General features: G+C 36.0%; 1 protein-coding gene and 1 pseudogene across 3 annotated transcripts; one reads left to right on the forward strand and one right to left on the reverse strand.

Moving 5' to 3' along the window:
* Positions 1–46,474: 46,474 nt before the first annotated feature.
* Positions 46,475–120,973, reverse strand: ZDHHC21 (zinc finger DHHC-type palmitoyltransferase 21). 2 transcript variants are annotated; one of them, XR_001895857.3, is made up of 11 exons: positions 120,733–120,938; positions 117,888–117,936; positions 111,796–111,925; positions 105,290–105,488; positions 103,981–104,079; positions 97,787–97,898; positions 94,375–94,513; positions 75,315–75,431; positions 57,831–57,981; positions 54,910–54,953; positions 54,316–54,369 (listed from the first exon to the last, which is right to left on the reverse strand). XR_001895857.3 is itself a non-coding variant. In XM_017949869.3 (10 exons), exons 4-10 carry the CDS (start codon positions 105,441–105,443, stop codon positions 54,237–54,239), a joined length of 798 nt encoding a protein of 265 aa, XP_017805358.1. In that variant the 5' UTR covers positions 105,444–105,488; positions 111,796–111,925; positions 117,888–117,936; positions 120,733–120,973; the 3' UTR covers positions 46,475–54,236. The 2 variants fall into 2 exon arrangements, 1 of the variants encoding a protein (XP_017805358.1); XM_017949869.3 differs by lacking the exon at positions 57,831–57,981 and having other exon boundaries at positions 46,475–54,369; positions 120,733–120,973.
* LOC101013039 lies at positions 106,021–106,656 on the forward strand (annotated as a pseudogene). Its single transcript, XR_638473.2, has one exon. The product of XR_638473.2 is annotated as a 60S ribosomal protein L17 pseudogene (transcript).
* Positions 120,974–121,896: the final 923 nt, after the last annotated feature.

Below are 121,896 nucleotides of genomic sequence, written 5' to 3' on the forward strand. Positions count from 1 at the left end.
CCTGCACTTGGAAAGAGCATGCATAGCTCAGGATAGGGGTGCCATTCTGAAAACAGTAGGATAAAGGAGAAGTCTACATGCTGGAAGGTGAAACTCCCATCTGTATATCCAGCTTGGTTCTGGGAAAGCTGACAACTAGACATATATCTTCCAAGCAAGAGACTGTAGGATTCCTCTTTAGGAAAATTAACCAGCCCTGCCAGCATGGTGGCTCACACCTGTAATCCCAGCACTTTGAGAGGCCGAGGCGGGTGGATCACTTGAGGCCAGGAGTTCGAACCCAGCCTGGCCAACATGGTGAAACCCTGTCTCTACTAAAAATACAAAAATTAGCCGGGCGTGGTGGCACGTGCCTGTAGTCCCAGCTACTAGGGGGCTGAGATGGAAGAATCGCTTGAACCTGGGAGGCAGAGGTTGCAGTGAGCCGAGAGAGCGTCACTGCACTCCGCCTGGACAACAGAGTGAGACTCCATTTCAAAAAAAAAACAAAAGAAGAGAAGACAAGAGAATTAGCCAGCCCAAGAGAGAAGACCTGCAAATGTTGACATTTTTGAGCTGGACAGTTAAATGCCAGGATAACCACCTGATTCCCCCATAGTGGGAATCAGGTGAAAATTATAGTGAAGCCTCCAGTCAACAGGCCTAGCCCTTCCATACAGAGCTCTCAGGCAGCTTTATACAGGAACAATCTGCCAAGGTCATGAGACCTTGGAGCACCGCCTCTGCTATAACAAAACCAAACATCCCAAAAAAGAAATGGGCAGTAGGGAGTGGAGGTCCAGTAATAAGAAAGCGAAGTCCATGTTTTCCATAGAGATAAGCCAATACACAATATTTACCTTTGAAAAAACCCAAGAAAGGCATATTATTTAGAAAAATATTGCTAGCAGAACTAAGACCTAAAAGTGCTGGAAATCAGTCTCCACAGAGTGGGACTCTAAGGAGGAGAAAATGGAGGTTGGCTGCATTACTTTTGCTAGAGTAACTGTTTTTAAATAAACAAAATCTACTTACATGTCCTCTTTGTTAAAGACTTTGTCTCACCAGCTAGTCGATGTCTCGCCCGTGTTTTCACATAATTGTGCTCATAGGACTAGCTCATTGAAATGTGCGTAAGTCAATACATCGATGAGAAAACATTCATGCTATAGCCTTTAACTATACTTGATCTGTATTTTATTTTGTTTAATTGTCTGTCTTTCTTACTAGGCTTTAAGCTCTTTGCAGTCAGCACTAAATCTTAATTTGGTGCTAGACATTCAGAAGATGTTTCCTACATATGCGCGAGATGGGATAGTGGGGAGTGGAAAGAAAATTACAGCCAATTCAAAAGGCAAAATTTTCTCCCTTTATTTAGTGTCTTTCTATTCTATTTATTTTAAATTTCTCTGTTTATAATCAGCCTGTTCCTAAAAAGTGTTTAAGTCACCTTACAGAAGCATATCCAAATTGAAAAGAAATAAGTGAAGAAATTAGGGTAGATGGAAGCCTGTTTTTTAAAAAAATCACACCAGCACATTATTCAAAATGAGAAAGAGAGAGAGGGAAGGAAGGAGGGCGGAAAGAGGGAGGAAGGCTTTGACGTTTTTAATATAGAAATTTTTCATTTTAAAAATAGAATTGAATCTGTAGATTTTTCACTTGTGATTCCTTCTGCCCATCCATTTGTTGCTTTGGATCTCTGGAGAGTGAGATACAAGCATCATTTGCTTTGTTTATAGTGGAGCTAATGCCAATCATATTCAGTTTATCATTTAAATAAACAGCATTCTAAAACTAGAGAAACCAGTTCATCCAAAAACCAGAAGTTTAACTTCAGCCAATTCTAAAGCTCCAAGTTAGAAATTATTATTTTATTTTATTTTATTTTATTTTATTTTATTTTGAGACAGAGTTTCGCTCTTGTTACCCAGGCTGGAGTGCAGTGGCGCGATCTCAACTCACTGCAACCTCTGCTTTCCTGGTTCAAGCGATTCTCCTGCCTCAGCTTCCCGAGTAGCTCAGATTACAAGTGCCCACCACCACACCTGGCTAATTTTTGTATTTTTAGTAGAGACAGACTTTTGCCCTGTTGCCCAGGCTGGTCTTGAACTCCTGACCTCAGGTGATCCGCCCACCTTGGCCTTCCAAAGTGTTGGGATTATAGGCATAAGCCACTGTGCCCGGCCTAGAAATTATTTTAAATGAAGTGATGAAAAAATTTCATAATGTGTGTTAGTGATGCTGGGGTCAACCATAAAAATACATGTAATAAAGTTGCTAATTGTTCAGTTTATTTAACTTTTTAAAATCCCATTTCCTTTTCAGGTTTTAGGTTCAGAAATTTTAAATGCAAGACTGACCTGTGACTCTTTTAATCATGAATTTGAATTTAATGGAGTCAAACTCATCATATGTATTTACATATAAATACCTAAATGGTTTACAAGCTTGGGAATCAAACGCCAAAATATTAGCATAAGAATTTGATGTCGGCTGTGGGTTTGTCATACATAAATAGCTCTAATTATTTTGAGATACGTTCCATCAATATCTAGTTTATTGAGAGGTTTCAGCACGAAGGTATGTTGAATTTTATCAAAGGCCTTTTCTGCATCTATTGAGATAATCCTGTGGTTTTTCTCATTGGTTTTGTTTATGTGATGGATTACGTTTATTGATTTGCATATGTTGAACCAGCCTTGCATCCCAGGGATGAAGCCCACTTGATCGTGGTGGACAAAACTTCTTGATGTGCTGCTGGATTGAGTTTGCCAGTATTTTATTGAGGATTTTCGCGTCGATGTTCATCAGGGATACTGGCCTGATATTTTCTTTTTCTGTTGTGTCTCTGCCAGGTTTTGGTGTCAGGATAATGCTGGCCTCATAAAATGAGTTAGGGAAGAGTCCCTCTTTCTCTATTGTTTGGAATAGTTTCAGAAGGAATGGTACCAGCTCTTTTCTGTACCTCTGGTAAAATCCGGCTTTGAATCCATCTGGTCCTGGGGTTTTTTTGGTTGGTAGGTTATTAATTACTGCCTCAATTTCAGAACTTGGCATTGGTCTATTCAGGGATTCGACTTCTTCCTGCTTTAGTCTTGGGAGGGTGTACGTGTCCAGGAATTTATCCATTTCTTCTAGATTTTCTAGTTTATTTGCTTAGAGGTGTTTATAGTATTCTCTGATGGTAGTTTGTATTTCTGTGGGATCAGTGGTGATATTCCCTTTTTCATTTTTATTGTGTCTATTTGATTCTTCTCTTCTCTTCTTTGTCTGGTTAGTGGTCTATCAATTTTGTTAATCTTTTCAGAAAACCAGCTCCTAGATTCACTGATTTTTTTAAAGGGATTTTTGTGTCTCTATCTCCATCAGTTCTGCTCTGATCTTAGTTATTTCTTGTCGTCTGCTAGCTTCTGAATTTGTTTGCTGTTGCTTCTCTAGATCTTTTAATTGTGATATTAGGGTGTCAATCTTAAATCTTTCCTGCTTTCTTCTGTGGGCATTTAGTGCTGTAAATTACCCTCTAAACACTGCTTTCGCTGTGTCACAGAGATTCTGGTACTTTGTGTCTTTGTTCTCACTAGTTTCAAAGAACTTATTTCTGCCTTAATTTTGTTATTTACCCAGTAGTCATTCAGGAGCAGGTTGTTCAGTTTCCACATTGAGAATAAAATACCTAGGAAAACAACTTACAAGGGATGTGAAGGACCTCTTCAAGGAGAACTACAAACTACTGCTCAAGGAAATAAGAGAGGACACAAACAAATGGAAAAACATTTTATACTTATGCATAGGAAGAATCAATATTGTGAAAATTGCCAAACTGCCCAAAGTAATTTATAGATTCAAGGTTATCCCCATTAAGCTACCAGTGACTTTCTTCACTGAATTAGAAAAAACTACTTTAAATTTCATATGGAACAAAAAAAGAGCCCATATAGCCAAGACAATTCTAAGCAAAAAGAACAAAGCTGGAGGCATCATGCTATCTCACTTCAAACCATACTACAAGGCTACAGTAACCAAAACATCATGGTACTGGTATCAAAACAGAGATACAGACCAATGGAACAGAACAGAGCCCTCAGAATAACGCCACACATCCACAACCATCTGATCTTTGACAAACCTGACAAAAACAAGTAATGGAGAAGGGATACCCTATTTAATAAATGGTGCTGGGAAAACTGGATAGCCACATGCAGAAAACTGAAACTGGACCCCTTCCTTATACCTTATACAAAAATTAACTCAAGATGGATTAAAGACTTAAACGTAAGACCTAAAACCATAAAAACCCTAGAAGAAAACCTAGGTAATACCATTCAGGACATAGGTATGGGCAAAGACTTCATGACTAAAACACCAAAAGCAATGGCAACAAAAGCCCAAATTGACAAATGAGATCTAATTAAACTAAAGAGCTTCTGCACAGCAAAAGAAACTACCATCAGAGTGAACAGGCAACCTACAGAATGGGAAAAAATTTTTGCAATCTATCCATCTGACAAAGGGCTAATATCCAGAATCTACAAGGAACTTAAACAAATTTACAAGAGAAAAACAAACAACCCCATCAAAAAGTAGATGAAAGATATGAACAGACACTTCTCAAAAGAAGACATTTATGCAGGCAACAAACATATGAAAAAAAGCTTATCATCGCTGCTCATTAGAGAAATGCAAATCAAAACCACAATGAGATACAATCTCATGCCAGTTAGAATGGCAATCGTTAAAAAGCCAGAAAACAACAGATGCTGGAGAGGATGTGGAGAAACAGGAACACTTTTACACTGCTGGTGGGAGTGTAAATTAGTTCAACCATTGTGGAAGACAGTGTGGCGATTCCTCAAGGATCTAGAATCAGAAATATCATTTGACCCAGCAATCCCATTACTAGGTAAATACCCAAAGATTATAAATCATTCTACTATAAAGACAGATGCACACATATGTTTACTGAAGCACTGTTCACAATAGCAAAGGTTTGGAACCAACCCAAATGCCCATCAATGATAGACTGGATAAAGAAAATGTGGCACATATACACCATGGAATACTATGCAGCCATAAAAAGGATGAATTCATCTCCTTTGCAGGGACATGGATGAAGCTGGAAACCATCATTCTCAGCAAACTAACACAGGAACAGAAAACCTGTTCTCACTCATAAGTGGGAGTTGAACAGTGAGAACACATGGACACAGGGTGGGGAACATCACACACCAGGGCCTGTCAGGGGGTGGGGGGATAGGGGAGGGATAGCATTAGGAGAAATACCTAATGTAGATGATGGGTTGATGGGTGCAGCAAACCACCATGGCACGTGTATACCTATGTAACAAACCTGCACATTCTGCACATGTATCCCACAACTTAAAGTATAATAATAAAAAAAAAAAAGAAAAGAAAGAAAGAAAAAAAAAGATTTTGAAGTGTTCTCAGACAGGAACTGAGAAGAATGAAAATCGAGCAATTCCCCTGGATCACATCTTCCCCGTCTTCCTTTTCCATCCTAGTCCCACAATATTCATGAATATAGTTTTGAAATACAATGAGAACATATAGGATGAAGGAGAAATCACATCTGAGAGAAGGAGAAAAGACTGAAGGAAATACATGGGAGGAAGTACTCCAGCCTCGTTCATATGACCAGCATCCAGTACAATGCGTGGCCCACAGCAGATACTCAATGTTTGCTGAATATAAGAAGCTGAACAGCCCTGCTGGGAATGTACAATCAACATTTGATTCAGCGACACCTTCTTTTCTTATCTCCTAAGCTTCTATTACCAATCTTATCCTCCTCTGGTTGACAATCTTTCTTTAAAATATGCTTACACATTAAATATGATTATTGGCAACTTTTGCTATTCTGGGAGCCATTCTGACAATAAGAGTTTATATGTTGATTTCACAGCTTTATCCTCTGAATTAATTTTATTTTCCTAATTTCTGATTTTGGGTGTGCACCTCACTTTTGCTCTCCTGTAGTGCCCATGTGAGGAAATGGTATCTGTTTCCTCATATTGCTGTGAGGAATATATCGTATACTGTAAACAAAGTACATGACGTGTAGTAGGCTTTAAATAAATATTTGTCTAAAAGGATGGTAAATCTTAGGCATGTGTGCTGGAAATTTCTCCTCATGTCTGAAATAGGAGATCAATTGCTAAATGATCATAATACTCTTCCTTATTGAGATGAAACACACCCAGATTTCTATTCAGTACGACCACCGCCAACTGACGAAAAATAGAAAGTCAAACCTTATTTGCCATCCTCATTCCAAACTATGCAACCCATGGCACGATTCTGGGCTATTGCTGAAGTGAGTGGTCATCCCAGTTCCAACCCTGTTTTTAGTGAACATAGGATAATAAGTCTAGTAACCAAGCATTAGAGACACAGGGTTTCACGCTGCCATCCTGGCTGGAGTGCAGAGGCGTAATCATGGCTCACGGCAGCCTCAACCTTCCTAGCTCAATCAGTTTTCCTACCTCAGCCTCCTGAGTAGCTGGGACTACAGGTGCACACCACCACACCCAGCTAATTTTTTGTATTTTCTGTAGAAAAGGGGTTTTGTCATGTTGCCTGGCTGGTCTTGAACTCCTGGACTCAAGTAATCCGCCTGCCTTGGCCTCACAAAGTGCTGGAATTACAGACATGAGCTACCGCTCCTGGCTGTCATCATACATTGTACTTATATTTATACCCTTTATATACCATGATATAAATTCTTTTCAGATTTCTGGAAGATGAAAGAACTGACACATTGTTGAAGACAGATAAGTAGGCCTTTTCAAGGGTGACACAGCCTCTTTGTTTTAAGGGACTAGAAGAAATGTAACCAGGATACAGTTGGATTCAAGTCCAACAAACCAGTGTGCTTCCCTCAAGAGTGAATCGGTAAATATCAGTCTCCCAGTCAGCCTTCTTGACAAAGTAGAAAATCTTTGTGTCAGTCTCTAGGATGAGGCATGGAGAGTGAATATGTGCTTTAGATAGAAATTGAAATGAAAAAGAATGCAAAGTTGTATTAGACTATGAATACAATTATGTAATGAATGCGCATAGCAAAAAAAGACTGGATGGAAAGACATTAAAATAAAGATTGTCGTCTCTCTTAGGATGAAGTTATAGATACTCTTTTTCTTTTTTGATTTTCTATAATTTTTTTAACAATAACATTAAAAATAATGAGGTAACTGTTTCACAGTCTATACTTCTCTAAATAAAGAGAACACAAGAATAGAGCAAACAGGGCTCTCTCAATTTGTAAGGGACTGAAGTAGAGAGAACAGGCAAGTAAGCAATGAGCATTTTCTTCATTTCCTGATTCTTGACTATGTACAGAAAGAGACAAACTCATCTGAAGGCAGCCACATGTCAAAATCATAAAACAATGAGACTTCCATATTCCCCAGGAAGGGAAGGTCTTGCTACTTCCAAAAGAGTTAAAACTAAGCACTGGTTCTCTAACTGTACTATTTTAGCTTCTCTGTCTCTCTGTCTCTCTGTCTCTCTCTCTCTGTGTGTGTGTGTGTGTGTGCGCGCGCGCGTGTGTGTGCGCATGTGTATGTGTGTATTTTGAACACAGAGATAAGTATGAATGATCTGGAATCAGAGTCTATTCTTTGCATAATCTGGTTTTATCCAGAGGTACATGATAAAGCTATCACACCTACGAAGAACTGAAAGTTTGTGTATCCTCTTCAAATACTCCAATATTGACTGTTTTGAAAAGACTCATTTTAATCTGGCCAACACTGTAACACGTTACAGAGATCTCAGCTTGCAAGAAAAGTCATAATAATAAGGAAAAGCAAAAGAGTGTTGTCCTTTCATTGTAATCTATTGGAAGAGATGTATACTTTGAAATGAAACATTTAATAAGAGAACTCTGAACACTGTGTCACTATGAGGAAGCCGTCTTGTTTATCTACAAGAGTCCTGTGTAGTCAGGTGCATTACTGGCTATTTCCAGAAACTTGGTGTCTGAATTGGAAATAACGTAAGAATTTTTTTCTCTCAGAAGTTATAGTTTTCTCTCCTCTAATTACTAGTGAAATGTTGTATCAAAGCCAAAATTGTGATCTTAAGTTGCAAGTTCATTTCCATCCTGTGACATTGTGACATTGTATTTGTCTTCTCCTTCTCCTTCTCATTCTTCTTCTGTTTGAGAGGAAGACTTGCTCTGTCACCCAGGCTGGAGAGCAGTGGCTGGATCTCACCTCACTGCAAGCTCCGCCTCCCGGGTTCACACAATTCTCCTGCCTCAGCCTCCCGAGTAGCTGGGACTACAGGCGCCCGCCACCACACCTGGCTAATTTTTTTTTTGTATTTTTAGTAGAGATGGGGTTTCACCATGTTAGCCAGGATAGTCTCGATCTCCTGACCTCATGATCCACCCGCCTAGGCCTCCCAAAGTGCTGGAATTAGAGGCGTGAGCCACCACACCCGGCCTGACATTGTATTTTTCACTCATCTTCTTTAGAAGAATGGCCTTAGAAATCTCCCTCATGTTGATTTTAAAAACTTTTTATTTTCTCCAAATCTTCTGAAAATACAGATTTGCATATTAACACAGCATATATCCCCTTTGACTTGCATGCAGCATGCCATTTGACACTGCAGAATGGGATTGAATTGATCTTGTCTCTTGATGAGAGTTTTACTGACAGATTTGCTGTGAGAGTTCACTGCCCATTCATTCTGACTGGTCCAGCTCACTGGCTTCTTAATCCTTTGCTTTCTTGATTTCCCTAATGTCAACCCCTTCCTGCTCACAATCACTCTGAAATCAAACTTGCTCTTAAATTTTTTGTTCTGATTTCATCTTCCTTGACTATCTGTCACATTTCTTAATGTTAGTCATTCCTTTTTTTACTTCCTTACCTCCTTTAAGAGCCCCTTATCACCTGCCTGCAGTCTAAATATAGAAATGCTCAAAAGTTGTGCCTTGTCTTTTTTCTTTACATGCCTGCTTCCTTGATAGCCTAAGCCACTGTCACCTTCCTCTCAATTCCTCCACTAACTGTATATTTGGTTGCATTGTTTTTCACTTGTGTTGACGTACTTCAATTTTAATAAGTGGCTTCACCTCAAAGTGCCTTATTCCAAAATGAGATCATTATCTCCTCACCTAAATTAACCCACAATCCTAAATTTCCTATTTTCATTTGTGACAACATAATTTTTTTAGGGATCTAGGCTCAAACATAAATGATATTTGATATCTTGTTCTTTCTGGTTCCAAACACCTAGACAGTTGTGAGGTATTGCTAATTCTATATTGCAGTATTATCTGAATTTTCCCATTCTACATTTTCTATACTGGTTTATATTTTCCTTCTATCCCAAGGATCATTACAATGAGCTCCTCTTAGTCTCAGTGTTGCCTGCCAGAAGAACCTTCCTTAAATTGTGGCTTCATGCCGGTGCCTGCTCACATCATTCCTGGGTTTGGGGATTGGCCTGCCCCACTTGCTGCACCTGCACCGGCACACACCACTGTAGGATCCTGAGTAGAGGCCTGTGTTGCCCACTACTGCCAGTGTGTGTGCATGTCATCCAGGAGCCTGGGGATCAACCTGTGCCCTGCCCACCTGTGGGCAACATTTGGGGGCTGAGGACATGCTTGCCCCACCCATGGCCACCGCTGCCAGCGGCTGCATGCGTCATCTGGGTTCAGAGAGCAAGCTTGCCCTGCCCACTACCACTGACACCTATGCCTGAGGGCACTGCCCAGGGGCCTGGGGAGTGATCTTCCCTGCCCACTACAGCTGATGCCTGCACAAACCATCAGGGGGGTCTGAAGACACCCTCCCAACACATATGTACTGCCACCAGCACATACGCGTGTTGTCTGGGGACCTGGAAATGGACCTGCTCCATCCACCAGTGCCAGCACCCAGGTGCACCATCCAGGGGCCTGAGAATAGGTTCACTCCACCCACTATGACCAGCGCCCAAGTGCACTATCCAGTTTCCTAGAGATTGATCCACCCTCCCCAACCCGCCCCACTGGTGCTCATGCATACAATCTGGGGGCTTGAAGACAAGCCTACTCTGCCCACCATCACCAAAAAGGGTACCCAAGGATTAGCCCACCTGGCACCTTTGTCCCTAGCACAGCCTCACCACAGCATCCATAAATAATTGCAGTTGAGACCACTGAGGAACTCATAGGACCACTGATGCTGATTACAGCCAGAGAAATCATACAGAGACTGCAGTGCCCACTCAGAGTCAAAGCCAAAGCACCCAACCAAACCAACACTATATATACATATACATAGTGTTGACTTTTTTCACATATATATATGAAAAAATCCTTCCCTACAAAAGACAGTCCATAAAATGGAAAGCAGCTACTGCCACACCAGATGCATAGATTTCATGTAATGACACACACGCAAAAATAAAACCATGTAAAAAGCAAGGAAACATAAAACCTCCAAAAGAACTCACTAATTCTCCATTAACAGATCTGAAAGAAAAGGAAATTTGTGAAATGCCCATAAAATAATTCAAAATAATGATATTAAGGAAGATTGGTGAGACACCAGAGAACACAAGTAAACAATACCAAAAAATCAGAAAAACAATTCATGATCTGAATGAGAAATTACACAAAGAGGTAGATATCATAGAGAAGAACCACACAGAAATCCTGGAACTGAACAATTGAATTAATAAAATAAAAAATATAATTGAGTGCTTCAGCAACAGACTAGATCAAGCAGAAGAAAGAATATCTGAACTTGAAGACAGGTCTTTTGAAGAACATAGTCAGACAGAAAAAAAAAAAAAAATGAGGAAAGCCAACATTGACATATGGGACCCTACGAGGCAAAGAAATACTTGAATCCTGAGAGTTCTAGAAGGAGAAGAGGTGGCCAAAGGCAAAGAAAACATATTTATTAAAATAATAGCTAAAAATTACTCCAATCTTTCGAGAGATATATTCAGATACAGAAAGCTAAAGAATCCCTAAATAAGTTCAATCCAAAAAGGCCTTCTCCAAAGCACATTATAGTCAAATTGTCAAAAATCAGACAAAGAGAAGATTCTAAAAACAGGAACAGATAAGCATCAAGTCACATATAAGGGAGTCCTCATCATCCTAACAGTAGATTTCTCAGCAGAAACTTTCCAGGCCAGAAGAAAATGGGATGATGTTTTCACAGTGTTGAAAGGAAAAAACCGTCAGCCATAAAGTTTCTCAGACAAGCAAACTGAGGAATTCATCATGACTAGAATTGCCCTACAAGAAATGCTTAAGGGAGTCCTATATCTGGAAGTGAAAGATGATCTCTACCATCACAAAAACATATGAACATATAAAACTCACTGGTAGGGCACACACACAAATGAGAAATAGAAGGAAGTCAAACTTCGCCACTACAGAAAACCACCAAACTACAATGATAAACATATGAGAGGAAGAAAGGAACAAAGGATATACAAAACACCCAGAAAACAATTAATAAAATGACAGGAATATGTTCTCACCTATGAATAATAGCCTTGAATGAAAACAGATTAAATTCCCTACTTGGAAGATACCGACTGGATAAATGGATTAAAAACATCCCAATTATATGCTGCCTATACGAACACTCACTTCACTTGTAAAGATACATATAGACTGTGAGTGAAAGGACTGATAAAGATATTCCATGCAAATGGAATCCACGAGCCAGCAAAAGTAGCTATACTTATATCAGATAAAACAGGCTTTAAGTCAAAACCCATAAAAAGTGAAAAAGAAGTTTATTATATAATGATAATGGTGTCAATTTAATAAAACAATTTTAAATATATATGTACGCAAGCCAGAGCACCCAGATATATAAAGCAAGTGTTATTAAACCCAAAGGTAGCAATAGATGCTAATATAATAATAGTTGGGAAATTCAACATGTCATTGTCAGCATTGGACTGATAATCTAGATAGAAAATCAACAAAGAAACACTGGATTTAAACTGTGCTTTAGACCAAATGGACCTAACAGATTTTTACAGAACATTTCATCCAATAGTGGTAGGAAACACACTCTTCTCACAAACACATGGAACATTCTCTAGGTCATGCTTGGGCACAAAACGAGCCTCAAAAAAATGCTAAAAATCAAACTCATACCAACTGTTTGTTTGAGAAAGAGTCTTGCTCTGTTGCCCAGGCTTGAGCGCAGTAGCAAGATCTTGGCTCACTGCAACCTCTGCCTCCCGGGCTCAGATGATTCTCCTGCCTCAGCCTCCTGAGTAGCTGGGATTACAGGCATGCACCACCATGCCCAGCTAATTTTTGTATTTTTAGTAGAGACGGTGTATCACCATGCTGCCCAGGTTTGTCTTGAACTCCTGATCTCAGGTAATCCTCCTGCCTCGGCCTCCCAAAGTGCATACATCAATGAATATGATATAGCACATCAACAGAGTGAATGTCCAAAACCACATGATCATATCAACAGATACATAAAATATTTGATAAAATTTAACATAACCTCATAATAAAAATTTTCAAAAATTAGGCATAGAAGGAACATACCTCAACGTAATAAAGGACATAGATGGCAAACCAACAGCTAACATCATACTGAATGGGCAGAAACTGACAGCCTTTCCTCTAAGAACTAGAAAAAGACAAGTATGTTTACTTTCACCACTTTTTTTTTTTTTTTTTTTTTTTTGAGACAGAGTCTAGCTCTGTCGCCCAGGCTGAAGTGCAGTGGTGTGATCTCAGCTCACTGCAACCTCCAGCTCCTGGGTTCAAGTGATTCTCCTGTCTCAGCCTCCCAAGTAGCTGGGATTACAGGTGCTTGCCACTATGCCCAACTAATTTTTGTGTTTTTAGTAGAGACAGGGTTTCACTCTGTTGGCCAGGCTGGTTTCAAACTCCTGACCTCACGATCCACCCTCCTTAGCCTCCCAAAGTACTGGAATTACAAGCGTGAGACACCGCACCCAGCCTCCCCAGTCTTATTCAATACAGTACTGGAAGTCCTAGCCAGGGCAATCAGGCAAGAGAAAGAAGTAAAAGGCATCCAAACTGGAAAAGAAGTAAACTGCCCCTCTTTGCAGACAACATGATCTTATATAGAGAAAAACATAAAGACTTTACCAAAAAACTCTTAGAACTTATAAATGAATTCAGGAAAGTTACAGAATACAAAATCAGCACATAAAAATCAGTAGCATTTATATAAACCAAACACAAACTGGCTGAAAATGACATGAAGCTATCCCATCTACAATAGTTACTCCCCACCCCCAAAATACCTAGGAATGAATTCAATCAGGGAGGTGAAAAACTTCTACAATGGAAAGTACAAAGCACCGATACAAGAAATTGAAGAGGACAAAAACAATGGAAAGACATCTCATGCTCATGGATTGGAAGAATTAATATTGTTAAAATGACCACATTACCCAAAGCAATGTACAGATTCAATGCAATCCCTAACAAAATAACAACGACATTCTTCAGAGAAATAGAAAAACACTCCTAAAATTGGCATAGAACCACAAAGACCCCAAATAACCAAAGCAATCCTGAGCAAAAAGAACAAAGCTGGAGGCATCAACTATCCGACTTCAAAATATACTACAAAGGTATAGTAACCAAAACAGCATGGTTTTAGTATAAAAATGAACACAGGCCAATGAAAGAGAATAGAGAATGCAGAAATAAATCCATGCATTTACACTCAACTGATTTTTGACCAAGGCACCAAGAACATACATTGGGGAAATTACAGCTTCTTCAATAAATGGTTCTGGGAACTGCATACTTATATGCAGAAGAATAAAACTAGATCCTCAGCTCTCACCATATACAAAACTCATTAAATTGAACTAAATTAATTAAAGACTTAAATGTAAGACCTAAAACTATAAAACTACCAGAAGAACACATTTGGGAAATGCTTCAGGACACTGGCCTAGGCAAAGATTTTATAGCCACTCCTTAAAACCACAGAGAACAAAAACAAAAATATACAAACGGGACTAGGTTGAACTAAAATGCTTCTGCACAGCAAAGGAAACAATCACAGATTGAAGAGTGAAGTTGCCGAATGGGAGAAAATATTTATAAACTATTCATCTGACAAGGAACTAGTACCCAGAATATACAAAGAACTCAAACAAGTAAACAGCAAATAACCAAATAATCACATTAAGAAGTGGTCAAAGGATTTGAATAAATATTTCTCAAAAGAAAACATACAAATGGCCAACAGGTATATGAAAAAATGCTCAACATCCTAATCATTAAGGAAATAAAAATCAAAACCGCAGTGAGACATCATCTCACTTCAGAATGGCTGCCATCAAAGAGACAAAAACTAACGAAGACTGATGAGGATGTGGAGAAAAGGGAACTTTTATACACTGTTAGTGGAAATGTAAATTAGTATAGCCGTTATGAAAAACTGTACAGAGGTGTCTCACAAAACTGATCCAGCAATGCCACTCCTATGCAGTTTTTCAAGGAAAATAAGTATATCAAAGAAATACCTGCACTTTCATGTTCACTAGAGCATTATTCACAACATCCATTATATAGAATCAACCTAAGTGTCCATGAATGAATGAATGGATAAACAAAATATGGTACGTATATACACACAATGGAATACTAGTCAGTCATAAAAAAAATTGAAATCCTGTCATTACAGCAAGATGAATGGATCTGGAGATCATTATGTTAAGTAAAATAAGCCAGGCACAGGAAGACAAATATTGTATGTTCTCACTCATATGTGGGAGCTAACAAAGTTGATCTCATGGAGGTAGAGAGTAGAGTGATGGATACTAGAGGCTGAGAAGAATGAGCAAAGAGGGATGAAGAGAGGTTAAAGGATATAAACATACAGTTAGATGGAAGAAACCAGTTCTAGTGTTAGATAGCACAGGAGGCTGACTATAGATAATAATAATTTATTGTATATTTCAAAATAGCTAGAAGAGTTGAAATGTTCCCATCACAAAAATATGATATACGTTTGAGGTGGTGAATATGCTAATTATCCCGATTTAATAATTACATATTGCATGCATGTATTAAAACATCACTTGTACCCTGTGAAAATGAACAATGATTATGTATCAATTTTTAAAATTGTTGAAAGTGTGGCCTTGACCATGACACATTCCTTGCTCAAAAACATTCAATGGCTCCCCATTCTCCAACAATGTAGGAGCTAATACTTCAGACTTGCAGACATAGCTTTCTAGACTCATGTCCCAACACCCTAGGTACACCTCATATTGAAGTAAAGTAACACTAGCATTTTTTTGTTTCTATATTATCCATGTCTTCTCACTTTGCTAATCCTCTTCCATTCATCTGAAATATCCTTCCTGGTTATATCCATTTCTGGAAATCTTATTCATCCTATTAGGACCAGTTCACTTTCTTCATTAAGCCTTTCCTGACCCCACTGGGCCACACACCTACCTATTTTGTTTTCCTATTCTGCCTTTTAGTATTGCATTTGTGTGCTTTATTGATCAGAAGTGTATCATCAGAAGATGAGAGCTTGATTCCCAGTCTAACTGTCATACTTAGGGCTAGCCCATAACCCCTTTGAGCCTTGGTTTCTTCATTAATTAGATGCATATAATATTTTAGTATAACAGTGATTAAGATTTGGGGATCTGGAGGCAGATAGACTTGGATGTGAGTTTTAACTTTTGCACTGCAACAATGCTTGTAGTGGCCTTGTCTATAAAATGGAGATGTGAAAAGGATCTACCAGCTACACTAAGGGTTAAATGAGACAATGTGGAAAACTCTTAGCATAGTGCCTGGCACATGGTAAATTGTTACTAAATATTGCCATCACTAGGACTGTCATTAATTCCTGCATAAGATTGTTATGATAAACATGTGAAGTAGGACAAAAGCACTCCGATAGCATCAAGGTCCCTACAAACACAGGTTATGATCAACTGTGTAAACATCGGCTGGAATACAGGATAGGGCAGCAATTATGGGATCTACATTCAAATCAGAATGCAGAATGTAGACGTGCATGCTGCTATAAACCACAATAGACTATGTAATATATAAAACACCATCATTAGGTCAGACTCTGTTCCATCTTTATCTTTGAATCTTCTGAGATGGTATGACACAGTGGAAAGAGGAGAGCCTGGGGTTTTATAAGTGCCAGAGCAACAAACTCTGAGTCTCAGGGTTTTTATCTGTAAAATACAGCTAACCACATCCATTGCAGATATTAAACAGGGTGATTATGAAATTCTTATTATAGTATTTGGCATAAAACAGCTGCTCCATAAAGGTTAGATTTATTTCCCTTATTTCCTCCTTTCCCCAAAAGTGCCTCATGTCTAGTATATATTTAACAAATTTTTGTTGAAGCTAATTAAACTTTAAAAATGCTAAGAGTACTTGCCTAGAATAAGTGTATTTGTCACAGGAGGATTGGTGACTTGTCTACTATCAGACTGACTCCTGGAGAAGCCAAAGTAGTCCCTGAAGATTTTTTTATTTTTAAATAAATTGTATTGATTTGAAAATAAAAACGTTTTACAAAATCTGGGTTGTATAAGAAAGCTTGTGTCTTGAAGCAGAGACATAAATCAAAGCAAGAATTAAAAGGAAACAATATACTGACATTCCAGGGTAGCTCCAAAGTCTCTTGCTATGAAATGGCCAGATGTAGAGCAAGGAAATTTTCTGTTTTTCTATGTGAATCCAACAAAACAAACCTCAAAGCAAATGTTCTTTCCTCTATAGGCAAATCATAACAATGTATTCACAGAGATTGCTGTATCCTAAGTGTTTCACATGTGATAATTCATCTAATCCCCAAACTGCCCCATGAGGTAGATACTACCATCCTCATATAAGAGATTATGAAAATAAGGCACAGAGAGTTTAAGTATATTGTCCAGGGTCACACAGCTAATAAGTGGCAGAGCCAGGGTTGGAATCTTAGTTCTAGAGAACTAAGTTGCCTGTGTTCAAACAAAGCCTCACAGTAACTGTTACATACAAAGGATATATTTAGTGATATATTTTAGAAAGCACTAACGTAGTGATTACACTAACCATAGCTGAATATCTCAGTTGTCTGTGGATTGATATACGGATGCAAATTCCCATTTGCCATCAAGCCCTACTGAATGAAATTCTCCTGGTGAGGTCTGGCTGTGGGTACTTTGAGAAGTTTCAGTGGAAATGATGAAGGGTGGAGGAGAATGGCCCTAAAGCTTGGCATGCTGAGGCTTGAGTAAGAAGAGTCTGTGGCCACAATATATCTCCAAAGGTGGTTCTGAGAGTCCCATTTCCTGTTGCGGGTTTCCCCTAGAAACATGAAGGCATCTGAAATCTCGACCAACTTACCACATGCCCGCATCCTCTCAAGGTGCAATAGTCAGGCACTCTGCAGCACTTTTAAGGGACTGAAGTCACAGTGCACAGAGAGAAAGGCCACCTTGGGCACTCTTATCATGCCCACATAAATCTTCTACTAGTGCTTGTACCAGTCAAAAAGGCCATGCCAGGTCCCTGCGAAATTCACAGAATTCAGAAGCTGACTACAGATACTGTAAGACGTACTTCTACAGAGGGCTGCCACCAAGCAATCCCCCACCTTGACTGTCTTTTCAGCTAGATGGCTGTGAGTGCTTTTCTGCTGGTTTGGGTGCTTTTTTCTCCTTAGGGGGTCAGGAGCAAAATTGGAAAGGGTACTCATTTCTATACTGCTGCTTGCTGCTACAAAGAGGCAAAGTTGAGGGTAACTGCCAACAGCTTCCCCTTTCTCTTCTTTTTGTTCACTCCATCTGTCTGGACCAATGCACAAGGAAAAAAGGCAGCCAGAATGGCACTCCAAAGTTACACTCTGATTTAAAGCTGATAAAGGATGTGTTTTCCACAGCTTAAGAGAAAAATATATTATAAAGTGCCTAAGCAATTAAACAAATGGTATTTGTAAACATCTGTCGTCCAGTACTGTTGCCTGTGTTCAAACAAAGCCTCACAGTGTCTTTGGCAAGCCAGAGTGAGAAAAGCTGGGTGCCATTTGCTGAATGAACTCTTCCAGATTACAATTCTGTGGCCTGGGGGAATTAATTCAAATCCACCTTGGGAAATTAATTCCCAGAGAGGCAGTTAGTACCTAAGAGAACAACGAAAGAAACGAGGACCTAGAATAAAGTTGGCAGTAATTCAATGAGCATTTTATTAACCTCTACTAAACCATATTTAATTATTTATGGCCAAATCACAGAATCCTGAAGTTAGAGACTCCAAGGAGAAAATGAGACTTCTGGCTGAGAATGACTTCTGTCTCACAGCGCTAGTGCATCTTCTCCAGTTCCTCCAATTGATACCTGTGAAGATGCACCTAAAGATGGAAACTCAGTAGTATCAACGTCCAAAATGCATAATCTGGAGGGAAAAACACCACTAGTACCTAAAAATGCAGACTCCAGGTTTGAATTCTGACTCTCCTACAGAATAGCTGAGTGACCTTAATTTTCTTACCTGTAAAATAGAGATAATAAGGGATGATATTTCATAGTCCTGAGGATTTGAGGAGGTAATGCCTGTAAGGATCTCAGTACCATGCATGGCATTTAATAAGTAGTCAGTAAATGTCAGCTACTAGTAGTATAGTTTCATGGTTGTTATTGTTGTTATTATAAAACAGAATTTTCCCCATTGTCCTGGAATTGCAGCAAATGCATAAACTGATGGCACAAAATGTTCTAGGTTTACGGCAAGGTGCTGGTCTCTGTCTTCCCCAACTCCAAACCTAGCCATCCTATTAAAATAAAGGAAGAACTGGCAAAGATGTGTTGCCTGTGAGTGAATATTCATAAGAGGTGGCTGTAACCACCCTTTTCCCATGGGGGAGGATACCTGATACTTCTTCTCCCCAAAGCTAAGGGAGAAAGACACTAAAAGAAATTCTAGCTAAGTTCTGTATGTTCCCCAAACCCGCACTTTTCATTAACCGAGATATTAATGATCATCTTTCCCCTGAAAGCTGGTAAGGCACCAGGCCTGTTGAGTATTTGTTGTATTGTTTGGTCTTGGAGAAATGAGTGACGACGAGATGGTGGAGTTGAGAGACCTGGCTAAGAAGCTGCTTACATTTCCACTGTTTTCATAGAAAGAATAAAATTCCCACGAGTTGGGTGGATACCACCTAGGGGTGGCTGAACATTTTTCATTTCACCTATACCTCAATAAAGAGCCCCACCTACCATGCAAAAGCATCCCAGCTACAAGATGTTGCTGGGTAGACTGTCTTTCACTGGAGTCAAAGGAGACGAAAGAGGTCAAGCGGAAGCCTGATCCTTCAAATTAAGGGATCTGCAGAGGGGAGTATCTTTTGTCTCTCCCAGGGTTCTCCAGAGAGACTGTTAAAGAGCCAGTAAGAGAAAACTAACCACACAGAAGATGTCAGCAGTCAGCTGGTGCCAGCAAGAGAAGCAGGAACAACCAACAGGGAAGAACCTGGCTGTTGTCCTTTGGCCTCTTCCTTTTTCCTACTTGAATCTCTGCATGAGAAAGCAGCTCTGGAGTCTCAACTCTAGCCTGACTTAGGTGTAGGGGTGAAACAGACCTTTGAATTGTACAAAAGATTAAAATTAGGCTGGGCATGGTGGCTCACATCTGTAATCTCAGTACTTTGGGAGGCCAAGGTGGGTGGATCACCTGAGGTCAGGAGTTCGAGACCAGCCTGGCCAACATGGTGAAACTCCATCTCTATTAATACAAAAATTAGCTGGGCGCAGTGGCAGGTGCCTGTAATCCCAGCTACTTGGGAGGCTAAGGCAGGAGAATCACTTGAATCTGGGAGGCGGAGGTTGCAGTGAGCTAAGATTGTGTCACTGCACTCCAGCCTGGGTGACAAGAGCGAAACTCTGCCTCAAGAAACAAAACAAAGTAAAACAAAACAAAAAACAAATTACAATTAAACACGAGTAAGGCTTAACTGTCAGAATAAATGTTTTGATAAACAAAAGTGACTGAAAAACATTACAGATCTGAGCAAAATGTCATTAAGGGAGCCATCATCTGGTAGCACAAATGGAAGTTAACAGGGCACAATTATTTACAAAAAAAGCTTTATATTTTGGCTCCAATGGATTGAGATTCCTCAATAAAGTATAGATGATGATGGTGGTGGTAATGATGATGATAATTAGTTATAAGGCTGACGGAACAAGATCTTTTAAAAAGTATCTACAGAGGCTTCAATTCACAATCGACTCTGGTTTTATTTCATGCAACAGAAGAGGCCTGAGAAAAAGCATAAAGGATTCCGTATGTTTCCACAATGAGCCCACTGACTCAGATGATCAAGCCGATATCAATGAGGAAAATGGGGTAGTATCCCTCGTGACCCATGAGAAACTGGTCTATCAAATGAATTTATCCTACAGTAGTCCTCCTCATCATCATCTTGCAACCAAGCAGGTAATACAATGAAAATACAAAAAAAAATTCTGGCTCATAAATCAGAGAAGCAGCTGTGATGCTATATGACATCTGCAGCACACATTCATAAAGCACTGGGGTAGGGGTCAATGAATGAGCCTCAACAGAAATGCTCTCTAGTCACTGTACTTCTGCATGCTCTCTCTTAGCTCAAACTGCCAGAGATACACATAGTGAAGAAAAGGAGAGGCAACTGCAACTGCACTACTGTTTGAAAAGTAATGGAGGCTCCTGTAACAATGAAATAATTGGACAAAATGTACGAAACAACCATTCTCACACGTTGGCTGGCAGGTGGTATAGTACTACTATGATCACTGAAAAAAGGAAAATAAATGAGGTGACTCCTGAAATTCCCTTGGATTTCTGTTTGCAGTCACTTTGTAGACCATTGTATAAGAGGTGAATCCAAGCAGAGTAGTAGTTTCACTGAACTGAAGAGATGGAGGCTGGAGTTTTCAGGGCACATAACCACGAAGGAAGGTATCCTGCAGAGCAAAACTTTCAGAAATCTTCGTGAGATCTCTGAGACTGTTGTTGGATACAGAGCCACACTTGAGTAGGATGAGACTGCAAGGCTGAACAAAAAAAATTACTGGGAAATTGGGAGCTGAACAATTTTCAGAGCTCACACAGGGTTGGAGACATTCAAATTGAACACATGCCTTAGTTCTAGGATAAAACTAAAACTAAATTTTATTATACTTGAAGTAGCATAGCCTTTTCAACAAAAGTTAAAAACAAGTCTCGGAATGATCAAGCTGACTTGCAAGTAATTCAACTATCAAAACAAAGTCCAATACTTTTAAAGGAAAGCACAAAAGCAGTCACTCCAAAATGCTAAATTAAAACAATCCAGCATCCAACCAAACCTTACTAAATATGGGGAGAAGCAAGGATATGTGACCATGATGAAGAAGAAAGTTAGTCAATAAAAACAGATGCAAAAATGACAGATGATGGAATTAACAGACAAGGAGCTTGAAACACAGCTGTTATAACCATGTTTAAGTATTTAAAGAAAAACATGTATATAATTAAAAGAGAAATGAATGATATAAAGAAAAACTAAATATGACTTCTGGAGATGAAAAGTACAATATCTAAAATGAAAATTTCATGGTTTGCAGCAGGGTTAGCAGCAGATTAGACACCGCAGAGGAAAAGATAGTGAACATGAAACATAGAAACAGAAACTATTCAAACAAAAGGACAGGCAGAAAAAAAGCCCTGAAAAATATGAACTGAGTCTTAGTAACCTAAGGGACAATATTAAGTGATATTACATGTGTCTAGAAGTAAGGAATTGGACAAAATATTTGAAGTTATAATGATCAAACTTTTCCAAATCTGATGAAAATAATAGACTTACAAATTTAAACTCAAGTAGATAATCACAATGAAAACCACACCAAGACACATCATATTTAAACTACTAAAGACCAGAGATAATGGGACTATTTTTAAAATGGAGAAAAATGACATATTGAATAAAAGAAAAAAAATTTCACAGACTTCTCACCAGAAAATATAAATACCAGAAAATAATAGAATGGAAGGGGCTGAATGTGGGGAGGGGACAAACTCCACCAACCTCAAATTCTATATTCAACAAAAATATGCTTCAGAAATGAGGGTGAAAGAAAAATTTTTCAGACAAACAGATGCTGAGCAAATTTATCATCAGCAAGCCTGAATCACAAGAAATGTAAAAGGAAATTCTCAGACAGAAGGATAAAGATGCTACATGAAAACTAGGATCTACAAAAGGAACGAAGAGCACCAGAAATGATAAACATATGGGGAAATTTGAAAGATATTTTTCTTACTTTTAAATTTTTTAAAAAGATAACTGACTGGCAAAAGAAAAGTAATAATAATGTATCAGGAAGTTTAGAACACATATCTCGGAAAAATATATGACAACAATATGCAACAGGACAAAGGGGGAAGTAGAAGCAAAATGTTGTGTATTTTTACATTCTACTTGAAGTAGCATAGTAGTATCTAAAGGTAGTCTGTGATATGGCATATTGTAATTCTAAGAGAAACCATTAAAAATTAAAAGAGGTATAGCTAGTAAACCCATAGTGGGAATAAAATGGGATAAAGGAAAATAGAGTTACTCCAAAAAAGGCAGGAAAAGGGAACAAAGCACAGATAGAATGCTATAATTTGAATATTTCTGTCCCTTCCAAAATTCATGTTGATATATAATCCCTAACATAATGGTATTAAGAGGTGTGACCTTTAGGAGATCATTAGGTCATGAGGGACCTGCCCTCATGAATGGATTAGTGCCTTATTAGAGGACTGAGGGAGTAAATGTGGTCCCTTTTAGCACTTTTGTCCCTTTTGCCATGTGGGGGCACAGTGTTTGCCCCTTCTGCCATTAAGAATGCAACAAGAAGGTCATCAAACACTGAATCTGCCGGAGCCTTGATCTTGGACTTTCCAGCCTTCTGAACTATAAATACATTTCTGTTCTTTATATATTCTCCAGTCTGAGGTATTTTGTGATAGCAGCAGACATGAGACAAAGAGTAAACAAATAGCAAGATGACAGATTTAAACACAACTATAATGAAGTTATATGAAATGTAAATGGCTTAAGTCAGCAGTTCTAAAACTGTGGTCCATGATCCCTTCATACAAATTGAGACATAACATCAATCTTTACTAGCAATCATTGTATTGTCCATCATGAAAACTGCAACAAAAAAATCCAATTTCACTTACAAAAATACTTCATGAAACAGTAAAAGTTATTGATATTAAATTATAACCTTTCAGTATATCTCTTATAGTTATAAAATATTCTTCTATCTCTAGTAATATTTCTTAGCTTAAAATCTATTTTGCCTGATATCAAGGTAGCTATTCTAGCTCTTATGATTACTGCTTGCATGATTATCTGTTATTTAATTTTCTTATTTTCAACCTATTTATGTCTGAATCTAAATTTTATCTTACAGACGGATAGTTGGATCTTGCTTTTTATACAGTCTGAAAATGTTTGCCTTTTTATTGAGGTTTTTACTCCATTTACATTAAAGTATCATCGGTACAATTGATGTCTGCATGCCATTTTACAATTAGTCTTCTGTGTCTTATATTTTTTCTCTGTTCCTTTCTTCCTGCCTTTTTTATTAAACATCTATTTTTAATGTACCATTTTAATTCCTCTATTGATTTTAAGCATATTTTATTGGCTTATTTTCTTAGTAGTTAGTATGACAATTAGAATGTCCATTGTAACTCATTACATATTCTGGATTTACACTTATTTAATTCAGTAAAATACAATAACTTTGTTTCAATATAATTCCATTTCCTTCCTTCCTCTTTCTCTTTTAAAATATGTACATATTTAGATATATTTACTGCTTCATGAAGGATTTTCTTAAGTGATATTGACTTGTACATGTATTTTCTGTTATAAACCCAATAGTACAGTATACACTCAGGACCATATAGCAATTATAAATCTACACACACCTAACAATAACACTCTAAAATACATAAAGCAAAACCTGAAAGAATTAAAAGAAGAAATATAAATTCAATAATATTTAAAGATTTCAATATCCTATTCTCAATAACTGACAGAAAATCTAAACAGAAAAGCAGTAAGGATATAAGACTTCAACAAACACATTAACCAACCACCCTAACTGACATTTACAGACTACTGTAACCTACTACTATCAGAATACATGTTCTTCTCAAGCACATATGAAAAATTGTTCAAGATATATCATATGCTAATCCATAAAATAAATCCTAATAAATTAAAATAACTGAACTCATACAAAGTGTGTTTTCCAGCCACAACGGAATTAAATTAGAAATCAATAGCGGAAACAAATTTGAGAAATCTCCACATTTGGAAATTAGACAACATAGTTCTAAACAATCCATGATCAAACAACAGATCAAATGGGAAATTAAGACAGTTTTCATTGAATTAAGAAGAACACAGCATATCAAAATTTATGTGGTACAGCTAAAGTAGTGCAGGGAGGGCAATTTATAGCTTTTAAAATCTATATTACAAAAAATAAACGTTTCAACCCAGTAACTTACGCTTCCATCTCAAAAAGTAAACCCAAAGCAAGTAGAAAAAAAGAAATAGGGAGGAAATTAGAAATTATAGTACAAAGGAAATGGAAAATGACAACAATAAAGAAAACAAGACAAAAGTATGTATTTTAAACAGATTAACGAAATTGACAAATCTTTAAAGTACACTAACGAAACAAAACAAAAAAAGAAGATAAGTTACCAAAAGTTGGAATGAAAGAGAGGATATCACTACTGACACTACAAAAATTGAAAGGATTTTAAGGGACTACTATGAACAACTTTACATCAACATATTAGATAACGTGGATAAAACAGACAAATTCCTAGGGAAAAAACCCATCAATTTCCAAAACAGGCTTAACAAGAAATACAACATCTGAATAGATCTTCCCCACCCTGTGCTGACCAGATGTCACACGCTATGCGGTGGTGGTGAGTGGGACAATGACAGTGGACTGGGCTGGGCAGGCAACCCTCATGACACACAACACAATGTTTGCTCAAGGATTGAAGAGGAAATGCGTTGACTACAAGGAAGACATGGAACAAGCCCTGATCAGCTTTAAGACTGTCCCTTCCTATAATCTGCAATGTCAGTCACTTCTGGACATGTCCCTAGTTAAGCTACAGCTCTGCCACGTGCTGGTCCAGCCCAACCTCTGCCACTGGGTCCTCAAAACCAACACTGTCCTGCAGATTCAAAAGAGATGACCCAGAATGGAAAATGGTGGATGGTGGTGCCCCAGGATGAGGGGCAGGTGCTTCTAGACCACCTGGTCTCTGCAGAGATCCTGAGTCACTAAGTGGGAAGAGCTCCCTGAGCCACTAACTGGGAGCAGGAGGGGATGTACCCTGTTCCTGGCTTCGGAGACAGCTCAGGAAACAGGGCCTAGTTTCTGAACTCTCCCTGGTCACCTCAGCACAGTAATCAAGGAACCCACAGAGTAACATCTAAGAAATGGACAGCCCTCAAGCAAATAGAGGAAGCTTTCAAAAGTTGCTAGATAAGATATTTGAAAATCTGGAGAATAAAAACCCCAGTTCCATGGAAAAGCTTTTATTCAGATGTAGATAGTTCCTACTATGACCTAGATATGGTGCAATGGGCCTAGTGAGCAGCACCGATTAGGATCAAAGAATCCTAAAATTCATATGAAAATACAAAGGACCTAGAATAGGTAGAATAATTTTGAAAGAAAAGAACAAAGCTGGATGATTTATACTACCTGAACTCAAAACTTAATATAAAGCTACAGAGTGGTATTGCTATAAGGATAAGAACAACGGAACATAATTCAAATGCTAGAAATAAGCATTAAATTTATGATCAATTGATTATCAATAAATTTGCCAAAACAATTCAATGGGAAAATACAGTCTTTTCAGTCAATGGTACTGACACAACCGGATTATCTATATGTAACAAAACAAAGAAAACTTAGACCCTCACTTCACAGTATACATAAAAATTAACTCAAAATGGATCACAGCAGATAGAAATGTAAAACCTAAAACTATGAAACTTCTAGATAAAAACCTGCATGACCTTGGGTTAAGCAAAGAGCTCTGAGATAATATCAAAAGCATGATCACTTTTAAAAATTATAAATTGGAATTCACCAAAATCAAAAATTTTGTGCTTCAAAGGATATCATTAAGAAAAAGAAAAGACAAGCCACAAACTAAAAGAAAATATTTGCAAATCATGTATCTGATAAAGCCCTTGTATCCAGAACATATAATTCTTATAACAATAAGTAAACAATTTAATAAGTGGGCAAACATTTTGAATAGACAGTTTATCAGAGAAGATATCCAAATGGTTAATAAACATACACATAAAAATATGTTCAACATCACTAGCCATTTGAGAATGTCAAATTAAAACCACAATGAAATGCCACTACATATTAACTAGGATGGCTATAATAAAGATAATAAGTTATTAGTGCAGATGTGGAAAACTGAAACCCTCATAAATTTCTAGTAGGCAGGTAAAATGTGACACACACTTTTAAAACTAATTAATAGTTTATTAAAAAGTTAAATATAAATTTACCATTCAATGCCGCTTTCCACTCTTAGGTGTCTACCCCAGATAAATAAAACATATGTCCACATACTTTTATGTAAATTCAAAGCAGTATTACTCATAATAGCCAAAAACTGAAAGCAATCCACATGTTCATCAACTGATGAATAGATAAGCAAAATGTGGCATATTCATAAAATGGAGTTCTGTTCAACAATAAAAAGGCATAGATTACTGACACATGGTACAATATAGATGAACCTCAAAAACATTACATTAAGTGAAAAGAGTCAGACATAAAAGACTATACAATGTATGATTCTATTTATAGTAACTGCCTAGAAAAATCAAATCTATAAAAGCATATTAGTGGTTGCCAGGGTACAAGGGGTCCTGGCAAGGTGATGGAAATTTTCTAAAACTGAATTTTGGTGAAGGTTGTACAACTATACATTTACTACAAAATATTCAATTGTGCACAATACAACAGGTGAATTATAAGGCATGTAAGTAACAAACAAGAAGAAAATACAAACACATCTGACAAAGTAATGGTATCCAGAATATATAACAAACTCTTTTGACTCAGTAAGAAGACAACCCAATTAAAAATGGTCAAAAGATATGAAAGGACATCTCCATTGGCTGCAAATGTCATGAGGGAAAAAAATGAAAAGACATCTCCAAAAAAAGAAAATACAAGATTAGTCAATACACACGTAAAAGATGTTCAACATCATTAGTCATCAGGCAAATGTAAATTAAAATCACAACCAGATACGCTAGAGTGGCTAAAACTTAAAAAAACCCATAATACCAAGTAGTGGAAAAGACATGAAGCAACCGGAACACTCATACATTGCTGGTAGGAGTGTAAAATGTATGATCATGGAAAATTTGGCAGTTTCTTATTAAATCAAACATAAACCTACCATTCAATCCAACAATTCTACTCTAAGGCATTTATCCAAGGGAAATGAAAACATGTCTTTACGAAGACTTGTATGTGAACGTTCACACAGTTTTATCTAGAGTACAAAAAAATGGAAAGCAACCCAAATGTTTATAGTAAATGAATAGATAACAAATTGAAGATTGTTAATACAATGGAATTTGGCTCAAAAACAAAAAGAAACAGCAGAATGAGTATGACCCCCCAGTGTCTCTTCACCTCATCCTTCCATAGCGGTGTTAGCCACAGCATCACTCTTCAGTGGCAACATGATGCTGCACCCCAGGCAAGCTGCTAGGTTGTTGGTATGAAAAGGTGGGGCTCAGTGCCCTGAAGGAGTGTGTGTAAGATGGGGACAGCTACCTGGGAACGGGTGGTGTCCCTAGATAACCTTCCACATACCTACATGCTGCTTGTGTGTGTTGTTGGCCACCTCTCCAAGAGCAGAGCAGTGAGAGTAAGCACTGGTCCTGTGGGAAGAGCAGTGGGGAATGAGACCTGGTACCATCTCCTGGTCCTCCCTGCAGAGAAAAGAAGAAATCTAGCAAGAGCTTGACTAACAAATGCCTGGACTCAGATAGGAAGACTTCCTTTGTCTATTGCTTCATTCCTGGAAATTGCACTGGAACTGTCTGATTAAGAAAAAGCAAAGAATTCTGAAAGAAATAAAAATAACAGAGAACAAATATCCCAGAATTCCTAATAGAATAAATTACTGGCTGGTGGCTAGAGGTACCTGGCACTTATCTCCTCCAGAAAGGACCAAAACAGTGAGTAGAAGATCACACATTGAATACAGTGTCTTAGAGAGAACACTGGAATTCAGCAGGACAGTGTCAGAGAACGTCTGAGGCACGGAAGGAGAGAGAATTGAAGCAGTCAGCCTGGTTGGGATAGGCTCGTAGCCAGGAGAAACTTTCCAGTGCAGGGAAAAGGTAAGTGAGAGATCCCTCAGTTCACTTTTCCACTGCAAACTGCTGCAATGTCAGCCTGGGGAGAGCCCCTCAGCCCTCGCAGACCCTGAGACTAGTATAGGAAAATGCCTGAAGTCCATGCAACAGCATTGTTCCAGAGAGGGAGTTTGTTTGGATGGGTCCCACACACCCCCTGAGACCCAAGCAACTATAGCATGGTGCCATTTGAGAGCTCAGCTCCCACCAGACTACATTCTTCCCTGGGGCCCAACACCCTCTGTATCTCCACATCCCTGGAGCCCTGCTGCCATTCCGCCACATCCACCAAGAGGGCTGCAGCAGAACAATGCTGGCTGGACTCAGCAGTGTGGCTGGGCACCCAGCACTCTAGCCCAAGCAGTGTCTTACATCTCAGGGAATGGACAGTGCAGTGCACCAGGGAGGCTGTTCTGGGACAAAGGGAGCTGAAGCACACACTCCTCAGAGTCTGAGAGCGGCCTGCCTTGGGCCACTGCCACCAACAGCAACCCAGCCCCTTCCCTAGCAGCAGAGTCACCACACACCTGCATGTGCTTTCAGGAGACCTAGGGACCAGCTTACCCCAGTGCCACACAGGGGCCTGAGCCCAGCCCCCACTGCTGGCACCTGCACATACCATCTGGGGGTCTGAGGTCAGGTCTGTCCCACCCACTGCCACTGCTGCCTCCATCCAAGTGCACTATCCAGGAGCCTGAGAATTGATCTGCCCTACCTGCCAGCACTGGCAGCCACACATAGCAACACGGGCCCTGACAACGGGCCTGCTCTGCCCACCACCACCAGCACCTCTGCCTACCTTCTGGGGGCCTAAAGACAGACCCACCCTGCCTACCAACACCCAGACATGTCATCTGGGTACCTGAGAATTAACTCACTCTACCCACTACCATCAACATGCCCTCCCCCTCCACACAACTTAGGGGGCAGAGAACTTGCCTGCCCAGCTCACTGCCACCACAACTGGTACCCACACATGCTGTTTGGGGGACTGAGGGTTGGCCCACCACCACTACTGGCATCATCAAAGCCATACATACTGACAAAAGGCCCAAGGGCCCACCAATCTCTCCGACCCACTGCCTCCAAAACCAGCCCTGAGCAAGCTGCCTGGAGGCTCAAGGATTAGTCCACCTAGACCTACTACTACTACAGTGCCCATGTATGCTGCCCAAATACCCAAGGGCCAACATACCTAGCCAACTGCCTCTACCACTGGTGGCTGAGTACTAGGCCACCTGGTGTGCTCATCTCCAGCAAAGCCTCACCACACCCTTCACTAACAACTGCAGCCTAAGCCACTGTGAACTCACAGACACTTCTGATGCTGATTACACCCACAGAAATAATACAACGACTACACCACTGTGCCCACTCAGAATCAAAACCAAATCACCCTACCCAACCAACACTATAGATACATCTACAGGAAAAAGTCTTTCCCTATGAAAGCCAATCCATAAAAGACGAAGCAGCAACTGTTATATGAGATGTGCGGATATCAATGTAAGGACACAAGAAACATGAAAAAGCAAGGAAATGTGACACTTCCAAAAGAACACAATTATTCTCCATCAAAAGATTCCAACAAGAAAAAAAATCTACGAAATTCCTGGAAAAAAATGCAGAATAATGATATTAAAGAAGCTCAGTGAAATATAAGAGAACACAAACAATACAAAAATTAGAAAAGCAATTCATGACCTGAATGAGAAATGTATTTTTTATTTTATTGTTTATTTAATTAATGTATTTATTTATTTTTAAGACAGGGTCTCACTCTGTCACCCCAGCTGGAGTGCAGTGTGGCACAATCATACCTCACACTGCAGGTTCAATCTCTCCCAGCACAGGTGATCCTCCCATCCCAGTCTCCCACATAGCTGGGACCACAAGCACGTGCCATCCCATGCCTGGCTAAGTTTTTGTTGTTGTTTTTGTAGAGACAGGGTTTCACCATGTCACCCAGGCTGGTCTTGAACTCCTGAGCTCAAGCAATCCTCCCACCTTGGCCTCCCAAAGTGCTAGGATTACAGATGTGAGTCACCTCACCCATCCCCGAGTGTGAAATTTAACAAAGAGATAAACATAAAAAAAGAATCTGATTCTCTCTTGTTGCCACTATGTAAGAAGTGCCTTTATGGGGCTGGCAAGATAGCTGAATAGGAACAGCTTTGGTCTGCAGCTCCCAGTGAGATCAGTGCAGAAGGCAGGTGATTTCTGCATTTCCAATAGAGGCACCCAGTTCATCTCATTGGGACTGGTTAGACAGTTGGTGCAGCCCACAGAGGGTGAACCAAAGCAGGGTGGGGCATCACCTCACCCAGGAAGCACAAGGGGTTGGGGAAATCCCTTCCCTAGCCAAGGGAAGCCATGAGGGACTGTGCCACGAAGGACAGTGCTATCCAGCCCAGATACTATGCTTTTTTCATGGTCTTCACAACTCACAGACCAGGAGATCCCCTCGGGTGCCTACACCACTAGGGCCCTGGATTTCAAGCACAAAACTGGGTGGCTATTTGGGCAGACACGGAGCCAGCTGCAGGAGGTTTTTTGGTTTTTTGTTTTTGTTTTTTTCATACCCCAGTGGCACCTGGAATGCCAACAAGACAGAACTGTTCACTCTCCTGGAAAGGGGGCTGAAGCCAGGAAGCCAAGTGGTCTAACTCAACGGATCCCACCCACACAGAGCCGAGCAAGCTAAGATCCACTGGTTTGAAATTCTTGCCGCCAGCACAGCAGTCCGAAGTCAACCTGGGATGCTCAAGTTTGGTGGGGGGAGGGGCATCCTCCATTACAGAGGCTTGAGTAGGCTGTTTGCCCCTCACAGTGCAAACAAAGCCACTGGCAAATGTGAACTGGGCAGAGACCACTGCAGTGCTGCAAAAGCACTGTAGCCAGGCTGCCTCTCTAGATTCCTCCTCTCTGGGCGGGGTATCTCTGAAAGAAAGGCAGCAGCCCCAGTCAAGGGCTTATAGATAAAACTCTCATCTCCCTGGGACAGAGCACCCAGGGGAAGGGGCAGCTGTGGGTGCAGCTTTAGCTGACTTAAATGTTCCTGCCTGCTGGCTCTGAAGAGAGCAATAGATCTCTGAGCACAGCGCTCGAGCTCTGCTAAGGGACAGACTGCCTCAAGTGGCTCCCTGATGCCTGTGTCTCCTGACCAGGAGACACCTCCCAGCAGGGGTTGACAGACACCTTATACAGAAGAGCTCCAGCTGGCATCTGGTGGTTGCCCCTCTGAAATGAAGCTTCCAGAGGAAGGAAGAGGCAGCAATCTTTGCTGTTCTATAGCCTCCACTGGTGATACCCAGGCAAATAGGGTCTGGAGTGGAACTCCAGCAAACTCCAGCAGACCTGCAACAGAGGGGCCTGACTGTTAGAAGGAAAACTAACAAACAGAAAGGAATAGCATCAACATCAACAAAAAGGACATCCACACAAAAACCCCATCCAAAGGTCACCAACATCAAAGACCAAAGGTAGACAAGTCCATGAAGATGAGGAAAAATCAGCACAAAAAGGCTGAAAATTCCAAAAACAAGAATGCCTCTTCTCCAAAGGATCACAACTCCTTGCCAGCAAGGGAATAAAACTGGACGGAGAATGAGTTTGACAAATTGACAGAAGTAGGCTTCAGAAGGTGGGTAATAATAAACTCCTCCAAGCTAAAGGAGCATGTTCTAACCCAATGCAAGGAAGCTAAGAATCTCAAAAAAAGGTTAGATGAATTGCTAACTAGAATAACCAGTTTAGAGAAGAACATAAATGACCTGATGAAGCTGAAAAAAAACAGCACAAGAACTTTGTGAAGCATACACAAGTATCAATAGCTGAATTGATCAAGCAGAAGAAAAGATACCAGAGATTGAAGATCAACTTAATGAAATAAAATGTGAAGACAAGACTAGAGAAAAAAGAATGAAAAGGAATGAACAAAGCCTCCAAGAAATATGGGACTATGTGAAAAGACCAAACCTACATTTTTGATTGGGGTGCCTGAAAGTGGTGGGGCGAATGGAACCATGTTGGAAAACACTCTTCAGAATATTATCCAGGTGAACTTCCCCAACCTTAGCAAGATAGGCCAACACTCAAATTCAGAAAGTACAGAGAATACCACAAAGATATTCCTTAAGAAGAGCAACCTCAAGACACACAATCATCAGATTCTCCAAGGTTGAAATGAACGAAAAAATGTTAACGGCAGCCATAGAGAAAGGTCAGGTTACCCACAAAGGGAAACCCATCAGACTAACAGCGGATCTCTCTACAGAAACCCTACAAGCCAGAAGATAGTGGGGGCCAATATTCAACATTCTTAAAGAAAAGAATTTTCAACTCAGAATTTCATATCCAGCCAAATAAAGCTTCATAAGCAAAGGAGAAATAAAATCCTTTACAGACAAGCAAATGCTGAGGGATTTTGTAACCACCAGGCCTGCCTTACAAGAGCTCCTGAAGAGAGTACTAAATATGGAAAGAAAAAACCAGTACCAGCCACTGCAAAAACATACCAAATTGTAAAGACTATCGACTCTATGAAGAAACTGCATCAATTAACGGGCAAAATAACCAGCTAGCATCATAATGACAGGATCAACTTTACACATAACAATATTAACCTTAAATGTAAATGGGCTAAATGCCCCAATTAAAAGACACAAACTGGCAAATTGGATGAGAGTCAAGGCCCATAGGTGTGCTGTATTCAGGAGACCCATCTCACTTGCAAAGACAAACATAGGCTAAAAATAAAGGGATGGAGGAATATTTACCAAGCAAATGAAAAGCAAAAAAAAAAAAAAAAAAAAAAAAAAAAGCTGGGGTTGCAATCCTAGTCTCTGATAAAACAGACTTTAAACCAACAAAGATCAAAGAGAAAAAAAGGGCATTACATAATGGTAAAGGGATTAATGCAACAACAAGAGCTAACTATCCTAAATATATATGCACCCAAAACAGGAGCATACAGATTCATAAAGGAAGTTCTTAGAGACCCACAAAGAGACTTACACTCCCACACAATAATCGTGGGAGACTTTTAACATCCCACTGTCAATATTAGACAGAATGAGACAGATAATTCACAAGGATATTCAGGACTTGAACTCAGCTCTGGACCAAGCAAAACTAGTAGACATCTACAGAACTCTCCACTCCAAATAAACAGAACATACATTCTTCTCAGCACCACATCACACTTATTCTAAAATTGACCACATAATTGGAAATAAAACACTCCTCAGCAAATGCAAATGAATGGAAATCATAACAAACCATCTCTCAGACCAGAGTGCAATCAAATTAGAACTCAGGATTAAGAAACTCCCTCAAAACTATACAACCACATGGAAACTGAAAACCAGCCCCTGAATGACCGCTGGGTAAATAATGAAATTAATGCAGAAATAAATAAATTATTTGAAACCAATGAGAACAAAGACACAACATACCAGAATCTCTAGGACACAGCTAACGCAGTGTTTACAGGGAAGTTTATAGCACTAAATGGCCACAAAAGGAAGCAGGAAAGGTAAAAAACTCAACACTCTAACATCACAATTCAAAGAACTAGAGAAGTAAGAGCAAACAAATACAAAAGCTAGCAGAAGACAAGAAATAGGTAAGATCAGAGCAGAACTGAAGGATACAGACATGAAAAACTCTTCAAAAAATACATGAATCCAGGAGCTGGTTTTCTGAAAAAATTAACAAAATAGATAGACTGCTAGCCAGAATGACACAGAATAAAAGAGAGCAGAATCAAATAGATGCAATAAAAAATGACTAAAGGGATATCACCACTGTTGCCACAGAAATACAAACTACCATCAGAGAATACTATAAATACCTCTACACAAATAAACAAGAAAATCTAGAAGAAATGGATATTCCTGGACACATACACCCTCCCAAGACTAAACCAGGAAGAAGTTGAATCCCTGAATAGACCAATAACAAGTTCTGCAATTGACGCAGTAATTAATAGCCTACTAACCCAAAAATTCCCAGGACCAGACGGATTCACAGCCGAATTCTACCAGAGATAAAAAGAGGAGTTGTTATTATTCTTTCTGAAACTATTCCAAACAATAGAAAAAGAGGGACTCCTCCCTAACTCATTTTATGAGGCCAGTATCATCCTGATACCAAAACCTGGCTCAGATACAACAAAAAAAGAAAATTTCAGGACAATATCCCAGATGAACATCGATATGAAAATTCTCATAAAATACTGGCAAACTGAATCCAGCAGCACATCAAAAAGTTTGTCCACCATGATCAAGTCGGCTTCATCCCTGAGATACAAGGCTGGTTCGACATATGCAAAACAATAAACGTAATCCATCATATAAATAGAACAAATGACAAAAAACACATGATTATCTCAATAGATGCAGAAAAGGCCTTAGATAAAATTCAACACCCCTTCATGCTAAAAACTCTCAATAAACTAGGTATTGATGGAACGTATCTCGAAATAATAAGAGCTATTTATGACAAAACCACAGCCAATATCATGCTGAATGGGCAAAAGCTGGAAGCATTCCCTTCGAAAACTGGCACAAGACAAGGATGCCCTCTCTTACCACTCCTATTCAACATAGTATTGGAAGTTCTAGCCAGGGCAATCAGGCAAGAGAAAGAAACAAAGGTATTCAAATAGGAAGAGAGGAAGTCACATTGTCTCTGTTTGCAGATGACATGACTGTATATTTAGAAAACCCCATCGAGTCAGCCCAACATCTCCTTAAGCTGATAAGCAACTTTAGCAAAGTCTCAGGATACAAAATCAATGGGCAAAAATCAAAAGTATTCCTATACACCAATAACAGACAAACAGAGAGCCAAATCGTGAGTGAACTCCTGTTCACAATTGCTACAAAGAGAATTTAATACCTAGGAATACAACTTACAAGGAATGTGAAGGAACTCTTCAAGGAGAACTACAAACCTCTGCTCAAGGAAATAAGAGGACACAAACGAAAAAACAATCCATGCTCATGGATAGGAAGAATCAATATGGAGAAAAAGGCCATATTGCCCAAAGTAATTTATAGATTCAGTGCTATCCCCATCAAGTTACCATTGGCTTCACAGAACTAGAAAATACTACTTTAAATTTCATATGGAACAACAACAACAACAAAAAGCTGGTACAGCCAAGAGAATCCTAAGCAAAAAAACAAAAAACAAACAAAAAAACAAAGCTGGAGGGATCACGCTACCTGACTTCAAACTATACTACAAGGATACAGTAACCAAAACAGCACAGTACTTGTACCAAAACAGAGATATAGACCATTGGAACAGAACAGACCTCAGAAATAATGCCACACATCCACAACCATCTGATCTTTGACAAACCTGACAAAAACAAGTAATGGGGAAAGATACCCTATTTAATAAATGGTGTTGGGAAAACTGCATGGCCATATGCAGAAAACTGAAACTGGACCCCTTCCTTACACCTTATACAAAAAATTAACTCAAGATGGATTAAAGACTTAAATGTAAGACCTAAAACCATAAAAACCCTAGAAGAACACGTAGGCAATACCATTCAGGACATAGGCATGGGCAAAGACTTCATGACTAAAACACCAAAAGCAATGGCAACAAAACCCAAATTGACAAATGGGATCTAATTAAACTAAAGAGCTTCTGCACAGAAAAAGAAACTACCATCAGAGTTAACAGGCAACCTACAGAATGGGAAAAAATTTTTGCAATCTACTCATATGACAAAGGGCTAATATCCAGAATCTACAAGGAACTTAAACAAATTTACAAGAAAAAAAAACTCCATCAAAAAGTGCTCGAAGGATATTAACAGACACTTCTCAAAAGAAGACATTTATGCAGCCAACAGACACATGAAAAAAAGCTCATCATCACTGGTCATTAGAGAAATGCAAATCAAAACCACAATGAGATACAATCTCGTGCCAGTTAGAATGGCAGTCATTAAAAAGTAAGGAAACAAGAGATGCTGAAGAGGATGTGGAGAAACAGGAACACCTTTACACTGTTGGTGGGAGTGTAAATTAGTTCAACAATTGTGGAAGACAGTGTGGCAATTCCTCAAGGATCTAGAACCAGAATTACCATTTAACCCAGCAATCCCCTTAATGGGTATATACCCAAAGGATTATAAATCATTCTACTATAAAGACACATGTGCATGTATGTTTACTGCAGTACTGTTCATAATAGCAAAAAACTATGATTTTTGCCCATCAATTGCCCATCAATGATAGACTGGATAAAGAAAATGTGGCACATATACATCATGGAATACTATGCAGCCATTAAAACGGATGAGTTCATGTCCTTTGCAGGGACATGGATGAAGCTGGAAACCATCATTCTCAGTAAACTAACACAGGAACAGAAAACCAAATACTGCATGTTCTCACTCATAAGTGGGAGTTGAACAATGAGAACATACGGACACAGGGAGGGGAACATCACACACCAGAGCCTGTCAGAAGGTTGGGGATCTAGGGGAGGGATAGCATTAGGAGAAATACCTAACGTAGATGATGGGTTGATGGATGCAGCAAACCACCATGGCAAGTGTATACTTATGTAACAAACCTGCACATTCTGTGCATGTATCCTAGAACTTAAAGTATAATAATAAAAACATAAAAGAACTTAACAGAAATCTCGGAACTGAAGAATTCAATGAATGAAATAAAAAATTCAATAGAGAGCTTCAACAATAGACTAGATCAAGCAGAAGAAAGAATTTCTCAACTCGAAGGCAGGTCATTTGAAAAAATTCAGTCAAATTTAAAAAATGAAGAAAGCCTGTGATGACATATGGGACCTCATAAAGTGACAAAGTATTCCAATCTTGGGAGTTCCATGAGAGGAGATGGCCAAAAGCACAGTAAACCTATTTAATGAAATAATAGCTAAAAACTTCCCAAGTCTTGCCAGAGATACAGGCATCCACATAGACGAAGTGCAGTGATTCCCAAGTATATGAAACCTGAACAGGTCTTTTCCAATGCACACACAATATAGTCAAACTGTCAAAAGCCAAAGACAAAGGAAATAAATCTAAAAGCAACAAGAGAAGAGCATCAAGTCACATATAAGGAAATCCCCACCAGACTAACAGATTTGTCAGTAGAAAACTTATACGTCAGAGAAAATGGGATGACATTTTTAAAGTGCTGAAACGAAAAGAAACATACTCACAACATGAATGAATCTCAAAAATATTATGCTAAGCAAAAGCCAGTGAAAAACAAAGGACAAAAGCCGGGCACAGTGAATTGCACCTATAATCCCAGCCACTCAGGAGTCTGAGGCAGAAGGATCGCTTGAGCCCAGGTGTTCGAGTTTGCAGTGAAGTTATGATCATGCGACTGCATTCCAGCAGCCTGGACAACAGAGAGAGAGAGATACTTTGTCTCCAAGAAAAAAAAAAAAAGAAAAAGAGAATTTCATTCATGTGAAATTCTGTAAAAAGCAAATCTAACTTACAGTCACAGAAAACAGATCCGTGTTTCCTGGAGGCGTGGAAGTTAAGGAGGAGGAGCTGTAAAGTAGCCTGAGAAAACTTTTGGGGTGATTGAATATTCCATATTTTGAATATGTTGATAGCTACATGAATATACATATTTCTAAAAACTCACTGAAATGTACTTAAAATGAATACATTTTGTTGTGTTTAAACGATCCCTCAATAAAGTGATTTTAGAATAGAAGACAGAAAATAATCTATTAAACTCCAAATTATATTTTAAAAAGTATGACGATAGAAAATAAAAACATAGGCTGGGCACGGTGGCTCACGCCTGTAATCCTAGCACTTTGGGAGGCTGAGGCAGGTGGATCATGATGTCAGGAGATCGAGACCACCCTGACTAACATGGTGAAACCCCGTCTTACTAAAAAATAAAAAAAAATTTAAAAAATTAAAAAATTAGCCGGGCATGATGGTGGGTGTCTGTAGTCCCAGCTACTCAAGAGGCGAGGCAGGAGAATGGCGTGAACCCAGGAGGCAGAGCTTGCAGTGAGCTGAGTTCATGCCACTGCACTCCAGCCTGGGCGACAGAGCAAGACTCTGTCTCAAAAAAAAAAGAAAGAAAAGAAAGAAAAGAAAAACATAAATTCTTATTTCAAATAGGAGGAGTTACTAACAGATACCATTTCTTACATGAATATTACAATTAGAAATACATAAGTAAATGCTTCTGAAATTTTTAACATAACCACTAGAAGAATTAAATGTAAGCTATACTTCAAGGACACAAATGATACTGCAAATCAGATGTGAAAAAATGTGCTAAACAAAAAATTGTTGTGGTATTTTTCCCCAGTGTGGTTTTTACTTCTATGAAGACCCAGTAACAGTTAAGCACATCTGTAACATGAAAGATTTGGATTCAATCACTTTTACATAAATTCAACCAAAGCTCATTAATTTACCCTCATGTGATTATATAAATTATTGAGCTAATCTTGATTTTCTAGATAAATAAAATATGAAAATAAGATCTCAACAGGCAATACTTATTAATTTTTATAAGGACTTTACAAATTTATATTCTACCTGTGAAAGATTTAAAAAAAGGGAATCACTGCTCTTTATTAAGAAACAAATACAATCAAGTGGACCCTGAACTTTAGAGGGGTCAAACTCTATTCTTTAATGTGGTTTATCTCTGGCTACCTCTTAAGAGCATATTTTTTATTCATATTTATAGTCTTAGATGTTGACTCATCCCTTCATTTACCTTTTTAAGAAAATATATCCTTCATGAATTATTGAGTTATTAGAGTCATGTTTTTATTCACTTTTTCTCTTGATATTTACAAAGACTTTTCCCAGAAAATTATATTAGATTCCTGGCAAATTATTGGACTGACAAACAATGCAGGAAGATGCAAAAATATGTATCAATAACAAATTGGAAAAATTCATTATATATAATGATATCAAGGGTTAGTGAGGATGTGGGGGAAGATGAAACGATATGTATGTTGGTGGGAGTGTAAATTGGTTTGACTACTTTAAAGAGCAATTTGGGAAAGCTTTTACAGTTGAAGATGCACATACCTTACCATTCCACTATTTCACTTCTCTTTGAACAAGTTAATAATAAGGGAAATAATCCACTTAGTGAATAATATATAAACTACAGTTTATTCAAATAATTGTTCTGTGGGATTTATGATGAATGACCCAGATCTACATGAATAAAGATGTTTTGTTTTAAAAATGTGATGCTGATTAAAATTTACATAAATGTAAAATTTTTAAATAGTATCATTTATGGAAGCTACATCCATCATAAAAGTACAAAAACGTCCATGAAAATAATTCACACTGACTTTAGGATGGTGGCTACCTCCAGGGAGGAAAACTACAGGTTGAGGATTTAGATGTATCTGTAACATTCCATGTTTTTAGAAAACAAAGTGAGAAACCAAACAAAAAAGCAAAACATTAGCATGTAATTAATCTTGGTATTTTTAATTACACAAATTTAGTATTATACTCCTCAGCTATTATTTTTCATACTTCACATTACTTTTTATTGTGGCAAAAAGTACATGAGATCAATCCTCTTAGTAAATTTTTAAATATATAGTACGGTACTGTTAACATTTTAAGTATAGTACAGTACTATAAGCATAATGTTATACAACAGAGTTCTAGAACTTTTTAAACTTGCATGATGGAAATTCTATACCTTTTGAACAACAGTTTCCCAATTCCCCCTCCCCACAGCAGCCACCATTCTACTGTTTCTACGAGCTTGACTACGTTAGATTCTTCATATTGGTGAAATCATGCAATATTTGTCCTTCTGTGGCTGGCTTATTTCACTTAGCAAAATGTTGTCAAAGTTCAAGTTACAGCATCTAACAGTATTTCCTTCCTTTTCTATGGCTGAATAACATTCCGTTATATGTATATACCAAATTTTCTGAATACATTCAATCATCATTGGACATTTAGGTTGTTTCCATCTCTTGGCTATTATGAATAATGCATCAATGAAATGCAGAGTGCAAATCTCTTCCAGATCCTGGTTTCATTTTCTTTTTTTGAAAAATATCCAGAAGTGGGAATCCTGGATCATATAACATTTTTAATTCTCCTAAGGAACTTCCATACCGCTTTTCAAAACAGCTGCACCATTTTACACCCCTAGTAACAGTACACAAGGGTTCCAATTTCTCCACATCCTCACCAACATTATTGTTTTCAAATGGCCATTCTAAGTTTTGAGATGTTACCTTGTTATAGTTTAGCATTTCTCTATTAGTGATGTTGAGCATCCCTTCACATACCTGTTGGTCATTTGTGTGTCTTTGGAGAAATATCTATTAAAGTCCTTGGCCCATTATTTAATCAGTCTTTATACGGATTTTTTCCTTGCTATTAAGTTGTAGGAGCTCCTTTTGTATTTTGATTAACCTCTTAGCAAATATGTGGTTTGAAAATACCTCCTCCCATTTTATAGGCTGCCTTTTGATTCTATCAACTCTCCTTAGCTGTGCAGAAACTTTTAAAGTTGATGCAGTCCCACTTGTCTATATTTGCTTTTGTTGCTTGTGTTTTTGGTGTTATCTCCAAGGAAGTCAACAATGTTATGAAGCTTTTCCCCCTGTGTTTTCTTTTAGGAGTGTTATACTGTCAGATCTTATGTATTGTTAATATTTTGTCCATCTGAAATAATTTAGTTTCTCACTATACACTATTACAGAAACAAAAGTTTCCAAAAATGTACAAAACATTGAAGTTCATAAAAATAAAGCTACATTGGAGTTTATGAAAATAAACTCCAAATGGATTCAAGAGCATAATATTTTAAAAAAACAAAAATGGAAAAATGAAGGAAAATACATAATCTTGATTTAGGAAAGACCTTTCTAAACAAGGTAATAAAACCCAGAAGTCATAATAAAAAGTATTAAATTTCAAGGTAGTTTAATTCTTCCATACAACGTAATGATTGGGCAACATCTCCCATCCTATGTACTTTTCCTGAAAAGTGACTCTGACACTCTTCCCATAAAATGGAGTTATGTTCTCTCCCACTGACTCTGGGTAAGCTTGTGACTACAGTAGGTTTGTGACTTCTGAAGCTAGGTGATAAAAGGTGATATAATTTCTCTCTGGTTGTCTTGGGCCACTGTCTTCTAGAACCCAGACACCACGCTGTAAGGAGGCCCAGTTACATGGAGAGGTCCGTGTAGGTGTTCTGGAAAATAGCCCAAGCTGAGCTCCCAGCTGACAGCCAGCATCAACCATCAGGTATGTGAGTAAACGAGGCTTCTGTCGATTGCAGTTGCCAGCCATAGAATCTTCCAAGATCTTTCAGTCTTCCAGCTAAGACCTCAGACACCACGGAAGACAGAAAAGCTGCTGTGCCCGTTCTGAATGCCTGACCCACAGAAACTGTGACCATAAAAAAATGGTTGGTTGTTTTATGTCACTAAGTTTGGGATTGTTATACAGCAAAAGTAACTGGAACAATCACCATAAAGAAAAACAAGTGACTGGGCTAAATTTTAGAAACGTATTAAATAGATTTAAAAATAATACCCAGGAAATACATTAATAAAAAGTTACTAACATTCGACAAGGAAAGGTAATCTAGTCAAAAACCATAAACAAGGAATACACAAGAGAAAAAAATTGGATGTTCACTTCTATTACTTTGCTACAAATTTTAAAGATTAATAGTATTCGTGTGAGAATGTGTGTAAAGAATTTTGGAAGACATTTTGGTACTTCCTAACAAAATTAAAAATATGTACATCCTCTGACTTGTCAATTTGACTTCTAGACTTTACCTATAGAAATACTAGCAAATGGGCACAAAGATTTCTGCACAAGACTGTCCTCCATAGCACTGCTACTAATAGAAAAAAAAAATCTTTATGATGTCCACCGCAGAGGGATGGTTAAATAATAGTTTATTGACATGAACTGTACAGAAGAGGTTGGGCACGGTGGCTCATGCCTATCATCAAGCACTTTGTGAGGCCAAGGTGGGCAGATTGCTTGAGCTCAGGAGTTGCAGACCAGCCTGAGCAACAAGGCAAAATCCCGACTCTACAAAAAATATAAAAATTAGCTGGGTGTGGGAGGATGGCTTGAGCCAGGAGGTGGAAGCTGCAGTGAGCTGAGATTGTGCCACTGCACTCCAGCCTGGGTGACAGAGGCAGACCCTGTCTCAAAAAAAAAGTTACTATATGTTAATAGGGATAACCATATATCATTATATGATAGGAATATCATATAACACGTATGATCATGTGAAGAAAGGGGAGTGGAATGATGCACACCAAATTATGGCCAGTAGCTACTTTTGGGGAAGAGGGTGGGAGTGGAGATTTTGGTAACAGGAATTTTTTCCATTTTGCTCTACATGGTGATAAGTGCTATGGAGGGGGCGGGGGGAAAAGTCGGGACAAGAGATCAGGGCTGTTGTGGGAGGGTTATGTAAATTTTAAAAACTGATCAAACTACTTTTCATGTTTACATAAAGTATGAAAACATGTATCAGAATGCTACATACCATGTTTAAAACAGTGTTCACCTCTGAGGAGGAAAAAGGAGATTCTACAAGGCTTTGAATACCAAAAAGTAAGGATCACTGAAGACCCTCTTAGAAGGTTCCTATCACAGTGATTACCCAAATTATTGGAGACTTTCAAATGTAAAAAAATGCACATGAAAAGTAAATGACAAAAATTAGAGCACTTCACAGCACAGTACCGTGCACTGACTGGATCAGCATTTTCCACATTGTGGGTACTTTTCCATGATGAGAATATCAGAAATGCTTTTGAACACTGAAAAACTCTCTAAAAGCCAAACATCAAGTTAACAAGCGCAGACCATCCAAAAAACCTTGATACTGGTTACTCCTAGACACTATTTAAAATATGAACCTGTTTAACATAATGAGGATATCTGGTCTACACCTACAAAGCTTATACAAGTTATAAAACAAATTTCATTTACTTGTCGGTCCTGACTTCAGCTAGGATTACCCATCCATAGTTTCAATGTGGAACTATAAAACCTCCATCTCGAATTAGGTACTAAAACATTCAGTTATGGCCAGTAGCTACTTGTGGGGAGGACAGAACATGTCTAATTTTTTAAAGTTGTAAATTTCAATACTAAGAAAGATAAATATCACCCAAACCATGCTACAATGAAACTTACTACTAAAGACACACTCAAATACATATCTACAGTAATATCTGAGTGCTTGGAATTGTATATTCCAAGTTCCTAATTTCCTCAATAGTCTGGCTTTTTTTAAAAATGCAAAACACATTGCTATTTTTATTGTCTTTGATCTTTAAACAGAGGTGCCTTCTTGTTTGGAGAAGGGGCCTAATTTGAAAATACTAGTCATCCAGAGGACATACAAAGAATGTGCTTTGACTGATACAAACATTTTTTTTAAGTTAGCTTAGATGTATTTTTTTTTTTTTTCAAGCTAACATATCCTCTATCCTTCCTCAGTACTGTTTGCTCAGCTGGATGTCCACAGGGTCCAATTTTCCTTCCAATTGCCCTTGCACGCTAATATAATTGCTGCTCATATGGGTAATTGGTCAGCCTAGAGCAGCATTTGTATGCATTTGTTCATCTACAGTATCTGGCAACTTCTCAAATGATTTTGCACTCTTACAATAGTATCACACATTTTTAGTTTTTGCCTCTTTATAACAAGGCTAAGTAGATGTGAATCTGTAAAGGATACATATTTTAAGTGTTCAAAAGGTGGAATATACAGATACAAATTCAAATTATTTTTATGCAGTGGACGTTTCTTCTCACTTATCAGAGTAAATCAATCTAGTATCAAAAGTATGTTGCTCTGCTCTGCCTTCCCCAATTGCATTCCTCCCCAAACAGAGCCAAATTAACTAGATTAAACCACACTTTAGCTTAAAAAAAGTGACAAGCCAGTTTCACTTAACACTGATGAAACAGTAAAAACCATTAATTTTACTAAAGCTTGTTCTTGAGCACACTTTAAATATTCTGTCTGACAAAATGGAAGTACACATAAAGCACTTCAGGTGAATTCCAGAGTTTAATAGTATATTACTAAAGAAAAGCACTTATGTGACTGTTTGAGTTGCAAGCTGAACCAGCCACTTATTTTCATGGAACACCATTTTATACTTGAAGGAATGACTGACAAACCGCAGTTTTTCAGAGTTGGGTATTTGGCAAGCATCTTCTCAAAAATAAGTGAAGGTAACCTGTCACTTCAAGGACAACTACTGACAGTATGTGGTTGCCAATGACAAAATTCAAACTTTCACGTGAAAATCAGAATTCTGAAAAATGTAACCTGTCACCATAAACTTAACTGCTTCCCAATACTTACTTTTCTGACAAGGTCAGTGGTAATATTAATCAATTTAATTTTATTTTGTATGGCTAAAAGCAATACTTCTGACAAGACCAGTGGTAATATTAATGAATTTAATTTTGTATGGCTAAAAGAACTTTCCAAAGTGAAAAAGAGACCAGTGGATTTTAAGAATATGAAAAGTTCCTTGGTATTGTTTCTGACTCCACATTGCAACTAACTAAACTTTAAGAAACCATCACTTGAGTATTTGTGTAGTACCAGAGAATATCCAGTTACTTGAAAAGATGATAAGAATACTCCTCCTTTTTCCAACTACGTTACCTGCACAAGATCAGACTTCTCCAGATACTTCTAACAAAATAACAATTCAATTGGTCTAATGCAGAAGCAGTATGGACCCAACTTTCTTCTATGAAGGCAGATATGAGAGCTTTGCAGAAACATAAAATCATGGGTCTCTAAATAAAAACGTTATTTATGTTAACACGCAATGAGTTTATGTTTAAATGAATTAGCAACTATTTAAATTTTTTCCCATTTTGTTTCAAATTCTCATAGATCCTGATCAGTTTTATTTTCTATTAAATACTGATAAACATAACTTACATAAGCAAAAATTATTTGGGGCCTGCAGTAATTTTTATGAATGTAATGGAGTCTTGAGACCAAAAAGTTTGAGAACAGTTGTAACTTATCACTAAGAAAGCATTATTATAAATGCTAGCTAGAATCAAAACAAAGGAAATTGCAAAAGAAACAAGATTAAAGATTTATAATCCTTAAGTTTGTCAGAAGGCAGACTTTCTGACAAATCTGCTTTGACTTACCAATAGAGCAAAATTTATAGTTTTATTTGGCAAATCTATCAAATAATTTATCTACTAATCCAGGATATTTTTCAAAATTACTTTTCTGGTAATAAAAATTTTTTAAAGAATTTTAAAAATAAAGTTAAACCTCTGTCTTTCAATCTCAGGGCAGTTTCTACTAACTCACTGTTTGTAAGACCTACTGATTGATTTGTCTTTTCAGAGCTGATGATTTTTTTTGGCCAACTCATGTTTACTGGCTTTGTGACTTCTTACAAGAAAAGTAATTAGTTTAGGCTTAAGAACATTTGTCAACAAAAAACTAAGTACTCTTAGAATGTAACTTCTTAAGAGCAAAGTCTTTAATTCAATATTGCCAGATCTAAAACAGTGCCTAGATGTAAACTTAAACTTTCTGCATTTTATTGTATGTAAATTATTCCCCTCAAGAAAAAATACTTCTATAAAATAGTGTCTGCCACAATAAATGTTAAATAAATTGGGTGACTGAATCCAGCCATCTGGGTCATCTCTAAGATAAATATGCCTAACTAGAAATATTGCATTTGTCAATTTCAACCCTAGTGTGTACACCTAGTTCTTTTTGAACAGTTAATGAATTTTGTGATTATGGTAGAACAATATCCTAAGACTAGTAATCATGAATAATTATCCACATTGTATAAAATGTTTTAAAGTGACCTATTACATTGGTAGTGCTGAAATCTAGAATTTGGGTTAATTTTCATAAGTAAAAAAGGTAAGATGAGAAAAACAGTCCTAGGTTTTTAAAAAATATTTATTTAAAAATAAGATTTAAAAAAATACAGTACATAATACATTTTGAGAAGTAAAAATTCCACAATTTAAATTAAAAACAATCTGCAAAGAAAATAGAAATATTACGTGAATAAAACTAAATCACTACAATAAATTAAAAACAACAACATTGTTCTTAAGGTAGATACATGGTTTGATTTTCATATTAAGAACCAGTGTAGACTTTTCATCTAAACAAATACATATCAGCTGCATGGTTCCCGCTTGTCATTTTCACCCATTTTACTCCCTCAATCTATTCTTATATCCCTCAACCACTATTTTCCCAATTACCATCAGCACGAGAAATGTTGGTGAAGATTTTCTTTAAATTCTCTTAGGGGAAAGACAAGGTAAAAATAAAAGACAATGGAAGGAAAAGAGCACTCAGATCTATACATATTATGCACTGAATAATAAAATGCTTGACAAATTTAAAAACAGGATCTTCCGATGGCACTTGGAACATACTACTATCAAAATAAAAGCATTTTAGGGATATAATACTAGACAGAACTTGGGGTTCACACACAATTTTAGGAGCCTCAAAAATAACACAGATTTTGGCTATTCATTAAACTTGCCAGCCAGATCACACACAAAAAACACTAATTCCAGGGACACAAAGTGAGCTCATACAGCATGATCCATGTGTGCTCTGTCCTTCCAAGAGCCTATCTTTGTCTAATTTTTTTTCTTTAAAATGTTCATCTCTGGGAGACAGTGAATAGTGGTGAATTCTCTACTACTCAGTAACTTGAAAAAGTACTGCATTCAGCCACCCGCATTTAAACCATGCATAAACAAGCCAAATTACTCAGAATCAATATAGTGGCAACATAATCTAGGGAATATTGTTGGCAGATTAGAGAGAGACAATGTTGCTTCATCTCATTAGGCTTTCAAACAAATTTTGCTTTCACCTCTAATGATTACGTTCATCTAGATATCTACATATCGTTCAAATGATCTGAAGCCACATTTCACATAAACTTCAGACTTGATTCTTTTTTTCCATTCAGAATTCACTGCAAAACCATATAGTGTATCTACATTCAAGGAGAGGTTGATTTTAGCTAACAATAATACAAAATATTTTCGAATGTGATTGTCTGCTTTTCCAATACACACACTGTCACCTTCTTGACAGAATGATTAACCATTTTAGCTGCAGTTGTAAGGACACTGAGTGTTTTGAGAGTTTTAAAGGGAAAAATTTGGAACCAAAATAGTATACACAGCAGTATTACATTTGGACAATTACATTTGAAAGGTGTTTTAAATTACGAGTACACTTAAAGGGTGTTTTTCTTCATTTTTGTAAAACGAACTACTAAGCAAAATTAGTTTTAAAAATAATCTTACTCTAACTTTCTATGTAAAGTGAGCAATCATATCCAGACTTTTTTTTTTTCATTAAGTTCAATTTTCTGTTATCAGTTTTGCTTAAATCAAGGTACATATGCATTTCCTCTTGGGAAAGCATCTCTCTCTCTCTCTCTGTCTCTCCGTATCTCTCTCTATATATATCTACACACACATATGTACACATACATATATATGTACACATACATATATTTTAAAGGTGGTCTTTTATCTTTGTTTGCAAAGTAGACAAATGGCAATATTATTCTTTAAAGCCACTAAAGATTACACACACACACACACATACACGCTGAATTCTTGATTTGTAATGAGAATGAACCCTTAACTCTTCATTTTAGTATTTTGTTTCAGTGTTCATTAAAGTGCCCAATAAGCTATATAGTTCATTTATATAAATTAAATATTAGAGTTCTTACTTTTTCATTCATTGTTGCAGAAATAAAACAACTTGTGAAAAGTGCTTCAATTATCTTTTGTAATTTCAGCCTATCAAACTACCTTTTAAAGTAGCCAAGCTATATTAAAATACAAAATTAAAATCCACACATGCCTAACTAAAAAATAGTCCAAGTGAGAAACATTTAAAATCCATTAAATTGCCACAGCGGCATGCAAAAACTAAGATCTGTTAATCAAACTGTTCCTAGTAACATTAAATTCTACTTTATAAACACACAATGATGTGAGAAGAAAACTCAGTCAACCCAAAAGAAAATTAACTCTTTGGTACAGGAATTAAAAATGTCACTCAATGCTAAAGTGAATAGCACCAGGATGTTTTATAGTTGTTGAGGTTATAAAACACTAACTTCAGGCACCAGTAGGTTAAAATATCATCCAATGCATACTGGCAAGAATATATAGCTTGCAATACGCAGATAAGCCTTCCCTTTAGTTAACAGCCTGCAAAATAAACCCTGTGTTTAGTCAAACAGGCAGGCGAAGCCACAAAAAAGCCCACAACTTTTGTTAAGCTATTTTGTCCACATCTTTGTTTATATATAAAGCTATCAATACCAAAAAAACCAGTGTTGAACTGTTATAAGCACGACATTACATGTTACAGATGTTCAAAATACCAATACAAATGGAGACCTTCAGGGTATCAAGAACTCCAAAATATCCCAAATGTTAAAGTGAAAGCCACCCTTATATATTGTTTATTTTTCCTCTGGTGACAAAATTTTCTATATACTCAGTATCTTTTCTTTGCAATAAAGATTTCCAGAAAAGGTACCAGTTTTTTCAAACTTTGGGCAAACTGTTCATTTCTCCTCTGCATTAAATAGCTGTGTTTTCCACATTATTTTTAACACTTCACATTACCATACTCTACACAATTATAATATTTAAAACTAAAATATTTATTAAAGGCATCTGACGAACTGAAGAGAAACATCAATATAAATTCCTTAAGTTAAATAATTAAAACTAAATGTTTATATGCACTAACAACTCCTCCAATAAAAATGGTATAAATAAGAGATAAGGCTAAATGATTATAGGAAAGAGATTTTCTGATGTCAGAAACTGGCTCCAGTCAACTCTGTTGCTGAGATGCTGATTATTCATGCCCCATCTAGCCTTCTCTCCATCTTAGTAAGTTTTTGGATACTCACTACTCATTTGTACCTATTCTCTAGGATGGACAAGGCAAAAAGAACATAATAATAGTAAAAAACTGTAATGATAATGGAAAATACCAGTAATATCAATGACTTTTAAAATACCATTGTTATTTCTGTTTCAAAGTAGCAGGCAGTATTGCAACATCTGAAAAACTGACAAAGATGTAGTAAGTTTTGTTGTTAAAAACTGCACAATGATAATAAAAGAAATCAGAGAAAAGCCACTTTCCTGAAGTTAAACCATCATCACCTCAAAAGCAGCAGAAATGCTACATACCGATTAATACACAGAATTACAACATTGGTTCAAAACAGTTCAAGCAAGTTGGTTCTAATACTTTCTCACATTGTACTGTGGAATATTCTAGAATTCAACTGAGAATGACTAAATATAGAGCATAATGAAATTTGTGATTTATAGATAAATTCAGAGGATGATTTCTAGAGTAAAAGTTAACAAACTTGGGCATTAAATAACACATTCATTAATTATACAGTTAATACTAGCAAGTAGAACACATTAAATGTACATGGCTTATTTGCTACACTTACCAATACTTATGTTTTTTTAAAGCAGTAGTAGAGTTGTGTGAAAATCTAATATTTGTATCTATTAGCAAACTACTCAATGTTTATATGTGTGAATTTTATCAAATAAATTCTAGATATATCTATGTATATTAGAGGTCATGTCAGAAACTTATTTAATAAAGTAACTATAGGTTATTAAACTCGATAAACTTGAGCTAATCTACTGACACAGGAAGCGCAAGAGAAGCAGAGACTAGAGAAAAGTCCAGAGAGAGACTAGCAGCTCTGTTAATTAATATTAATGGCATATTAAACCAGAGCTTGATACATACAATACATGTGAAAACACTCAAACTGCCCCAAGAACTAACACACAGAAAATTGTGTGGCCATAATCTAAATCAATTCACACTTCCTGGTTTGAAATGTTGTCCTAACTTAAGTCTTTATGATTAGCATTCAGAATTAATACACCCTTTGGAGCAAAACATATCACCAACTAGTTACTTGTATGGAAGTGACTTGAACGTCTAACAAAGAATAGTTATCATTAGCCATCATACTTAGAGAAAAATGCCTCTATGCATTGGCAAAAATACAATGATGTTAATTCTGACAGACGTTTTAACTCAGCTGTTACAGTGAGCACTATGTATTATGTTCTCTTTCATTATTAAAAATAAACTATGCTTTTTTCTGAAAAAGAGTTAATATGTTAACTACAATTTAAAATAGCTATTTCTAATGTTAAGCACAAATATTTTTAATACAACTCTTAAGCAAAATAGTATTTTTATTATAAAGAAACAACAGCTAACTTGATATTTTTAACCTATAAGTCTGGGTTACAAAGTACCAATTGCTCTATAACTGAATGCCTACTGCTTGAGGGGTCCTGAACTCAGTTCATCTTTGCCTACAATCTTAAGCCTACATGAAGGACAAATATGATTGTTAAGGAGGTGTAACTTACAGTATCTAGGTAAAAACCTTTCATTTCCAGAAGGCCGACAAATGACTTTACTGATGTAAAAACATCCTTTAACATACATTTTGCTTAAAATCAAATAGAACGTTTATAAAGAAATACTTCAGTCCAACATACATATTACATCAGTAATCTTACTGCTCATGATTATTTTCTAATGCCCAACACCTTTAGTTGTTTTCATAGTTATCCAGAATACATAATAAATTGGCTACTAAAACTATAGATATAACTCTGGGAAAGGTAAAAAAAAAAAAAAAAAAAAAGAACAAAGAAAAGAAAAGGAAAAGTATACAAAGAATCATTAATCTCTTAGTTATTTAAGGCATAAGTCAGTAAAAAAAAAATCATTTCAAAACTGAGTAAAATAAACTAAATGTAGTTTTTTAGATATTCATTAAAACACAGTAAATGCTTGGTTGTCTTTGTAGCTACAATACATTTCTATGTTTTGTAATAAATTGGTCATTTTAAAGTAACAGCTTTTCCAATTCTAAGGAATTACTCTGCCAAAGTAAGGTTTAAAATAAAATACATAAAATAGCTTAGTTTATCCTAATCTAATATAAATTTGTGATTGACAGCAAGAATATAATGGGAACGAACACAAACGAAGCAAAGCAGTCATCACATTCTACGAACTAGAAATAACATCATAAAAACATGTTCATTTTCATAAAATTTTACATTTTTGTACATATACTCCTAAGTTTATACTTTTGATATGTTCAGAATGTGGCTATACTATTTACTTATGGGGCAGTAAATCTTTAGAGTCAGTATAATTACATCAATTAGCCAAAAGAGGGCGCAGAAAGAACACCAGTAGATATGCTTAGGAAACTGACAGTTGGTTTTTCTCTAGTATAGTCTAACAAGAATTAACAATACCCACAGGAGGGTTAGGTATGCTAACTGGGGAATACTGAAAGTCACAGTGTAAGTATATATAGACATACTTTAATATACATTCTTATGTAAATATACTGATAGCATTTCTGCCATTCAAATAAAATAAGCATATGCTTTTCTAGTGTATTAGTGTGTAGTCCAATAATTTAAGGGAACTGACTACAGAGTGATCAGGACCAGGAAAGGTAAAGAGGAAGAAGGAAAAGAATATGTCCTAGAAGTGGTAAATCTAGGAAAAATAAGAACACAAATCATCACAGTGGGAAAGAGACCCCGCCCAATACCTTTCAGTGTACCTACTGCTACTACAGGAAGTATAAGTCAGCTACAAAGTTCTTCAGGGGATCTTCACTTGGTTCTGCTGTTTTCTCAAGGTCCTTATTTGAAAGGAATGTATACAATATAAGGCATTCAACTGATATCTACCTACATTATCTATATATTACTTCCTTATAAAAGTTCTGTCACCAGGCCAAATGGTGGCCAAATAGCTTGCACAAATTCCAACCCATTTGCCTGACATTAACATTCTAATTTTGTGTTTCACTAAGCTTTATAAATATATTTCTTCTATTTAATTTACTACGTCTCTTTTCAGTACCAATAAATACGTTCGTCTGCCACTTCGGAGTTTGTAAGTAATAAAGTATTCCAATTAGAACATGAAAAACATGATATTGACATCTCTGAGAAGTACTTACTCTATTATTTCAGAATATGCTACAAGATATTTACAATTTCTGAAAGAACTAACCACAGTATAGCCAACTGGCTAACAATGGTAACCTTCTGTTTAATTATTTCCCAGGTATTGTTCCTTACTTTCAAAATTAACTAAAAGGAAAATATTAGCATGGTTCATGAACAGTAGACTTTTTCAATCTTCTCTTCAAGGGAAAGACTGTGAGTACATAAATTTTTTAAAAAGATATATGAGTTTTGCAGTATTCTAATGGAAAAAAATTAAAAGCTGAGTTTTCAAAGCATACTAAATGTCTTTTCATACAAATGTTCTATGCCTTGCGAGAGAACATCACTATTAGTAATTTACATTTGTATAAGGTTAATGATAAACACAGATCATTGTATTTTCTTATTTTAGGGTCACTTCCTAACACTAGCTACTAGTAAAAGGTCTCTCAATGCAAATTAGAGCCGGCCAATTAAAATTTAATTTGAATTTAGGGATTATTAAAGGTAAACAAAGTTAGTGACTTTTTTCAGTAGTAGCTTCCTATAAATAAAATTTCTATATGAGTTGGCCAATATATATAAACCTTCAATGTGAAATTTTACATCTACTAGTACATAAATAAAAGTAAAAAGTATAATCTTTTCAAAAGCACAATATTCCTCTTTATACTGTACATTACATATTATCTAGTTATACCAGTATTTTAAAAACATATGCATTCTAATATAACTGCACTAGAAAAGGTAATTGTGAAGTTATTGCAAATTCTCTCCCCTTTTTGCTCATTAAAATCTTAGGGTAAAATAGGAATACATGCCCACCGATCAGGAGTTCTCCTGGGAGCAAATATTTCAATCACAATCAATAATTACAACAGTAATGGTGAAAACTGAAAAATTATTGTGAAAAAATTTTTAACATTTCCTTTATAGTAAGGTAGGTAGTTGGTGTTTTACTTCAGTGGTCCTTTAATGTTGGTTTTGGTGAAGAAAAAAGAAGAAAATATAAGAAAGCCACTCCTAAGAAACCAATGCCCGTTTTTTGTTGCTGCTGTTCACTCCTATTGCTGCTGCATTTTAAAAAATGTTGCAGCACATTTAAAAGGAAAGGTTATTTTAAATTGGATTTGAAAAAGAAAATTTACCTATATTATAAGAAGGTGTATCAACTTTTGTAAAACCTGAATAATTAAACTTAGATTTGGTTACTGTTTAAAAGTGAAAATTTTAAAAAAACATCTGAAATTTACCATAAATTAGAATCTGTAACACTGTCAGTACTAAAAGAAATTATGTACAATTATTTCATCCTAATCACTGCCTTTTGAGTTTAATAACAAAAGCATTTAAATAAATCCCTGTGGAAAGCTAATTTGAAAGTAAACATGCTTTAAAACTTAAATATAGATCTTGTATTAGTCCCACAACAGGATCAAGATCACTATTAACATAAAGCCTGGGGCACATTATGATGCCTAAGATTGGTGGGTGGATTTTAATTGACTTGAAGACTGTCATAGTTCTATTATCATAAAACCTGTAACGCATTTCCAGCATGGAGGACCCATCTGTGCCCACCATCCATCTGTTTAGACATGATTGGCAAAGTGGTAGGGAACTCGCAGTGGTTGCCTCTGCCTGAAAGGAATGAACCACAGGATCTTCCAACGAGTGCCAAAAACTTCTGAGAAGGTCTGCTGCCATGGCTTTCGGGGCCTCGATCTACAGAAGACAGCATTATTAGTGAAAGACAGCACTCCCATGGTGCACTTCAGTCAGCTAAAACAATACAGGTTGGCTGGGGATCCATTACTGGACTCTGATGAATTGTGTCCCAGCATCATAAATACAGCTTTTCTTTCATTATGGTATGCAGCTGAGTTTTAACTCTGGATAGCAGATATTGTATCTGTGTCGTCAATCAACCGAGCACAACTTTTGAAGCAGAGGAAAATCTCAGGATTAACAGAATGTGTGTCAACAACACAGTAGCAAATCTCTTTTGATGTACTTTCAGGACAAATAATTTAACTTACTTTAGTTAGACAAGGCACAAGAATGATCAGCATTTTAGTGTGAAAACTATCATGGCTGGAAAACCCCTACTGTAAGACTGGGGTAGGCTTGTCTAGCACAGGCCTCAGACAAGGCACCAAAAAAAGCCATCATTATATTATCCTTCTACTACATGCACATATTTCTCAAATATGTCCAGTTCTTTCCATTTTTAAATAATACTATATACTTCAGTTTTATACTTACATATCTTCACAACAGTTTGACATCTTTTCAATAGATGTTGTATCCTATTAAAAATAAAAAATTATATTCAGATGTAACAAAGTCATTAAGTCTTTATTCTGTATCCATTCTATGATGTTTTTAATCTTATTCCAAGAATATTCTAAAGATTTAAACAGTTTATATATGAGTATTATGAATTTTAAATTATCTTTCATACATTGCTGGAATCCCCTTGGAAAAACAAAATCAACATTATATTACGCAAAAAAAAAACCTATTTAAATACAAAAACCTCACAAAAATTGCGAGAGTATCACTTCATTAAAATATAACCTTTTATTACACTTGCTTTCTTGATGATTCCTCTGAAAGTCTACAATCTACTTTCAATTTAACTGTTAGTGAATATGCATTAAAAAATAAATAGTAAAATGACATATGAAATAAACTAATGAACAGAAAACTGCCTAAGAGAGTGCTACTGGTTCTAGGTTTCTGTAAACAACAACAAAATTCAACAAGGCAATCTATGAATTTGCCGTATTACAACATCTATTATTCTGAAAACTAAACTGACCAGAGTTCTTTTTTAGCAGAAAAATAACCTTTTTCATAATATAATTCCCTAATTGTATGCTTTCTATAAGGCTCTAACACAAATATGTTAAAAAAAAAAAAAAAAAAAAACATTTCAACAAAACAGAAGATCGCTTCTAGAAATGCTGGTTTAATTTTTGTTATCAGAAGACTTATCATTAGACTGGTAAATTGTTGTAAGTAATAGCCAAATAATCAAAATACAAATTACACAATCTTATTTTTAGGTATTTATTTGTATTTTAAATATACTTTGAAACAGTGCAAAAGAGTACATTCATTCAAATACACCAAAAGCTGGAGAAGTTTTCCTCTTTTTATCCCTTACTTTATCTTAACACTTTGTTTACACATAGGTAGACTTATTAAGCAGTACGATTCATGCGAACACTTGTGGCTACAAGTAAAATCCCAAGAACTTATTTGGCTGTAAAACTTTTCCAGTGATGCTAATAAACAGCACTTTCACTCAAAAACAACTCTTTAGAGATGTTAAATAAATAGCTCATAATATTAAATTCTCATTATGAATAGTTGCATAACTACAGTTAGCCTATATAAAAGAAAATTGATCTACTTTTAAGATAACTAATAACCAATAACAGAGTTTCATTTACAGATTTTCCAGGAATTTTTTAAAAGTTACAGATTAGCTACATATTCTATATTCATTAGTTTTCCTATGAAGCTTTGTAATTCAAGGTATCCAGTGACAATTCTATTAATAATTAACCTTTCTCAGCTCTGTTGTAATTTCCTCAAAATGTCTTACTTTATGAAAACACAGTCTACAAACATATGAGAACACTGATTAGGGTCTCAGAGGAAATTTGGGCTTCAGGTTCCACATTTGTAAAGGAAGTAAGTGAAGTCATTTTAATTGTTTCTTAGAGTTTTGATAGTGACACATTGTTCCAAAGCAATTAAAACAGCTTGTGCAAAAGTACAAAGAAAAAGATGAGATAGAAGTCAAAGAGAAAGATGAAATAGAATAGCTATTAGGAAACGTATATGAATGGCCTAAGATCACAGATGTGGACAACACTTAAAAACTATAAAGTATTCCATGGTGTATAAGGCAAATGCAAGGTCAGACTACTCTCACCAGCTAAGATTAAGGGCAATTTTTACTATGCAGACATTACAACTTGCTTATAATCCTAAGGGATTTATTGGTGGCATTAAAAAAATCTACTTTAAAGATTTCAGATTTAGATTTCATACAGAAAAAGCTTTTATTTTCAAGTGTTTTTGATACCTTTCTTGAATCTGTTTTGGGAAATAACTAGAATACTATCTATCAAATCATCATAAGCATGGTTATTCAGTTATTCTTTCAAACAATATGATGTTTACCATTACTTTATGAGTAGGATTTGTGAGGTTGGCCAAAATAGGCTATTTTTTTCCTCTAGAAATGGCAAATGCTCATCTCTCTGTAATTCTGCTATCCAGAATACTGTTATAAGTACAATTTGTATTTTGGTAACCAAACATGTCATCAAGTTTTTGCACTGGTGCTTACATATAACATACCCAGAGCAATACAAATTAGGTTATCACATTCACTAGCAGGACAGAAACAGCAAACTAGAAGAGGACAGGAGTTACTACTATCAAGAATACGAAAAACCACAAGTTATCCTCAAGTGTCAAATTAAGTTTAATATACTTTTGGAATAAAAAAACACTAAAATAATTAAAATATTTTGATGTAGATAACTTCATTCGATACTAAAGACTCAACACAGTGCTCATCATGAAAGGACCAATAAGATAACTATTATGCTCAAGGAGTTTAAATACAAAGTGTAAGTTCTTAGTTATATGTAAAACTCAGCTATCCAAAGAAATTCATTTGTCCAGGAATGATAACAAACAAGTTTTTACTATGTGTTGTCTATAAGAACACTTTTATTTATAAATATTTACACCTTGATTACAGTCTAATGATCAAAATATCTAAGACTTTCCTCAGTCTACATGACCAAGATATATGAGAATGATGTACTATTTTAAAAGCTGGACGTCCTTAAAAATAATGAACTAGAAACAGCAAGACATACAGAAATATAGGCCCTACCTATTTTATCTAATATTTTATCTTCTGATGGGTGGTCTTACCTAAGAAATCATTTTTCAGGCCTAGTCTAAAAAGTTATGTTGACTATTGAAACTGCATCCTAAGTAGTAAAATTATACCTGGAATGGGGGGGGGGAAGTTCCTAAGAGAAAGGGAGAAAGTGGTATCTCTTGGCTTGATGTTAGGAAAATGAGAGGTTGCAAGGGGGGGCGGGATAAAGAGCAAGAATTTATCACCAGAGGTTTCCTGGTTAACAGACCTGAGAACCCAGTCCTCTTGGCATAGAGCGCTTGATGATACAATCCATCCAACTAACTCATCCTGTTTTGAGTTCATTCTCACCAAGCAACACTTTGCCACATATGTTGTCATACAGGAGAAAGAATGTGCTGAAGAGTCCTTTGGCACACCTGACAATCGCACATAAAGGAATAAACAATCTGTTATATGACTATCTCTTTTGAGTCTGGAAGTAAGAGCCATTGCCTCTGGACCTGTTTAACCCTGCAAACAATTTCAAAATGGAGTTTCTAGATCTGCCAAACTGCAGACCTGAGGAAAGTAAAACAATTATTTTTGTTAGACTCCTTGAAAACAGTTCAATCTAACCTCAGTTATCCCCTGCATTCTTTATTATTATAGATCTCGTTGATGCTTCTAAGTCTGCTACACATAGTCACCTAATGACTCTACGGTGATTTAATCTAGAGTTTAAAACACTGTTCTATACACAAAATCAACTCAAAATGGATCAAAAACTTCAATTAAGACCTGATCCTATGAAACTACTGGAAGAAAACATGGAGGAAATGCTTTATGACATTGCCTGGATAAAGATTTTTTAGGTAAGACATAAAAAACAAAGGCAACAAAAACAAAAATAGAGAAATGAGATTACATCAAACAAAAAAGCTCTGCGCAGCAAAGGAAACAACACAGTGAATGGCTGGGTGCGGTGGCTCACGCCTGTAATTACAGGACTTTGGGAGGCCGAGGCAGGTGGATTGCTTGAGGCCAGGAGTTCAAGACCAGCACAGCCAATATAGTGAGGCCCTGTCTCTACAAAAACAGAAGAAAGACCTTTAAAAAAATAGAAGGTATGGCATGGTGGCATGTGCCTGTAGTCCTCGCTACTCAGGGGACTTAGGTGGGAGCTTTGCTTGAGCCCAGAAGTTCAAGGCTGCAGTGAGCTATGATCATGCCACTGCACTCCAGCTTAGGTGATAGAGTGAAATCCCATCTCTTAAAAAAAAAAAAAAAAAATACATTGAAGAAACAACCTAAAGAATGGAAGAAAATCTCTGCAACTATACATCTGACAAGGGGGTAATACACAGAATACATAAGGAACACAAACAACTCAACAGAAAAATAAAAGAGAGAGAAAAGAAAAAAAATCTGATTCTAAAATAGAGAAAAGATTATACAAATGACCAACAGGTATATGAGGAAATGTTCAACACCACTGGTCATCAGAGAAATGTAAATTAAAAACCACAATGGGAAATCATGTCATCCCAGCTAGAATTATCCCAGGGTATTATCAAAAAATACAAAAGGTAAATGTTGGCAAGGATGTGGAGAAAAGGGAACCCTTACACAGCCTGGGGAAGAAACCTTACTCCTGTTGGGGAAAATGTAAATCCATACAGCCATTATAAAAAAACAGTATGGAGGCACCTCAAAAAGTTAAAAATAAAACTTCTGTATGATCCAGCAATCACAGCACTGGGTACACAGTCAGCCCTCCATATTTGTTGGTTCTGTAGCTGTGATTCAATCAACCATGGATCAAAAATATTTTAAGAAAAACTGTTTTTAAAAATTTTTTTAAAACAGATAAAAATAATATAGTTTAACAACTATTTACATAGTATTTACACTGTATTGGGTATTATAAATAATCTAGAGGTGATTTATAGTATAAGGGAAGATGTCCATAGGTTATAAGCAAATACTATACCATTTTACAAAAGGAACAGGAGCATCAGTGGATTCCGATATCCCTGCGGGGTCCAGAAATCAATCCCCTATGGAGAGTGAGGGACAACTGTATATTCAAAGGAATAAAATCAGTATGTCAAACTCCCATGCTTATTGCAGCACTCTTCACAATAGCCAAGATATGGAATCAACCTGTGTCTAACAGCAGATGAATAAAGTAAATATGGTATATATACACACTGGAATACTAATCAGTCATAAAAAAGAATGAAGTATGATCATTTGCGATCACATGGATAAATGAAATAAGCCAGTTACAGAAAGACAAATACTGACTGTTCTCACTCATATGTAGAATCTTTAAAAAGTTGATCTCATAGAATTATGAATAGAACAGTAGTTAGCAGAGACTGGGGAGGGTAGAAAGAAGGGAAGGATGGGGAAGAGGATGGTCAATGAGTACAAAGTTACAATTAGAAAGGAGTAATAAATTGTGGTGTTCTATTGCACAGCAGTGTGATTACAGTCAACGAGAAGGTACTGTTTATCTCAGAATAGCTTGAATATAGGATTTCGGATGTTCTCACCAAAAATAAATCATAAATGTTTGAAGTGATGGATAAGTTCATTACTGATTTGATCATTACATTATGTATAAAAATATTGAAACATCACATTGTACCCTGTAAATATGTACAATTATTATATATCAATTAAAAATAAAAAAATTGAAAACACTACTCAGGCAAGTGTTTCACAATTCGAGATTTGCCTGCTTTATCTATTATTAATTTATATTAATTCTAAGAAAGACTTTCATTTCACTTCTTAGCACCTCTGATTAGTTATGAACAGTAGCTCATTTAACTTTAAATTTTTCCATAGCACTTAATTAGCAACACATATTGTACAAAATGGTCAACTTAATATAAATTTGCGGCACTAAACTAACTGGACATGAAGAAATAGCATGATTCCTTATTTTTAGTTTTGTTTTCAATCAAAAGAGGGAAATGTTCTGTTACTCTCAGCTCTCTCTGTCTTCCTTTTAAGTCAGAACTACTTTCCTCACTTCAAATGAATGGTTCTTTAAGCACCCATTTCCAACAAAAGACCAGCTATGTCTTTTATTAGGGATCTGAAGTTCACATAAACATCTAATCAATCATAGAACAAAAGTGAGAAGGCAACAGATCTTATATTTATAGACACTGAAAATCTCTTTCCAAAATAATCCCCCCACTTCTCTTAATCACGCCACTTTCTGACTATACAACCTAAAGAAAATTGCTAAAACTCCATACCTCCATTTCCAAATAATAATGCTTACCTCATAGGTTTTTGTGGGGATTAAATGAGTTAATAATGTCAAAACTCCTTAAACTCCTCAATAAATGGCAGTCTTAGATTTTAGTGATATTGCCTACTACCTACTTTCTGACACAGCTTGGAAATAAATACCTCAATTACCTCAAAATGTAACTTTTCAACATTATGTTTAAACACACAAACAAGTGGTTTTATAATGAAAAATAAAACAATAGGGACTACAAGAGACTACACATATAAAATCCTATGCCCTCTAAGAGCTTGTAATCCAGTTGAAAAAACAAGTCCTAAACACGTAAACCATGATGCATTTATTCATTTATTCAACTATCAAAAATTTACTAAGTATCTATTATGACACAGTCCTTAGCACCATGGAACTTACAATCTAGTAAAAGTAGTCAAGTATACAAGAAATAATTATATAGGAATATAGAGAGAAAGCCAGCGAGGATGATTATACACAATAATGTTTTGTATAAATAAGTCTTGCACTAATTAGAATATTTGGAACAGCTGAAAAACTATGTTTATAATCAAAACTCAAATTTAACTACTCTTACACTTTTAACACCAAAATTATACTTTGATAAGATTTTTGGTTATTAGTAGAAATAAGATGGGTACTTAATATGCCCCTTTGGCTGAGATTCAGGGAATAACGTATCAATAAAATGTACATAAATTATTGTGCCTCACCAACATGGCACAAGTATACATATGTAACAAACCTGCACGTTATGCACATGTACCCTACAACTTAAAGTATAATAATAATAAATAAATTTTAAAAAAAAATTATTGTGCTGAAATACCATAAGCAAACCATAAATATAAGATTCACTGCTTTCTGCAATCCTATGTTTTAATGTCAGATTGAATATTTGTGTGGATTTAAATCATGAAATATAAAATGAATGTCTAGGAAAAATGGTTAGTAAAAGGAAAACCCATAAATGTTTAGTTTTCTTACCAACATTTTTTAAGCATCTATTTAATCACTCAAGCAATTAGTAGTGATTTAAGAACATACAAATTATAGAAAAAGATTTGTTTTTAATTACTTTTATCAAAAATACTTCAAAGCAGTTTATTACACTGAGCAAAGAGAAATTATGCAATATAAATATGCTTTTACATAGGAACATGTGTATGGTAAAGAGTAATCCAATTCCACACATCACAATTATCAAAATAATTTTGATAATTCTTTTTTAGAAACAGTATTTCATGTAAGTATGAAATGTAACTTGGTATTTAAAGAAATGCCCTTGGCAAGGGGGAACCTACTTTTTAATAAACTTATCATATACAAAATTCTAAAAAATATTACACCCAATTTTACTGTATGACATTAAAAGTATATTTAAAAAGAAGGGACATTTTAAATTTTAATTAACTTTCTGGATTTTAAAAAAGCTATAAAATCTTTCATATAATATTATAATTACTATATTAGAAATACATTTATTTTGTTTTTATCAAGCAAAAATTCAGAGGAAAACAAAAATGGTACACAGAGCTTCCTTTACAGAAGTATAAGTGAGCTGGGGTCAATATAATTAGCACTGATGTTCATGTCTGCAATGCTGACCTGGAGTTGGGCAGATCAAACATAATTGTTACAAAGAGTTTACTGAATGCTGTTAATTCAAAACAACTTGGCAGAATATTAGGCAAAATTTATAGGGATTAATAATTTCAGGACTACATTTCTGTGTATAGATTAAAAAGCAAGTAAATCAACTAATTGATTAGTAAAATGATGTTTAGTAGTCTCCTTTAAACTGATTTAACATTTTGAACATAAGATACTTTTCATTGAGTAAGATAACCACGTTAAAATGGTCACCCCTGCATTTATGATTTCTCCTGTAGTTACCTAAGTAAATATTAACTTTATGAGTTAAATATGAGCCAGTATTTTTGGGAGAAAATATTTTCTTCTTAATTTGAAAAGCTTTGATTTAAGCTATCTTCAGCAATTCAAATAGACTCCAACAATAGTACCTGTGAAACCAAATGCAAAAATCACTATATTTTTGTTTGAGAATTTACTCTTTTTCAAAATTGCAACTAAATACATCTGTCTCACCCTACCCCCAACCTCACCACAACTGAGAAAATCTCCAGAGACATCATCAAAAGCTTACACTATTATATAAACTTCACAGAGCCCAGAAAACAAAAATGCTTGTATATAAAATTTAGATAAACTGTCAGAGCAGTGTCATGGTACACAATAGCTCACTGTCAGAACCTCACCAGAATGTGCTGTACCAGCTGTTACAGCACTTCTTGATTAATTCTCTCCAAGCCCAGTGACTGAAAACATGACGAATACAATCATCCAGCACTATCAGTATTGGCGCTCATCAGAATGGACATTATTGTTGGCTATGTGTGAACTACTGCTCAATAATTCAGACAACATCAATTACATTAATAACATCACTATCCATTTCATTCAGAAATAGCAAAAAAAAAAAAAAAAAACCAAAAAAAAAAACAAAAACAGGCTAAACAGTCTGAAGTCTAAAAAATAATTTGACTAACCTGTTTCCCTTAGAAGTAGATTGATTTGAAACATTTTTATTTCAATATAAATTGTAGTAAAAATGCACAAACATGTAAATTTGAATCCTGTTTAAAATTAAATCGAAAAATAATCACAGGTAATCCTTTTGAATTGGGCTTCAGATTAGTCTATTTAACAGAAACATCTGGTTGTGTTTTATCTTTTAACCTTGAAAATGAGATTAGAAATCCAGTATTTTTAAGTTAAAGTAATTTCTAATTATTTTATCTGGGTCACAGATAATCTACTCTTGCTAGGTCTAAAATGACATCAGATTATCACTGCTATGATTATCCTGTTACCTTCCACTATCAATAGGAAGACGAGATTTTTCTTCCTATACATGAAATAAATGATTTATTTATTCCAAGCAAAAATGAATAATGGTAAAAAATTACTGAAAACTGATATGCCGCTTCCCTGAAATCTCAAGCTAAACCCCAAAGAGACAGCACTTATTTTGCTTGTATGACATCTAATAGGTCTATATTCAAGCTATGCAATAAAATAGTGTATGTAATGAAATGATATCCGTATCAGTAGTTTCCCAAAATGCCTCTAGGATCTGTAGGGTTCAAGAGTAGGGGAAGAAGTAAGACTGCAATGGAAGGATTAAGTTTACTGTGATTCTTTCTCCCACTTCTTTCTCATGCTACCTAACAAATTCATCACTTAACACTGTAAAGAGAGATCCATGGATTCAAATTATGACAAAAACATGTACAGATGTAAAATTTCTTGTAATCTTAATTTTATCACAAAACAGCAAACTTATTTTATAAAGTAAGCATAATCTATATTTTAACTTAACTAAAATATTAAATCGTATTAAAGTGCTAATAATTCATTAGATTTAAAATTAAACACTGAATGCATTAGACTTTTAAATAATCAAGCCTCAAAGAATCTTAAATCAATGTGAGGAGGAGTGTACTCTGGAAATCCTTTTTAATTTTTTTTAAACGCTAAAAGGATAATGCTTGAGGTTCACTATGAAATCCCAGCCAAAGAGATTTAAAAATTTATTGTAATTCTAAAAAGTACTTGTATTCAAGAGAAAGTAAAGTGACTAAGGGTTAGGATAACAAATACAATATATCCTCTCTCTTGCTTTCTTTCTTAATCATTCTTTTTTGAATGTTTCATAGAGGTATAATTGCTATAAACAACAGCACTGTCTGGTACAGTGCTCCAAGAGGGCACTACGTATATGCAGAAAGAGATGAAACTTTTGGAGTAAGCATTATTTAACAAATGTGGTTTCTACTCAGTTTTAGAAATATCACATCATAACCGAATCTCTCTACCTGAATAAAATATGATGTTGTTCAACACTACAGAAAAAAAAAAAAAAAATACCCTTGCAATTTGAGAATTAACATGTTGATAGAAGACAACAGAGTCAGAATCAAACCTGATATATAAAAACCATAAATAACTTACAGAAACACCTCGAAGATATTGCAAGTTTGGTTCTAAACAATGAAGCCAGTATTGCAATAATGTCAGTAACAAAAATTTTTCGGTTTCTCACTGCATATAAAAGTTATGTTTATGCTATGCTCTATTAGGTGTACAACAGCATTATGTCTAAAACACAATGTACATACCTGCCTTAAATTAAAAATACTTTATTGCTAAAAAATGCTAATGATCATTTGAAACTTCAGGGAGATGTAATATTTTTGCTGATGGGGGTCTTGCCTCCAAGTTGATAGCTTCTGATTGGCCAGGGTGGTGGTTGCTGAAGGCTGGGGTGGCTGTCACAATCAAAACAATAAACCGGTGGCTCACACCTGTAATCCCAGCACTTTGGGAGGCCGAGACAGGCAGATCACAAGGTCAAGCGATCGAGATCATCCTGGCCAACATGGTGAAACCCCATCTGTACTAAAAATACAAAAATTAGCTGGTGTGGTGGTGCACACCTGTAGTCCCAGCTACTTGGGACTAAACCCGAGAGACAGAGGTTGCAGTGAGCTGAGATCATGCCACTGCACTCCAGCCTAGTGACAGAGTGAGACTCCATCCCAAAACAAGCAAAAAACCAATAAAATCTGCTGCATAGGCTGACTCTTCCTTCCATGAAAGATTTCTCTGTAGCATGTGATGCTATTTGATAGCACTTTACCCACAGTAGGACTTTGTTCAAAAATTTGGAGTCAATCCTCTCAAATACTGCCACTGCTTTACCAACTAAGTCTGTATATTCTTCTAAATCCTTTGTTGTCATTTCAATAATGTCCACAGTATCTTCACTAGGAGTAAACTCCATCTCAAAATATCACTTTTCAGGCTCATCCATAAGAAGCAACTTCTCATTCATTCAACACTGATCATGAGATTGTAGCAATTTGGTCACATCTTCCACTTCTTATTTCTCTTGTTATTTCTAGCACATCTTTAGTTACCCCCTCCACTGAAGTCTTGAACCCTTCAAAGTTAACCATGAAGTTTAGAATCAACTTCTTCCAAACTCCTGTTCATATTGCTATTTTGTTCCCCTCCCATGAATCACAAATGTTCTTAATGGCATCTAAAATGGTAAATCTTTTCCAGGTTTTCAATATACCTTCTCCAGATCCATCACATGAATCACTATCTATAGCAGCTATAGCCCATCAAACATGTTTGTTAAATGGTAAGACTTAAAAGTTGAAATTACTACTCCTGATCCATGGCATGCAGAACAGATGTAGCAGGCATGAAAACAACATTAATCTCCTTGTATATCTTCATCAGAGCTCTTGAGTGACTTGATGCATTGTCAATGAGCAGTAATATTATGAAAGGAACTCTTTTTCTGAGCAGTAGGTCTCAATAGTGGGCTTAAAATATTCAGCAAACCATGCTGTAAACAGATGTGGCTGTCACTTAGGCTTTGTTTTTCTATCTCTAGGGCAAAGGCAGAGTAGATGTAGCATAATTCTTAAGAGTCTAGGATTTTGGGGATGGCAAATGAGCACTGGCTTCAACTTACAGTCACCAGCTGCATTTAACCCTAACAAGACAGTCAGCCTGTCCTGTCCTTTGAAGCCTTGAAGCCAGGCATTGACTTTTCCTCTGTAGCTACAAAAGTTCTACATGGCATCTTCCTCCAATAGAAGGCTGTTTTGTGTACACTGAACATCTGTTGTTTTGTGTAGCCACCTTCATTAATCATCTTAGATCGTTTGGATAATTTGTTGCAACCTCTACATCAGCACTTGCCACTTCACCTTGCATTTTTTATGTTATGGAAATGCCTTCTTTCCTTAAGCCTTAAGAACAAACTTCTGCTAGCTTCCAACTTTTCTTCTGCAGTTTCCTCACCTCTCCCAGCCTTCATAAAATTGAAGAGTGAGGGCCTTGCTCTGGATTAGGCTTGGTTTAATGGAATGTTGTGACTTGTGTGATCTTCTACCCAAACCACCAAAACTTTCTCCACATCAACAATAAAGTTGCTTCAGTTTCTTATCATTTGTACGTTCTCTGAAGTAGCATTTTAAATTTCCTTTGAAAACTTTTCCTTTGCATTCATAACTTGGCAATTTGGCACAAGGGGTCTAGTTTTTGGCCTATCTCAGCTTTTAACACGTCTTTCTCATTAGTTTTAATCATTTGTAGCTTTTGATTTGAAGTGAGAGGCATGCAACTCTTCTTTTCACTTAAATACTTAGAGGCCACCATAGGGTTATTATTTGGCCTAATATCAATATTATTGTATCTTAGGGAATAGCAAGGCCCAAAGAAAAGAGAGAGAGGAATGGCCAGTGAATGCAGCAGTCAGAACACACACAACATTTACCAATTAAGTTTGCCATTTATATGGGCGCAGTTTGTGGTGCCCCAAAATAATTACAATAGTAACATCAACAATCGCCAATCACAGATCATCATAACAGATATAATAACCATGAACATGTTTGAAATATTATGAGAATTACCAAACTATGGCACAGAAACAACAGGTAAACACACACTGGTGGGAATATTGTACTGAAAGACACACTCAATGCACCGTTGCCGCAAACCCTCAACTAGTTTAAAAAAAAAAAACACAAAACACTATTTACAAAGCACAATATAACAAGTATGCCTGTATAGCATATATACTGTGGATAAGAAATTAAGTGTTTATCAGAATATATTCAGTAAAAACGTATGAAAAATGTATCAAAACTACTGTCAAACAACAGTAAGAAAGTGTGCTACTGGCATAAAGGTATCTCTATGTCATAAAGATACACATATAAATAAAATAGAGTTAAGAGTCCAGAAAATATCCAATTAATTTTCAACAAAGGTGTCAAGACTATTCAATGGTGGAAAGAATCGTCTTTGCAAGAAATGGTGCTAGGACAACTAGATATCTACATGTAAAAGAATGAAGATGGACCCCTACTTCACACGATCTACAAAAATTAACTTAGAATGAATCGTAGTACTAAATGTAAAAGCTAAAATAATAAAACCCTTAGAATAAAATACAGGAGGGAATTTTGTTGACCTTGGATTAGGCAATGGTATCTTAGATAAGACACAAAAAGCACATACTACCAAAGAAAAAAAATAGATAAATTGAAACAATAAAAAGTACAAACTTTTGTGCTTCAAAAGACACTGATAATAAAGTGAAAATGTAATTAAGAGAATGTGAGAATATTTGCAAATCACATATTTGTAAATAATATATCTGAAAAGGGACTTATATCTAGAACATATAAACAGCTTTTCTAACTCAACAGTAAAACGGCAACCCAATTAAAACATGATCAAAGGATTTCTCCAAAGATACATAAACGGACAATAAGCATGTGAAAAGGTACTCAATCTCATTAGTTAATCAGGGAAATGCAAATTAAAACCATGATGAGGTACTACTTCAAAACCACTAGGATGGTAACCATTTTTTAAAAGACAGGTAATAACAATTGTCACCAAGGCTGTAGAGGAATCAGAACCCTCAAATACTGCTAGTGGGAATGTAAAATCGTGCAGCAACTTTAGAAAATAGTGGCAGTTCTTTAAAAATTAAATGTAGCTTCCATTAGACTCAGCAATTCCACTTCTATATACCCCAGAGGAATGAAAATGTATGTCCACACAAAAACCTGTAGGTGGGCTTCAAGATAGCTGACTAGAAACAACTGGTACTCACCTCCTCCACAAAGAAGAACCAAAATAGGGAGTAGATAATCACACATAAAATATATCATCTAAGAGAACACTGGAATTCAACAGAGAAGTGATTGGAAACACCATCCTAAAGCAAGGACTGAGAGGAAAGCAAGGTGGCCTGGTTAGCCAAAACTGGCTGGAGGCATGCAGAGGCTCCCCAGTGCAGGAAAAGGGTAAGTCAGTGACCCCCAATGGCCAACATTCCTACTGCAGACTCCTGCATCCTAGCGAGAGGAAAGCCCCTAGACCCTCGCAAGTCTCAAGACTAACGGGAGCTGCCTGGAGAATACATGAAGGCACCACCCCAGAGAGGAAGATCATGCTGGGTCCCACACAGCCTTTGAGCCCTAAGCAGTTCCAGGAAGGCACCATATGAAGAGTCCAGCCCCCACCAGACTGTATCCTGCCAGTGAGCCCAACAGCCCCTGCATCTCCACATTTCTGGAGCCCCACTGATATTCCCTGCCCACAGCCACTGCTGCCATTGGCTGCCACCACCAAGGTTGAAGCACAAAACCATTGGCAAAGACCCTGCTGACTCCAGCAGCAAATCCAGCGTGCATTTTCACATGCCCCAAGGACAAACCCCCTGCCCACAGCAGCTGTTGTGGGCTGGCACTGCCAAGCTGACGTGCAAGCAAAGTGGGCAATCCCCAGCCCACTGCATACAGCTGCAACCACTGAAAGCAACCCTGTCCTCCCCAGTAGCACGGCTGCAATGGATGCCACCCCCACCCAAACATTTTGCCTTGGGCCTGGAGATCACCCCACCAATGCCTACCATAGCCAGTGGGTGAATGTACCACCAGGGTACCTGAGGCTAGGTCTCCCCAACCCCAAACTCCAGTAGCTGAGGCTAGGTCTGCCCATATCCAAACTCCAGTACCTGAGCACACTGTCCAGGAGCCTGGGAACCATCTACAGCCCAGTCTACCATTGTCAGCACCTGAACACTTCTCTCTGGGGCCAGAGGTCAGGCTCACCCAGCTTGCTACTACCACCATAGCTGGCACCCACACATGCCACCTGTGGGTCTGAGAGCTGGCCCACCCAGCCCATCGCTGATACTGTCAACACCTATGCAAACCACTTGGGAGCCAGAGGTTTGTTCTGCCAATACTACTGCCATCACCCACGACATGCCCATTTACCAGGACCCAAGAACCTGCCCACCTGCCTGGCGCACTGCTGCCACTATCCGCACCTGAACAAGCCACCTGGAGGCCTAAGAATTGGTCTGTGTGGACCTGCTAACAGCAGTGCCAAAGCCACCCTGGTGCCCATGGACAGGCCCCCTTGCTGCTGCCACCACTAAGGACCAAGGACAAGCCCACCTGACAACCCAGTCCCTAGCAAAATTTCACCACAACACCCACTAACAAACATACCCTAAGCCACTGAGGAAATCACAGATACCACTGATGCTGTTTACAGCCAAATAAATCATACAGCAACTATAATACTGCACATTCCCAGAATCAAAACCAAAGGGGCCCCAACCAACCAACACAACAGATACATCACCAGGAAAAAGTCCTCTCCTACAAAAGCAAAAAAATTAGAACAAACATCTGTTGTTTCTTCTACATCACATATCGTAGATATCAACATAAGGACCCGAGAAACATAAAAAAGCAAGGAAATATGGCACTCCAAAGAAATACAATAATTCTCCAGTAAAACATTACAATCAAAAAGATATATGAAATCCCAGAAAAATAATTCAAAATAATATTAAAGAAGCTAATTGAGATAAAGAGAATACAGCAAATATGAAGCAATTAGAAAAATAATTTCAGATCTGAATGAGGAATTTACTAAACAAATACAAATAAAAAAGAACCAAACAAACTGAAGAATTCACTAAATGAAATACAAAATATATTTCAAAGTTTCAATAACAGACTAGATCAAGGACAAGGAAGAATTTCATTACTTGAAGACAGGTTATTTTCAAATAACCCGGTCTGACAAAAATAAAGAAAAAAGCATTTAAAAAATGAACAAAACCTATGTGACAGATTGAACACCATAAAGTGACCAAATACTTTAATGTGTAATCTTCCAGAAGACAAAGAGAAAACAAAAAACCTAGAAAACCTACTTAAGGATATAACAGCTGAAAACTCAAGTCTGGCAAGTGATCTAGACACCTAAGTACAGGAAGCTCAGGGATCCCCAAACAGATACAATGTAAAAAGATCTTCTCTGGCACACCATAATCAAACTATCAAAAGTCAAAGACAAAGAGAATTGTAAAAACAGCAAGAAAAAAGCATCAAGTCCCATACAAGGGACTCTCCATCAGACTAACAGTGGATTTCGCCACAGAAACTTTATAGGCCAGGAGAAAATGGGATAATACATTCAAAGTGCAGAAAGAAAAACACTTTCAGACAAAAATACTATTTCCAGCAAAATTATCCTTCATAAATAAAGGAAAAAGGCAGGAGATAACAAGCAAAAGCTGAGGGACTTTATCACCACTAGACTGGTCCTATAAGAAATGCTTAAGAGAGTCCTACACTTGGAAACAAAAGGATGATAGCTACCATCATAAAAACACATCAAAGTATAAAACCCACTCTTGGGAGGTTGAGGCACAAGAATTGCTTGAACCCGGGAGGTACAAGTTTCAGTGAGCCGAGATCACAACACTGCACTCTAGCCTAGGCAACAGAGCAAGACTCTGTCTCAATTTTTTTTATAAAAAATTAATTTAAAACCCACTGGTAGAGCAAACACAGAAATAAGGAAGAGGAAGAACTCTAATGTTACCATTACAGAAAACCACCAAACCACAATGATAAACAATAAAAGAGAAAGAAAGGCACAAAGAATATATGAAACATCAGAAATCAATTAATAAAATGACAGGAGTAAGCCCTCACATATCAATAATACTCTTTAACGTAAATGGATTAAACTCCACATTTAAGACATATAGACTTTCTGAATGGACTAAACAAACAAACATGACACAATGATATGCTGCCTACAGCACACTCATCTCACCTATAAAGACACATATAGACTGAAAGTAAAAAGACAGAAAAAGATATTCCAAGCACACGGAAACCAAAAGTAATCTGGAATAGCTAGCTATACTTATATCAGATATACAGACTTTAAGTTAAAAATAGTAAAAAGTTACAAAGCAGGCCATTATATGACAGTGAGATCAATTCAGCAAGAAGATATAACAACTCTAAATACATATGCACCCAACACCAGAGCACCCAGATATATAAACCAAGTATTAGATCTAGAGGGAAAGATAAGACTCTAATACAATAATAGTTGAGGACTTGGACACAGGATTCTCAGCATGAGACAGATCTAGTAAAATCGTTAACAAAGAAACATCGGATTTAAACTGCTCTCTAGACCAACTGGACCTAACAGATATTTACAAAACATTTCATCCAACAGCTACAGAATACACATTGTTCTCATCAGCAAATGGAACATTTCCAAGATAGACCATAGGTTAGGACACAAAACAAGTCTCAAGAAACATGAAAAAAAAATCTAAATTGTATCAAGTATCTTCTCAGACTACAGTGGAATAAAACTAAAAATCAATAACTAGAGGAACTTCGGAAACTATACAAATACATGGAATTTAAGCAACAACCACTGGGCCAAGAAAGAAACTAAGTAGGAAATCACTTTCTTGAAACAAATAAAAATGAAAATGAAACATATCAAAACCTATGGACTAAAACAAAAGCAGTGCTAGGAGGGAAGTTTACAGTAATAAATGCCTATATCAAAACAGTAGAAAGATTTCAAGTAAACACAGTCTAACGATGCACCTCAAGGAACCAGAAAAGCAAGAACGAACGAAACCCAAAATTAGTAGAAAGAAAGAAATAATGAAGACCAGATCAGATGTAAAAGAAAGAGACTAAAAAAATAAGCAAAGAGGCAACAAGACAAAAAGTTGGTATTTTGAAAAGATAAACAAGTTAATAAATCACTTTCAAGACTAAGAAGAGAGAAGACCCAAGTAAATAAAATCAGAAATGAAAAAGGAGACATTACAGCTGATACCACCGAAATACAAAGATTATCAAAGATTATTAAGAACAAATATATACCAACAAACTGAAAAACCTAGAGTAAATGATAAATTCCTAGACACATAAAACCTACCGAGATTGAATTGGGTAGAAATAGAAAATTTGAACAAACCAATAAAAAGTAATAATATCAAAGTAGTAATAAAGTCTCCCAACAAAGAAAAGTCCAGGACCCAGACAACTTCACAAATTCCACCAAATGTTAAATTAAGTAGAACTAACACCAATTCTCCTCAAACTATTTCAAAAAATTGAAGAGGAAGGAACTGGAACTCTCAACAAACTAAGCACAGAAGAAACATACTACAACATAATAAAGGCCATCTATGGCCTTTTGTGTTGATGATATTATCTTATATCAAGAAAAACCTAAAGGCTCTACCAAAAAACTCTTCAATCTGATAAATAAATTCAGTAAAGTCACAGGATACAAAATCAGCATACAAGAATCAGTAAATCAGTAGTGTTTCTATACACCAATAATGAACTAGCTGAGAAAGAAATAAAAAACAATCCCATTTACAATAGCTCCAACAACAACGCTGTAAGAAATTTAACCAAGGAGGTGAAAGAGCTCTATAAGGAAAACTGCAAAGAACTAAAGAAAGAAATCAAAGGAGGAGGCAAAGGAAAGCTATCCCATGATGATGGATCAGAAGAATTATTACTGTTAAATGACCATACTGCCCAAAGCAATCTACAGATTTGATGTAATCACTATCAAAATACCAACATCATTTTGCACATAATTAGAGAAATAATCCTAAACTTTGTATGAAGTCAAAAAAGGGCCCGAATAGTCAAAGTAACCCTAAGCAAAAAGGACAGTGCTGGAGGCATCACATTACCTGACTTCAAAATATATTATCAGGCTATAGTAACCAAAACAGCATAGTATTGGTATAAAAGCAGATACATAGACACATAGACCAAGGGAACAGAATAGAGAATCCAGAAATAAATTCACATATTTACAGTCAGCTGATTTTTGACAAAGGCATCAAGAATATACATTGAGAAAAGAACAATCTTTTGAATAAATGGGAAGTGCTGGGAAAATTGGATCTCCATATGCCTAAGAATGAAGAATGAAACTGGACCCCACCTCTCACCATATACAGAAACCAACTCAAGATGCATTAAAGACTTAAACATCAAACCTACAACTGTGAAACTACCAGAAGAAAACCTAGGAAAAATATTTCGAGACATTGGTCTAGATGAAAATTTTATGGCTAAGATCTCAAAAAGTGCAGACAACAAATACAGACAAATGGGACTCTATTAAATTAAAAAGCTGTAGAGTAAACAATCAACAGAGTGAAGAGACAACCTGTAGAATGACAGAAAACACTTGAACTATCTGCTTGACAAGGGACAGTATCCAGAATATACCAGGAACTCAACTCAACAATAAAAAACGGTACCGTTAAAAAGTGGGGAAAGGACACGAAGACACGTATCTCAAAAGAAGATATACAAATAGCCAACAGGCATATGAAAAGTACTCACTATCATTAATCAACAGGGAAATGCAAGTCAAAACCACAATAACGTATCATCTTACCTAAGTTAGAACGGCCTTTATTGAAAGGACAAAAAGTAACAGATGCTGGCAAACATGCAGAGAAAAGGGAACTCTTGTACACTGTTGGTGGGAATGTAAATTAGTATAATCACTAAGGAAAATAATACTGAGAATTCTCAAAAAAAACTAAAAATAGAACTACCATAAGATCCAGCAATCCATTATTGGGTATTCATCCAAAGGAAAAAACATCAGTATATCAAAGGGATACCTGCACTTGCATGTTTATCACAGCACTATTCATGAGAGCAAGGATACGAAATCAACTTATGTGTCTATCAACAGATGAATGAATTTTAAAAATTTGGTATATATACACAGTGGAATACTACTAATCAGCCATAAAAAGAATGAAATTCTGTTGCAGCAACATGGATGGAACTGGAGGTCATTGTGTTAAGTGAAACAAACCAGGCACAGAAAGACAAACACCATATTTTCTCACTCATATGTGGTAGCCAAAGGAGTTGATCTCATGGAGGTCAAGAATTGAATGAGAGATTCAACAGCCTGGAAAGGGTGCGTGGGTGGAGCAGGGAATGAAGAGAGTGTGGTTAATGGTTATAAACATACAGTTAGAAGAAATAAGTTATAATGCTCAGTAGCACAGGAGGGTGACTACAGTCAGCAACAATGTATATTTTAAAGTAACTAGCAGAGAGGACTTGAAATGTTCCTAACATATAGAAATGATAAATACTCAAGTTGATGGAGACCCCAAATACTCTGATTTGATCATTATACATTACATGCATGTAACAAATACTCATATGTACCCCATAAATACGTAAGATACTGTGTATCAATAAAAAACTACAAACATGATGTCTATGCTCACATAAAAACACTGTATTTGTTAGCTTTCAAAAACAGGATACAGAATTGTATGTACTTTGTACTTGATTATAACTACTTTAAAATTACATAGGCATATGAAAGTACTAAAAAGCATTGTTAATTTTCTCCTTTAATTTCTAAACTTTCTATAACTTTTTAGAATTACATTCATAATTAGGTAATATATTCATAAATGTTACTTTACATTAAAAATATACTTACTGTGATGATGCCAATTAGTTGAGTGTAAAAGAGTCCAGTTATTCCGACTAACATAGTAATGCCCATAAAGGCAGCTAGTCTCATTATGGCCAATTCGTGTCTAACAACAAAGAGGTCCTATAAAGAAAAAGAAAGTCTTAAAAACAATTCAGAGTTGCTTATATTGCTTACAGTTGCAATAATAATCAAGAATTGAGCCATAACACATCTTCCTTATTATCTTAATAGAACTCCTCTCCCTCTTTTACACTTGTTCTATTTAAATCAATGTATAAATATTTAAAAATTTCAAAAATAGGTATTTTAATTTACAATAATAGCAAGCTGGAAAATATAGGAGTTTACTACTCTACTGCATCAAAACTCCTCAATCTTAGGTGCCAGTTAGCCTTGTTTTTTGAATCTATTTTGGGCAAAAAACAAAAAAAGAAAGAAAAGAAAAAGAAACCCAAAACAAAACAAAACAAAACACAGATGGTTATACAATCTTTGGTTTACAAAAGGAATTTTATTATTTTTCTGCTAAAAAGTTTGAATACACAGCATAATTCATATTAAAGTTCAAGTGACCAAGATATCTAGAAATCATTAACACGGTCAAAATGAAGGGAAATCATATATAATAGGATCATTTAAGAACAGCTCTCTTCAAGCCTACTTCATTCACTCTTCCATCCAGTCACCCAACCACCATTGCCAAGCACTGTGTTATGTAATAGAAATGTATAAATGATAAAAATATGGTCCATGCCCTCAAGAAGTACAGTTTATTTAGAAACAGAGCCCAACTTTGGAAAATTCCAAAACAATGTGATATATTCTATAACAGGGATGCATGCAGAGTACGGTAGAAACACAAAGGAATGCCTAGATAGGAGGGAGGAATTGAAATGCTGCGATTTAAAGGCAGGCCTTCTGGCTCAGAGATTGAAAATGAGTGTTCTAAAAGTAAACCAAAGATACTGTGGTAGGAAGACAGAAAAACAAGAAGCCTTTCATTTAGCCTCACTGTTACCAACCAACCAGACCAGAGGAAGGAGAGAGAGTTAAAGACTTCTCCTGGAAATCTGCTGCTGCTAAGCTGTGGAATAAAACAACCACAGAAAATAAAAGCACCAAGTGGATGGGAAGGACACCCAAACACAACCACCCACATGCTTTCTTTTATACTGATTCATGTTAGGGATTAAGGTATCCTAATAGCAACTTCAAAAATAGGAAGGCCACCAGAGATAGTATGCTTGCTTGAAACAAAAGAACTGATACTTTTCTGTGTGTATTACAGTGAGTCACCACCAGACTTAGGCAAAAATCAGGTTCCACATCCACATTACTTATTCATTAGCCTGGAAAAACTTAGAATTCAGTAAGACACTTAAAACATTATGTAGCAGGTAAATATTAGGCAATCATTTTAAAACTTCAGTAAAAAGAACCCAATATAGAATCCCTATGAAACATATAAAACCAGAATGATGGGCCTGTGGATGATATAAAAAATTAAATTCTGCATTAATGCTATTTAAAAACACAAATTTGTTCTAACATAATTGATACATTAAACAAGTTTGACCACAGCAATCATTCTTATGCATAATTTTATCTGTGAAAAAATCCTAGATGAACACAAAAAATTGTACCAAGATGAACTAAAATATGTAGGAATACACAAAACACACTCACCCATCAAACATCTACCAGCCACCTCAGTTTATCTTCCATGCTATGAGCCACACCCACCTGCATCTAGTATTACAACTTTCCCTCCAATTTCACAGACCCTCCTTTCATCACTTCACAATAATTCACATTCTGCAACCCTCCTGATGCTCACTTCCATAAGAAAACTTCAGGTCTTCTTCAAGGTAAAGTGCCATGTTTATCATAGTATTTATGTATTTCTGAATCATTTAACATTTATAAAAGAGTGCTGTTGTTTTTATTAGGTTCCTATCCTTTTAAGTGTCACAGACAAAGTTTCCGAGTGGTAAGCCCTGTGGTTTTAATGCATGGCTTTACACAGTGAAGTGATTTTTAGGAACGCACATATTGCATTATAGCAGAGCTTACTGTACTAAAATTACCATCTATGACCAAATAAAATCCATCCACTCTTCTCCCAGTGAAAAGATTTTAAAATAATTTTTGGCCAACTACAATTTATAAATGTCAAGGATGGAGATGAGACTAAAAGATCCACTTATAATATTACATTTATTCATTTGGTTATACATTTATATTTAAAGTATTTATGTAAAATACAGTAGTAAAAAAACTTTAATCTAGAAATTGCTTTTTATCACTTTTACATTTTCAAAAAAACAACTGTATTCCAAGTTCACACATGCATAATTAACATCATCAGCACTAAATCCATATTTTGAGTCACTTAACACTGTTCTCTAGAGTACATCTTTACTTCTGTCTTAGATTTTTTTAGATGTAACACTTTTTGAATCCAAAAATTGGCTTAAAAATTTTTATCCAAATCACAGGAACCCATTTGCTATCCCAGATCTTTACTACATAATCAGTGTTATGGACTCAATTGTGTGCCCCAAAATTCATATGTTGAAGCCCTAACCCCTGTACCTTAGAATGTGACTGTAGTTGGAGACAAGGCCTTTAAAGCAGTGACTAATATAAAATGAGGCCCTTAGGGTGGGCACTAATCTAATCCGACTGGTGTCCTTATAAGAGGAGGAAATTTGGACACACTGAGAGACACCATAGATGTTCCCAGAGGAAAGACCATGTGAGGACAGAGAGAAGGTGGTTATCTGCAAACCAAAGACAGAGGCGCCAGGAGAAAACAAACCTGCTGACATCCTGATCTTGGAGTCGTAGCTTCCAGAATGTGAGAAAATGAATTTCTGTTGTGTAAGCCACCCAGTTTGTTTTATTTTCTTAAGGCAGGCCTAGCAAACTAATATAATCAACAAATGTATTTCTTTATTGTTTACATTTCTTCCATTTTGTTAAGAAATGTGCTCATATACAGACAAATTCAAAAAACATGTGTCCAGTTTAAAGAACAGTAACACTGGGCCAGGCACGGTGGCTCATACCTGTAATCCCAGCACTTTGGGAGGCCAAGGCAGGTGCATCACCTGAGGTCAGGAGTTCAAGACTAGCCTGGCCAACATGGCAAAACCCCATCTCTACTAAAAAAAAAAAAAAAAATACAAAAATTAGCAGGGCATGGTGGTGCATGCCTGTAATTCCAGCTACTAGAGGGGCTGAGGCAGGAGGATCACGTGAACCTGGGAAGTGGAGGTTGCAGTAAGCCGAGATCATGCCACTGCACTACAGCCTAGGCAGCAAGAGTGAGACTCTGTCTCAAAAAGAAGAAGAAGAAGAGTAACAGTATCCTCTCAAGAATTAGAACATCTGAAACCAAGCAGAGCCTCCTGTGTATTCCTTCCCCATTGCTGGCTCTCCCTCTCCCCTACCCTACCCTACCCTAAAGGTAGAGGTTACTAACTCCTTCTTCATACATTTTGGATATTGCTGTGTTTCAGTTGCATATTGCAAATATCTTCTGCTCTGAAACTATCCTATTCACCCTCTTGATGGCATCTTTTCATAAACTCAAGTCTTCATTTTAAGTAGTCCAATGTATCAATCTTTTCCTTTAGTAATTTTTATATCCTATTTAATAAATCTTTCCTGATGCTAAAATAAAAATGGCATTCTCCATTATCTTGTAAAGCCTTTTAAAAGCTTTGTAAGTTTTGCCTTTCACATTAGGTCACTAATTCACATAGCATTATTAATTAATTTTTTTGTGCACAATGAAAGATAAGAATCTGAATTTACTTTTCGAATATGAATATTAAACTGTTCCAGAATGACTAAAAAGCTATCATTTCTTCAGTGACCGGAGATGAAGTATCCATACATACACGGGCTCTCTACTCTGTTCCCTTGGTTTGTTTATCCCTGTAACAGTGACAAATGTCTTAGTTATTACGGCTTTGTAATAAGTCTCAATATCTGGTAGGCCATGTCATCCCATCTTATTCTTTTGCAAGAATGTCTTGATTATTCCAGATGATTTGTATTTGCATAAAAATTTTAAAGTTAGATTTTCAAGTTACAACACATACTCAGGCATATATTCACATATGATATATTCTCTCCATTATCTTTCGCCAAGTTTCTCCTAAAGGCCTTGCACTTTGTCAGATTTAATTCAGTAACTTCCCAGTTTTTGATCTTATTATAAATGGCATTTGCTATTAATTTCATTGTCTAAAGGTTTGTTTGTGAGCATATAAAAACAGATTTTTTAAAATATTGTTTCATAGTCACATTTTTTATACTTTCTTAAAAACCAAAAAAAACTATAATCATTTACACAATTACATCATCTATGCGTAATGACAGTTATATTTCATTTAGCAGTTGTACCTTTTCTTTCTTTCTCTTATCTTACTGCATTGACTAAATTTCTAGTACTATGTTTAATAATAATAATGGTGATAGTGGGCATCAATGCCTTGTCCCCAACCTGGAGGGAAGAAGTTAACATCTCATCTTAGCATGCTATAGTTGGTTGATTTTGTGGGTTTTTTTAAGGGGTTGGGGGAGAAAGACCATTTATCCAATCAAAAAACTTCTCCTAGTTCTAGTTTACTAAGAGTGTGTAACCTGAATGAATACTGAATTTTATCTTTGTCTTCATACACTGAGATGCTCACTTGAATTTTTTTTCTAATCTGTTAATGTGATAAAATATACTGACTGATTTTCTAGTGCAAAAAACAACCTTTCATTCCTAGGATAAGCTCAACTTGCCCAGGTTATATATAACCACATTACATACTATATACATAGTATGTACATACATACTATGTACTCTACTGGTGGGATTTTTTATATATACTTTTTTACTTTGCTTTAGTCTGTAGAAATTGCTAAGCTGTTTCTTTATTTCATAGGAAAAAACAAACACAAAGAATACCATGACACTCATATAAACAGAGAAAGGTAGGAAAGTCAGTTCTACTGCATGTATTCGCGACAGGGTAAGTTTTGCTCCCAAGTGGGAGAAAACTGGTTCTTAGAGGGAGAAAAACAGTCTTAGCTATCACTATGGTTTGTGGCCCTACACAAGTCAATCTTATCTGACAAAATCTTGTTTCTTAGTATTTAACTTCACGGGGGTGGTAAGAAGAGAAAATTTCCGCAGGAGGAAAATGGGAATGAAAAAAAAAAGGTTAAAAACGACTGTTCTACTAGATAATAACATTTCTTATAAAACTATAGTTATAATGACAGTGTGGTATTGTCTCTCCAGACTAGAAACAGAAACACAAACACACACACACACACACACACACACACACACACAAATCATGATTATGAGGAAGATGGCACTACAGAGTGGAGGGGAAAGAATTATCTTTTCAATAAATGGTGATAAATCAACTGACTATTCATCTGTGAAAAAACTGAAACCCTGACTTCCATCTCATGAGAATCACAAAATTCAATTCTAGGTGGAAATATGAAAGACAGAAAAATATAGTACCTAGATGATAATAAGGGAGAATTACATTGGTTTTAGAAAGGATAGAAAAATGTTTTATAAATTGAACCCAAAAAACACTACTCAAAAATGAAACGGTTGATAAGGTGGAGTACCTTAAAATTTAAAACCTCTGTTTACCAAAAAACACCATTAAGAGAGTGAAAAGATAAACCAAAGAGTGGAAGATGTTTACAACACATACCAAAAAAGGACTAAACACCCTACAATTACCAACAAAAAGTCAAATGGGAGAAATACTTAAATAGGCACACTTTGCCAAATAGGCCAGTCATATCACCAGTAAATATATGAAAAGAGGTTGAGTATCATTAGTCATCAGAGAAGTGTAAATTAAAACAATGAAGTACTGTTCATACATACCAAATGGCTAACATTAAGAAGACTTAAATGAGTATTAGTAAGGATATGAGGCAATCAGAATTTATATACTCTACTGGTAGGAGTTTAAATCAGAACAACTATTTTGGAAAACTGTTTAACACTATCTAAAAGAACATACCACTTAACCTTTGAACACCAGCACTTCTAGCTCTACATCCAAGTGAAACACATGCACATGTACAGCGGGAGGAATAAACAAGGCTGCTTACAATAGCATTATTTATAATCTCCCAAAACTAGAAACAAAGTAAATATCCACCAACAGAACGAATAAATGGCTTTATATTAAAAATGAAATATTATGAGGATTCACAACAATGAAAATAAACTGTATCTAAAGTAACAAAAAGGATAAATCTTCCAAATGTTGCCCAAAAGAAACATCCGGATGATTCACTTCACTGTTTTCATTTTTATGCACTCCTTCATATGTGTATCACATTTTACAATATAAAAGGTACAAAAAGTTGTGACAGTGAAATATAGAATATAAAAATACTTTTAATTTTAGAAAACCAAACTCTTAAAATACATATAAAACATAAAAGTTAGTTATAAATGGCCTATAAAAAGAGAGACCAAAATTTGTGAAATAAGACACAGAAAAGGATGTGAGAGACAGGAAAAAAGGAGAGGAAGAGTCAGACCAGCTCTCTGATCTCATCTACTACTTTCTTCCTGGCTCACCTTCAACTACACTGACCTCCTTGCTATTTCTCAGACATAGCTAGCCAACTTCCAAATCAGGACTGCTGCATTTGTTCTTCCCAGAAAACTCCCCAGACAACCACATGCATACTCCCCTCACTTTCTTCAGGTTTCTACTTAAATATTGCCTTATCAGAGACCTTCTCCTTGACCAAATTACAAAAAATCCCACTATTCCCTATTTCCTTGCTGTATTTTTTTCATAGTATTTATCTCCATTTGACATATATGTATTTCTTTACTGTTTTGTCTCTCTTAGCAGTACGCAAATTTCTCGAAGATGGGGACTTTTGCCTGTCTTGTTCAATGATGAGTTTCTGGAACATAGAATCAGCTCCAACTCAACAAATATTTATTAAATGAATGAATGAAAACAAAGAAAGTTGGACAAAGAACTGTCTCTTCCCTCAACATGTGAAGAGACAGAGAACAGTATCTACAAGGATTGTTTCACATGTATAATAGCAGCGATAAACACAGAAAAAGAAACACACAGGCAACATGTACATAAACATAGTTATGTTTATGTTTACACATAAACCAGCAGAGGAGAAGAGGGTCACTCCCATGAAATATTAACAATATTCCTATACTCCTATCTGGTAATCTTTTAGAACTGTATCATTAAAAAATTTTTAAATGTTACAAAACTAGCAGTAGGGGGGCACCACCTCTTAATGCAAGCTAAATGAAAAGAAGAGTGAGATTTGGCTATTTATGATCTAGCAAACAATTAAATACTTGATCTGTGAATTCCTTCAGCTCATTTCTTCCTATAATCTTATCTTCTATTCTAATCTCAATTCTAATTCTAAGACTATATACTGTATCTTATCATTTCTAAGAACTGCAACTCATAACATAATTATAATTTCAAGTATGTCACCTTATGAATATCACATGCTTTCTTTTGAGCTAATTCCCTGTAGACTATCAGTGCTAACAAACTCTTAACCCCAATGGGAGCTCCAATTCTTTGGCCCAACCACCGTATCATTGACTTTCCCCAACACATTCAACTCCCTACTTGTTTATATTCCACAGTCCATCAAGATAAATTCTCCTTTAATTTACCACCAACTTTCTTGACCCTCTCTCACCACCATTCTACTCCTGTTTCACTGGCTGCAGTCTTAGTCACCTTTCTTGTACCTTTGATCTTTCTAACTTCAAAAACTGAAGAGTGCCTAGAGTTTGGTCTTCAGAACTCTTTTCTTTTCTATTTGTAATAACTGCTAGGAAATCTCCAGTCAGTTTCCATGTCTTTAAATACCATCTTTATGCTGAAAGCTCCCAAATTTATTTATCTAGCTCAGACCACCCCATTGAAATCCAGATTTTTGTATCTAGCTGCTTAATTAACATCTGTCCCTGGAAGTCAAATAGGCAGAGTAAACATGTGCAAAACCAAACTCTTTAACTTCTCCCCAAAACCTATTCTTCCTTCAGGCTCCCCCTCTCAGTAATCGGTATCTCCATTCTTCCAGTTGTTTGGGCTGTGAAGTCTTGGAAATATCCTTGACGTTTCACATTCTATCTCATAGCCCACATTCAAATTATCACCAAATTCTGTTAGCCCTTCAATCTATAATAGACCACTTGTAAGCGCTTCTACCAATACCATAATCATTTCGTGTTTGGACTGTATTTTAGCAGCCTGGTAGCTGGTCTTCTTGCTATCATCCTTGTCCCTCAGTTTATTTTTCATAGCAATCAGGTTGTTTTTTTTTTTTTCTAAAATGTAAATGAGATTCTGCAGTGGCTCAAAACCCTCCAACAGCTTACAAAGTCCCAACCACTATCTTAATAAAGCATCCAGTCCAATCACAGCCCTTACTACTCTCAACTCATCATCTCCTATTGCTCTGTCCCTAACTCACTCCACTCAAGATATGCTGGTCTCCTTACTGCTCCTTGAGAATGTCAACCGGGACTTGCTTGAGTTCCAGGTCTCTGCTCAAGTGTCCCTATGAGAAAGGTCTTCCTTGACTATATCCACCCCTGTACCCTGCTTTATTATACTTCATAATACTTATATTGTTTACCATACATTTGTTTATTGACTGTCTTCTCTAATCGGAACGTAAGCTCCTTAAACACAGTAACTTTGTTTCAGAGCTTAGATGACGGGGAATAATATGTACATTCAATAATATGTACTGAATGACTGAATAAACGTTCCTCATAATTTTTTAAAATTAAAAACTGTGTTTTACAAATAAAATTTTATATATAAAATGACAATTTTCCTATGAGTCTGAAGCAATTTTTATTTATAAACCACAGCTTATACTTACTTTTCTGTGTTTTTATGAGACTACTCTGAAAAGTAAAAATATGTGTTTTCTTTGTGATCTTCCTCCTACCGAAGAGTTTCTCAACCTCAGCACTACTGGCACTAGGCTGGATAATACTTTGTTGCAGGGGACTCTCCTGTGCATTGCAGGACATTTAGCAGAATCCCTGGCCTTCGCCCACTAGATGCCAGTAGCACTCCCCTAGTTGTGACAACCAAAAAACGTCTCCAGACATTACCAAATGTTTTGTGTGGGAGAAAGTCTACCTCCTCCCCACTGAGAACCACTGTACCCACTGGTAAAGGATTTTGTTTTTCTCTGTTGTTCAAGAATAGAAACACCTAGAGACAACATAGATCATAAAATTAAAAAATAAAAATAACAGAAACAGCTTAGATCACATCTGAGATATTTAAAGCATACAGATTTGAATTTTCAAAATAACAAAATAACCAACTTCACATGCTGAGGGTAGGTTCATAAGGCTAATACTCTGACATTAAAATAAGTAATCTTAATTTAATCCTAAAATAAAATCCTATGATATCTGTATGGTTATGAGCACTTTTTGGAATGAGCCTTAGCTTAAGTTTATTATATTCCAAAACATAGGAAAAGAAGTTACACGCTTATTCTACATAAAACCCCTCTACTCCCCAACTCAGTGCTCAGGTAAAATGTACTTTTTTCAGTCTTATTACATCCTAATGGCAATTAATATCTAAAGTGAAACAAATAATTATTTATACCTCCCTAATGGCTATCACTGAGTGTTCAGAATTATCCACTAAATTTTGGTAGTCATATGTATGCAACTACCTTACAGAGCATATTTCACTAGCATCTGACTGTCAGGTTCATAGCTGAGGGTGAAATATTCCAGAAAAATTATTTTGTCTGCCTGACCATATTTTAGCAGTAAAAATTCTAGAAAAGTTTGGGCAATCCAATAAGAGAACAGAGTAACATACTTCCTTACTGCATTCACCAATTAATGCAGTGCTACAGTGTTTGGTAAAAGTAAAAGTAAGACAATAAAATTGCTGCCAGGTTTTAACCATTTAAATTCACAGTAACTGTAACAGTCTTACAGAGAAAAAAAAACTGATAAATTTTCTATGTTAAATGCTATTAATATTTATAGCTTACTATAGAAACATGTTTAACAAGGACATACACTCAGTCAACCTGGTATTGTAGGACAGGATTAAGATTTATTATAAAGTTTCTGTGTTCCATCTCTCACTAAAAGCATAGAGATATACTGACAAACAGAATTGGCAATTGTTAGAATAATAAATAGATTATTCTTATTTCTTTAGAAATATAAACTGTATATCTGACATTATTCTTTTCAAGCAAAAAACATAAAAAATGTTACTGAGGAATAATATCTCTACTAGTATCTCAGGAAGCAAGAACAAAAAAGCCAAATTACTTTTATATTAGCATTAAAAATAATTTTCGTCTCGTATCAATTTTAATTCCACAATATTCTTGGCTATTCTTGACTCTTGGCTATTCTTTCCAAAAATCTAAAAAGCTAAATGTGTATTTCAGCAATTTTTTTCCATCCTTCAGTGAACAAAATAAATGACCTCCTAGATATTAAGAAAACAAAAGTTATTATTAAGCCTATAATATTTTTTCAAATAGCAGAAGTACTCAGACTACTTTAAAACTGATTATAGGAAAAGATTAAAATAAATTACGAAAAGATTTACCAATATTCAAAGCTACCTGCAGCCAAGTCTTCTGACTATTTCTATTTTTTGTTAGCCAAAAGGCTAGGCAAATAATTCTGTGGCACAGTTCTGACATCAAATCCCTAGCAACGCTATTAGATATCAGCCAATTGGAATAATAATAATGTATCTTCCTAGCAGAAGAGTTGGCTAGGCTGCTAAACATTATTTATTTTCCTCTTCTGAATTTTGGCAGCATTTCCTTTATTGAAATTCTCTCTCCTCTCTTCCCCTTCTGTCACCCACTGCTCTCATAGCCTTAAATGCAGTTAGTATGCTTTTCCCCTTCAAATAAAAGTATACAATAATTAGAAATTATCAGAACCACTTCATCTAAAAAGAAGCTAAAAGACATAATTTTAGAATTAAAGTGGTATGCCATCAAAGATTAGCTGTATAAACTCTGATACTAATAGCCACAAATTATTTTTTTTAAGCTTATACTATTTCTCATGTAGAGAAATAGTAAACATTGCCCGCATCTGATTTCCAGCAGGTACACATTTAAAAACTAGTTTTAACCCACTATGATGCCTTTATAAGATATAACAGACTGCCTCAATGAAAAATGAAAACAGCAAAATATTAATCTACCAATCAGGAGGTTCACTGAGCTTTCTCTGAAGAGCACATATTATGATGTTTAGTATTTTTAAATATATTTGATATTTTTAATCCTACAATAATATTGCTAAAAAATTTCTTGAGGGAAAAATGCAAAAAGCAGTATTGAATGGGAGCTTGAATAAGATATAGTAATAGCAAGAACATGACTTAGGGACATGGGCCCAAATCACACCTCTGCCAAGTGGCGATTTTGTGACTGGACAAGGTATTGAATTTCTCTGAATTTCAGTTACTGTACCTGTAAGATGATAACCATACTATTTATCCCTTCAGAAATATTTCAAATGAGTAGACATTTTCCGCTAATCCAAGTAATATACAAATCCAGAATAATATAAAAAAGAAAACACGTTACCAATAAAATATTCATGGATAAATATACAATAAATTTAAGGTATATTCTTTAAATACAGTGGTACTTTCCTTCATATTTAATTTAAAACCATACATTTCTAGTATTGGTTTTGGTAAATAACCAGTATCCAATAAAATGAAATACATTATTAGAATTTGACCCAATACACCAAATGACTAGGCATCTGTTTATAAGCATTTAAAGTAACTATGTGAAATAGTCAAATATGGACCTTGGTAAAAAATGAAAGTTCATTTTCTTCAATATCCATCTATTTTATTCACTTAAATGCCAAATCATTACCCAATCTACAGGTTTTAGAACCTAGACAATGATTTTCATGCCAATAAATATTTAAAGTGAAACATTACTTTCGAGAGGGGTTTTAAGTAAAATTCAATGTTATTCTGGAATGATAAATGCAAATGATGCAAACTAATTTAATGTCTAACACCTGAAAAACTTCTGCAAACATCTCAAAGTTTATAATCTTTACTGATTTTGTGATTCTAACAAAAAAAAGTTTAATTTATCTCCATTCATTTAGAAAACAAAATTATTACTCAAGTTTCTGCAATTTTTCTAGATATACATTTTTTAAACTATTTGAGAATTTCGGGATTTTTTTAGTTACTATGTCTGAGGAAGACAGTAAATACTAATTCTTTTTAGGTTCATAGGTCTTTTTTTAGTGTAAGACTCAGAATATAAATCAGTATCTATAGCTTAAAAAATAAATCCTAAATTTGGGCATTGATTCATGATAAACTATAAATTCCTTATCTCCTGCACATCTTAGTCCTTACTTCCCTCAACAAAGGATAAATTCAAGTATTTCCTTAAAACTTCACATGGTAAAAACATATAAATCTTTGAATGTCCATAATAAAAGAATATTTTAAAAGATTAAGAAGAAATCTAAAAAGCATTAAGTTACTATAAAAAACAATGGGGCACTTGCAAGGAAATTAAAATAATCCAGCTCAGAAAGAGCTCTCCTGAAAACAGAAGGCGAAGAGAAGAGAGAAATGGAAGAAAATTAGGCTCCCAATCTGTTCATTTCCCAGAATTTGTGAACAACCTGCTTTCTCTCAACTGTCTTTACCATGAGCATGAGCATAACCCACAACGTACCAGTTTTCTACTGAATACAGGTTAAGTGCTATTACAGCAATGGTCAAAGTGCAACTCATTTTTTGTCGTTGTTGCTGTTAAATGAATAAACATTTTCGCCTTAAAAAAACAAGAAAAGAAAAACAAGAAAGTTAACACTTTCTTTTCCAACCCAGGCAATTCCATTCAGCTTTGGAATTTAAAGATGGGCTAGAAAAGATACTATGCTGCCACCTATCTACCTAAAATGGTAGAAAGAAAATGCAGACTACAGCTTTCGCTTCAGTCTGGATGACAGAAGAACACAGGGTCAAGGTCCATGGCATGCTTTAACTGCATCATTACTCCCACAAAAAATATGTATAATAATCATTAACGTAATATCCAAAGATAGGTAGGGACTTTGGAGGATCTTATTCCATATCCTGAATAATAGAAAGAGTAATAAGATGAATGAATGAAATTCCTGATACTATCTTTATTCACACATAGTTTTATACACATACACATAATCAAGAGCTTGATACAGATTTTTGTTTTAGAGAAAAATGAAAGAAACCCAGGAAAGGGCTTGCAGAAACACTGATGGGACAGTATTTTTTGAAGAATATTCCACCATAAAACATTATTTTTTTCAATGTCAGTGGTAATAATGGTGACTTTTGTTCTGAAATTATTGGTAAATTTTTTCTACCTTTATGAAAAACACAGTAAATATAATTTACAAAAGAACTGCTGAAGTAAGAACATTATTTCATTATTTAGCTTTAAATAAGTTTGTTATACAGCTGGAATTTTACAATGGATTTGCCCTTAAAACCAATTATTCCAGTTAAAGTCTCAAGGCTTTTGTTGTTTTTTTGGCCCAGCAATGACTTCCTTCATCTCCCCATTTGGTTAATCTCTACCTCACCTATAAAGTCCACCATGAGTCTCATTCCCTACACTACAGCAGTTCTCAAACCTTATAGCCACAGAAGTTTTGCGCTGCACAACTCTACAGGATACTATTTACATAGACTATGATGTGAGTGCTACCTCCTGCAGTTATGCAATTAGGCAGCAATGATTAAAATCACCTGGGAAGAAATTTTTTTAAACAAAATGTTATTGCCATTGACACCTATGAGGAAATAGTTTGTATGGGACCAACCCTCACACCAAAAACACTATTAAAAACCAGATAAAATCCAATTAATTAATAAATACACAGCTGTGTGAAGACATTGGCAAGTAGCCAAAGTCTCCAGGTTCAGAAAATAAAAATCTCAGAGAAAGTAGACAGGCATTAAGGTGATCCATATATTCTGCACTGTTTTTTGTTTTTTTTTTTTTTGAGATGGAGTCTCATTTGTCACCCAGGCTGAGGCGTGGTGGCCAGATTTCTCCAGCTCAATGCAAGCCCGCCTCCCGGCTTAGCTTATTCTTCCTGCTCAGCCCTCGGTGGCTGGGACTACAGGTGCCCGCCTAACTCAATGCCTGGCTGGTTTTTGTAGCGTTTTTAGTAGAGACTGGGTTTCACCGTTAGCCAGGGATGGTCTCGGGACCTTCCTGACCTCGTGATCCGCCCATCTCGGCCTCCCAAAGTGCTGGGATTACAGGCTTGAGCCACCGCGTCCAGCCTCTGCACTGCTTTTTATCTGAAAGTACTTGTCAATTCACACTCAGTACTGAATGAAAAGCCAAGTAGAACTGGAGACTCAGAACATCCTGCAAAATCTCCAAGGCCAGGAAAACAGTAACTGTAGGGCACAATCCACAATAAACACCTCAGTTTTTCAGCTGAGACCCCGAAGGACTATACTATTAGAATAAAGGCAAATTGAAACTAGTCTTTCACAAAGACAAATCCAGCAATCGAGATTCCTTACAAAGTACCAATAAACACAATAACCAGCATCTTCCCAAGAACTGCCATGTTGAGACCAATGTTCTGTTATTTAGCATTAGAAATTCTTGTTATACAAACCCGATTGGATAAAAATGAGCCTTCTCTTATATCCTATCAAAAAAAAAAAAGAGTAAAGCAAATCTGAGGAAGGAACACATCAACCACATTTTCTACAATTTGTCATGCAAAATGCTCAGTATTCTGACTTCGGCATGTCAGAGGGCAGGACCAAATATCTGGAAATTGAGAGGAAAAAAGAGTCAACAGAAACGAACCCACAAGGGGATCTCAAAAGTAAAGTAATCAAACACAGACATTAAAATAACTGTGATTAACATGTTCAAAAAAAATAGATGACAAAATAGATGATTTCACCACAGAAATTATCAATGAAAGAAAGTATCAAATGGAAATTCTAAAAGTGAAAAATAACTGAATTAAGACTCTTTAGAAGGATTTAAGGGTAGATTAGACACGGCAGAAGAGCTGATTAGTAAACCAGAGGATAAATTAATAAGAAATATCCAGAATGAAGCACAGAGAGGGGAATAAAAAAGGAAAGTGAAGAAATAAATTTAGAACATATGCAGCACAATGAGACCTCATGTACATGTAAGTAGAATCCCAGAACTGCAGGAGAAAAAATTGAGCAGAAGTACTATTTGAAGTGATAAAGGCCAATAAATTTCCAAAACTTAAGAATGACATCAGGCCACAGATTCAAAGTTACATAAACTCTCCAACAGAAAAAAATGCAAAGAAAACAATACCAAAGCCCATCACAGAATCACAGAATAAATGCTAAAATACAAAGACCAAAAGAAATCATAAAAGCAGCCAAAGAAAAACACATTTCATTGGAGTAACAGTAAGACCAACAACTGACTTTACAACAGAAATGATGGAAACCATAAGACAATGGAATAACATCTTTTAAAAACTAAACAAAAGTAACCACCAGCCTGCAATTCTGTGCCAAACAATAAATCCTTCAAAAATGAAGGAGAAATAAAAACATCTTCAGGGAACCAACACTGAGAGAATTTGTTCCAACAGACTTGCAATAAAAGCAGAAAAAATAAGCCTAGAGGAGGCTCAGACATAAGGAGTACTAGAAAAAAGCACCAATACGTAGATAACTCAAAACAAATACTGACTATAGGTAACATATAACTTATATAAGAATATAACACATAATGTATATGTAATAATGATAAAGTCCTGTTACCATGTGATTTTTTTCTGTATCTACTTTCCACCCCAAAATACGAAAAATGATGATGACAGAGGGTGTTCCAAGGCCACTGCTTTCATTAGGTGCACAATGGTAAAGTACTAACTTAGATTATACTTCAAAAAAATCAGAATAATGTTTTCATTTTTGGGAAAACTATAAAAAGAGTAAAAGAGAAAGCCACTAGAAATAGAAAACTGGAATTTTTTTTTAATTAGAAATTCCAAAACAGGAGAAAATGGGAACATAGAAGAGATAAAGTCAAATAGTAAATAAATAGGAAGATGACAAAATACCAGTTATACTAAGTAAAAATTTACTAAATATTTCATATTAAAAGACAATTTTTTAATGATGAAATATCTGCTGTCTATAAGACATATGAGACATAGTAACCAAGAAAGGTTGAAAGTATTAAAGACAGAAAAAGATATACCATGAAAACACTAACTAAAAGACAACTGATATAGTTAAACTAGTAACAGAAAAAAAATTTGAAGGTAAGAATCATTATTAATAAAGAAGCATGTTTTATAATGATACAAGAGTCAATCCACCAAAAAGATGTAATGAAGTTTGTATGTATCTGTAATATAGCTTCAAATTCTCAACTTCTAAATCAATGAAATGACTCGAAGTCATTTCAATGTATATTGAGTAACTACTGAACATTCATTTGCTTCAGATCATTGGAATATTTAGAGCTACATAGATTATAAAATACTTTCTTCAAGTTTAGTTATAATTCTGGTCCTAGAATTTAGCTTTACTCTATTAAACTTAAGTAGGTTAGAACAGTGCTAATAAACATTCAATTTTATGTATTTAAATTCATCTGTCTTTTCTTACAATGGGAAATATTGTGGTAAAGCTCTTCTCTCCATATACCTAACTTGATAATATATATGGATTACTTCGTTCATTGAGATAATATAAACAAAACTAAAAATTACTTGATTCCTCAAAAGGAAGCAAAATGATCCTGGAAATTTCATAAAATAATCTCTGAGTTTTCATTTCATTACTGCTAATATGGTGGTAATTATACAAGTACCCCACTTGATACAACAGGGGAACTGTAAGACTTAGGCTAAGAGAACGATTTCTGCTCAGCACTACTAGACATAAATAACTCTGTCAGATCCCTAGAATTATTTATAATGTAGTGCTTCATTCCTAAAGTAGCTTTCTAACAACCAACATAATGATTTGATTTTCATTTGGTAAAATGCTAACATATTATGATTTTTATTTAAAAAAACACCTGCTTGCATCTCCAATTGATTGCTCTAAGGAAAATCTGGTTTGACTTTTCAAAACCCACTTTTCACACTCATTTTTTACATACTTTCTTCTTCCTGATATATTTAATCTTTTAACAAACATTTGCTATGCTGCTGACCTTTTTCCAACATTATGCATGTAAACATATACATATATGTAGCATATTCAAATATAACCTATAATCCATTTCTCCATTTTAAAAAAAGGTGACTGCCTAATTGCCATTAATTTCTCCAGTTTCTACCTTTCTTTCAGAGAAGAAAATTAGTTTGTAATTTCAAACACCTTACTCCTTCATTTGATTACTGGAATTTCCTTAGTTGGTCATCAATCTTCCAGTAATAAATGCTTACTGTAAAACGGTCTCTAAAATTTTCATGAAAATTAATAGACCAAGAAAACTGTTTCCTCCCTCTGAGAGTTTTCACTAAAATCAAATGTAACATAAATTGAATGTCTATCACATACCAGCTAAGTTTACATATATTATTTCATTTAATCTCATTATTATTCACATTACAATGAGTGTAGAAGAAAATCACCACTCAGAGAGGTTAAACAATGCGTCAAAACTCACTCATGTAATAAGAAAACACAGGCTTTAACCCTAGGTATGTCTGTTTATAAAGACAAGATCTTTCCACTACCAGAGGCTGGCCAAGTTACTGTAAAGAGCCAGACAGTTAATATTTTAGGCTTTACAGACCATACAGTTTCTGCCACAACTATTCAATTCTGCTGTTACAAAACAAAAGCAGCCATAGACAATATATAAACAAAAGAAAGTAGTTGTTTTCCAGTAAAACTTTTTTAACAAAAACAGGCAGAGGGCTGAACTTAAACAAGGCCCACAGATTGCCAATACTGCACTATACTACAATGCATTCATTACCTCTTAGCCGCTCTTTGTTTTTCATTAACACCACTAAATTCTACTTCTCTGTTACTTAAAAAAATTACTACCTTAATCCTACTGAGGAATTTCATTTTAATGCTTTTCTTATTAGGCTCAACTATTTGAAACAGATTACTCTGGGGAATATGTACATTCTTTTACATGATCTAACTTTAATGCCAATTGTATCAGAAATTTATCTACAAATAAGATGAAACATTTCTAAAACTATCGTACTAGCATGCATTATATTCTCAGTGGACAACTTTTTAAAGCATCTTGCAAATTCATGTTATCATTGCTGATGAAAGTCAGGGAGAAAAAAAGTTCTTTTTCTCAAGAACATAACTATTTGAGAACCTTTAAAAACTACATTCTGGGAGTTGAACAATGAGGACACTTGGACACAGGAAGGGGAACATCATACACCGGGCGGGGCCTGATGTGGGGTGCGCGGAGGCAGCAGGGATAGCATTAGGAGATACACCTAATGTAAATGACAAGTTAATGGGGGCAGTACACCAACATGGCACATGTATACATATGTAACAAACCTGCATGTTGTGCACATGTACCCTAGAACATAAAGTATAATAATAAAAAATAATAAAATCTTGATGACATTATGCTAAAAAAATACATTCTACATTTTTATTCCTGAAAAGAAACGAACATTTCATCTTTGTTTTTCATTATTATAGATATTTTTAAACCAAGACACATATATTGAAGATTCAATGTGTTCCTTTCTAAAGAAAGCCACTCAACACTAATAAATAACCATAAATGAATTTCATGAAAAGGAAATGTCAGACTAGGGCCCACCTTCTCAATCCCAATATAGTTCAAAATTCACCAATTTGGGAGTTTATTTTCGTTGTTTTGTTCCCAATCTTTTGTACTTAAAGGAACCACATGTTAATAATTGTATGCTACAACTGCTCTAATGTTAGTGGATATAAACATTTCTTACCAAATTACGCTTTTTTAGTGGAAGAAAATAGTAATAGTGGCAGAAAGAAAACATCAGTGCGTAGCAAGTAAGAAGTTCAGTGTAGAAACACAACTGCAGAAAGAGCCAATGATTATCTTCACCAACACAATTGTTAATCCTAAAGAAAAAAAATGAAAAAGAAACAATATTTTAAGTTCACCTCAGGATCAACAAGACTAAAATAAAAACAAATAATATCACATATGCTTGACTTCATGGAGATATGCTAAGGCCACTCGAAGGTAAAAACAAACTATACAAGGAAAAGTATAAATATACCATCTTACATTTGTAAAGCACTTCACAAAGGAAGTCCACATATGTGATCCCCTTCAACTCATAACTCAGCGAGACAGGAAGAGCAGACAGTAGCTTCCTGTGTCACTGATAAGGAACCAGGGAACAAAGGAGTTAAGCCAGAGGATGTACAGTTAGAAGACATAGGGGCCAAGAGAGCAAGAACCCTGCTTCCCTGTATATTGCTCTTCCTTTACAGTATTCTAGCTGTGGAAAGCAATCTGAATGCCCTGAAGTAAAACAGCTGAAACATACCACTCCGACATGACTAATAAGCATTCACAACTTTTTTTGATTTTAAAAATCTATCCCTGGTTGCTGAAAATAAAAATGTATTCAAAACTATTTACAGATACATAGAGCAATACTTCCACCAATACAACAGTGAACCCTAACTAGGAAAGAGGATTAATGTTACAATCAAAAATTTTCAAGGCTAATTTAAGCTGAATATTTTATTGTTCCAAATTTATTGTATCCAAATTGTCAAAGTATCCTAAAATTCCAGCAAAAAACCCTAGTTCAAAACTACAAATGACTTTGCACAAATGTCTTCATTTCAAAATAGTATTATGCTGTCAATGAAAAAGAAATGATGTAACAGGTTTCGGTCCTAACTTAAATCGCTCTTTTTAACTTGTCATTAAACCATTTTTTAAAGTCAAATATAGAACTGAACTGAAAAACCCTAGAGAGGTATTTCTTAGACTTAAGAGTGCATGTTTTGTAAACAAGAAAATCTACTGTGCTTTGTTATTTGCAAGCAGGATTATAAAAGAAGTGTGCTTATACACACTCAAAAATGCTCTTCAACAGCTGCTGATTGAAAGATGGCTTATCCTTGTTCTATCCTTCCTGTTCCCAGGAAGTTTAAGAAACAATGTCTATGATCACAGCATTCCTAACCAGAACAGCTTTAAGAAGCACTAAGGTACTCAATCTATATGAGTTCTTTTTGCAACATTTGAACTACTTAGAAAGAATGATCAAGCCCGGCGCAGTGACTCACGCCTGTAATCCCAGATTTTTGGGAGGCCGATGGGGGCAGATCACCTGAGGTCAGGAGTTCGAGACCAGCCTGGCCAACATGGTGAAACCCCATCGTTGCTAAAAATACGAAAACCAGCCGAGTATAATGGCATGCGCCTGTAATCCCAGCTACTCAGGAGGCTGAGGCAGGAGAATCACTTGAGGCCAGGAGGCAGCGGTTGCAGAGAGGTGGAGGTTGAGATCGTGCCACTACACTCCAGCCTGGGCAACAGAGTAAGGCTCCATCTCAAACAAAAACAAACAAACAAACAAAAAGATCAAAGCCAGAAATATGGAAAACCTTGAGGCGTTGTGAGAATTGACCTCCAAACCTAAAACTGTGCTAGGCAGCTAAATAGTACAATTTCTGAAAACATCAAAAATTTTCCTTGCTTCCAATTTACACTATATATTTCCCCTGTTCTCTGAACATTTCAGCAGTGCTCTATCAGGAAATTTGATCATAAAAATTCCTGAATCTCTTTAGGTCCCTTGTCTACCCTCCTTTCTGATCCTCCGAATCCTTTGTACTTCCCCCTCACTGCTAACAACTTCTGAAAAGTTGACTAAAACTATGGAAGCAAGAGGCCTAGAAAGAGAAATCACCCCAAGGTTAGAATTAAGGTTGAATAGCACCTTATTTGGTCACCAATAAGTGAGTCTTTCCTAGTTGATTTTTTTTAATCTTAAACTATTGCATTCATTTGAAAAAAAAGGCATCAATATCCACCTGCATCATGAACATTTGTATTTTAGTTAGTAAGAAACACTACAATAAGAAGTGCTTAAAAACTGAGTTTTCTGTATGATTAGCAATTATCTGAATACATGTTTCACCTAGCTTTCTAAAAATCTATTACTATTGTGACAGCAAACAGATCACTGAGCTTTAGAAGATTACTTGGGAATTAATCTGTTTAAATTCAAGGCACGGTTCTGAATATCAACTATATGTCATATACTATTCTATCTTGTTGACAGATTTAGAAATTTTTTAAATTTTTATGTAGTAACAAAGTGCTTTTATCGAAAATGCTCTTATTTTTTCCTGTTTCAGGAAATTATCTTCTATTTAAATAATCAGTCTATGCAAAACAACAAATTTCCACTGAAAGTTTGCTGATTAACTGTGCTATCAAAATAAGTTATCAAAAATAAGGAAAACTCTAAACTGACTAACATTAGAAAAAGCTAAACTCTACTTGAATCAATTTTAAATAAATGCAATTACAAATTAAGAGGCTCACTATGTACATTTGCATATATGCATGTCTGTGTATACAAACATAAATACTACATATATGTATACAGATACATTTGTCAAACTCTACACTATACCAGTTTAAATATTTATACAGAGAGCCAATGCTAACAAAACAGAATTAAATACAATATCTTGTTCACAGATTTTTGTGACAGCTTTAAAATGAGATACAATACAGAATTCACACAGCATTTGTTTTCAGAGAGTCTATTTCTCAACTGAACATTTTCTTTAAATATTACAAGAGAGCCCCCTATTGACCAAAACTGTTGGCAGTTCTGCAGAATCAGCTAATTATCACTCACATACTTCAACACGTACATAATGGTAGTAGCTATATCCAACACATAATGCTTAAAAAGCTTTAAGGGGTAAGGAAGAGGTTATCAGGGTGTCTGAAATATTATTAATTAAACAAATAAAAAGAGAATACAAACATTCGGATATATATGGTTTACTACAATTAGAAATAGCTACCATTTAAGTACATCCTACATGTCAGATATTTTATTACATGTTTTATATACATTGCCACATTTAATACAACTACCTTTATCCTTTTGTATATTAGGTTGCATATTATTAGTTTTTTTGCTCAAATCTCTCCTTGTTAGAAAACACAGGATTTCTGTGGAAAAATGACTTTGGGAGTTGATCATATAATCTAAATAATGATATCCTTATTAAGATATTGTAAAACTATGTAACTTTAATGTAACTTTTGTTTAAAGCTGCTAAGTTGTAAGATTTACATTTTATTACCCACCCCCCTATTCTTTGCTAGAAGTGAATCACTCTTACCATGGACAGTGATGATCCATTCTCCTCACACAGTGGCCACAGCGGCTACAGTGATGGGAACGCTTTGGTCTCATCAGATTACACTTGTTACATAATTCCCAGAACTCCCTTTCTAGAGAAGGAAATTAAAATCCATTTAATGAAGGCAAGTGGGTAATGCTGAAATTTAGCAACAGTTGTTTAGCAGATTTTATAGGAAGACTTCAACATATAATTCTAAGAGATTTTTCTTCTTCTAAGCCTTTGGTGTAAACGTGTTTGCCATAAATGTTGTGGTTCTATTCTATATATGTCTTATTTTGTGTGTTTCTAATTTAAAAGACTATAAAAATAAGACACTATTGTTATAGTCAAAGTAAGAGACAGAAAACAATGTATTTGGATTCTGGGTATACTGTGAGAATATAAGTAAAATCCAATGACAAAACCCTAAAGCCTAACCAAATTATTATACTAAAACAATTTTATTTAAACAAATTGATTTCTAGAAATTTTATTTTTTGAAGGCTCTAAAGAAGAAATAATGCTGACCCTGGTTTCAGTTGATTAGTAAGTTGAAATCAATCCTATAAACTCATTTGAAAAACAGAGATGGCATTCCCCTCCACACACTTTCCCTAAATCATTTAATTTTTAAAAACATCAATAGATTCATTTAAGAGTGTACATGACAGGTTAGAGAAGGAGGTCATATGGGTTTGGGAGGTGTCAGAATAGTTTCAGTAGTTAAAAATATTGTAAGATGACTATTATTTTTAATGAAAATAAAGCACTTCTTCACAAAACACTGAACTACCATCAAGTAGCAATTTCCTCTCATCTGTAGTGAAACAGCACACGATTAAGTTGTGTGCAAAAAACACGAAGTTTGCATAACAGAAAAGGCTTTTGTTTTCATTAAAAATTGTCCTAATCAGATCCATGAAAACTATGAAAGAGTCATCTTCCTAGAAAAGACAATTGCCTTTTTATACAAAAATGTATCTTTTAAATATGTTGGAATGGAATTTTACTTTTACAAAATTCTTTTAATTTTCATCATTCGTGTTTATACTATTCCATAACCTCATTAAAAGTACGGGCACAGTAAGATTAGCCTAATTCCTATATTCAGATTGAATATTACTATATGAAGAGTGGGACCCTAGCACATAGTAGGTGGTCACTAAATGCTTGCTGATGTATGAAAAGTCTAAAATCAAAGAAAGATTCAAAATAAAAGTGAAAGATAATAGTAGACAGTATTCAATTTTTGAAAAAGATTCTCTATTTGAATTCCATTATTTTAGTTGAATGGTCAGGAGCAACATCAACATGCTGGACTTTTACACAGTAAAGCGTTGGGAAAACATTCCCACTACAGATATCTCTGAAGAAACAAAGTATGAATAAAACCTATATCAAATTAATTGTTCCAATGATATGAAAGTTGAGAAATTATCTCTTATATTTGAAATCTCATTTTAAAAGAAAATCCTTTTTCATTTCTTAGTTATTTTAATGAAAATAAATTATGCAAGAGCAACAATATTAAAGCTTAATTGACATAGTTAAACTAGTATTATTTACCTCTAAGTGAACTAAAAACTCATTTAATATATAGCATATTACAATGTCACAAGCATATCATATCCCACTCCCCTGCTTAGCTCAATGCTCCCAAACATCCCAATGTTAAAACTTTGAATTCACACATTGCGAGGAATATAGACAGGAAGGAGGCTCTCTCCACAATGAGCCAATTTTCATTAAAAGGCAATATAAAAACTTTGTTTTTATCAACCCCTTAAAACATAAACACGGTGTATTCATTATTGGTAATTTCTGAGAAATCAGCATATAATTCTTCACTTTATATCTAAAATGTATTCTCAGAAAAGAGGAGAGCACGTGGCTATAGTTAGAGAAAGCCTATAATTCTTAATCTAGACCACAGATACAAACTACAGTCTGCAGGCAAATCCAGTCTACCACCTGTTTCTGTATGACCTATGAGCTAAGAATAATTTTTACAATTTTAAACTACTGAAAATAACTATTTGTGACATGTAAAAATCATATAAAATTCTAATTTCTGTGTCCATAAAGTTTGATGTACCCATCATTTACATATTGTCTATGGCTGCTTTTGTGTTTCAATGCCAGAGCTGAGGAGTTGTGAAAGAGACTGTACAGCCCATAAAGCTGAAAATGTTTACTACAGGCCTTTATAGTAAAAAATAATTTATTTGCTAATCTATGGTCTGGACCATAAATTGATTTAAAGAAAGAACTTGAGTCATTCCTTTGATAACATGAAGATACCACGTAAGTATCTCAAATGAGAAATACCTGTAAAAACTCACAGTTTCACATATCTATATGAGCACATACATCTCTATATACTTAGGGAAGAAAGGAGAAATCACTATTGTACAAAATCTAGAAATTTAATTGATCATCTAGAAGGTGCTTCTGCCTTGTGTAGCAAGAAAAAAATCCATCCATCTTAACATACCCTACATATCTCCAAAGCCTTTCTTAGTCATTTTCCTTTCCTTTCTTTACTCATGTCCACATAGGATCTTGGTGACTGATACATTCTGATGTCTGATGATTTTTGTACTAGTCATGTAGTAATATTTTTTAAAAGCCTATGAGAAAAAGAATTCAACTGAAAATTTATGATAGCTTTAGAAAAATTAAAAGCTAACAGATACATTTTTAAGGGAGAGAAAAATCAAAATATAAAACAAAATCAAAAAAAAGGCAAACTCCATAAATGACTGAGGCTGTTTAATGTGAATAAATACATCATTTTGTTTAACCTGGAGATTTATTAATGCTGTAAATGCTTGAATGAATATAATACAATGCTTGGTTTGTTTAACCCTCAGAAAGGAAGGAATCACCCTCGACTTGAGTCTTTTAAGAGACTCACCTTTTAAGGGACCCTCACTCAATTAATACATTTAAAATCACTAAGTAATGCTTTGAGGAGAAAAACATTACTTGAAATAACCTAAATCAACACAAAGTTTGGGTCCTAACAGAGATTCCCTGACAAGAATCAGTTGTCAATGTAGGAAATAAATGTCAATAAGTCTCTCACAGATCACCTTTAAAAAGCAATATAAGAGGGAGGATAAAACCAAAACTGTGAGTGAATACATGACCCTGATCACTGAATACAGGCATCCTTACAGCTTGGGGTAAATTTTTCAGAGACTGCATCAAAACATGACGCATTTTTTTTTACCTTGAAAGAATTTCCTCTGTAATGCTATGTCAAAAAAAAATGGCTCTAGTAATGACAAAACCACATGTCGAACATGCAAGTGAAAAACTTGATTAAAATGTTCTAAAGTTGATTGCGGTGATGGTTACGCAACTGTGGGCATACTAAAACCCATAGAATTGTACACTCTAACTGGATAAATTATATGGCATGTAAATTATATTTAGTAAAACATTTTTAAACATAGTTAAGAACTTGAATAAAATTTCATAAAATATGAAAGTGATAAAAACATTTTTAACTGAAGGTGTTCATTTTATATTTTATTTCAAATACACATGTGAACAACTCAAGTAATATAAACAAACGTAACAATTTCATTTGACTGTTTCATCTACATGCTCAAAAGTTTATAAAGTCAAATTCTGGGAATCTTTTCATGAGAAAATGGAACATTTCCTTATATTCAAATTGCCTCATATTTAGTAAGTCACATATATACTAAAGTCATTGTGTTTCAAAAAAGCAGAAAGGCATGTAAAATATTTCAGAGTAATTCAATAAAAAAAATAGTTAAAATCACCAAAGTATTAGGGCTTTAGGTTCCCTTTTCTGAAGAATTCAGTTATATGAAATTGCTCAACCTTTAAACATTCCTGAATAAATGTCACTCTTCTATAGTTTCAACTCTCTAGGAATTCAATATTATTTTTCACTGTTAAAATTTTGTAATGTTTTTTACTAAATTAAAATAATATTTACAAAAGAATCAGGTAACCAGCACCAAAAAGTAAATGATGACTTAAGTTTTCCCCAGATTCGTAACAAAGGTGAATAAAAAGCTAAAATTATCAATCTGTATATAGATCCATGGTAATAAGATGACAGAGACAAGGTTCTGGGTCTCTGGGCTGGATCTCACACCAACAACCAGCTATTTAATCCAGGAAGGACAATCTATGCTCCTGACCACCCAGCCTACCTACCTCATACAATTACCATGAGGATCATATGATAATGCGATACTTTTAGAAAAAGACTATGGAGAAACATTAATATATGACAAGTAAGTGTATTTTTGTCAATGGAGTGAATGGGAAGTTTTTTGAATTCAGGGAAGAAAAATAGGCCACATGCCAACTGAGACAAGATGTAAAGCAGACATCCAAACAGTCAGCAAGATGCCAGGGTGTCCTACATCACTACAGTCTAGACATTAAAGATAACAGAGTTGTTACATTTAGACTCAATTAGTCAATTAGGCCTAAAGATACAAATTTTGGGGCATATACAACATTCTTAACTTTTAAATTAGTTTCCAGTGTCTTTTTTTAATCACAAAATTTCTAATAAAAATTAGGATTCCCTGTATTCTGAGAATTTTAAGATCTAACAATCTAATTGCATGACAATTTTACTGTAGCTGAGTAGGGACAACTACTTTCAGATAAGGTATGAAAGACTTGCTATATGGCCCCTCTCATTGATTTGCAGTGTCTGGAACATCTAGGCATTTGAGTCTTTCACCACTGCAAACTAAAGAGTTCATCAGAAACAGGTCTTCAAGTTAGAAAATACCTGTTTCTTTGATTTTCATGGGCCACTGGATTTCCAAGTTGAAGTAGGTAACACATGTATACAATATTTTAGAGAGTTTTTAGCTAAGCCAGGTGGGAAGAAAAGTGATTCTATACAAATTGCAGAGTGCCACCCTCCCTGCTCCTGTCCCACTGCAAAACACATATACATACACAAACTTCTAATGACAGTCCTACTGCCTCTATACATTAATAAAAACTTAATATTTAATGTAGTATTCAAAAACTTTTACAGTTATATAAACATCAGTGTAATATTCCCATTGAATCTCTGAATTTTCAAGGCCAACTAAGCCTCCAAATGATGGGTGTCGAAAAACAATAATCAGAATTTAAGGGAGACTTTATAAGTAACTTGTCACTTAATCTAATTTCCTAAGAAATTACTGCTTGGTTTCCAAACTGTGCCACACTAGAAGCACCTAGGATCTTTCAAAAATACTGATACCTGGTTCCTATGCCCCAGACATTCTGATTAAACTAAATGGGGTGTGACCTGGACATTGAGATTTTTTTGAAGTTCCCCAGGTGGATTCTAATGTGCAGCAAGTTGGAAACTACTAAATTACTATAAAAAGTATTTTGCTTTGCAATGTACTACACAGGCATATAAATTTCTTACTAGAAGAAAGTTCAGAGAGTTCTCAAAGCTTATATAGCAAACAATCAAAGAGTGAGCCTCAGGAATGAAAATAAATAAGGCTATACAATATATACCCAGTATGTAATAAAACAAGCAATACATTTTTAATTCATTTTTGAGACCTGAATGGCTATTATGCAATAGAGTAATCAAAAATCACCTTCGACTGAAACTAGAATAAATGCTTGCCATTTTTCACTGAACTGTTAGAACTTGGAAAAACAGACAATAGTATTCTTAATACTACAAGTATTTATTCTAAGCAATATTATATTTATAACATAACGTAAGTGGCACCATCAAGAAAACTCCTTTATAAAATTAAAATATAACTTCTCAGATAATTATGTATCATTCAACTACTATGTACTGAGCATCTTAAATGATAGAGACTCTTCTGGATATGAGGGATACAGCAGCGAGTAAATGAAGACAACAAAAACAAAAAATCTATACTCTCACAGAGCTTATGGAGATCTAGAATGGGAGGTGGAAGACAAACAAACAAGTAAACTGAAAAGGAAGCCAAGAGATGGGGTGTGGTGAAATTGCAGGGGTGCTGGGGGAGCAGGGTTGCAATTTTAAGTAGAGAAGTTTGGAAAAGACTCATACAAGCAAAGACTTCAAAGCAGTGTTGGATGACATACATAACCAATACATATTAAAGGCAATAAAATATGTAAATAAAGACAGTAATTCTGGCATCAGCAAAACTGATAAATCCAGAGTACCATACCTCCATGTGGGATCTTGGGGTTCTCAGGGAGTCTTCCTGGATCAGTTATTGAGGCCCTCACTAAGGCAACCAGACAGAATATGGCAATGCCATAGAATACTTTAAAATAAATAAATTAAAGAAATTAGTTACTTATCCTTCAAAACATTTTATCAACAATCATAATTAAAGTTTAAAATGTATATTTTAATAAACACCATCAGCAGAAAAATTTTCAAAACATTAAAAAATAAATAATTTAACTCACCAAATAATACTGTCAGGAGGACTATCTTAAATAGTACTAATTTTAATTATTTTACATGATAATAACTCAAACTTCTTATAAATCAGATCCCTTAACAGGGACTTCCTATTAATAATGGCATAAATGAATAGGCTTACTTTTAATTACTACATGTTCTATATTAGAAAGGATCAAAATACCAACAAGTAAACTTTTTTATTAACTGGGTATCTTCAATATTACTCTGAATTAGTGAAGTTCAACTGTCCCTTTTGATGGATCTTAAAACAATTAATTTGAGAACTAAGACTTAGAAACGTTTTCATTTTAAAATTAATAACCAGAAAACAAAAATAGTAAGGGAAAATAGATTTGGCCACCATAATTCTACATTTTTAAATTAGTAAGAATAGAGGAATTCTGTTGGGGGGATTAAAAAAAACACTGTACATGTAAAAGGAACAGTCTGAGTGCTCAATCCAGGACTGACTGCATACTACTGTTCAGTTTTGTCATATATATAACATTTCCCATGGTTCGTGTGAGGTCAGAATGAGGTAATGGGCATGAAAACTGTAAATGCCATGTACATGCAAAATATATAATTTCAATTTATTTTAATCATAAGCAAGCCATCACTAATTGACTAATAACTATCCAGAAGTTCAAAGTGTTATTATAATCAACCTCGTAACCAATACTTTTCTTATGAAATTCTTTCTTCTCAGTAACATATATTATCTCTATTCTTAAAACGACTACATTTGTAATTAGGTACAAAACAGCAATATTGAAAATACAGATAGACATGCAAGTTATCACTACTGTGTCAGTTTTCTATTTTTAACAAAATGGTCTTTACGTACTTTGCAGTTAAAAATGGAGATACCACTTTTATCTAACTGCAAATCTATAAAGGCCATTATTTCTGCAAGTTCATAAATAAGTAAATAACTGAATATTGACAGCACTGCTAAAATACTAAATATATTAAAAGGAAAGTTAACATAGTGACACTACACTCCAAAAACGTTTACAGTGAGAAAAATAATTATACAAGAAAATAAAGATCAAGAAACTTACTTATTATTAATATGCCTGGAATATGTCCTTCTTCATAGTGAGGAAAGAGGACAATTTTGGGAATTAAAACAAAATTGTATAACCAAACAAAGACAATCAAACCCATGCAGCACCAACCATGTGGGTCAACAACAAAGTGAATCCGGAGACCCATTTTGCAGTCTTATAACTGCCTGCTAACCCACAAGGAAGGATGATCCTAAGGAGAAGGAACAAAGAAAACAATTACTTACATAGAAAAATTTGACTAAAAACTGTATTTCTGGCAAAACTTCTATAAAATAACAGTGAGTTTTCTTTGCATATTTGATATTTTCTTTCTATAGTTGACATATTTATTGATACTTCTTTGTATATATATTTTTACAATAAATACTTGGGAAAACAAACATAAGTTTCAGGATATTCAAATTTTACCAAGCTTCAAATAATTTCAATGTTTCATTATGAATTGCTATCACAGATATAAATTGGAATCATCTACTGAATTTAAAACACAAGTTTGTCCTTAACCCAGACCTTACTACAATGAGTTGAACTTCCCGTGTAAACCCAAAAGAAATGAATACACATGTCCACCAAAAGATTACGTACAAAAATTTTTAGTAGCTTTAATCAGAAGACTGATGGTCACACAAGTCAAAATGGTGGTTATCTTGTGGTGACCGGGTGTATGTTAACTGAAAAGGAACATGAGAGAACCTTTGAAGGGTTTGAAAATGTTCCCTATCTTGCTTCCTCTTTCCCTAAGCGGCCTGAGGTAATCTGTGAAAATGGTTCGCTATTCACTTGACCCGGAGAACCCCACGAAATCATGCAAATCAAGAGGTTCCAATCTTCGTGTTCACTTTAAGAACACTCGTGAAACTGCCCAGGCCATCAAGGGTATGCATATTCGAAAAGCCACGAAGTATCTGAAAGATGTCACTTTACAGCAACAGTGCGTACCATTCCGACGTTACAATGGTGGAGTTGGCAGGTATGCCCAGGCCAAGCAGTGGGGCTGGACACAAGGTCGGTGGCCCAAGAAGAGTGCTGAATTTTTGCTGCACATGCTTAAAAATGCAGACAGTAATGCTGAACTTAAGGGTTTAGATGTAGATTCTCTGGTCATCGAGCATATCCAAGTGAACAAAGCACCTAAGATGCGCCGACGAACCTACAGAGCTCATGGTCGCATTAACCCATACATGAGCTCTCCCTGCCACATTGAGATGATCCTTACTGAAAAGGAACAGATTGTTCCTAAACCAGAAGAGGAAGTTGCCCAGAAGAAAAAGATATCCCAGAAGAAACTGAAGGAACAAAAACTTATGGCACGGGAGTAAATTCAGCATTAAAATAAATGTAATTAAAAGGAAAAAAAAGAAAATGTTCCATATCTTGACCCGGGTGGTACTTTATGGGTATATACATATGTAAACATTCACTGAGCTGTATACTTCAGAACTGTGCACTTTAGTTTAATTTTAAACTACAATAAAACATTTTTTAAGGATTTTGAAAAATGACAAAAAGTGAAAATTACAAATTGCCAAAAATACTAAAATTCATAGAATGAAGCCCAGCAAATCTCATCATGATCAATTCAAGAAGACTCCTGTTTAAATGAGGCTTTTCTTAGTTGAGTGTTAACAATATGCTAACAGATCCCTCAATGAGACACTTAAGGAGTTAAAATACTTCTATATATATATATATACCATATATATATATATGGTACCAAAAAAGTGACTTAAAATACATCCATACTTTGGTAGATACAACTTCCAAGGCTGAAATAATAAATTGTTGCATAAAGTCTAGAGGGCACCTTTTACATAAAATGTAATGGTATAATAATAAACTAGGACAATGGTTCTCTAGCCTGTAAGAAAACCAAAAACACCTGGGGAGCTTTTTAAAAATACATATCCCCAGACCCCATTCTACATTTACTGAATCATAATTCTTCATAAAGCTCAAAAAGCAATAAAATGTTGTAAAATGCTCTGCAAGAGTCTGATAACAGCTGACTGGTGTCTACGAACCACTGACCCATGAGCTTCACAAACACTTCAGTGTTACCACAATGAGTTGAACTTACTTAGTTCAACAAATATTCACTGAGCCTCCACTACACACCCATTACTTGCTAAACACTGCAGATACAATGATGAAGACATGGTCTTTGCTTAAAACAGTCTAATGGGAAAAAGAATCAGAAAAAAGGCTCAATATGGTAAGTTCCAGATTTGCGGACAACATGTTAATAGGGGCACAGAAGATGGGACTAGATAAACTAAGTCTTCCTATAAGAGATGAAACCTGAATTCAGTCTTAGAAGGTTAGTAAAAGTTATCTAAGCAATGAAAAGTGACAACAATACTGCAAACAGAAGGAATAGCAGGAGCAAGAGTAGAAACTGTGGGAGGTATTACAACCTGCCATCACAAATCATAAAGCTTTCTGTGGAGAGTGAGTGCTAAGAAATACGGGCCTATATCATGAAGGCCATAAAGATGCCATGTTAGAATGCTAAGACTGAATTCTTTGGCAATAGAAAGCTATTGAAGCAGGGGATTAACATGATGAAATGTGTACTGTGAATAAATTACTGAAGCTCTGGTGTGAATGATAAAATTAAAGACAGAGATCCATTAGGCTAAGAGAAGGCAAAAGCCAAAATTAGGTTTGCAGAAAGGAGCAATTGTTAGAATCAAACCAGTCTGACTTTCTGGTTGATTAGATATTAGGTGTTACAGGGGAAAGTGTCAAGGGTGACTCCCAGATTTTCAGCCTATATCCCAGTCCACTTCATTCTAAGAACAATTCATAATCAATTGAAAAGCCTCAGGGTACCATCCCTTAGAGGCCTTGCCAATGTTCTTCAAGCTATAAAGCTACTGAAACAAAGGAAAAGACACTAAGGAATACTTAATTTTAAAAGAATACCCCCGTTTTCTCATCCCCAGATCCTGCAAATATTGGGGAAGCAGAAAAAAAAAAAAAAAGAACCCAAATGCAATACCACTCAATGGTTTACATCAGATATATTCTAACTTGTGTATGAATTCTAAAATAGAAATAGTGCCTAGGCCACTAAACTAATAAAAGTTTCATTTACTTATCTTTTAATTTAAAAATCAAAAGACAGATTGGTATCATTAAAATGAAGAAAGTCAGGATAAAGCATGCTATTTAATTTGCTAAGAATCATTTTAATAAAGGAATCTCAAATACAAATGGTAAGCTATCTACACAGTCAAAAAGAGAAACATTCAAGACAATGTTAATTTTTTAGCCTTGCCAACTATCAAGTGCTAAAAGAAATGACAAGTGCTCTTTCAACATGTTCAATATTATTATTAACGTTTGAGTTCTATTCAAGACTAAAAACAGAACATGAATTTCATTAAGTATATATGAGAGTAACTTCATTACTTATTTCTAAATTTATTAACTTTAGAAACAGAAAAGTACATAAGCCAGCAAAACAAGTGGCAAAATTATCAAATATTCATTTTTGAACTCCATTTTTATTCTCCTCCACTACAGAACAACAAATTTTTCTTTATCACTAGAAGAGATCTCTCACAACAAAAAAAAAATTACAAAGTGAAAAGTAGAGTTTAAAATATATCCATTTTTCCTGGATGTAAACACACATAGATGACAATCTCTAAAAGAGCAAGTATCCCTAAGGAAAAGTGAGCACAGGATAGAAAAATATAACAACAAACAAATAAGATGTTGAATATATTTTTTAAAATACCTGACTGGTAAAACTTAACTCCACATAATCCTCTCAATTGGGTTGCAGAACACAAAACAGTGATCTTCCAAGTGCTCCAAATCAGATGACAAACCACAAATGCGTAACTGGAAGAGGTGCAAGATCATCTCTCCACTCAATTAATATCTACCAGGCGTGGCTTATGGCTGAAGAGGAACTATTACACATCCTGAGCAACGACCAAACTGAACACAATGCTGTTACTTGGTCTTAAGGACAGCATTCATAAAATACTTTCATTACCAGGAGATTCCAACATACTAATTTGTATATTAAATGGTGAGCTCATAACTCAAAACTCTGATTAAGTAACTAGTGGATATACTGGTACTTCAACTTTTTTTAAGATTGCTATCTGGTAACTATAGTCGATTACAGGGACTAAATGATGTAAATTACTACAGCACAAACTTTAAAAACAATTATAACTTCACTCTAATAAACCACACTGAGTAAATATTTATAATGTTCAACTTATTCCAGTGGAATACTACCATTTTTTGCCTTTTCAGGCAACTTTATTTCACCACATATTCTCCTCAAGAAGAATACTCAAGTCACTATGAAAATGACAAAACTATTAATGAACAGAAAACTATAACATCAAGATGCAGATTTTAGAAAATCATAAAGATTAGCCAAAATAATTACCAAGAAATATATCCAAACACATATGTCTATGCTTACAGTTTTATATGACTCTTCACCTCAGCCTAAGGGGTCTTGTTACCACTGTTCGACGATATTCCATTAGTCATTCCTCCTATCTGAAACGTCCCTACCATTCTGCTTACTCCATCCAAATTCAACTCAGACTTCAAGGCCAATTTGAATCTCATTCTCCATTTGAAATTTTTCCTGGCACTTCAGTTCACAATGATTTATCTTTTTCTTCTAAATTTCATTAAAAGGAAAAGTATTAGAGTAGCAAGTGGTTTCATATTCCTGGAAGAAGGAAGGCCTTCACAATGAAGACCCATCAGCCATGTCTGACCAGATAAAAATGAACACATCTGAAGCCCAAAACACATGAAAAGCAAAGTTAAAAGACAAAGCATTCCTGGAAAAAATACAACACATGACTGACAAGAGGCATACAATGTAAATATATAAAGAAGCAATTCACAAAGGGAAAGAAATCCAATGGCTAATCATTACTGATTAGGAAAATGTGAAATAAATAACAAGGTACATTTTTCATGTATTGTACTGAAAAACTTTTAGAAAGATGATATCCAATGTTAAGAGGGCACAGAAAAAAAGGACACTCTCATACATTACTGGTGGGCATGTAAACTGATACAATCATCTTGGGAGGGCAATTTGGCAGTATGTATCAAAAAGTAAAACCCTTTTACCCAGCAGTTTTATTTTTACTATTACCTACAAAAGTACTCCTGAGACCGTATATTCATATACGAGGATGTACAAGGATATAGCACTTTACGTAATCACGAAAGCATGGCACAATCTAAATGTCCATGCAGAGAAAAGGGAATGATCAAATAAATTCTAATACACCCATAGTGTAAACTATTTCCAAGCTATTGCAATTTTTTTTTAAGGCAGAAAAGAAGGCAGATTTAGATCTGCCTATAACTACCCACTACATACTGCTGAGTGAATAAAACAAGTGACATAGACAAAATCCGTTAGGAGTGGAGAGGGAAGAGACTTTAACTGGCTTTCTGGAAAGAGACAGGGATAGAGACAGACCAGAAACAGGCATGAGGGAACTCTCTGTGGTGCTAATAAGTATGTTTCTATTGATAATGGAGTCAGAGTTACAAAGATGTATGAATTTGTCAAAACTCAGCAAATGTACACTTAAGATTGTTGCATGTCAGGTATGTAAATTTACCTTTAAGAAACTGTAAACCAATACTGAGCCCTAATTAACAATATGTATACTGAATTATGTAGAGGGAAAGCATACTGATGTCTGCAATTTACTTTGAAATGAATCCCCCAAATTAATAACAAAATGGATAAAAGATACATGAACATGCTGAAATTTGTTAAAATGTTAGTTAGGAATCTAAGTGATAGGTATTCAGATGTTACACAATAAAATTCAATGCTTCTGTTGGAAATTTTTCAAAATTAAGTGTTGGGGGAAGCAAATTATAGAACAGTTTATATAACATTTTTGTTAGAAAAAATATGTTTGTATGTGCATAAGTAATTTCTGCACAAGGGCAGGAAAAAAAGACTGCAAGAAAACAGACCAACCAAACTGCTCTCAATGGGCTGAGAAAGGAGTAGTGAGAAGGAAGGCTTTCAAATATTTATATGTTCTTCTAAGTTTATCAACAGCCATGTACTTCTAAATTCTTTTCAATTAACTTAAAAATAAAGATAACCTAAGAGATACTAAACTTACAAACAAAATGTTTAATTTAGGCCTCTTTGTCACTATATATTATCCTTATAATAAATGCTTTTAAAATTATTTTTAAAAATGAAGCACGGAAGGATTTGCTGTAAAGCCATGTAACACTTACGATAAGATGTTTCCCAAACTTATTCTTTACAGATTATTTTTCTCTACGGAAAAAGTCTTATTTAAGAAAACAGATTTGGTTAAAACTTAGTATAAAAACTTTTAAATAAACATAAAGTAACTACATTTGCTAACTGACAATTAAGTGCATCTAAGCATAAGACTCCAAGGATACTATGGCACATAATTCAAAAATACATTACCATGTAAAATCAAAAGCAAACTTACCACTTGCAAATTCACTGAGGTGTGCTGTAATTTTTCTGGCACCAGCATTTAGAGATTTTCTTTTGATTCATTTTTTTTAATTATATCCCACCAAATGGATCTCTCTTCAAGAACAGTTTTCCATGAGGACCTATTAATGGTTTAAGAAACAATGATTTCTCACAAAGATAAAAACGATAAGCAACTAAATATTCTGTCAAAATGCCAATTACAAATGTCTTAAATTTAGAAATAAGAACAAAAAAATTCAACTCCATTTGATTCTGTGCTTTCTTATCCCACCCATCCCCTTAGAATTTGCATTTGGTTACCATTATACATAAGAGTCTCTCTTTTAAAATCACCCACTTCCCATAAAATCAAATAAGCATTGTATGTTCAGTATTTGGGCTCCATTACACACTTCCTTGGCCACAAGTCACAAAATAACAACAGATTCTGCTAGAAGTACATAATCACAATTCATAAACAAAGATAAACAGCTTAAAATGGAAGTTTTAATTTAAAATGTTTTAAGACAGTTAATCCTCCTGTAATGAAACCATTAAGAGAGTCAAACATAAGTCAGTTTCTACAATTCAGGCTTAAAAATATATACTGTAAAGTGCTGTATATAACATACACTGATGCACTATTTTATTAACTCAATCAACATTTAACTACTATACATACTACACTTTAACACAGGGTATAGATGAAAAAGAAAGACTCTATCTTCAATGGAGGCAGACTAGCAAACAGACAAGACCAGTAAGACAAGTTAAGAAAGAGGGCAAGGGGACAAGACTGCTACCTCATATGTTAAGGATATTGGTTCATAGGTCATATTACAAAATTTATTTCTTACGGTACATAGCCATCAGGAAAAGATTCCTGAAGACAACAAACCCTGTGAGTTTGCTAGATGAAGAATGGAGACTCTTCAGACCAAGAGAACAGAAAAAGCAAAGGCATAAAAGCAGGCAAAGGAAATCTGAGTAAACTGAAATAACAAGAATCACTGCATATAGAATGGGGTAAGACGTTCATCCTTTTGACCACAACCAACTCTAATAAATTTTATAACATTACTAGTACACACAGATATATATGAATAACTAAAAAAGTTTAATGAAGTGATATTTACCCTTACTACATATGACACACGCTGATATTGCTATTCTTTCTTTTTTTTTTTTTTTTTTTAGACTGAGTCTGACTATGTTGCCACGCTGGAGTGCAGTGGCTATTCCCAGGTGCGATCATAGCACACTGGGCTCAAGCAATCCTCCTGCCTCAGCCTCCTGGGCCGCTGGCACTACAGTTGGGTACCACTGCAACCTATTTATTTTACTTTAATAAAAATGTATAATACTGGTCATAGCCTACTAAACCGATTTCATGACCCACAGGTAGATCCTCAGATTGAAAAACACTGTTAAACCATGCCAATGAGTTTGGATTTCACCTTGAACACAGTGGAAAACCACTCAGGGATTTTAGGCAGTAAAACGCCATGATCAAATTTGCATTTTCGGAAGAACAGACACAATCTGAGGGCTGAATTTTGGTGGACTGATAAAGCACTGAGATTGACTACATGCAACTGTTAACCCGGCAAGAAATGATAAGGGCACATGGGGTAAGCACCCCAAAAATGGTAACTGATAAGGGGAATAGTGTGTGTGTGTAAGTGGGTGGGGTAGTGACACTTAAGACAGGAGGTATACTGAAAAAGGGCAGATCTGGGAGAACTTAAATAAATAAAACTGATAGGGCTTAGAGATCAATTGGGAGCAAAGGGCAGACTAGGATGGCTCCCAAGTTTCACATTAGGATCTAGGTGAAGGGTGGAACCATTCTCCAAGACAGGAAACAAAGGACAAGTTACAAGTGTGTTAAGTGTGCTGGTTACCACAGCAATAGCAAACTATTAAATACTGAGAATGTAAAAAACACACCAAAATTATTACCATTACATTTCTTTTGCCTTTATATATTTGTGGGGGGCAGGGAACTTGTATTTCCTCCCAAGGTCAACTTCTCTATGGTCCATAATTGTTAGATTGTCAAATGAACTTTGTTTCTACTCTTAACTTTTTAAGCTAATCTAAAGTGGGCTCCTTGGCTGCACCTTTGCTTTTTAGAGACTAAACACAGAATTACAAAGTTAAAGGCTGGGTACAGTGGCTCATGCCTGTAATCCCAGCACTTCGGGAGGCTGAGGTGGGAGGATCATTTGAGGTCAGGAGTTCAAGATCAGTCTGGCAAACACGGCAAAACCCTGTCTTCACCAAAAATACAAAAATAAGCTGGGCATGGTAGTGTGTGCCTGTAATCACAACTACTTACGACGTTAAGGCACGAGAATCGCTTGAACCCAAGAGGCAGAGGTTGCAGTGAGCAGAGATTGCACCACTGCACTCCAGCCTGGGCAACAGGGCGAGACTTAATCTCAAAAAAATAAAAAAGTTAAAGAGCTGCTACCCCAATGGCAAATAAATGAACTCTTTCAGGAAAAAACTCAAACAGAATTAAATGTGGTACAACAAAACGTTTTTGAAACATGGCCAAAAACAATAATGCTGCTAAGTCTGTGACTTGAGAGTGGCTTCCTAATGTTTCAGCAAAATAGTAGTTTCTGTCAGTAACGTTAGTAGGTTATAGCACACGTCAATCACCCATGAGTCAAATCCCAGTCACTCACTGGCTTAAAATCAAGAAAAATCCTACTTTACATTTATAGTTATCAGAGCTACACTGCAGACTCTGAAATGAGATTCGTATTTCAGTACTAGATAAACACCACCACCGCTAGAAATCAAATCTCATCTATGTGGTAATAAAAGTAATGCTGGGCCAGGAACAGTGGTTCATGCCCGTAACCCCAGCACTTTGGGAGGCCAAGGTGGGCAGATCATCTGAGGTCAGGAGTTTGAGACTGGCCTGGCCAACATGGTGAAACTCTGTCTCTACCAAAAATACAAAAACTAGCCAGGCATAGTGGCGCCCGCCTGTAATCCCAGCTACTGGGGAGCCTGAGGCATGAGAATCACTAGAAGCTTGAACCCAGGAGGCGGAAGCTGCAGTGAGCAGAGATCATCGTGCCACTGCGTTCCAGTCTGGGTGCAAGAGCAAGGCCCTGTCTCAAAAACAAAACAAACAAACAAAAGTAATGTTGGGCCTAAACACCCAAAAAATCGGAATAACAAAACAATTCCAAAGTTTCAAAACTATATGTCATTAAATATTTTTGATATTGCTACGCCTGAAAGAATACAATCAACAATTTACAAGCTAAGTTTTCAAACACACCAAATTTTTTTTTCCACAGTGCCAAGAGAAAATGCTTATTAGATGAATACATGAAATTTTAAACTTATTAATTACAGCCAACAATGAATTTAGAAAGCACAGTTACAGCTAAAAACATATTTATAAAACTTTTTGACTTCTGATATCATTCTACTCTGAAAACTGGTCAAGTGTAGGCAGTTAAATAATTCTCTGTAAAAATCACGCTCTCCCTGGCAATTAGGAATTCAATTTTTTAAATATTACATAGATATTCAGTTGATTATCAACAGATTAAAAAATTAATCTTCTACAGATGTTAAAAGAGAAATTATGACACAGTCTCTTATTCACTTTCCAAGCTTCAGTTTATTTTCAAGCTTCAGTTTGACCATCTGTAAAATGGAGATAAAAATGTCAACTTACACAGTTGCTGTCATGCTTAAAAGAGAAATTGCCTGGCAAAGCAGCACCTCCAAAATGCTGACTTTACAGGGGAGTGAAGGAGAGAGGAGAGGAAGGGAAAGTGAAAGATAAGTTTTACTTCTAGTTTTACAAACTCCAGAATGAAACAATGTTTCTGGGTCCCCATCATTAAAAGTAATGAAACGGTTTAACAATACCCCAGGGCCTGCTCTTGCCTGTAATCATAACACTTGGGAGGTGAGTTGGGTAGGACTGCTTGAGCTAAGGAGATCCAGAGCAGCCTGGGCAACATAGCCAGACCTAGTCTCTAGTTAAAAAAAAAACAGCAGTGGCTCATGCCTGTAATCCCAGCACTTTGGGAGGCCGAGGCGGGTGGATCACCTGAGGTCAGGAGTTCAAGACCAACCTGGCCAACACGGTGAAACCCCATCTCTACTAAAAATACAAAGATCAGCCAGATGTGATGGCGGGTACCTGTAATTCCAGCTACTCGGTAGGCTGAGACTTGAACCCAGGAGGCAGAGTTTGCAGCGAACTGAGATTGCCCCACTGCACTCCAGCCTGGGAGACAGAGCAAGACTCTGTCTCAAAAACAACAACAACAACAAAAAACGAACAAACAGAAAGCCAGCCGGGTGTGGGGGCACTCGTCTGTAGTTCCAGCTTATTGGAAGGCTGAAGTGGGAGGATCGCTTAAGCCAGGGAGATGGAGACCAAGGTTGCAGTGAGCTCTGACTATACTGCACTCCAGCCTGGGCAACAGTGAGACTCTGTCTCAAACAAAAAACAAAACAAGCACAAGAACAACAAAATATGCCCCGTTATCTACTTTTCTAAAGTCTGAACAAGTTAAAAAAAACTTCAAATATGAGAGCCCTTCAGCTAGTATTACACTAGCTGAAGCTGTATTTCTACATGTTGGCTGGCGGGGGGGGGGGGGGGTTCTTTAAGCAGAAAACCAAAAATAGAGATTTGATCTAAAATAGAATGACTGAACTAGGCCGGGCACGGTGGCTCACGCCTGTAATCCCAGCACTTTAGAAGGTCGAGGTGGGCAGATCACGAGGTCAGGAGATCGAGACTATCCTGGCTAACACGGTGAAACTCTGTCTCTACTAAAAATACAAAAATTAGCCAGGTGTGGTAGTGGGCGCCTGTAGTCCCAGCTACTCAGGAGGCTGAGGCAGAAGAATGGCGTGAACCTGGGAGGAGGAGCTTGCAGTGAGCCGAGATTGCCCCACTGCACTACGGCCTGGGCAGCAGAGCAAGACCCCATCTAAAAAAAAAAAATAGAATGACTGAATTAAAGCCCCTAAAGTAAATCACTTTCAAGTAAAAGCAGGACTGGTGAGCAAAGAAAAAAAGTGTGAAAGAAAATCAGTACTTGATTTCAGAAGCTAATAAAGAAAGTACAATGCAAGCAGGGATTCTGAATCAATTGCTGAGTTTTCCAGGAAGACTGTAAAAATGTGGGTGGACAAAGTGTCAAAGCATAACATACGTGCATGCACCATCAAAAGTTTCAAGACTCTACTCTGTAGACTAAGTTTTTAAATTACATTCTGGGCAAAACTGAGCATAAGCTGTTGCTCTTCTCATAAATTTGCTTTTGTGTTTACCAGTCTCATGAGTAAAAAATAAATACAAATGACTGTATTAGTAGTACTACACTGAAGTATTATTAATACTGTTAACACTATCCTGTACTAGCAGTACTAGTACTAGTAGTATTAGTACTGCTAATACAGGCATTTACCTTTATTTTTCCCTACTTGCATTAACTTGCTTTAACTTTAGAGAAAGTAGGTAACTGGGGCACTGTTTTTTATGTGTGTTTGTCTGAGACAGGGTCTCACTATGTTGTCCAGACTGGAGTGCTGCAATCAGAGCTCACTGCAGCCTCGGTCTCCATTCTCCCCAGCTCAAGCTCACTTCATTAGAATCTTCTAACAAAAAGTAAAAATAGCTTGGGAGGTGTGGGGCGATATGAATTAAAGACCACCAAATGTTTCAGTCAGTACAAAATGTCTCTGTGGGAGTTTTCATTTAGGGAGATAGGAGTGGGAAAAGGGACTGAAAGGGCAAGATTAATTGCAGGATAGGGATGGGGATGAAAAACAGATAACTTTTGTTCCAAAATCAGCATAAGGAAAAACCGTCAGATACAGTAAAAGTCAGAAATGAAGAGGCCCAGGCCTTTCCTGGATATGAATCAAGTATGTTCTTCCAAGAAGGAAGGGGAAGCCTGCTACTTACATTTTAGTACCCACTGCACCAAGAGAGATTGGGTGGGGTGGGGGGTAGGAGACTAAATTAGATTTCCTTCACACCAGGCTTTACCAAAGCAGGCATGATTTAAGAACACTAACATCATAAGAAAAATCTCTCCTCACCTGCTTGCTGAAGCTGAAAATCCTGCAGTAAGTGAAAAAGTTCTTCATTCTGTAATTACAGATAAAAAGCTTAAAATCAGAAGCCTGGTTGATATCACACTTGAGCATTTTACATTAGAATTTTAAAAAATTCATCAGTGAATGGTAAAATACCTATTTTACCCAACCTGCCCTTTTGTAGAAGGAGCAACACATAGGTTAAGAGAATCTCTGAAATGGAGAAGAAGGTGAATCTACCCTGAGAGAAATAGCACAGAGGAAAAAGCAGCTTGAAAGGCAGAAGGCAAACTTCAAAAATGTCACAATTTTACCCAGGTTAGATCTAAAGAGCGAAACAAACAAACTACCATCATACTAAGGTATTTTTGTTCAGGGAGCTATCAATGAGCAGTGATGATTCACATGTCTAAGAAAATGTGCTTTTTAAACTAGCCTGACTTATCAAGAATTCTTAACAAATCACTTTCAACAATAAAAACTGTTTTAACAATTTCACCTGTATTTTAAACTTTAATAAAAGTTATTTAAGCACTGATTATTCTACTAGATGCTAAATTGCCTATTATAACTAATGTATGTGAAAAGTTGAATCTGAGCCCTAATGTTTTACTAAAACAACATAAAAGGTTACACTCCTTAAAATAAAATAAAACTGAATTTAGGGAAGAAGCTCTTGGCAATAAAAGCAGCCTTTCCTTTGCCTTCCCCATTTTGCCTGGTAGTACCGATACTGCCACTGTGTCACCGCCTATGCTAAAGAAGTTTTCATTGAGTCACATTCAATTCCAATTCCAGAAAAACAGCTCCATGGAGACATTACTCAACTTCTCCAGCAGTTTCTTCACTAAACCACTATATAATAAGACTAGCAGGAGGACAAACAGTTTGCTCCTTTATTGACCTTCTCACTCTTTTCCTCTCCATCCAAAGAGGTTTTCGGGAAAATGGCTTACGGAGGGCAGCAGCTTGCATTTGTTACTATTCACTATAACAAGTCCCTGGATTGTAACTGCAGAGGCCATTTAAGTCACGGTCTTTTTCAAGCTATATGTGGGTCACATTTTATAAAACCATTATTTTATTCATGTGCTTTTCCATAGGTTCTGAATCGGTCATTACGAGTTAAAGAAATGAGGCAGTAGGCAAATAAGAAGTACAAATGTTATGATTCATTGATTCTTATCTCAGAACTTCCTGTTAAGCTGATTATGTGTCTGCATTTTTAAACGCTTAGATTTATCTTGTTAAACAAAGCACCTCATAGGCAAAAGTGACACAGTCCTCATTATTTTCTTTAAATGATGTTCTATTTCATTTATTCCAACTACAGCTTCCCAAGTATGTTAACAGAAATCTCAACAGTGTGAAAGGATCTAACAGAATTGTTTCCATCGAAAATGATGAATTCTGGAAGAGTACTACACCAAAACAATTACGGAACTATATATTTTAACTTGTATTTAGATACAATTTTACTAATACATCGTATATGTTTTTAATGTACCTTCAACACGTTAAAGGGTCTTATATTATTTAAAAACATAACATTTTCCAAGTAAGCATGGAAAAGCTAAAATGAGCCTTAAAGAATTTATGATGATATACAGAAAATAACATGGGTCATTGCCCTACCCATGACCCCACAGCTGGATAGTGACAGAAATGGGACTAGAATCTAGTTTTTCTTTTCATGACACCAAATCTCATTTGGTTTTCTTTCCAATTGATTTCTCATCTCAATTCTTCAAACATCTTTTTGCTTTTAAGAGATGGCACAACTAAGGAAAAATAGAGCATCTCTCTGAATTTTATCTTTAAAATAAGTAACATCTAAAGAGTTGGAAGAATTTAATATTACACCAAAAGCCTTTTAATCCAGGAATGGCACATACTAAGTAGTCATCAAATGGTGACTGTTATTAATATCATTCTTACCACAAGGAAGGCAGTGAATTTTTAAAAGTGCACATATTAGCACAGTAGGCTGAGGACCTATTTAACACATCTTTTTAAATTGCACTTAATTATCGTTGGTCGTCTTTGGACTGTAACTTTACAATATAATTTATGACCCGCCCATAATGACCTTGATTTTTTTTTCTCTTGTACTTTCAGGGAATGCTATATTGCAATATTTTAAAGTAATAATTGGTCATGTCCTCTCAGCCTGATAATACAGACAACCACCCTGACTCTCAAGGGATCTTAAAATGTGACCCACATATAGCTTGAAAAAGACCATAACTTAAATGGACTCTGCAGTTATAATCCAGCGACCTACTATAGTGAACAGTAACAAGTGCAAACTGCTGCCATTCGTAAGCCATTTTCCCGAAAATCTCTTTGGATCGAGAGAAGAGGAGTGAGAAGGTCAATAAAGGAGCAAACTGTTTGTCCTCCCTGCAGCTTCACACCAGAAGTCTGGAATGAATGAATAGCTCTGGAATAGCACAGAGAAACCAGGGATCCCAGTGTAGGTCTCCAGACGGGGGTGCGGAGACAGAAACTGTAGTTTACAAGCGAGAAACTCAGGATATAGATTTTTTAAAAATAAATAAATAACTAGCGAACACCATCTCAACTACAGCAGGAACCCCCCACCGTCAGTTTGAGGGACGGGCACTTAGCAGGTGGCTGCATCTCTAGCAGAAGACGCTCTGAGAAAGGCCAGGCCTGGGGCGGGGAGGCACCGAGAAGCCCCGGGGTTCCAAGCAGAGCAGGTGCAGGGGGCGTGCAGGGACAGGTGAGGGCGGCCCGGCGCGGAGCAGCGGCTGGCGGGCCCGGCGCGGCGCAGCGGGGGCCGGGGGTGGGGGCGGCCGCTTCGGCCCCGCGCCTGCACACTCACCGTCGCGGCTGGCTCGCCTCTCGCCGCCGCAGCTCTCGCGGCCGCCAGCAGCTCTTTCCCCTCCTCCTGTCGCGCCACCTCCGCCTCCTCCGGCGCCGCCGCCCAGGCCGGGCCGCTCTTCCCTTCCGCTTCCGGGAGCCTGAGAGCCTGGACCGGCCGAGTGGGTGTCCGCATGCCCGCGCGCCCGCGTGGGGAGGGACGACTGCAGCCGTCGCCGTCTCGCTTCGCTCCCGGGAGCCGCGATGGGAGCCGCTGAGGGCCGAAACTCCTGCAATCGCGCCGCGGCCCCAGAACCGCGGGCCCAGTTCGACCGCACTCTCCTGAGCGCTTGCACCTGGCGCGCCTGGGCACCTCTGCCCCTCCCCAGCCCTGCTTGAGCCGTCCTTCTCATTGTCCCCATATCCTCACTGCTCACCTCTCCCGAGAGACAGGACGGGGACTTTAGCTTAGAAGATTGCATGTATCCTGCCTTCTTCAGGGGATGTGGCCAGCAGGCCTCTCTCGCCGCAGGCGTTCTGGATGTCCCATGGTACCTTGCTTCAAAGCGCGGTCTGCAGCATCGGCATCCTCTGGGAACTCACAATCTTAGAAATGCACAATTTCAGGCCTGCTGAATCAGTACCTGCACTTCAGCAAGGTCACCAGGTGACTCCTAAGAGGTGCACCGTAAAGATGGAAAAGCATTGCACTGTATTACATGGTCTCGTCCGCTTCAGACCCTCTATTGGGTTGCCTCAGACATCCCAGGATATTTCCTGTTCCTGTCCTCAACCTAAATCCACACCCAAACAATCTTTTCTTATATTTTGGGAGACCTCCAAAAGTTTCCTGCTTTCCCATCCCTGCAAAAGCCGGCAACTTTTGGACTCAGCGATGCAAGTAATCCACCTCTCAGTCTAACTTAGTATCTTCATCAAACGCCAGAGATTTGCTAACGTTCCCACCTCACCCCAGCCGAACGGTGTTTGGGGAAGGTTAAACCGTCTGCAGTAATGTGGAGCTAGATCTTTGTGCCCACGTGCCACAGGAGGAGATAGTGTGTTGGTGGAAGAAATACTACCTGTTGTATAAAATCTGTACTCCTTATGTGATTAAAAGTCCTCCACAGACACATCCCTACCTACCTCTCCAGTCTTAGCTCCAACTAATTTGGTTCATTTCCCC

This window comes from Papio anubis, chromosome 13 (assembly GCF_008728515.1).
Source record: "Papio anubis isolate 15944 chromosome 13, Panubis1.0, whole genome shotgun sequence".
In the NCBI taxonomy this organism is placed as follows: domain Eukaryota; kingdom Metazoa; phylum Chordata; class Mammalia; order Primates; family Cercopithecidae; genus Papio; species Papio anubis.

Coding starts and splice junctions, on each gene's coding strand:
- ZDHHC21 (XM_017949869.3), bottom strand. CDS start 105,443: ATGGGTCTCCGGATTCACTTTGTTGTTGACCCACATGGTTGGTGCTGC. Junction 94,514..97,786: donor ATGGATCATCACTGTCCATG/GTAAGAGTGATT, acceptor TTTTTTCTTTAG/GATTAACAATTGTGTTGGTG. Junction 54,954..75,314: donor AACTAATTGGCATCATCACA/GTAAGTATATTT, acceptor TATTTTTAATAG/GATACAACATCTATTGAAAA.